This window comes from Magnolia sinica, chromosome 2 (genome assembly GCF_029962835.1).
Source record: "Magnolia sinica isolate HGM2019 chromosome 2, MsV1, whole genome shotgun sequence".
Taxonomy (NCBI): Eukaryota; Viridiplantae; Streptophyta; class Magnoliopsida; order Magnoliales; family Magnoliaceae; genus Magnolia; species Magnolia sinica.
Genome location: NC_080574.1, coordinates 25,787,952 through 25,911,883, shown reverse-complemented (window position 1 = coordinate 25,911,883; position 123,932 = coordinate 25,787,952). Strand labels below are relative to the sequence as shown.

The window sequence follows — 123,932 nt, the reverse complement described above, 5'->3', positions numbered from 1 at the left end:
ATCGAAGGGAATGTGGTTGATCTTAATATATGAGCTACCAGTGTTGGCAATCTAACCTATACGAGTAGAGATCCTATTAGATAGGTTCAATGGGTAAACAACAAGACATTTGGTAGACGATTGCACTGATGTAAATGAGCCCATTCTATAGTGTACAGTGCGTGCAACAATGAAGAAGGATGAGTTTTTGAACTCTTAATGAATTCATGGCCATATATTTGGTAGTGTACCCAATTGCTGCGTACACTTGATGAAATTCATCTATATGGGTGTGGAGGTAGAGGCTGCTTCCTATGAGAATCTAAGCGAATTCTCTAGAGCACTCACGAAATTCAGGTAATGGTGTATGGCCGAAACGTACCGAACCGCAGAATTACTTGTAGCGGAAAAGTTGTGTGAGTGGCATGTACTTGCGATTTACATCAAAAGGAATCAGGTTCAAGACTAAGGTGTCACTTGATTCCTGTAGACTTGTCATTCTTACTCTAATGTCGGTTCAAGTCTATGGTGACACCGGCACCATTGCGCAACTCTTCCATTTTAACACGAATGTCAAAAATTTTGAAACATGTGAGGGATTGTTGTATTTTAAATTATTTTAAAATAATTTAGTGTTTCAAAATATCCATTGGGATGGGCTGTGTTGTGGCCATAAGTGCCCTATGGATGTGTCTTTTCATTTAAGTCTGAAAGGTTGCATCCTTTCATATTTTATTTTGAAAAGTTGTGTCTTTTGAAGCCTAAGGGTCGCACCACTTGGGTTTAAACCAAATAGTCACAACCCTTTGTGAAAGGGTGTCTCTACACCCTTAAGGGTGTTTTTTCAGAGTCTATAAGTAGACTTACTTTTTAGTTTTAAGATGGATTAGAAAAAAAAATTTCTCTTTAAAAATTTTGTTTAAGTATTTTCTAGTTCGGGTTAAGACTACAAGTGGTTTGAGCCCGTGTACAGGGAGTGCACTGCTGGGACCGGGTCATAGTCGTTGTATCCTGGAGGTCGATTGCTCTAGAAACCTGTTGCACTTGGGACGCTGTCCATGGGGAGTAAATTTGATTTCAAGCCGAATGACTCACGTCACGCCTCAACTTATATAAACCGATAAGTATTCTCTTTTTCTCAATTTAAGTTTATTTTATTTAAATAGTTTTTCAAACTCCATATCCCAACACTTCTTGCCAAAGGTCGACTATGCCCCCACCTTTCCCTTCGAAGCGGATCGGCTGGTGCTCGAAAACGAGCGCTGACGCTCCTCGAACTTCGAGTTGTATGAACGGTTCAAAAGAGATCAAAGTTACATGGGCCCCACAGTTATGTATTTATTATATCCACACCGTTCATCCATATTTCGAGATCATTTGGGAGCATTTTTTTTTTTTTTTTAAAAGAAGAGAATCATATCCAAAGATCAACTAGACCGCACCACAAAGAGCAGCGGGAAAATTGATTTTCACCGTTAAAACTTTTGTAGGGCCCACCATAACATATATTTTCCATCCAATCTATTCATAAGGTCACAAAGACTTGGATGAAGAGGAAAAACAAATTTGATAATGATCCAAAACTTCTATGACCCTTAAAAGGGTTTCAATGGTAGACGTTCAATCCTCCACTGCATTTTACAGTGTGGTCCACTCGATAGCTAGCTCTATCTTATTTTTCGTTCTCAAGCCTTAATATGTGCTTGCCAAATAGATGGACAGTTTGGATATAACACACACCTCATAATGGGACCCACAACAAGCCTTGGGAAATGACCATGAAGTGAAGGGAATTGACCGTGAAATGCATGGAAATGACCGTGAAGTGAAGTGAATTGACCGTGAAATGCATGGAATTGACCATGAAGTGAAGGGAATTGACCATGAAATGCATGGAATTGACCATGAAGTGAAGGGGATTGACCGTGAAATGTATGGAAATGACCAGGAAGTGAAGCGAATTGACCGTGAAATGCATGAAATTGACCGTGAAGTGAAGGGGATTGTCCGTGAAATGCATGAAAATGACCGTGAAGTGAAGCGAATTGACCGTGAAATGCATGGAATTGACCGTGAAGTGAAGGAAAAAAAATGGTGGGATTATAACAGGAAAAAAAAGAAGAAGCCAGGACCTTCTAGATGCGGATTATAACCATAGCGATAACCGTAGTGCCATATATAAGAAGTACAAGTTAACCCGGTCGACCCTGAGTCACTATCCCACCGACCTGGTCGACCCAAACTCGCTGTCCATCCATTGAGATAGGCCCAGTTGGGGTCAACTGGGTCAACCCAGTCAACCGGGTTAGAGATGCGGTTACCTATGGCTACGGATTATAACCGTAGCCATAGCCATCATGCTATGCACTGCTTTTTTTCTTTTTCTTTTTTTTTTTTCTTTTTTAATTATTTACATGTAGACTTTTATTATACCTACATTTTTATCTAATACATATTTATATAAAGATGTATGTATAAGCATATAAATAAAAATTCTCTCTTTTTTTCGTTTCTTTCTTTATTCATTTAACAAGAATATCTTTTAAACCAAAATTAGTTACTTGACGTATCATAGATGATTTTGGGGTAGGAGAAGCTACTTTAGCCAACCAACCTGGTTATTTTCCAAGATTCCATTAGGTTGATGGTCGAAAATCCATTTCATTCACTTTATGGTCAATTTCAATTACTTCGCGATCAATTTCATTCACTTCGCGGTCAACTCAATTCATTTCACGGTCAATTCCCTTCACTTCATAGTCAATTCCATGCATTTCGCGGTCAATTCCCTTCACTTCACGGTCACTTCCATGCATTTCGCAGTCAATTCCAACTATTCCCCTTCACTTCAAGTCAATTCATTTCACGATCAATTCCCTCCACTTCACGGTCATTTCCAAGCATTTCACGGTCAAATTGACCGTGAAATGCATGGAAATGACTGTGAAGTGAAGCGAATTGACCGTGAAGTAAAGGGAATTGACCACGAAATGCATGGAATTGACCATGAAGTGAAGGGGAATCGCCGAAAATGACCGTAAAATGCATGGAATTGACTGTGAAGTGAAGGGAATTGACTGTGAAATGCATGGAATTGACCCTGAAGTGAAGGGAATTGAGCGTGAAATGCATGGAATTGACCGTGAAGTGAAGGGGAATCGCCAAAAATGACCGTGAGATGCATGGAATTAATCGTGAAGTGAAGGGAATAAATCGTGAAATGCATGGAATTGACTGTGAAGTGAAGGGAATTGACCGTGAAATACATGGAATTGACCGTGAAGTGAAGGGAATTGACCATGAAATGCATGGAATTGAACGTGAAGTGAAGGGAATTGACTGTGAAATGCATGGAATTGACCGTGAAGTGAAGGGAATTGATCGTGAAATGCATGGAATTTACCGTGAAGTGAAGGGGAATCGCCGAAAATGACCATAAAATGCATGGAATGGACCATGAAGTAAAGGGAATTGACAGTGAAATGCATGGAATTGACCATGAAGTGAAGGGAATTGACCATGAAATGCATGGAATTGACTATGAAGTGAAGGGAATTGACCGTGAAATGCATGGAATTGATCGTGAAGTGAAGGGAATTGACCGTGAAATGCATTGAATTGACCGCGAAATGAAGGAAATTGACCGTGAAATGCATGGCATTGACCGTGAAATGAATTGGATTGACTATGAAGTGAAGGGAATTGACCATTAAATGCACGGAATTGACCGTGAAGTGAAGGGAATTGACCGTGAAATGCATGGAAATGACCTTGAAGTGAAGGGGAATCATCAGGATTGACTGTGAAATGCATGGAATTGACCATGAAGTGAAGGGAATTGACTGTGAAATGCATTGAATTAACCATGACGTAATGAGAATTGATCGTGAAATGCATGGAATTGACTTGAAGTGAAGGGGAATCGCCGGAATTCACCATGTAATGCATGAAATTGACTGTGAAATGCACAGAAATGCATGGAATTGACCGTGAAATGCATGGAAATGACCGTGAAGTGAAGCAGAATCACCGGAATTGACCGTGAAATGCATGGAAATGACCATGAAGTGAAGGGAATTGACCGTGAAATGCATAGAAGGGTCGACCCCATTCGACTGAAAGCTGTTTGGGCTCCACTTCTTTATATCGGACCCATTGAAAGCAATTGGCGTGAAGGTCAATACAGAGGATGTATGTGAGATAATTTCGGAAGGTCTAATGTTAAATTCTTGAAATCGCCGTATATTAAGAATCTATAGTTTCCTCCATAAGTTTGGGTGAAAACCAAAATCACAGGATAAATCTATAACTTAGGTATGGCCCAAAGAGCTTTGAGGGGGAACAGGGTCGACCCCATCTGGACTCGGTCGATTTCACAGTTAATTACATGCATTTCACGGTCAATGCCGGTGATTCCCCTTCACTTCACGGTCAATTCTATGCATTTCACGGTCAATTACCTTCAATTCATGGTCATTTCCATTCATTTCATGGTCAATTCCCTTCACTTCACGATCAATTCCCTTCACTTCATGGTCAATCCTGGCGATTCCCCTTCACTTCACAGTCAATTCCATGCATTTCACAGTCAATTCCCTTCACTTCATGGTCATTTCCATTTATTTCACGGTCAACTCCCTTCACTTCACAGTCAATTTCATGCATTTCACAGTCAAGATATTTTTAAGATATGGGTAGATTTTAGAATATGACATTTTTATTGCAATTTTCACAATCATTTCACTTTACTTCACGGTTAATTTCGTGCATTTCCCTTCACTTCACGGTCATTTCCATGCATTTCCCTTCACTTCACGGTCATTTCACGGTCATTTCCCTTCACAGTCAATTCGATGCATTTCACAGTCAATTCCCTTCACGTCACGGTCATTTCCATGCATTTCATAGTCAATTTCGGCAAATTCGCTTCACTTCACGGTAAATTCCATGCATTTCATGGTCAATTCGATGCATTTCACGGTCAATTCCCTTCACTTCACGGTCAATTCCATGCATTTCATGGTCATTTCCCTTCACTTCATGGTTAATTCCATGCATTTCACGGTCAATTCCCTTCACTTCACGGTCATTTTCATGCATTTCACACTCAATTTCGACGAATCTGCTTCACTTTACGGTCAATTCTATGCATTTCACGGTCATTTCCCTTCACTTGACGGTCATTTCCATGCATTTCACAGTCAATTTAGGCGAATCCGCTTCTCATTTCCCTTCACTTCACGGTCAATTCCCTTCACTTCACGGTCATTTTCATGCATCTCACGGTCAATTTTGGCGAATCTGCTTCACTTCACGGTCAATTTCATGCATTTCACGGTCATTTCCCTTCACTTCACGGTCAATTCGATGCATTTCACGGCCAATTAGTACCCTTCACTTCACGGTCATGTCCATGCATTTCACGGTCAATTTAGGCGAATCCACTTCACTTCATGGTCAATTCCATGCATTTCATGGTCATTTACCTTCACTTCACGGTCAATTCGATGCATTTCACGGTCAATTCCCTTAACTTCATGGTCATTTCCATGCATTTCATGGTTAATTTTGGTGAATCCGCTTCACTTCACTATCAATTCCATGCATTTCATGGTCATTTCCCTTCACTTCACGGTCAATTTGATGCATTTCAGGTAGCCTTGAGTAGAATGGAAATGGAAGATGTAATGTGATAGTAGGATGGAGATTTAATGAAGAAAATGGGTGAAAAGAAGGAATAGGGATGGAAGAGATGAGTTCGGACGTGTATTTGAGGGAATAGGGATGGCAGGGATGAGTTCGGACGTGTATTTGAGTGTAAGGGCCTATTTGATTTTTGAAGGAAATGGTAATTACCGGGTAACTAAGTAATAATTACTTACTAGGGAATTACCCCATTGTTTCCTGCGCTTGCATTGATGGCTTAGCTTTTTAGCATTAAATTCGAGGATGACTGCCAAATGAATATAGGGCCCACAGTGATGTACGTGATGTATCAACACTGTTCATCCTATAAGTCAGCCTGATTTAGGCTATGAACCTAAAAATGAGGCAAATCCAAAGCTCCAGTGGACCACATCATAGGAAACAGTGGAAATTGAATGCTTGCCGTATAAAAATTAATGTGGCCCATAGAAGTTTTGGCTGAGGCTGATATTTGTGTTTACCCCTTATCAATGTTTTTATTACCTCATGAATAGGTTAGATGATATATAAACATTAATGTAATAAACAAATTAATTTTTAATGGCGGACGTTTAAGGCCATTATTTCCTGTGATATGGGCCACTTGAGCATTGCATTTGTCTCAGTTTTGGACTTAGGCCCTAAAATCTTCTGATAAAATAGATGGACGATGTAGATATGTCATGCACATCACAGTGGGGTCCATAAATGTAACTTAGCTTTTTCAGACCAATTTTCGAAAAGAAAATGCACTTGAAAATTCAAACAGGGAAAAGGTAATAAATGACCTTTTTCAAGGGTATTTTCCTATTCCCTCAAAATCAAACAGGCCTTAAGGGAGTGAATGGAGTGAAATGCATGGAATTGACCGTGAAGTGAAGGGAATTGACCGTGAAATGAAGGGGAATCGCCGGAATTGACCGTGAAATGAAGGGAATTGACCATGAAATATATGGAATTGACTGTGAAGTGAAGGAAATTGATCGTAAAATGAATTGAATTGACCATGAAGTGAAGGGAATTGACCGTGAAATGCATGAAATGAATTGGATATGACACATATATTCGATTAACAAATTCCACTTAATTTTTCATGTTACAAAACCTACTAAATTCCAGTGTTTAAATTCTACTACGTACGTCAAATGAGCCCTCATGTTATTTTCAAGTTGGATTTGCAAAATTGCAATTTGAGGGCCACTTCCTGTCATTCCCTCTTGGTTAAAATGACTGTTCTCAACTGAATTCACCTGTAAATCCAAACACAATTCAATCATTTGTCGGAGAACTTGTTGCTAAACCCATCATGATCATAATAAGATGAATTACCGATAGCTAATCAAAATGCTTATCTACTCTTAAATTCTAAGTGTTTTTTTTTTTTGCAAAAAATAGAATTAGTGGACACTTGTTGTTTGAGCAGTGTGGTGGGATCCATGACATTAAGGTGGGTGGGACCTAACTTTGGGGCCCATTGTGATGTATGTGACTATATTCACGCCTTCCATCCATAAAACAGCATGACCTAGTCGACCCTGACTCGCTGTCCCAGTACCCACTTATTTTGTCAATGGCTATAATTATAGCTACGGTTATAATCCGTAGCTATAGGGAGCCCCCCTTGCTTTTAGATATCACTTCTTTTGAAAAGCAGGGGCATTTTCGCAACATGAAAGCTGTCCGAACGCCGGGGGAGTATTCTGGGCAGCTAAAAAGAAATGGGTTTAAAAAGGTTGTGGGCCATATACTGGTCGTACAGTAGGAAATTTCTCGACCGAAAGGGACGCGAATTGCGTACTAACCCCGCTCGTCCCTAGCTCCGAACGGGCAGGTCTGTGGGTGGGCCCACCGTGATGTATCTGTACATCCAAACCGCCAATCCCTTTTCGCATATTATTTTAAGTCATTAACACAAAAATAAGGCATATCCAACGCTCAAGTAGACCAAGGATCATATGATTTCTTAATTTTCCGGTGCATTTAGGAGTCATTTGGATGCCTGGAAGTTTTATTAGTTGACAATGGTTTATAGGCAACCCCACTTAAAGGTGGTGTTTGGACAGAAAATTTCACTTGTAAGCGAGTTACAAGCTGTAAGTCACTCATAACCTTTTTACTGCATTTGAAATCCCGCGCAAAAGAAGTGATTTTACTTGTATGCAACTTACACCTGAAACTCACTCTCAAGCGTAACGTCTTTCTGGTCTGTGTTCTCTTCATTTTCAGCCGCATGATATATTATGCTTGCCTCTCATAGGTTAATTTAAAACTTTTAAAATCAATCTATTTGTCACTCCAATTGCCCAGTTACTTTTAATGGTACACGGGCTATGTTTTCATCATGTGCTCTTGCATTGTCTTGCTTGAACATGTGTCTCCGCTCCTCAAGCTTCATTCTGAATTCCTTCACATTGCTAGAATTTGGCTAATTAAAAAAAGTCTGTCATTATAATGCACACAACATTACAGCCAGATTTTTCTGGATTTTGCTGAACAATAATAAGATTCTTTGGAAGATATTGACAAGAGAGTCAAGAGCATAGAAAAAAATAAAAATAATCATATAATATATGAGCCCACAATCATATCTTTCAATAAAGGCAGTGAGAAAACTCATTAGAAATGGAAGCTAAGATAATAAAACAAACAGAATAGAAGAGATGGATAGATTTCTAATTTAGACAAATTTAAAGCACTTTCAAGAAAAAAAAATAGTAGTTACTTAAAAATAGAGAAAGAGTATGCACAATGCAACACGAGTACACGGCACATGATATGTACCATTAGATTATAATTCCAACTAAAAATTATAAAAACATATGCTCATTATGAAGATTTACATAAAGGTTATGTTCTGTGATCATTTCTTATTCGAAAATTTTAGATTCCATAATAATAGGTTGCATCTGTCCTGACCTGCTAGTTTGATTGAAATTCTGAATTCTCTGCTTCTTTGTATTTAATGATTTATTGTGAATTTTGTTTGAAATTTTATCTCCTTAGTCTACCATATGATTTTTTAACTTTCCTCACTAAATCAGATCTTCACTTGTACAGGAAGAAGCCAATTTTCTGATACATACTCTTGTTTTCAAGAGTACCATGGTGTTAATGAATCAACTAACCTTATTTAATAGAAATTCTAATATTAATATCTAATTGGGTTGTTGTTAACACATGTAGTTTTTAATTTGAGCACAACTTGTTTATGTGTTTTGTGGGAGTTGAGAGATACGAGCCATGTAAATTTTACTACTAATATCTAATTAGTTTAATTTTTATACATGCTTTTGTTTTTAAGAGTAACATAATTTTGTCCTACCGTGACATTGCAAAACCTATGGACGGAGTGGATTTGTCACACGCATATTTGTGGGCCCCACACAGCTTCCCACTATAGGAACCAGGCAATCTGTGTCCACTACACCTGGTGGTGAAGAAGCACATAGTCTGTGTCAACATGTCACATGTCCGAGCTCCCGGAAGATGAGACGAGCGGTCGTTATCTTGCAGACGTGCACATCTAGTATTTGAAACCTGGCAGGTAAGGCGGTGGATCCAAACCGTCTATCCAGTGGTTAGTGCTTGGATGGTCTAAGGTTGAAAAACACTTAAACCGGACAATTCTGCCCATGAAGATAGGCCCACTAGTTGGAAGGCAAAAATCCATCTCCATCCATCCACGTGTCATTCACTTGGCTACAATTATATGACTATAGCTTGTTGGGGTATGGCCTAAGGTAAGGCTTCATAGATAAATGGTCCAGACCTTGTACGTTGCATACATGCGTCGATATCATGATTGATAACTTGGATACTTTCAATTGGTGGAAGGGAGCAGCTCTCTGATTGCTCGGGAGTCGGGACTTCCCATTGGAGGGTTAGATTTCATCCACCCAGTAGAAATTATTATCATTCTTATTATTATTTTTCCGTTTTATTGCCTGAGCCATCCAAAATGGTCCCAACCATGTTAGCGGTTCGCATTACCGAACAATGGTCGCAACGACTCAATGTAGACAATTGGTCTTTTTTTTTTTTTCAAGCCTGGGGCAGACACTACGGTTGCGTTTGCAACTGCTTACTAGATTGTGGCAACTTATCCAACGTACACGTAGCATGTGGTCACCAATCTGCACCGTCCAAATTACGGGCTTCATTGTGGATGGGCCATTGACCAAAAACCACATTGATAAACGAGGCTGGATCCAATAGTATGTTTGGTAAGTTAAGCTCAACGTACAAGTCAATGTGTGGTGCCCACCATGATGTATGCATGACATCCAATCCATCCATTATGAGCGGACCCTCCTGTTGTTATTAGAAAATAAATACCAGGCAGATCAAAAACTCAACTAGGCCATGCCACAGGAACAGTTGGAATGAGAATACCCAACATTAGAAACCTTTTAGATTGTTTGTGGGGGCACACTTTATTATTCACATGCCATCTAATCCATTCACAAGATACATCCCACAAGGATGAATTGATACAGAGAAAATCAAACCAGTCCAAAATCCAGGTGGACCTCACCCCTGGATTTTAAAGGTTTAGGCATGATTTTTCATGATACGTCCCATCTGATTTTTTTGGGAGGCAAGGATGACCCAAGAAGACACTGATGATAGACGGATTGGGTGTCATGCACCCATCATAGTGGGCCCAATACAACACATTGTAAGTTAAGATTTCATTAGTAGGTGGACCTGTTTCCAGTTCACTGTGTGGGGTCTACTTGAGGTTTAGATTGGCATTCTAAATGACGGACGAAGAGGAAGTCACTCACACATTGCAGTGGACCCCACAGAGGCTTTTTTTTTTTTTTTGGTTGCACAGGATCTCTATAAGAAATTTGCGTCTTGATATTTGGGCCACAAAGTTTCCCATGTCTTTTCGATCCAAACCGTCCACGATCTAAGATCCTGACACTCTCTTATTTAGCCTGTTGAATTCGGCCACTGACCGTTTTCTTTCTAGCAACCCGTTTTATCGGCAGAGGTGGCTAGGAACCGTCTTGTCGGGCTATTTCCCAATCCACCATGGACCCACAATTTGGATGGTCGGGATAACCATACACATGTATGGTAGACGGTAAACGGTGGCAAACATACATGATACAGGGGCCGTCATTCCGCGTTCAAATTTGGAAGAGAAACTTTGAAACTCCCGCGTGTTCGGAAGAGGGAGAGAGGGAGAGAGAACGATGAGGGCAAAGAGAAGTATCCGTTGGCGCCTTCCAGCTGGCTGTGACCGTTGGCGCTTTCCAGCTGGCTGTGACCGTTGTGTTGATACGGGGTTGAAACGGGCGCGGATTAGGTAATTCCCCCGCCTGTTCCGAGCTCGGGACAGGTAGACGATCTGAGGGCAACTGAGGGTCCACCGTGACGTTTGAATTTTATCGACACCGTCCATCCATTTTTCCATATCATTTTAAATTAGTAAAACAAAAATGGAGAATATAAAAAGCTTAAATGGACCACAAGGTAGGGATTAAATTCCTACCGTTGAAAAATTCTTGGGGACCACGGAAGTTTTGGATCAAGGTGAACAGGTGAAGGAATCGGATTGCGTACAGAGTTACTCAGTACGCTCTTATCGTACTGAGTAAACTCAGTTGGGCCCACTGCGAATGCGTGTGTTTTATCCACGCCGTCCATTCGTTTTTCCAGATCATTTTATGGGTTCAACCCAAAATTGATACGCATACAAAGCTCAAGTGGACCATACCACTGGAAAAAGTGGAAGTATTGATTTCAACCGTTGAAAACTTTCTAAGGCCCCTGGTGATGTTTATTTGTCATCCAACCTGTTCATAAGATAAGAAAGACATGGATGAAGGGAAGACACAAATATCAGCTTGATCTAAAACTTCTGTTATCCCCAAGAAATTTTCAACGGTAGATGTTCAATTCACACTGTTTCCGGTGGTGTGGTCCATTTGAGGTTTGTATATACTCCATTTTTTGGATAAAGCCCTAAAATTATGTGTTAAAAGAGATGGACAGAGTGGATATAATGTATGAATGACACTGGGGCCCACGGAGTTTACTCAGTACACTTACCGTACTGAGTTACTCAGTACACAATCCGCTTCCACAGGCGAAGTACCTAATCCGCGTCCAGTTTCAAACCCATGTCAACGTAACGGTAACAGCCAGGCGCTTGTTGGAAGGCGCTAGCACACAGTTCGAATTTCACCGGATACTTCTCTCGGCCCCCATCGTTCTCTCTCCCTCTCTCTCTCTCAATTTCACCGGATACTTCTCTCGGCCCCCATCGTTCTCTCTCTCTCTCTCTCTCTCTCTCTCTCTCTCTCTCTACACTCCGCCCCCGATTCCCTTCCCTATCTCACAAACCCCCCAAAAAAATCCTCCATGCCCCCTTGGCAAAAGATGGTTAACTGCTTCCAAAGGTGACGGAGTTCCCTACTTAGTCACAATTATGTAGTTGTAATTAAGCAAATCCGACATGGAGGTCATGGAGCCAATATCCCAGTTTTTGGGCTATCCCCTGTCGAGATGGACACTCATATCGGTTCTGATAAATCTGAAGCAAATCTGGGCAAATGCATAAAAACAAAAAAACAAAATCAGGGCAGCACACTCACCCGTGAGCCACACATCTACATTTGAGTATGGACTGTTGAACTATTTCTTTTCCTTTTCTTTTTGAAAGATGAAGATGGATTCTTAAAGGATAAGCTCACTTGTATATTGCCATTGCATTGTATGTTTAACTGCTAATGTATATTTGTTATGGATTTCATTACAATACTCCTGCTAGACTGTTGTTGGGATTTCATTGTTGGGATTTCATTGCAGTACTCTTGCTGGTGTGATCAGTAAGAGCAGAGGACTCAAACCCGACCCATTTATCACATGGTTTGGGTTTGGGTCGGTCTTGAGTCAGGTCTTGGTTGAATATAGAAATTACAGCTGAGTTTTCACATGAATAATGATCCAAATGATCTAATTGCTGCTGACTATCAACTAACAATTACTACCCATATATAGCTAATTCAATCGCATTTGGATCTTGTAATAACCAAGCCGGCCAAATGGCATTGGCCTACTGTAGGTTCGAATTTGAAGCTTCAAATGATTGCTACAAGACCTTAGATGTGCTCGCCATGTTTCGTTCTCGAGGTTTGATCTGTTACTGTTTCACATCTTTTATACATTAGTGGAAAGTTTCTATAACTCAAAGTTGTGGTTGTTGAAGTGGAATATTGGTCCATTGGATGTGCCCCATATGGTTCGTGATTTGCACTTTGCTGCAACACTTGATTGAAGGCTTGGCGGGCTGCAAACAATGACACCCACATCGACTTTCCTCCAATGCTTAGCAATAGAGCTGAAAATCACTAAAAATAGAGCAAGAAAAATATTCAGTAGTCCATTCAGACTAATGAAGCAGAAACAACCTAATTGTAATTAACCTTCCTCAGCATTCATATTGAGGAACCATGCTCCAAATTGCAATTGCTTTACTTTCAAGTTGGATTTGAAAAGAATCTATTTGTAATTTGAGGGCTACTTTCTCATCATGAATACTGGGAAATTGGGATTTCATTACAATACTGTTTTTGTCAAAGGTATTTTGTTTTGCCATTTGTATCTAAATGTAAATTCTTTTCTTGTTTTCATTGTCATTTTGTCATTTGTCATTTCTTCAGTTACCGTTTCAATTTCTAAAAAAGCATCTTTTAGTTGATGGTTCATAATTACCTTGAATTAGCACCATTTATCCTGCTGAGATTTGTTTTTTCCTTTCGTCAAGCTCAATAATGTATTTAGACTCAAACTGTCCTTGTAGGGAACCTTTTGGAGAATTGAATTCCATTGTGAGGGGCAAAAGCTAATCATTCCTGTAAGCTAAATCTCATCCTGTGCACCCTGTACTAATTTATCTTTACCTTTCAAGGTTGCTTAAGTGCTCTAGAATTAAGTTTGACAATTGGGCTTCTACCCATGTTTGCATGTGTGGACACATTGGAAGTCATCACACAAACTATTTTAATCCTTGATGTGATGATCAGGTGTCATTTGATCAGGCATGGTACTATTTCTTTTGGATCTGGATCAAACTATTTGTCTTCTTGGTTTCTCTCAACAAATTGTGAAGAGAATAAAAGGTTGTTGGTTTTTTTTTTTGGTAGGTTTTTATAATATATATATATATATATATTTGATACATAGGTTTTTATAATATTAATGCTAACATATTGGCATGTGTGCATGTCTTGTTTTTTAGACATTTGAATCCTGTAATCGCAACTAGGGCATTAATCATATTGGCATGTGTGCATGTCTTGCTTTTTAGACATTTGAATCCTGTAATCGCGATTGGGGGCATTGATCATTTCATCGTCACTTTATTTTCTCCTCTAGGTTTTGTTACTCTTTCTATCAACCTTTATCATTGTTTCCTTGATGAAGAAAATAAAATTTTTCATAAATGTTGGTTGAAAGAAAGGAGCTGAGTTTGTCACTCTTTTCTCACTCGTTTCATAAAGGAGGAGGACATGTTCTAGGGTGAGAAAAGCCAACACAATCATAAAAGAAAGGAATGATTTTTGATATGGGTTTGTTTTTCATTGGATTAATGAACATTTTTCGACCTTTTCTTTGATGGCTTTTCTTTGTAGGATCATACCGAAGACTCCTATGTGCAAAGAAGTAAGTAGATATGCCTTTCTTCTCTTGCTTCTTTCAACTATTCTCATTTTCTTATGCTGCTGAAAGATATTCTTTAATGGCAGATTACAGGAGAAACAAAAGGAGAGGTGAAACCAGTGGCCAACATGCATCAAAGGAAGGCAAAGATGTCCTCCCATTCCGATGCTTTCATCGCATTACTAGGTTCTATTCTTCTTCTCTCAATAACCCATTTAATTTGATTCCTAAAGCCTTCAGGTTTTCTTATTTCCTTTCCTATTTCAGGTGGGTATGGAACCTTAGAAGAGCTCTTGGAGGTCATCACCTGGGCTCAGCTAGGAATCCATAATAAACCCGTAAGCAATCTCTACTAACAGAAAATCACATACACGCAACATAGAAATACTTGTATCTTGAAGATGGGATATCTGTATGTCTGTGTAGGTGGGTTTTCTTAGATAGAAGATGTGATTTACATGCTCGCTACTGTATAATGTTCATGAACAAGATGTCCATCTTAACAAATATATAATTATTTTTGCAAAAAGAAAAAAGTGAACGAAAAAAAAGATATGGTTATTTTTTTTATTGTTGCTATTTATACTCTGAATCATTGCAGAAGGACGTTAGAGGGGTGATGCTTGACATGTACGACTTCAACAATGACATTTGGTTGTGCCACTCCTTTGGAGGCCAATTCTACAATTTGATAGCATTCGTAAGTCGCAGCTGATTCCTTTTTATATAAATCTAATGAAATGATTGAATTCTGATTAACCTATCTGATTAACAACAACCTGCTATTAATGTGCTGAAAGAAATTCAAGTACTCCTTGATGCCAACCCTTTGGAGATCATTACAATCTTCATAGAAGATTATGTCACATCACCTCAAGGCCTAACTAAGGTATTCAATGTCGCCGGCCTTAGGAAATTTTGGTTTCTGGTATCAGGGATGCCTAAAAATGGGCAGGATTGGCCGATCATTGATGATATGATTAGTAAGAACCAGCGTTTGTTGGTATTCACCTCAAAATCTGCCAAGGAGGCTTCTGAAGGCATTGCCTATGAGTGGAGATATGTTGTAGAAAAGTAATGTAAGCCCTGTTTTCTCTCCTTTCATAAATGTATATACCATGCAGATCTTGCAGTGGAACTATCATAGATAGACGGATGAATTTTATTTATATATATATATATATATATATATTTTAATGTAGAAATTTAGTACATGCTTTGCTAAGCCCACATGCATCCATCACTGATGTTAGAGCCGTGCATAACATGGGCCCTGCCAGGTAGATGATGTGGCCTGAGAATCAGGCTTGTACACTCATTGGGCAGGCCACGTGCTTTAGTTGAATGTGGACTCCTGGTAATTCTTTTAAAATGTTCATTGTTATTTTTTTAGATGTGTGTTCCACCTGATGAGTGAACTGGCGTGATTTTTCGGGCCTGGCTATTTATTAGCGTGGATCGCTTGATGCATGCTCTAATGCTTTCCTGAGGTTGGCGAATGTGGCCTCATGAGGAGGTCTGCACTATTAATGAAATTCAGTAAAAATATAAAATTTCTGTGTTTTCTCCTTGAATCAATTTGCTTTTGGAGATAAAATGAAATTGATATAAAATACATCAAAATAGGAAGCATTGTCCAATTTAAATTTCTGATGCATAGGAGTATAAACATGTGAAGCCATCGTTGATTCTCTTTTTATTGGTTTTGGTGATTGGGCTGAAACTGCAGATGGTGACAGTTGGATGAAGGCGAGTTCTTATCCTAATTGTGCGGAATCATCTCCCATGAACACAACAACGAGATCCCTTGTTTTAGAGAACTATTTCCCTGACAATCCTAATTTAGTGACAGCTTGTAAGGACTACTCAGCTCCATTTACTAGCATGACTGGTACATGTCATGAAGCAGCAGGAAAATGATGGCCCAACTTCATTGCTGTCGATTTCTACAAGGTAATGCATGAGATCTCACTTTCATTAAAGATGGAAATGGAAACATGATAAAGAATTGTGTTTCTTTTATATGCATTTGGGTCTTTGTTCATGGATTTTTTTTTTATAAATTTTTTTTTTTTTTTTTTTTTTTAATTCTTTAGTACATGTGCCTATTTTTATGTGGATATTGTGTTGCAGAGAAGCGATGGAGGGGGAGCCCCACAAGTCCCACCGGATAATCCTAGCCATCCGTTTTTTCTTTCTTTCTTTCTTTCTTTCTTTTTGGACTTTTGACTATAAAAACATGTATGCTTTGGGATGAGTCACTGTCTGCCTAGTTGGTTTCATTTGTTGTTGAATTGCACACTGAAACCAAGTTTTAAGAACCTTGCTTCTAGCTGAGGGGAAACAATATAAGAACCATAGACTTGGTCCGTCTTGATACATGTAAGAGTATTTTAGAAGTTTCAATGTTTTTTGTTGACTCTTGACTCACTTTATAGTTTATACTACTAGATGTATTGTAGATTGTTTTTTTCTCTCCATTTTACTCTTTGAATGCAGTGGTTATTAATCACTGGTTATTTTCCTAGGCCCATTCCAGATAGTAAATCACTGTCTTATGTCTAACTTTTCAATCATTTCCTATTGGTTCCAAAGGCAGGCGAAAGCTTTTCTTATATTTTCTGAGTTGAGCATTTCTGCTGGCTAGGCTGATGCTAGGCCTTTTTATTGGCTATGCGCTTGCAGGTAATTTCAGAGAATTACCAAGTTCTCTGACAATCACTTTTCTATATTTTTTCTAGGTGTAATCTGCAGGCAGAAGCACTCAGTTAAACAAATGGGGGCCCTATTCTTGCTAATAATTGCTGCCATACTTCTAAGCTTTGGAGAAGGTTCTGGCAGGGATTCTAGTGTCACTAACCCAGATCAAGTTCTCTTTCATGGAATCATTCCTGTTTTAGTTGCTTCTGTGCTCTCTGGTCTGGCCTCTTCTCTCTGTCAGTGGGCTTCTCAGGTTAGACTCCTTTACATTCCTCCATTTTCTCCATTTTCTTCTATCCTTTCTATATTGTTTCCTTTTGGTGTAGGTGAAGAAACATAGCTCATGCTTAATGACTGTGGAAATGTCTATAGTTGGAAGCCTGTCAGTGGGCTTCTCAGGTTAGACTCCTTTACATTCCTCCATTTTCTCCATTTTCTCCATTTTCTTCTATCCTTTCTATATTGTTTCCTTTTGGTGCAGGTGAAGAAACACAGCTCATGCTTCATGATTGTGGAAATGTCTATAGTTGGAACCTGTGGTTATTGGCAAGTAGGTCTAAGTCTCCAGATGGAGAAGTCATCAGACAGCATGGGTTTTTTCATGGTTGGACCGCATTGACTGTGGTAATTGTCCCCTCTATCTGATTTTCTCCTTGAAATACTATTTGATCCTGGGCCCAGGGATACTTACTGTGTAAGCCTTGAATTTGTACACGTGGGGCCTGTGGTTCAGTCTTTGAGACCATTGCTATGATGGGACGCACAGTGGATGGACCATGCCCCAAATATAGCAAGATTGGGAAGACCCACCAACCCAAATTTGGCATTTTCTGTTGAATTTAGATTGCCACTCTAGTTCTTTCTTAGCCATCTATCTGAGGACACTACATGCTTAGACCAAGGATCATATGATTTCTTAATTTTCTGGTGCATTTAGGGGTCATTTGGATGCCTGGAAGTTTTATTAGTTGTCAAGGGTACAGGCAACCCCACTTAAAGGTGGTGTTTGGACAGAAAATTTCACCTGTAAGCGAGTTACAAGTTGTAAGTCACTCACAACTTTTTTAGTGTATTTGAAATCCTAAGCAAAAGAAGTGATTTCACTTGTATGCAACTTACACCTGAAACTCACAACTTTTTTAGTGCATTTGAAATCCTAAGCAAAAGAAGTGATTTCACTTGTATGCAACTTACACCTGAAACTCACAACTTTTTTAGTGCATTTGAAATCCTAAGCAAAAGAAGTGATTTCACTCTCATAGGTTAATTTAAAACTTTTAAAATCAATCTATCTGTCACTTCAATTGCCCAGTTACTTTTAGCTTTACGTGGGCTATGTTTTCACCATGTGCTCTTACTTTGTCTTGCTTGAACATGTGTCTCCGCTCCTCAAGAGCACAGAAAAAAAATAAAAATCAATCTATCTATCACTTCATTCTGAATTCCTTTACATGGCTAGAATTTGGCTGGTTAAAAAAAGTCAGTCATTACAATGCACACAGCATTATAGCCAGATTTTCTGGATTTTGATGATTGAACATGTGTCTCCGCTCCTCAAGAGCACAGAAAAAAAATAAAAATCAATCTATCTATCACTTCATTCTGAATTCCTTTACATGGCTAGAATTTGGCTGGTTAAAAAAAGTCAGTCATTACAATGCACACAGCAGAATAAAACAAACAGAATAGAAGAGATGGAAAGATTTCCAATTCAGACAAATTTAAAGCACTTTCAAGAAGAAAATTAGTGGTTGCTTGAAAATAGAGAAAGAGTATGCATAATGCGACATGAGTACACGACACATGATATGTACCATTAGATTATAATTCCAACTAAAAATTATAAAAACATATGCTCATTGTGAAGATTTACAAGAATAGAAGTTCTGATGGAAATTTCTTACTCAAAAATTTAAAGCACTTTCAAGAAGAAAATTAGTGGTTGCTTGACAATAGTGATTGAAGAGTATGCATAATTTTCTGCCTATGTATTTACACGATTCATTGTGAATTATTGTACCATTGAAATTATAATCTCCTTAGTCCACTATATGAATTATTCAATTTTCCTCACAACATGATGCTTCATATACGTGAAGAAATCATTTACAGATACATGCTTCTTGATTTACAGAAAGGTTCTGTTCTGTTATCATTTCTTACTCAAAAATTTTAGATTTCATAGTAATAGGTTGCATCTGTCCTGACCTGCTAGTTTGATTGAAATTCTGAATTTTCTGCTTCTTTGTATTTAATGATTCATTGTGAATTTTGTTTGAAATTTTATCTCCTTAGTCCACTATATGAATTTTCAATTTTCCTCACAACATCAGATCTTCACATATACGAGAAGAAATCAATTTTCCGATACATGCTTTTGTTTTCATGAGTAACATGGCGTGGAAGAATCTACTAACGCTATTTAATGAAAATTCTAATACTAACATCTAATTGGGTTGTTGTTGACACATGCAGTTTTTAATCTGACCACAACTTGTTTGTGTGTTTTGTGGGGGTTGAGAGACACGAGTCAACAAAATTCTACAACTAATATTTAATTAACTTAGTTTTTATATAAGATTTTGTTTTTAGGAGTAACAGTGCGGAAGAATCTACAAACGCTATTTAATGGAAAATTCTACTACTAACATCTAATTGGGTTGTTCTTGACACATGCAATTTTTAAATCGAACCCCATCTTGTTTTCAGGAGTAACATGTCGCGGAAGAATCTACTAACGTAATTTAATAAAAATACTAATACTAACATCTAATTTGGTTGTTATTGAAACATGTAGTTTTTAATCCGACGACAGATTGTTAGTTTGTTTTATGGGGATTGAGAGACACGAGTCAACAAAATTCTACAACTAATATTTAATTAACTTAGTTTTTATATAAGATTTTGTTTTTAGGAGTAACAGTGCGGAAGAATCTACAAACGCTATTTAATGGAAAATTCTACTACTAACATCTAATTGGGTTGTTCTTGACACATGCAATTTTTAAATCGAACCCCATCTTGTTTGTGAGTTTTGTGGGGATTGAGAGACATGAGCCATCTAATTTCTACTACTAATATATCTAATTACCTTTGTTTTTGTGAGGCCATGAGCCATCTAATTACCTTTGTTTTTATGAGGCCATGAGCTCACTATATGAGGACCACTCCTAGGGAGCAATGTTGGTTAGATGTCCATATTGATTGGCAATGATGGACATGTCGTGGAAGAATCTATTAACACTATTTAGTAGAAATTCTAATACTAATATCCAGTTTAGTTGTTAAATGGCCACTCCTAGGGAGCAATGTTGATTAGATGTCCACATAGAAAGGCAATGATGGTTAAATGTCCACATTATGAGTTCGGTTTCCGAGTTTGGGGCATGACAGTTTTTATGCTTATTTTTTTTTCCGTAGTAACATGTCGCGGAAGAATATACTAATGCTTTTTTAATATAATTAAAATACTAACATCTATTTTGGTTGTTAAATGGCCACTCCTAGGGTGCAATGTTGGTTAGATGTCCACATTGCTGGGCAATGATGGTTAAATGTCCACATTGTGAGCCCGGTTTCCGAGTTTGGGGTGTGACAGTTTTTATACTTGCTTTTGTTTTTAGGAGTAACTTGTCGTAGAAGAATCTACTAACGCTATTTAATAGAAATTCTAATATTAACATCTAGTTTGATTGTTAAATGGCCACTCCTAGGGAGCAATGTTGGTTAAATGTCCACATTGATGGATAATGATGGTTATATGTACACATTGTGAGCCCGGTTTTTGAGTTTGGGCGTGACAAAATTTATACTTGCTTTTGTTTTCATGAGAAACATGTTGCGGAAGAATCTGCTAACGCTATTTAATAGAAATTCTAATACCAACATCTAGTTTGTTTGTTAAAATGGTCACTCCTAGGGAGGAATGTTGGCTAGATGTCCACATTGATGGGTAGTGATGGTTAAATGTCCACATTGTGAGCCCGCTTTTCGAGTTTAGGGCGTGATAATTTTTATACTTGATTTTATTTTCAGGAGTAACATGTCAAGGAAGAATATACTAATGATACTTAATAGAAATTCTAATACTAACATCTAGTTTGGTTGTTAAATGGCCACTCCTAGGGAGCAATGTTGGTTAGATGTTTACATTAATGGGAATGATGGTTAATGTACACATTGTGAGCCCGGTTTCCAAGTTTAGTGCGTGACAATTTTTATACTTGCTTTTGTTTTCAGGAGTAACATGTCGCGGAAGAATCTACTAACGCTATTAAATAGAAATTCTATTACTAACATCTAGTTTGATTGTTAAATGCCACTCATAGGAATCAATGTTGGTTAGATGTCCACATTGATAGGCAATGATGGTTAAATGTCTACATTATGAGCTCGGTTTTCGAATTTGGGGTGTAAAAGTTTTTAAAATTGCTTTTGATTTTAGGAGTAACATCTCGCGGAAGAATCTACTAACGCTATTTAATAGAAATTCTAATACTAACATCTAGTCTGGTTGTTAAATGGCCACTCCTAGGGAGCAATGATGGTTAGATGTCCACATTGATGGGCAATGATGGCTAAATGTCCACATGGTGAGCTTGATTTCCGAGGTTGGGGCGTGACAGTTTTTATACTTGCTTTTGTTTTTAGGAATAACATGTAGTGGAAGAATTTACTAACGTTATCTAATAGAAATTTTAATACTAACATCTAGTTTGGTTGTTAAATGGCCACTCCTAGGGAGCAATATTGGTTATATGTCAACATTGATGGGCAATGATGGTTAAGTGTCTACATTGTGAGCCCGATTTTTGAGTTTCGAGCGTGACAGTTTTTATAATTGCTTTTGTTTTCAGGAGTAACATGTCGCTAAAGAATATACTAACGCTATTTAATAGAAATTCTAATACTAGCATATAGGGAACAATGTGGGTTAGATGTCCACATTGATGGGCAATGATAGTTAAATATACACATTGTGAGCACGGTTTACTATTTTAGGGCGTGATAGTTTTTATACTTGCTTTTATTTTTAGGAGTAACATGTCGCGGAAGAATATACTAATGATATCTAATAGAAATTTTAATACTAACATCTAGTTTGATTGTTAAATGGCCACTCCTAGGGAGCAATGTTGGTTAGATGTCCACATTGATGGGCAATGATGATTAATGTCCACATTGTGTTTCCGGTTTCCTAGTGTGAGGCGTGACGGTTTTCATACTTTTTTTCTTTTCAGGAGTAACATGTCGTGGAAGAATCTACTAACGCTATTTAGTAGAAATTCTAATACTAACATCTAGTTTGGTTGTTGGCCACTCATTGGGAGCAATGTTGGTTAGATGTCCACATTGATGGGCGGTGATGGTTAAATGTATACATTTTTAGCCCAGTTTCCGAGTTTGGGGCGTGACAGTTTTTATACTTGGTTTTGTTTTCAGGAATAACATGTCGCGGAAGAATCTTCTAATGCTATTTAATAGAAATTCTAATACTAACATCTAGTTTGGTTGTTAAATGGCCACTCCTCGATAGCAATGTTGGTTAGATGTCCCCATTGATTAGCAATGATGGTTAAATGTCCACATTGTAAGCCCGGTTTTCGAGTTTGGGGCGTGACAGTTTTTATGCTTTTGTTTTTAGGAGTAACATGTCGTGGAAGAATCTACTAACGCTATTTAATAGAAATTCTAATAATAACATTTATTTTGATGGTTAAATGGCGACTCCTAAGGAGCAATGTTGGTTAGATGTCTACATTGATGGGCAATGATGGTTAAATATCCACATTGTGAGCCCGATTTCTGAGTTTGGGGCATGAAAGTTTTTATACTTGTTTTTTATTTTCAGGTGTAACATATCATGGAAGAATACTAATGCTATTTAATAGAAATTCTAATACTAACATCTAGTTTGGTTGTTAAATGGCCACTCTTAGGGAGCAGCGTTGGTTAGATGTCCACATTGATGGGCAATGATGGCTAAATGTCCACATTGTGAACCCGGTTTCCGAGTTTGAGGCACAACAGTTTTTATACTTGTTTTTATTTTCGGGAGTAACAAGTCGTGGAAGAATCTACTAACGCTATTTAATAGAAATTCTAATACTAAATAGTTTGGTTGTTAAATGGCAACTACTAGGGAGCAAGTTAAATGTCGACATTGATAGGCAATGATGGTTAAATGTCCACATTGTGAGCCCTGTTTTCGAGTTTTGGGCGTGACAATTTTCTTACTTGCTTTTTTTTCTTCTTCAGGAGTAACATGTCGTGGAAGAATCTACTAACGTTATTTAATAGAAATTCTAATACTAACATCTAGTTTTGTTGTTAAATGGCCACTCCTAGGGAGCAATGTTGGTTAGATGTCCACATTTATGGGCAATGATGGTTAAATGTCTACATTGTGAGCCCGGTTTCCGAGTTTGGGCGTGACAGTTTTTATACTTGCTTTTGTTTTCAGGAGTAACATTTCGAATGAATCTACTAAATATATTTAATAGAAATTGTAATAGTAACATCTGGTTTGGTTGTTAAATGGCCACTCCTAGGGAGTAATGTCGATGAGATGTCCACATTGATTTGTAATGATGGTTAAATGTCCACATTGTGAGCCTGGTTTCTGAGTTTGGGGCGTGACAGTTTTTATACTTGCTTTTGTTTTCAGGAATAACATGTCGTGGAAGAATCTATTAACACTATTTAATAAAAATTCTAATACTAACATCTAATTTGGTTGTTATTGACACATGTACTTTTTAATTCGACCACATCTTGTTTGTGTATTTTGTGGGGATTGAGAGACACGAGACACTTAAATTCTACTAGTAATATCTAATTAGCTTAGTTTTTATACTTGCTTTTCTTTTCAGGACTAACATGGCGTGGAAGAAGCTAACTGTGTTTAATGAAAATTCTAATGCTAACATCTAATTGTTTTGTTCTTAACACGTGCAGTTTTTAATTCGACCACAGCTTGTTTGTGTGTTTTGTGGGGATTGAGAGACATGAGTCATCTAAATTCTACTATTAATATCTAATTATCTTAGTTTTTGTGAGGCCATGAGCTTACTATATGCTTGGCTCTATATGGGCCACTCCTAGGGAGCAATGTTGGTTAGATGTTCATATTTATGGGCAATGATAGTTAAATGTCCACATTGTGAGCCCGGTTTTTGAGTTTGGGGCGTGACCGTTTTTATATATTCTTTTATTTTCGGGAGTAATATGTCGCGGAAGAATCTAATAACGCTATTTAATAGAAATTCCAATACTAACATCTAGTTTGGTTGTTAAATGACCACTACTAGGGAGCAATATTGGTTAGATGTCCACATTGATGACCAATGATGGTTCAATGTCCACATTGTGAGGTCGGTTTTCAAGTTTAGGGTGTGACAGTTTTTATACTTGCTTTTGTTTTCAGGATTAACATATCGCGGAAGAATCTACTAACAATATTTAATAAAAATTCTAATACTAACATCTAATTTGGTTGTTAAATGGCCACTCCTAGGGAGCAATGTTGGTTAGATGTCCACATTGATGGGCAATAACGATTAAATGTCTACATTGTGATCCCGGTTTCCAAGTTTGGGGCGTGATGGTCTTTATACTTGTTATTGTTTTCAGGAGTAATATGTCGCAGAAGAATCTAGTAACGCTATTTAATAAAAATTCTACTGCTAACATCTTTTTTTTTTTTTACACACACACCTACACCCCACACCACACACGCACGCCGTAGTGGAATTTCACCACCTATGGGTACGCGAACCCTTGACCTAGTGTTGAAACTCCTGAGAGTCTACCACCCGAGTAACATCTAGTTTGGTTGTTAAATGGCCAGTCCTAGGAAGCAATGTTGGTTATATGTCTACATTGATGTTCAATGATAGTTAAATGTCTACATTGTGAGCCCGGTTTTCGAGTTTGGGACGTGACAGTTTTTATACTTGCTTTTGTTTTCCGAAGTAACATGTCACGGAAGAGTTTACTAACGCTATTGAATGGAAATTCTAATACTAACATTTAGTTTGGTTGTTAAATGGCTACTCTGAGGGAGCAATGTTGGTTAGATGTCTACATTGATGGGCAATGATGGTTAAATGTCGACATTGTGAGGTCGGTTTCCGAGTTTGGGGCGTGACAATTTTCATACTTGTTTTTGTTTTCAGGAGTTACATGTCGCGGAAGAATCTACTAATGCTATTTAATAGAAATTCTAACATCTAGTTTGGTTGTTAAATGACAACTGCCAGGGAGCAATGTTGGTTAGATGTCCACATTGATAGGCTATGACAGTTAAAATATCTACATTTTGAGCCTGGTTTCTGAGTTTGGGGCGTGACAGTTTTTATACTTGCTTTTGTTTTCAGGAGTAACATGGCGAGGAAGTATCTACTAACGCTATTTAATAGAAATTGTAATACTAACATTTAGTTTGGTTGTTAAATGGCCACTCCTAGGGAGCAATGTCGGTTAGATGTACATAATAATGGGCAAGGATGGTTAAATGTGTACATTGTCGGCCCGGTTTTCGAGTTTGGGGCGTGAAAGTTTTTATACTTGCTTTTCTTTTCTGAAGTAACATGTCGCGGTATAATCTACTAACGCTATTTAAATGAAATTGTAATATTAACATCTAGTTTGGTTGTTAAATGACCTATCCTAGGGAGTAATGTTACTAACATCTGGTTTGGTTGTTAAATGACCTCTCTTAGGGAGCAATGTTGGTTTGATGTCCACCACATTGATGGGCAATGATGGTTAAACGTTCACATTGTGGGCTCGGTTTCTGAGTTTGGGGGGTGACAGTTTTTATAATTGTTTTTGTTTTCAGGAGTAACATTTCACGGAAGAATCTACTAACGCTATTTAATATACATTCTAATACTAACATGTAGTTTGGTTTTTAAATGTCCACATTGATGGGTAATGATGGTAAAATGTACACATTGATGGGGTAATGATGGTTAAATATCCACATTGTGAGCCCGGTTTTCATGTTTGGGGCGTGACAATTAATTGTTTTTGTTTTCAGGAGTAACATATCGCGGTAGAATCTACTAACGCTATTTAATAGATATTTTAATACTAACATCTAGTTTGGTTGTTAAATGGCCACTCATAGGCAGTAATGTTGGTTAGATGTCCACATTGATGGGCAATGTTGGTTATATGTCCACATTGATGGGCAATGATGGTTAAATGTCCACATTGTGAGCCCCATTTCCGAGTTTGGGCCTTGACAGTTTTTATACTTGTTTTTGTTTTCAGGTGTAACATATCGCGGAAAAATCTACTAACACTATTCAATAGAAATTTTAATACTAACATGTAGTTTGGTTGTTAATTGGCTACTCCTAGGGAGTAATGTTGGTTAGATGTCCACATTGAAGGGTAATGATGGTTAAGTGTACACATTGTGAGCCCAGTTTTTGAGTTTGAGGCGCGACAGGTTTTATACTTGCTTTTGCTTTCAGGAGTAACATGTCGCGAAAAAATGTACAAACACTATTTAATAGAAATTCTAATACTAACAAGTAGTTTGTTGTTAAATGGCCACTCTTAGGAAGCAATGTTGGTTAGATGTCCACATTTGTGGGGCAATGATGGTTAAATGTCCACATTTTGAGCCCGGCTTCCGAGTTAGGGCCGTGACAATATTTATACTTGCTTTTTTTTTTTTCCAGGATTAACATGACGTGGAAGAATCTTATAACTTTATTTAATAGAAATTCTAATACTAACATCTAGTTTGATTGTTAAATGGCCACCCCTAGGGAGCAATGTTGGTTAGATGTCCACATTGATGAGCAATGATGGTTAAATATTCACATTTTGATCCCGTGTTCGGATTTTGGGGCGTGACAGTTTTTATACTTGCTTTTGTTTTCAGGAGTAACATGTCGTGGAAGAATTTAATAACTTTATTTGATAAAAATTCTAATATTAACATCTAGTTTGGTTGAAATGGCCACTCCTAGGGAGCAATGTTGGTTAGATGTCCACATTGATGGACAATGATAGTTAAATGTCCACATTGTTAGACCGGTTTTCAAGTTTGGGGCGTGACAGTTTTTATACTTGCTTTTGCTTTCATGAGTAACATGTCAAGGAAGAATCTACTAACGCTATTTAATAGAAATTCTAATACTAACTTCTACTTTGGTTGTTAAATGGATACTCTTAGGGAGCATTGTTGGTTAGATGTCAACATTGATGGGCAATGATGGTTAAATATTCACATTGTGAGCCCGGTTTCCAAGTTTGGGGCGTGACGGTTTTTATATTTGCTTTTCTTTTTAGGAGTAACATGTCGCGGAATATTCTACTTACGCTATTTAATAGAAATTCTAATGCTAACATCTAGTTTGGTTGTTAAATGGTCACTCTTAGGGAGCAATGTTGGTTAGATGTCCACATTTATGTGCAATGATGGTTAAATGTCCACATTGTGAGCACGGTTTTCAAGTTTGGGGCGTGACAGTTTTTATACTTGCTTTTGTTTTCAGGAGTAACATGTCGCAGAAGAATCTACTAATGATATTTAATAAAAATTTCAATACTAACATCTTGTTTGGTAGTTAAATGGATATTTCTAGGGAGCAATGTTGGTTAGATGTCCACATTGATGGACAATGATGGTTAAATGTCCACATTGTAAGCCCGGTTTTCGAGTTTGGCGCGTAATGGTTTTTATACTTGCTCTTCTTTTCAGGAGTAACATGTTGCGGAAGAATCTACTGACGTTATTTAAATGAAATTGTAATACCATCTAGTTTTGTTGTTAAATGACCACTCCTTGGGAGCAATGTTGGTTAGATGTCCACATTGATGGGCAATGATGGTTAAATCTCCATATTGTAGGCCCAGTTACTGAGTTTGGGGCGTGACAGTTTTTATAATTCCTTTTGTTTTCAGGAGTAATATTTCTCGGAAGAATCTACTAACTCTATTTAATATATATTCTAATACTAACATCTAGTTTGGTTGTTAAATGACCACTCTTAGGGAGCAATGTTGGTTAAATGTATGCATTGATGGGCAATGATGTTTAAATGTGCACATAGTGAGCCCGGTTTTCGAGTTTGGGTCGTGATAGTTTTTATAATTATTTTTGTTTTCAGGAGTAACATATCGAGGTAGAATCTACTAGCACTATTTAATAGAAATTTCAATACGAACATCTAGTTTGGTTGTTAAATGGCCACTCCTAGGGAGCAATGTTGGTTAGATGTCCACATTGATGGGCAATGACGGTTAAAGGTCTACATTGTGAGCCCGATTTCCAAATTTGGGGCGTGACTGTTTTTATACTTGTTTTTATTTTCAGGTGTAAGATATCGCGGAAGAATCTACTAACGCTATTCAATAGAAATTCTATTACTAACATCTAGTTTGGTTGTTAATTGGGCACTCTTTCGGAGTAATGTTGGTATATCCACTTTGATTGGCAATGATGGTTAAATGTCCACATTGTGAACCGGATTTCCAAGTTTGAGGCATGACATGTTTTATACCTGCTTTTGTTTTCAGGAGTAACCTGTCGCAAAAGAATCTACTAACTATTTATTGAAAATTCTAATACTAACAGCTAGTTTGGTTGTTAAATGGCCACTCCTAGGAAGCAATGTTGGTTAGATGTCCACATTGATGGGCAATGACGGTCAAATGTCCACATTGTGAGCCCGAATCCCGAGTTTGGGCCGTGACAATTTTTATATTTGCATTTTTTTTCAGGAGTAACATGTCGTGGAAGAATCTAGTAACTTTATTTAATAGAAATTCTAATACTAACATCTAGTTTGATTGTTAAATGGCCACTCCTAGGGAGCAATGTTGGTTAGATTGAGCAATGATGGTTAAATGTCCACTTTATGAGCCTGGGTTCAGATTTTGGGGCGTGACAGTTTTTATACTTGCTTTTGTTTTCAGGAGTAACATGTCGTGGAGCTATTTAATAAAAATTCTAATATTAACATCTATTTTGGTGGTTAAATGGCCACTCCTAGGGAGATGTTGGTTAGATGTCCACATTTATGGACAATGATGGTTAAATGTCTGAGCCCGGTTTCTGTGTTTGGGGCGTGACTGTTTTTATACTTGCTTTTGCTTTCAGGAGTAACATGTCACGGAAGAGTATACTAATGTTATTTAATAGAAATCCTAATACTAACTTCTACTTTGGTTGTTAAATGGCCACTCTTAGGGAGCAATGTTGGTTAGATGTCCACATTGATGGGCAATGATGGTTAAATGTTCACATTGTGAGCTTGGTTTCTGAATTTGGCGCGTGTCAGTTTTTATACTTGCTTTTGTTTTCCGGAGTAACATGTTGCTGAAGAATCTACTAACGCTATTTAATAGAAATTATAATACTAACATCTAATTAGGTTGTTAAATGGCCACTCTTAGGGAGCAATGTCGGTTAGATGTCCACAGTGATGGGAAATAATGGTTAAATGTGCACATTGTCAGCCCGGTTTCCGAGTTTGGGGCGTGACAGTTTTTATACTTTCTTTTCTTTTCAGGAGTAATATGTCACGGAAGAATCTAGCAACGCTATTTAAATGAAATTGTAATACTATCTAGTTTGGTTGTTAAATGACCACTCCTAGGGAGTAATGTTGGTTAGATGTCCACATTGATAAGCAATGATGGTTAAATGTCCACATTGTGAGTCCGGTTTTCGAGTTTGGGGCGTGACAGTTTTTAGATTTGTTTTTCTTTTCAGGAGTAACATTTCACGAGAGAATCTACTAACGCTATTTAATATAAATTCTAATACTAACATCTAGTTTGATTGTTAAATGCCCACTCCTTGGGAGTAATGTTGATTAAATGTTCACATTGATGGACAATGATGTTTAAATGTCCATATTGTGAGCCTGGTTTTCGAGTTTAGGCATGACAATATTTATAATTGTTTTTGTTTTCAGGAGTAACATATCATAGTAGAATCTACTAACTCTATTTAATAGAAATTCTAATACTAACATCTAGTTTGGTTGTTAAGTGGCCACTCCAAGGGAGCAATGTTGGTTAGATGTCCACATTGATAGGAAATGATGGTTAAAAGCACACATTGTGAGCCCAGTTTCCGAGTTTCGGGCGTGACAATTTTTATACTTGTTTTTGTTTTCAGGAGTAACATATCGCGAAAGAATCTACTAACGCTATTCAATAGAAATTCTAATAGTAACAACTAGTTTGGTTGTTAAATGGCCACTCCTAGGAAGCAATATTGGTTAGATGTCCACATTGATGGGCAATGATGGTTAAACGTCCATATTTTGAGCCCGGTTTCCGAGTTTGGGTCGTGACAATTTTTTCACTTGTTTGTTTTTTTTTTTCATGAGTAACATGTCGTGGAAGAATCTTCTAACTTTATTTAATAAAAATTCAAATACTAACATCTAGTTTGGTAGTGAAATGGCTATTCCTTGGAAGCAATGTTGGTTAGATGTCCACATTGATGGTCAATGATGGTTAAATGTCCACATTATGAGCCCGGTTTACTTGTTTGGGGCGTGATAGTTTTTATACTTGCTTTTATTTCCAGGACTAACATGTCGTGGAAGAATCTACTAATGCTATTTAATAGAAATTCTAATACTAACATCTATTTTGGTGGTTAAATGGCCACTCCTATGGAGCAATGTTGGTTAGATGTCCACATTGATGGGCAATGATGGTTAAATGTCCACATTGTGAGCCCAGTTTCCGAGTTTGGGGCGTGACAGTTTTTATAATTGTTTTTTTTTCAGGAGTAACATTTCGCGGGAGAATCTACTAACACTATTTAAGATACATTCTAACATCTAGTTTGGTTGTTAAATGGCCACTCCTAGGGAGCAATGTTGGTTAAATGTCCACATTGATGGGCAATGATGTTTAAATGTCAACATTGTGAGCCCGGTTTCCGAGTTTGGGGCTTGGCAGTTTTTATAATTGATTTTGTTTTCAGGAGTAACATATCGCTGTCGAATCTACTAACGCTATTTTATAAAAATTATAATACTAACATATAGTTTAGCTGTTAAATGGCCACTTCTAGGGAGAAATGTTGGTTAGATGTCCACATTAATGGGCAATGATGGTTAAATGTCCACATTTTGAGCCCAGTTTTCGAGTTTGGGCCGTGACAATTTTTACACTTGCTTTTTTTTTTCATGAGTAACATGTCGTGGAAGAATCTTCTAACTTTATTTAATAAAAATTCTAATATTAACATCTAGTTTGGTAGTTAAATGGCTATTCCTTGGGAGCAATGTTGGTTAGATGTCCACATTGATGGTCAATGATGGTTAAATGTCCACATTGTGAGCCCGGTTTCCTTGTTTGGGGCGTGATAGTTTTTATACTTGCTTTTATTTTCAGGACTAACATGTCGTGGAAGAATCTACTAATGCTATTTAATAGAAATTCTAATACTAACATCTATTTTGGTGGTTAAATGGCCACTCCTATGGAGCAATGTTGGTTAGATGTCCACATTGATGGGCAATGATGGTTAAATGTCCACATTGTGAGCCCAGTTTCCGAGTTTGGGGCGTGACAGTTTTTATAATTGTTTTTTTTTTCAGGAGTAACATTTCGCAGGAGAATTTGCTAACACTATTTAAGATACATTCTAATACTAACATCTAGTTTGGTTGTTAAATGGTCACTCCTAGGGAGCAATGTTGGTTAAATGTCCACATTGATGGGCAATGATGGTTAAATGTCCACATTGTGAGCCTTCCCTTAGGCCCTTTGTTAGGCCGATTGATTATTGAGCCCGATTGTCAAGGCTGATTATCGGTACTGATTATGAGTATGTGACAGTATAGCATTATGATACATGCCCATACGTATCATTTGCATATTTATTATGAAACATTGTGAGCCCGGTTTCCGAGTTTGGGGCTTGGCAGTTTTTATAATTGATTTTGTTTTCAGGAGTAACATATCGCGGTAGAATCTACTAACGCTATTTTATAAAAATTCTAATACTAACATATAGTTTGGTTGTTAAATGGCCACTTCTAGGGAGAAATGTTGGTTAGATGTCCACATTAATGGGCAATGATGGTTAAATGTCCACATTGTGAGCCCGGTTTTCGAGTTTGGGGCGTGACAGTTTTTATACTTGTTTTTGTTTTCAGGTGTAACATATCGCGGAAGAATCTACTGACGTGATTCAAAAGAAATTCTAATACTAAAATCTAGTTTGGTTGTTAATTGGCCACTCGTAGGGAGTAATGTTGGTTAGATGTCCACATTGATGGGCAATGATGATTAAATGTCCACATTGTGAGCCCGGTTTTCAAGTTTGAGGCGCGACCGGTTTTATACTTGCTTTTGTTTTCAAGAGTAACAAGTCACGAAAGAATCTACTAACGCTATTTAATAGAAATTCTAATACTAACAACTAGTTTGGTTGTTAAATGGCTAGTCCTAGGAAGCAATGTTGGTTAGATGTCCACATTGATGGGCAATGATGGTTAAATGTCCACATTTTGAGCCCAGTTTCCGAGTTTGGGCCGTGACAATTTTTATACTTTTTTTTTTACAGGAGTAACATGTCGTGGTAGAATCTTCTCACTTTATTTAATAGAAATTCTAATACTAACATCTAGTTTGATTGTTAAACGGCCACTCCTTGCGAGCAATGATGGTTAAAGGTCCACATTGATAATTTTTATCCTTTTTTTTTTTATTGTGGGAATAACATGTCGTGGAAGAATCTTCTCACTTTATTTAATAGAAATTCTAATACTAACATCTAGTTTGATTGTTAAACGGCCACTCCTTGGGAGCAATGATGGTTAGATGTCCACATTGATAGGCAATTATGTTTAAATGTTCAGATTGTGAGCCCAGGTTCAGATTTTGGGGCGTGACAGTTTTTATACTTGTTTTTGTTTTAAGGAGTAACATGTCGCGAAAGTATCTACTAAAGCTATTCAATAGAAATTCTAATAGTAACAACTAGTTTGGTTGTTAAATGGCCACTCCTAGGAAGCAATGTTGGTTAGATGTCCACATTGATGGGCAATGATGGTTAAATGTCCACATTTTGAGCCCGGTTTCCGAGTTTGGGCCGTGACAATTTTTATACTTACTTTTTTTTGCAGGAGTAACATGTCGTGGAAGAATCTTCTCACTTTATTTAATAGAAATTCTAATACTAACATCTAGTTTGATTGTTAAGTGGCTACTCCTTCGGAGCAATGATGGTTAGATGTCCACATTGATAGGCAATTATGTTTAAATGTTCAGATTGTGAGCCCAGGTTCAGATTTTGGGGCGTGACAGTTTTTATACTTATTTTTGTTTGAACGAGTAACATGTCGCGAAAGAATCTACTAACGTAATTCAATATAAATTCTAATAGTAACAACTAGTTTGGTTGTTAAATGGCCACTCCTAGGAAGCAATGTTGGTTAGATGTCCACATTGATGGGTAATGATGGTTAAATGTCCAAATTTTGAGCCCGGTTTTCGAGTTTGGGGCGTGACAGTTTTTATAATTGTTTTTGTTTTCAGGAGTAACATTTCGCGGGAGAATCTACTAACACTATTTAAGATACATTCTAATACTAACATCTAGTTTGGTTGTTAAATGGCCACTCCTAGGGAGCAATATTGGTTAAATGTCCACATCGTGAGCCTAGCCCAGGGGTGACAGCTTTTATAATTGTTTTTTTCGAGTAACATTTCATGAGAATCTACTAACACTATTTAAGATACATTCTAATACTAACATCTAGTTTGTTTGTTGCCACTCCTGGGGAGCAATGTTGGTTAAATGTCCACATGGGCAATGATGTTTAAATGTCACATCAGAGCTCCTATCAGTTTATGCTTTTAATTTTGTTTTAGTAACATATCGCAAGAATCTACTAACGCTATTTTATAAAATTCTAATACTAACATATAGTTTGGTTATTAAATGGCCTTGGGAGCAATGTTGTTAGATGTCCACATTAATGGCAATGATGGTTAAATGTCCACATCAGGAGCCCGCTTTCGAGTTGAGGCGAGTTTTTATACTTATTTTTTCGAGTAACATATCGCAAGAATCTACTAACGTGATTCAAAAGAAATTCTAATACTAAAATCTAGTTTTGTTGTTATCACATTGATGGGCAGTAATGGTTAGATGTCCACATTGATGGGCAATGATGGTTAAATGTCCACATTGTAGGCCCAGTTTCCGAGTTTGGGGCTTGACAATTTTTATACATGTTTTTTTTTTCAAGAGTAACATGTTGTGGAAGAATCTACTAACGTTATTTAATGAAAATTCTAATACTAACATCTAGTTTGGTTGTTAAATGGACACTCATAGGGAGCAATGTTGGTTAGATGTCTACATTGATGAGCAATGATGGTTAAAATGTCAATATCGTGAGCCCGGTTACCGAGTTTGGGGCGTGACAGTTTTTATACTTGCTTTTGTTTTCAGGAGTAACATGTCGTGAAAGAATTCTAATACTAACATCTAGTTTGATTGTAAAACGGCCACTCCTTTCGAGCAATGATGGTTAGATGTCCGCACTGATAATTTTTATACTTTTTTATTTTCGGCAGTAACATGTCGTGGAAGAATCTTCTCACTTTATTTAATAGAAATTCTAATACTAACATCTAGTTTGATTGTTAAACGGCCACTCCTTGCGAGCAATGATGGTTAGATGTCCGCACTGATAATTTTTATACTTTTTTATTTTCGGCAGTAACATGTCGTGGAAGAATCTTCTCACTTTATTTAATAGAATGTCGTGAAAGAATCTACTAACCCTATTCAATAGAAATTCTAATAGTAACAACTAGTTTGGTTGTTAAATGGCCACTCCTAGGAAGCAATGTTGGTTAGATGTCCACATTGATGGGTAATGATGGTTAAATGTCCAAATTTTGAGCCCGGTTTTCGAGTTTGCACAGTGACAATTTTTACACTTGCTTGTTTTTTTTTTTCATGAGTAACATGTCGTGGAAGAATCTTCTAACTTTATTTAATAAAAATTCAAATACTAACATCTATTTTGGTGGTTAAATGGCCACTCCTATGGAGCAATGTTGGTTAGATGTCCACATTGATGGGCAATGATGGTTAAAGGGTTTTGATTTTAAATTTTTATAATTTTTTTGTTTTCAGGAGTAATATTTTGGGGAAGAATCCACTAACGCTATTTAACAGAAATTCTAATACTAACATCTATTTTGTTTGTTAAATGGCCACTCCTAGGGAGCAATGTTGGTTAGACGTCCACATTGATAGGCAATGATGGTTAAATGTTTACATTGTGAGGTTGGTTTCTGGCGTGCTTTTTTTTTTTTTTTTTTTTTACAATGTCGGAAAAAAAAAAAAAAAAAAAAAAAAAAAAAAAAAAAAAAAAAAAAAAAAAAAAAAAAAAAAAAAAAAAAAGTAACATTTAAGAATCTACACAATTTAATAGAAATTCTAATACTAACATCTAGTTTGGTTGTTAAATGGCCACATTGATGGGCAATTATGTTTAAATGTTCAGATTGTGAGCCCAGGTTTCAGATTTTGGGGCGTGACAGTTTTTGTACTTGTTTTTGTTTTAAGGAGTAACATGTCGCGAAAGTATCTACTAAAGCTATTCAATAGAAATTCTAATAGTAACAACTAGTTTGGTTGTTAAATGGCCACTCCTAGGAAGCAATATTGGTTAGATGTCCACATTGATGGGCAATGATGGTTAAACGTCCATATTTTGAGCCCGGTTTCCGAGTTTGGGCCGTGACAATTTTTATACTAGCTAGTAGCGCTATTTAATAGAAATTCTAATATTAACATCTAGTTTGGTTGTTAAATGGCCACTCCTAGGGAGCAATGTTGGTTAGATGTCCACATTGATGGGCAATGATGGTTAAATGTCCACATTGTGAGCCCGGTTTCCGAGTTTGGGGCATGACAGTTTTTATACTTGCTTTTGTTTTCAGGAGTAACATGTCCTAACTTTATTTAATAAAAATTCAAATACTAACATCTATTTTGGTTGTTAAATGGCCACTCCTATGGAGCAATGTTGGTTAGATGTCCACATTGATGGGCAATGATGGTTAAATGTCCACATTGTGAGCCCAGTTTCCGAGTTTGGGGCGTGACAGTTTTTATAATTGTTTTTTTTTCAGGAGTAACATTTCGCGGGAGAATCTACTAACACTATTTAAGATACATTCTAATACTAACATCTAGTTTGGTTGTTAAATGGCCACTCTTAGGGAGCAATGTTGGTTAAATGTCCACATTGATGGGCAATGATGTTTAAATGTCAACATTGTGAGCCCGGTTTCCGAGTTTGGGGCTTGCTTTTGTTTTCAGGAGTAACATGTCGCGGAAGAATCTACTAACGCTATTTAATAGAAATTCTAATACTAACATCTAGTTTGGTTGTTAAATGGCCACTCCTAGGGAGCAATGTTGGTTAGATGTCCACATTGATGGGCAATGATGGTTAAATGTCCACATTGTGAGCCCGGTTTTCGAGTTTGGGGTGTGACAGTTTTTATACTTGTTTTTGTTTTCAGGTATAACATATCGCGGAAGAATCTACTCACGTGATTCAAAAGAAATTCTAATACTAAAATCTAGTTTGGTTGTTAATTGGCCACTCGTAGGGAGTAATGTTGGTTAGATGTCCACATTGATGGGCAATGATGGTTAAATATCCACATTTTGAGCCTAGTTTCCAAGTTTTGGCTGTGAAAATTTTTATACCTACTTTTTTTTTTACAGGAGTAACATGTCGTGGTAGAATCTTCTCACTTTATTTAATAGAAATTCTAATACTAACATCTAGTTTGATTGTTAAATGGCCACTGCTAGGGATCAATGTTGGTTAGATGTAGACATTGATGTGCAATGATGGTTAAATGTCTACATTGTTAGATCGGTTTTCGAGTTTGGGTGGTGACCTTTTTTATACTCGCTTTTCTTTTCAGGAGTAACATGTCGCGGAAGATTCTACTAACGCTATTTAATAGAAATTCTAATACTAACATCTAGTTTGGTTGTTAAATGGCCACTCCTAGGGAGCAATGTTGGTTAGATGTCCACATTGATGGGCAATGATGGTTAAATGTCCACATTGTGAGCCCGGTTTTTGAGTTTGGGGCGTGACAGTTTTTATACTTGCTTTTGTTTTCAGGAGTATCATGTCGCGGAAGAATCTTCTAACGCTATTTAATAGAAACTCTATTACTAACATCTAGTTTGGTTGTTAAATGGCCACTCCTAGGGAGCAATGTTGGTTAGATGTCCACATTGATGGGCAATGATGGTTAAATGTCCACATTGTGAGCCTAGTTTCCTAGTTTGTGGTGTGACAGTTTTTATACTTGCTTTTGTTTTCAGGATTAACATGTCGAGGAAGAGTCTACTAATGCTATTTAATAGAAATTCTAATACTAACATCTAGTTTGGTTGTTAAATGGCCACTCCTAGGGAGCAATGTTGGTTAGATGTCCACATTGATGGGCAATGATGGTTAAATGTCCACATTGTGAGCCCGGTTTCCGAGTTTGGGGCGTGACAATTTTTATACTTGCTTTTGTTTTCAGGAGTAACATGTCGCGGAAGAATCTACTAACGCTATTTAATAGAAATTCTAATACTAACATCTAGTTTGGTTGTTAAATGGCCACTCCTAGGGAGCAATGTTGGTTAGATGTCCACATTGATGGGCAATGATGGTTAAATGTCCACATTTTGAGCCCGGTTTCCAAGTTTGGGGCGTGGCAGTTTTTATACTAGCTTTTGTTTTCAGGAGTAACATTTCGCGGAAGAATCTACTAACATTTGATACTAACATCTAGTTTGGTTGTTAAATGGCCACTCCTAGGGAGCAATGTTGGTTAGATGTCCACATTGATGGGCAATGATGGTTAAATGTCCACATTGTGAGCCCGGTTTTCGAGTTTGGGGCGTGACAGTTTTTATACTTGCTTTTGTTTTCAGGAGTAACATGTCGCGGAAGAATCTACTAACGCTATTTAATAGAAATTCTCATACTAACATTTATTTTGGTTGTTAAATGGCCACTCTTAGGGAGCAATGTTGGTTAGATGTCCACATTGATGGGCAATTATGGTTAAATGTCCACATTGTGAGCCCGGTTGCCGAGTTTGGGGCGAGACAGTTTTTATATTTGTTTTTGTTTTCAGGTGTAGCATATCGCGGAAGAATTTAATAATGTTATTCAATTGAAATTCTATTACTAACATCAAGTTTGGTTGTTAAATGGCCACTCCTAAGGAGCAATGTTGGTTAGATGTCAACATTGATGGGCAATGATGGTTAAACGTTCACATTGTGGGCCAAGTTGACAATTTTTATAATTATTTTTGTTTTCAGGATTAACATATCGCGGAAGAATTTATTAATGCTATTCAATTGAAATTCTATTACTAACATCTAGTTATGTTGTTAAATGGCCACTTCTAGGGGGCAATGTTGGTTAGATGTCCACATTGATGGGCAATGATCGTTAAATGTCTACATTGCGTGACAATTTTTATAGTTGTTTTTGTTTTCAAGAGTAACATATCGCGGAAGAATCTACTAACGACAGAAATTCTGATACTAACATCTAATTTTGTTGTTAAATGGCCACTCTTAGGTAGTAATGTTGGTTAGATGTCCACATTGATGAGCAATGATGGTTAAATATTCACATTATGAGCCCAATTTCAAATTAGGGTGTGACAGTTTTTATATTTGCTTTTCTTTTCAGGAGTAACATGTCGCGGAAGATTCTAATAACACTATTTAATAGAAATTCTAATGCTAATATCTAGTTTGATTGTGAAATGGCCTCTCACCCATGCCATAGGAGCAATGTTGGTTAGAATGTCCACATTGATGGGCAATGATGGTTAAATGTCCATCATTGTGAGCCGGTTTTCGAGTTTTGTGGGGATTGAGAGACATGAGCCATCTAAATTCTACTACTAGTATCTAATTAGCTTAGTTTTTGTGAGGTCATGGGCTCACTTTATGTTTGGCTCTATGTGGGCCACTCTTAGGGACCAATGTTGGTTAGATGTCCACATTTATGGGCAATGATGGTTAAATGTCCACATTGTGAGCCCGGTTTCCGAGTTTAGGGCATGACAGTTTTTATACTTTCTTTTGTTTTTAGGAGTAACATGTCGTGGAAGAATCTACTAACGCTATTTGATAAAAATTCTAATGCTAATATCTATTTTAGTGGTTAAATGGCCACTCCTAGGGAGCAATGTTGGTTAGATGTCCACATTGATGGGCAATGATAGTTAAATGTCCACATTGTGAGCCTGATTTTCAAGTTTAAGGCGCTACAGTTTTATACTTGCTTTTGTTTTCAGGAGTAACATGTCGCGGAAGAATCTATTAACTCTATTTAATAGAAATTCTAATACTAACAACTAGTTTGGTTGTTAAATGGCCACTCCTATGGAGCAATGTTGGTTAAATGTCCACAGTGATGGGCAATGATGGTTAAATGTCTACATTGTGACCTTTGATTCATATTTTATACTTGCTTTTGTTTTTCGGAGTAACATGGGGAAGAAATTACTAACGCTATTTAATAAAATTCTAATACTAACATCTATTTGGTTGTTAAATGGCCATTAGGAGCAATGTTGGTTAGATGTCCACATTGATGGGCAATGATGGTTAAATGTCCACATTGTGACCGTCCCTGATTTGGGGTCTGATAGTTTTTATACTTGTTTTTGTTTTGAGGAGTAACATGTCGTGGAAGAATCTACTAAAACTATTTAATAGAAATTCTAATACTAACATCTAGTTTGGTTTTTAAATGGGCCACTCTAGGAGCAATGTTGGTTAGATGTCCACATTGATGGGAATGATGGTTAAATGTCCACATTGTGAGCCCGGTTTAGGAGGCGACTGGTTTTATACTTGCTTTTGTTTTTGGGAGTAATATCGTGGAAGAATCTACTAAGCTATTTAATAGAAATTCTAATACTAACATTAGTTTGGTTGTTAAATGGCCACTTAGGAGCAATGTTGGTTAGATGTCCCATTGATGGGAATTGATGGTTAAATGTCCACATTGGAGCTCTTTAAGCTTTGGGGCGTAATTTTTATACTTGTTTTGTTTCGGAGTAACATGGCGGAAGAATCTACTAAGCTATTTAATAGAAATTCTAATACTAACATCTAATTTGGTTGTTAAATGCCCACTCCTAGTGTTGGTTAAATGTCCAATTGATGGGCAATGATGGTTAAATGTCCACATTTAGCTTAGTTTTTATACTTGTTTTTTTTATAAAGCGAAAAATTCTACTAACGCTATTTAATAGAAATTCTAACTAACATCTATTTGGTTGTTAAATGGCCATCTAGAATAATGTTGGTTAGATGTCCACATTGATGGCAATAATGGTTAAATGTCTACATTTGATTTAGTTTGGGGCGTGACTTTTTATACTGCTTTTTTTTCGGAGTAACATGTGGAAGAATCTACTAACGCTATTTAAATGAAATTCTAATACTAACATCTAGTTTGGTTGTTAAATGCCACTTTAGGAGCAATGTTGGTTAGATGTCCACATTGATGGGAATGATGGTTAAATGTCCACAATATTGAGGTGACAGTTTTTATACTGCTTTTGTTTTTCAGTAACATGTCGTGGAAGAATCTACTACTTATTTAATAGAAACACCCAAGCACTATCTATAGCAGGCCGTATTCTAGGAGCAATGTTGGTTAGATGATACATTGATGGGTAATGATGGTTAAATGCACGCATTGTGATAGTTTTATACTTGCTTTTGTTTTGGAGTAACATGTCGCGGAAGAATCTACTAACCTTATTTAAAAAATTTAATACTAACATCTATTTGGTTGTTAAATGGCCTAGGAGCAATGTTGGTTAGATGTCCACATTGATGGGTAATGATGGTTAAATGTCCACATTGTGACCGTTCCTGTATTGAAGCATGTTTTTAACTTTTTTTGTTTTCAGAGTAAATTCGCAAGAATCTACTAACGTTATTTAATAGAAATTCTATTTCTAACACTGATTTCAACGAGACCCAATTCCTATTTACTTTTAATTTAGATTATTTTTATACTTGCTTTTGTTTTCGGAGTAACATGTCGTGGAAGAATCTACTAATTATTTAATAAAATTCTAATACTAACATCTAATGTTTGGTTGTTAAATGGTTTTCCTAGGAGCAATGTTTTGTTTGATGTCACATTGATGGGAATGATGGTTAAATGTCCAATTCTAATTAGCTTAGTTTTTATACTTGCTTTTGTTTTCGGGAGTAACATGTCGCGGAAGAATCTACTAACCTTATTTAATAAAATTTTAATACTAACATCTAATTTGGTTGTTAAATGGTATTTTAATCACCATGTTGTTGTGTTTAATTGAGGCAAGATCTAAATTCCAATTGTTAGTTTTATACTGCTTTTGTTTTCAGATGTGGAAGAATCTATAACGCTATTTAATGGATATTCTAATACTAACATCTAATAGGGTTGTTGTTGACAATGAGTTTTTAATCCCATACTTGTTTGCGTTTTTATGGGGATTGAGAGAACGAGCCTAAATTCTACTACTAATATCTATTTAGCTTATTTTATACTTGCTTTTGTTTTGAAGTACATGTGGTGGAAGAATCTACTAACGCTATTTAATGGAAATTCTAATCTAACATCTAGTTTAGTTGTTAACATATGGTTTTATACGCTAGATAAGTTAACATAAAAGATACAATGAAAGAACTACTAAATTTAATAAAATTTCTAAGTTTTAACATAGTTTTTTTTTTGGTAACATGGCTTGATCGTAGTTACATGAAAACACATGCAGTTTTTAAAACGACCATCGCTTGTTTGTGTGTTTTGTGGAGATTAAGAGACACCAACCATCAAAATTCTACTACTAAGATCTAATAAGCGTAGTTTTTATATGTGCTTTTATTTTCAGGATTAAAATAGTGCGGAAGAATCTACTAACGCTATTTAATGGAAAATTCTAATACTACCATCTAATTGGGTTGTTGTTGACATATGTAGTTTTTAATCTGATCACGATTCATCTCAATTTTAATACTAATATCGAATTAGCTTAGTTTTTATACATGCTTTTGTTTTCAGGAGTAACATGGCGTGGAAGAATCTACTAACGTTATTTAGTGGAAATTCTAATACTAACATGTAATTGGGTTGTTGTTGACACATGCAGTTTTTAATCTGACCATAGCTTGTCAGTGTATTTTGTACGGATTGAGAGACACGAGTCATCTAAATTCTACTACTAATATCAAATTAGCTTAGTTTTTATACATGCTTTTGTTTTTAGGAGTAACATGGCACGGAAGAATCTACTAATGCTATTTAATGGAAATTCTAATGCTAACATCTAATTGGGTTGTTGTTGACATATGTAGTTTTTAATCTGACCACAGCTTGTTTGTATGTTTTATAGTAATTGAGAGACACGAGCCATCTAAATTCTACTTGTAATATCTAATTAGCTTAATTTTTATACTCGTTTTTGTTTTCAGGAGTGCCATGGTGTGGAAGAATCTATTAATGCTATTTAATTGAAAATTCTACTACTAACATCTAATTAGATTGTTCTTAACACATGCAGTTTTTAATCTGAACCCCAGCTTATTTGTGTGTTTTGTGGGGGTTGAGAGACACGAGCCATCTAAATTCTACTACTAATATCTAATTAGTTAGTTTTTATACATGCTTTTGTTTTCAGGAGTAACATGTCGTGGAAGAATCTACTAACACGATTTAATGAAAAATTCTAATACCAACATGTAATTAGGTTGTTGTTGACACATGCAGTTTTTAATCCGAACCACAACTTGTTTGTGTAATTTTTGGGGATTGTGAGACACAACCCATCTAAATTTTACTATTAATATCTAATTAGCTTAATTTTTATACATGCTTTTGTTTTCAGGAGTACCATGGCGTGGAAGAATCTAGTAACGCTATTTAATGGAAAATTCTAATATTAACATCTAATTAGGTTGATGTTGACACATGCAGTTTTTAATCTGAACCCCAGCTTGTTTGTGTGTTTTGTGAGGATTGAGAAACACAAGCCATCTAAATTCTATTACTAATATCTAATTAGCTTAGTTTTTAACAGTGTTTTAAATAGCGGTAGCATGGTGCGTAGCTCTCAGCCCTCTATAGTGTGTAGCATTATTATAGACTAAATGATGATTGATTTAAAAATAGGACAAATATAATAAATAGTGAAAAAAAGGAAAAAAATAAATAAATATGTAAAAAAGAAAAAACAAATATAAATATGCCTAAAAGATGATTAATTTTATAAATTATAAGCATCTTCAAACAAGTTATTAGTTATCATTTTTCAAAAGCCTATCCACATATATAAGCCAAATCAAATAATTAGCACAACAACAACTTTCTAATCAAACCACTTTAATTAATAATGTCTAATTGAAACCACAAGTCATAATTATAAAAAGAAATAAAAATCTCATCGGTTAAAAGTATCAAGTATAATACAAGTGTCACATTCCTCAACATTAGATACAAAGAAAATGTGAAGAAAATAAAATAGTAAAAAAAATACATTGGAGCTTACGCTACGGACGCTACATGCTACATAGTTGTAGCGTACGCTACGAACCCTATAGCGTACATTTATGTTATTTACGACGCTATGTAGAGCTACAATCACACTACGGTATGTAGTGTATGCTACCGCTACGCTACGGGCGCTATTTGAAACACTGGTTTTTATACATGCTTTTGTTTTCGAGAGTAACGTGGCACTGAAGAATCTACTAACGCGATTTAATGGAAATTCTAATACTAACATCTAATTAGGTTGTTGTTGACACATGCAATTTTTAATCCAACCATATCTTGTTTTTGTGTTTTGTGGGGATTGAGGGACACGAGTCATCTAAATTCTACTACTAATATCTAATTAGCTTAGTTTTAACGTATGCTACGACCCCTATAGCGTACATTTATACTATTTAGGATGATATGTAGTGCTACAATCACGTTACAGTACATAGTGTACACTACCGCTACGCTACGGGCGCTATTTGAAACACTAGTTTTTATACATGCCTTTGTTTTCAAGAGTAACATGGCGATGAAGAATCTACTAAAGCTATTTAATGGAAATTTTAATACTAACATCTAATTAAGTTGTTGTTAACACATGTAGTTTTTAATCCGACCACATCTTGTTTTTGTGTTTTGTGGGGATTAAGAGACACGAGCCATCTAAATTTTACTACTAATATCTAATTAGCTTAGTTTTTATACATGCTTCTGTTTTCATTAGTAACTTGGCGCGAAACAATCTACTAACGCTATTTAATGGAAAATTCTAATACTAACATCTAATTAGGTTGTTCTTGAGTTTTGCAAATGAACATAAGTGTTTTCATAGATCAAGTGAGGAGAAACTGAAGCTTGTATAAATCACACACACACACGGACGCACCTGGTTGGTTGGTAGGGCTGCAATCCTCACCATTCAATTTTGAATAGGCCCCATCTTGCTTGTTCATGGACAAGCTTTGTAAATATAGCTTAATTTATTTTACAATATCTGTTTTTCTTTTCCATAGGGGACCTTTGTGCATGTAGAACCATTCATCCTCCATGCCCACTTGGCAAGAGATGGTTAATTGCTTCCAAAGGTGACGGAGTTCCCTACTTAGTCACAATTATGTAGTTGTAATTAAGCAAATCCGACATGGAGGTCATGGAGCCAATATCCCAGTTTTTAGGATATCCCCTGTCCAGATGGACACTCATATCGGTTCTGATAAATCTGAAGCAAATATGGGCAAATCTGACATTGAACTATTTCTTTTCCTTTTCTTTTTGAAAGATGAAGATGGATTCTTAAAAGATAAGCTACTTGTGTATTGCCATTGCATTGTATTTTTAACTGCTGATGTATATTTGTTATGGATTTCATTACAATACTCCTGCTAGGCCATTGTTGGGATTTCATTACAGTACTCTTGCTGGTGTGATTAGTAAGAGCAGAGGACTCAAATTCAACCCGTTTATCACATGGTTTGGATTTGGGTCGGTCTTGAGTCAGGTCTTGGTTGAATATAGAAATTACAACTGAGTTTTCACGTGAGTAATGTTCCAAATGATCTAATTGTTGCTGACTATCAATTAACAATTACTACCCATATATAGCTAATTCAATCGCATTTGGATCTTGCAATAACCAAGCCGGCCAAATGTCATCGGCCTACTGCAGGTTCAAAGTTGAAGCTTCAAACGATTGCTACAAGACCTTAGATGTGCTCACCATGTTTTGTTCTCGAGGTTTGATCTGTTACTGTTTCTCATCTTTTATACATTAGTGGAAAGTTTCTATAACTCAAAGTTGTGGTTGTTGAAGTGGAAGATTGGTCCATTGGATGTGCCCCATATGGTTTGTGATCTGCACTTCGCTGCAACACTTGATTGAAGGCTTGGCGGGCCCCAAACGACGACACCCACATCGACTTTCCTCTAATGCTCAGCAATGGAGCTGAAAATCACTAAAAATAGAGCAAGAAAAATATTCAGTAGTTACCTTCCTTAGCATTCATATTGAGGAACCATGCTCCAAATTGCAATTGCATTACTTTCAAGTTGGATTTGAAAAGAATCTATCTGTAATTTGAGGGCTACTTTCTCATTATGAATACTAGGAAATTGGGATTTCATTACAATTCTATTTTTGTCAAAGGTATTCTGTTTTGCTATTTATATCTAAATGTGAATTCTTTTCTTGCTTTCTTTGTCATTTTGTCATTTTGTCAGTTCACGTTTCAATTTCTAAAAAATCATCTTTTAGTTGATATTTCATAATTACCTTGAATTAGCACCATGTATCCTATTGAGATTTGTTTTTCCTTTCATCATGCTCAGTGTATTTAGACTCAAACTGTCCTTGTAAGGAACCTTTTGGAGAATTGAATTCCATCGTGGGGGGCAAAAGCTAATATTCCTGTAAGCTAAATCTCATCCTGTGCACCCTGTACTAATTTATCTTTACCTTTCATGGTTGCTTAAATGCTTTAGAATTAAGTTTGACAATCGGGCTTCTACCCATGTTTGCACGTGTGGACACATTGGAAGTCATCACACAAATTATTTTAATCCTTGATGTGATGATCAGGTGTCATTTGATTAGGCATGGTACTATTTCTGTTGGATCCGGATCAAACTATTTGTCTTCTTGGTTTCTCTCAACAAATTGTGAACAGAATAAAAGCTTGTTAGTTTTTTTTTTTTGTAGGTTTTTATAATATATTTTTTTGATACATAAGTTTTTATAATATTAATGCTAACATATTGGCATGTGTGCATGTCTTGCTTTTTAGACATTTGAATCCTGTAATCGCGACTGGGGCATTAATCATTCCATCATCACTTTATTTTCTCCTCAAGGTTTTGCTACTCTTTTCATCAACCTTTATCATTGTTTCCTTGATGAAGAAAACAAAATTTTTCATAAATGTTGGTTGAAAGAAAGGAGCTGAGTTTGTCACTCTTTTCATCAACCTTTATCATTGTTCCGTGATGAAGAAAACAAAATTTTTCATAAATGTTGGTTGAAAGAAGGGAGCTGAGTTTGTCACTCTTTTCTTAATGTTGAAACAGAGTTTTTCTCACTCATTTCATAAAGGAGGAGGACATGTTTTAGGGTGAGAAAAACCAACACAATCATAAAAGAAAGGAATGATTTTTGATATGGGTTTTGTTTTTCATTGGATTAATGAACGTTTTTCGACCTTTTCTTTGTAGGATCATACTGAAGACTCTCATGTGCAAAGAAGTAAGTAGATATGCCTTTCTTCTCTTGCTTCTTTCATCTATTCTTATTTTCTTATGCTGCTGAAAGACGTTCTTTAATGGCAGATTACAGGAGAAACAGAAGGAGAGGGTGAAGGCAGTGGCCAGCATGCATCAAAGGAGGGCAGAGATGTCCCGCCATTCCGACGCTTTCATCGCATTACTAGGTTCTGTTCTTCTTCTCTCAATAACCCATTTAATCAGATTCCTAAAGCCTTGAGGTTTTCTTATTTCCTTTCTTATTTCAGGTGGGTATGGAACCTTAGAAGAGCTCTTGGAAGTCATCACCTGGGCTCAGCTAGGAATCCATAATAAACCCGTAAGCAAACTCTACTAACAGAAAATCACATACACGCAACATAGAAATACTTGTATCTTGAAGATGGGATCTGTATGTATGTGTAGGTGGGTCTTCTTAGATAGAAGATATGATTTACATGCTCGCTACTGTATAATGTTCATGAACAAGATGTCCATCTTAACAAATATATAATTATTTTTGCAAAAAGAAAAAAGTGAACGAAAAAAAGATATGGTTATTTTTTTTATTGCTGCTATTTATACTCTGAATCATTGCAGAAGGATGTTAGAGGGGTGATGCCTAACATGTACGACTTCAACAATGACATTTGGTTGTGCCACTCCTTTGGAGGCCAATGCTACAATTTGATAGCATTCGTAAGTCGTAGCTGATTTCTTTTTATGTAAATCTAATGAAATGATTGAATTCTGATTAACCTATCTGACTTACAACAACCTGCTATTAATGTGTTGAAAGAAATTCAAGTGTTCCTTGATGCCAACCCTTTGGAGATCATTACAATCTTCATAGAAGATTATGTCACATCACCTCAAGGCCTAACTAAGGTATTCAATGCCGCCGGCCTTAGGAAATTTTGGTTTCTGGTATCAGGGATGCCTAAAAATGGGCAGGATTGGCCCATCATCGATGATATGATTAGTAAGAACCAGCGTTTGTTGGTATTCACCTCAAAATCAGCCAGGGAGGCTTTTGAAGGCAATGCCTATGAGTGGAGATATGTTGTAGAAAACCAATGTAAGCCCTGTTTTCTCTCCTTTCATAAATGTATATCCCATGCAGATCTTGCAGTGGAACTCTTATAGATAGAAGGATGATTTTTTATTTTTTATTTTTTTCCTGTAGAAATTTAGTACATGCTTTGCTAAGCCCACATGCATAACATGGGCCCTGCCGAGTAGATGATGTGGCATGAGAATCAGGCTTGTTGTACATTCATTGGGCAGGCCACATGCTTTAGTTGAATGTGGACTCCTGGTAATTCTTTTAAAATGTTCATTGTTCTTTTTTAAATGTGTTCCACCTGACGAGTGAACTGCGTGATTTTCGGGCCTGGCTATTTATTAGCGTGGACCGCTTGATGCATGCTCTAATGCTTTTCGCAGGTTGGCGAATGTTGCCTCATGAGGAGGTCTGCACTATTAATGAAATTCAGTAAAAATATAAAATTTCTGTGTTTTCTCCTTGAATCAATTTGCTTTTGGAGATAAAATGAAATTGATATAAAATACATCAAAATAGGAAGCATTGTCCAATTTGAATTTCTGATGCATAGGAGTATAAACATGTGAAGCTATCGTTGATTCTCTTTTTATTGGTTTTGGTGATTGGGCTGAAACTGCAGATGGTGACAGTGGGATGAAGGCGAGTTCTTATCCTAATCGTGCGGAATCATCACCCATGAACACAACAACAAGATCCCTTGTTTTAGAGAACTATTTCCCTGACAATCCTAATTTAGCGACAGCTTGTAAGGACAACTTAGCTCCACTTACTAGCATGACTGGTACATGTCATGAAGCAGCAGGAAAACGATGGCCCAACTTCATTGCTGTCGATTTCTACAAGGTAATGCATGAGATCTCACTTTCATTAAAGATGGAAATGGAAACATGATAAAGAATTGTGTTTCTTTTATATGCATTTGGGTCTTTGTTCATGGATTATTTATTTATTTTTTTCTTTAATTCTTTAGTATATGTGCCTATTTGTATGTGGATCTTTTGTTGCAGAGAAGTGATGGAGGGGGAGTCCCACAAGCCCCACTGGATAATCCTAGCCATCAGTTTTTTCTTTCTTTCTTTCTTTTTGGACTTTTGACCATAAACATGTATGCTTTGATGAGTCACTGTCTGCCCGGTTGGTTTAATTCGTTGTTGAATTGCACACTGAAACCGAGTTTTGAGAACCTTGCTTTGATGAGTCACTGTCTGCCTGGTTGGTTTAATTCGTTGTTGAATTGCACACTGAAACCGAGTTTTGAGAACCTTGCTTCTAGCTGAGGGGAAACAGTATAAGAACCATAGACTTGGTCCATTGGTCTTGATACATGTAAGAGTATTTTAGAAGTTTCAATGTTTTTTGTTGGCTCCCGACTCACTTTATAGTTTATACTACCAGATGTATTGTAGATTGTTTTTTCTCTCCACTTACTCTTTGAATGTAGTGGTTATTAATCACTGGTTATTTTCCTAGGCCTATTCCAGATGGTAAATCACTGTCTTATGTCTAACTTTTCAATCATTTCCTATTGGTTCCAAAGGCAGGAGAAAGCTTTTCTTATATTTTCTGAGTTGAGCATTTCTGCCGACTAGGCTGATGCTAGGCCATTTTAATGGCTATGCGCTTGCAGGTAATTTCAGAGAATTAACAGGTTCTCTGACAGTCACTTAACTATATTTTTTCTGGGTGCAATCTGTAGGCAGAAGCAATCAGTAAAACAAATGGGGGCCCTATTCTTACTAATAATTGCTGCTATACTTCTAAGCTTTGGAGACGGTTCTGGCAGGGATTCTAGTGGCAGTAACCCAAATCAAGTTCTCTTTCATGGAATCATTCCTGTTTTAGTTGCTTCTGTGCTCTCTGGTCTACTTCTTCTCTCTGTCAGTGGGCTTCTCATGTTAGACTCCTTTACATTCCTCCATTTTCTCCATTTTCTTCTATCCTTTCTATATTGTTTCCTTTTGGTGCAGGTAAAGAAACAACTCATGCTTAATGACTGTGGAAATGTCTATAGTTGGAAGCCTGTCAGTGGGCTTCTTCTCTCTGTCAGTGGGCTTCTCAAGTTAGACTCCTTTACATTCCTCCATTTTCTCCATTTTCTTCTATCCTTTCTATATTGTTTCCTTTTGGTGCAGGTGAAGAAACACAGCTCATGCTTCATGAATGTGGAAATGTCTATAGTTGGAAGCTTGTGCTTATTGGCAAGTATGTCTAAGTCTCCAGATGGAGAAGCCATCAGACAGCATGGGTTTTTTCATGGTTGGACCGCATTGACTATGGTAATTATCTCCTCTTATCTGATTTTCTCCTTGAATTTGATCCTTGGCCCAGGGATACTTACTGTATAAGCCTTGAATTTGTACAAGTGGGGCCTGTGGTTCAGTCTTTGAGACCGTTGCTATGATGGGACGCACAGTGGATGGACCATGCCCCAAATAAAGCAAGATTGGGAAGACCCACCAACCCAAATTTGGCATTTTTTGTTGAATTTAGATTGCCACTCTAGTTCTTTCTTAGCCATCTATCTGAGGACACTACATGCTTAGACCAATGATCATATGATTTCTCAATTTTCCGGTGCATTTAGGGGTCATTTGGATGCCTGGAAGTTTTATTAGTTGTCAAGGGTTTACAGGCAACCCCACTTAAAGGTGGTGTTTGGACAGAAAATTTCACCTGTAAGCGAGTTACAAGCTGTAAGTCACTCACAACTTTTTTAGTGCATTTGAAATCCTGAGCAAAAGAAGTGATTTCACTTGTATGCAACTTACACCTGAAACTCACTCTCAAGCGTAATGTCTTTCTGATCTGCGTTCTCTTCATTTTTAGCCACATGATAGATTATGCTTGCCTCTCATAGGTTATTTTAACTTTTAAAATCAATCTATCTGTCACTCCAATCACCCAGTTACTTTTAGCTGTACGTGGGCTATGTTTTCATCATGTGCTCTTACATTGTCTTGCTTGAACATGTGTCTCCGCTCCTCAAGCTTCATTCTGAATTCCTTCACATTACTAGAATTTGGCTGATTAAAAAAAGTCAGTCATTATAATGCACATAGCATTACAGCCAGATTTTCTGGATTTTACTGAATAATAATAAGATTCTTTGGAAGATATTGAGAAGAGAGTCAAGAGCACAGAAAATAAAAATAAAAATAATCATATAATATATGAGAATCGTCCCACAATCATATCCTTCAGTAAAGGCAGTGAGAAAACTCATTAGAAATGGAAGCTAAGAGAATAAAACAAACAGAAGAGAAGAGATGGAAAGATTTCCAATTCAGACAAATTTAAAGCACTGTCAAGAAGAAAATTAGCGGTTGCTTGAAAATAGAGAGAGTGTGCACAATGCAACATGAGTACACGGCACATGATATGTACCACTAGATTATAATTCCAAGTTCCAACTAAAAATTGTAAAAACATATGCTCATTGTGAAGATTTACAGAAAAGTTCTATTCTGTTATCATTTCTTACTCAAAAATTGTCCTGACCTGCTAGTTTGATTGAAATTCTAAATTTTCTGCTTCTTTGTATTTAATGATTCATTGCGAATTTTGTTTGAAATTTTATTTCCTTAGTCTACTATATGATTTTTCAATTTTTCTCACTACATCAGATCTTCACTTATATGACAAGAAATCAATTTTCTGATACATGGATTTTAAAGGATTTTAGATGTGGAATGGTGCTGCAGCTGGAGTTCTTTGCATTGCTCAAATGTTGTTAGCTTACCTTTGCTTTTTTTGAATACTTGCTCAAATGCTTTAATTTTCATGTTGCATACAAGTTCAAGTGGAATGCTCAGATGCATGATTCGGCCACTTAACCTGCTTTTTTCCCACACCTTCCGTGAAGATAACTCTGTCGCGGATGCTCTAGCAAAGTTAAGTAGCGATAAACAGGTTGACTCCTTTTATCGCTCTAGAGCCGATCTCCCAAGACACATTAGAGGCTCCCTTGTGCTAGATTGCGCCGGTATGGGCTTTATCAGGAGCTCCAGCGCAAGGCAGGGAGTGGGTTGAGAGATTCGATCTTGTTAGATAGGCTCTCATGCCTTGTATACCCTGTATACCTAGTATGCCTTGTATAGTTCGTTTCCATAAGTAGATGATTTTGATTTTATTATTTTCCTTGTATAGATGACTCTAATCTCTATATATTTAACCCCTTTGGGTTGTCTCAAATACAGAAAATCCTTCAACTCTTTTATGTTTTCATGGTATCAGAGATTCACTGATCCAAAATCGGCACCACTTGTCAGATCCAACCATCCCTGCGTTCGGTCACCACCCCTGTTGCGTTCGGCCCCCATCCCTGTTGCATCCAACCATCATCCCTGCTCGTTCGACCGCCCCTGCGTCGTCCGGCCACCCCCGCTACGTCGTTCGACCATCACTGCGTCGTCCGACCACCCTACAGCGTCGCCCCTACTCGTCCGACCACTCGTCCGATCACCCCTCTGCTCGTCCAGCACCCCTATGTCGTCCGGCCACCCCTATTGCACGCCTCTCTGCTCTCCGATCTATTCCAGATCCAGTAACCCCTGTTGTTGCTCCAGATCTAGCTTTTCCAGATCCAGCGCCCCTGTTGCTGTTGCTTAAGATCTAGGTTTTCCAAATCCAGCACCCCTGTTGTTGTTGCTATTCCGCCAGATCCAGAAACTGCAATCCCTTGGGTATCTCCTGCTGTACGGTACATCTAAAACTTTCTTCTGCTGCAACTCTTTGCGTGCTTTACATTTCTTCAGATCAATAGAAAAGGACTCATCCCGTATAGAGGCCCCACATTGTAGTTTTAAAGGTACCAACTATTCTCTATGGGCCATCCATTTTCAGAACTTCATCAAGGGTCGTAGTTTGTGGGGACTAATTGATGGATATGTTACTATCCCCACTTCCATAGATGCCGACAAATTAGCTAATTGGGAAATGAACAATGGACGGATTATTACCTGGATTCTCGATTCGGTCAATCGATCCATTGTCGTTGGCATCACACCTCATCGCACTGTTAAGGCAATGTGGGAGCATCTCCAGACAATTTATTAACAGAGTAATGTGGCCTGGTTATACCACCTGGAACAGGATCTCGTTAACCTTACTTAGGGCGACGGCAGTATTCAATCATTTTACTCCGAAATTGTCACAATTTGGATAGAGATGGCTATGATGGATCCAACATTTTCTCATGACTTTAAGATATTCCAAACTATGCGCGAGAGTGCGCAAGTTCGACAATTTCTTATGAAGCTGCATCCAGAATTTGAGCATTGTCGGGCTGCTCTCTTGAACCATAGCCCTACTCCTTCATTGAATTCGGTTATTAATGATTTATTGGCTGAGCAACAATGACTAAAATTTCTCTCTTCCTTCCTCAACTTCAGGATCATCTGATATGGTGATTGCTGTGTCCACCACTACACCAACACGTGGTTCCACTCCTTTGACTTGTCGCGGCTGCAACAAGGAGGGTCATGTTGTCACTCAATGCAAAGAATGGTGCGCTTATTGTTGACGGACTGGTCATGGTATTCAGGACTGCCAAACCCGTGCCTATGCATCTTCTTTTGGCCGTGGACGTGGTGGTCGTAGTCGTGGCTGTGGTCGTGCTCTTTTTGCTATTGTTGCCACTATTTCTTCTGAGTCGTCTGTTAGTGATTCTGCATCTATTGTTTCTGCTGAAGGTCTTTCATCACCTTTGACTCCTGCGATGCTCCAACAAATCATTCAGGCCATTTCCGCGGCCAGTATGTCAGGTATATCCCCATCTTCTACATGGTTTTTTGATTCAAGTGCTTCCAATCATATGACTGGTGCTGTATCCCATCTTCGTGACATTCGTCCCTACACCGGAAATCAGGCTATTTCTACTGCGGATGACACTAGACTACTTATTCAGTCCTTGGATCATTGACTTTCTCTCCTTCTGCTCATCGCCAGTTCACCCTTCGTGATCTGCTTCATGTCCCTAACCTCTCATCCAATTTAATTTCAGTTGGTCAACTCACATCCAATAACTGCTTAGTCATATTTCTTCCTAACTATTATTTTGGGTAGGATCTGGCAACGGGGAAGGTACTTGGGATGGGTAGGCGACATGGTCATTTGTACGTGCTGGATTTTGATCTATCTGTCACTCTGGCTCATTGTTTCTTTTCTCCATCTTTATCAGATATTTGTTCGGCAAACAAATTGTGGAAACTGTGGCACTTTCGCCTGGGTAATCCACATTCCGATCGATTAATTCAGTTATTTTCTTTTGGCATGTTAGGGAACGTTTCTCTTAATAAAAAAAGATTTAGATTATTCTTGTTCATCTTGTTGTCTTTAAAAAAGTAAGTGTATTCTTTTTCCTCTAAGTACTACAAAATCATCTTCTATGTTTGAACTAGTGCATACAGATGTTTGGAGTCCTTCACCAATTATGTCTCTCGAGGTTACGATACTATGTTATATGTATTGATGATTTCACACGTTACACCTGGATTTACTTTTTGCACTCGAAGTCAAAAGTTTTTGAAAAATTCAAGATATTTCACTTTATGGTGGAGACTCAATTTCGGGTTCTAGTTCAAACTCTTCGCTCTGACTCAGGGAGGGGGGGGGGAATATCTCTCAACAGATTTTTGTACATTTCTTCAGGGTCATGAGATTATTCATCAGACCACCTGTTCTGATACTCCACAATAGAACGGGGTGGCTAAACGAAAAAATCGTTATATTGTTGAAACTGCCAACACGCTGATGACAATTATGAGTGTTCCTCGTTCTTTCTGGGATGAAGCAATGTTACATTCAATCTACTTGATTAATAGGGTGCCAACCAACGTTCTGAACAGTAAATATACTTTGCTCTCAACTGCTTACCTTCTGCATATTCCAAATTTCACGTTTTTGGTTGTGTCTGTTATGTTCACCTGGCTTCACGTGAGCATAACAAACTCTCTCCAAAATTGATCAAATGTATGTACTTGGGATTTGGAGAAACTCAGAAGGGCTTTCGATGTTATGATCTGGTTTCTCATCGTGTTCGGGTTTCACGACATGTTGTTTTTCTTGAACATATTGCCTTTCATTCATCTCTTCCTCCTCCGCAAGCCCCAAAATCTCCTGGTCTAATCACCTTTCCTTATATTCATTTTGCCTCGAGTACTCTCTCTCGTCCGTTGCAGGTTTACTCGCGTCGACCACATACAGCTCCACCACCTATTACTCAACCCGAACCTACTGTACTTGTTGCAGATCCTGAACCTACCTCAATACGTCGTTTCGCTCATGTACATCGAGCGCCTAATCGCTTGATATGCTCTATGTCTGCCATGAATGCTACTCTGGATACTGTCTCTATTCCTACTTCATACTCTCAGGCAGCCACTCATGATTATTGGAAGAAGGCTATAGCAGAAGAACTTGCGGCATTGGATGATAATCATACGTGGGACATTGTTACTCGACCTGCTGACCAACAACTAATTGATAGCAAATGGATTTATTCTGTCAAGCTCAAGTCTGATGGATCATTGGATCGATACAAGGCTCGACTTGTCGCTCACGGATACAAATAGGAATACGGACTTGATTATGATGAGACGCTCCCATGGCCAAGATGAAAACTGTTCATACTCTTCTAACAATATCTTCCGTTCGCTCTTGGCCACTTGCTCAGATGGATGTGAAAAATGCTTTTCTTCATGGAGACCTCCAAGAAATAGTATATTTGAAACCTCCTCTTGCCTCTTTAATCCCTGACAATAAGTATGTCGCCTAAAGAAAACCCTGTATGACCTCAAACAGGCACCTCGGGCATGGTTCCAACGCTTTCACGATGTTGTTACAGGTGTTGGCTTTACTCAAAGTAGTCATGACCCATCCTTATTTTTACGCACCACTGCTCGCGGAATTGTCATTATTCTCGTCTATGTTGATGACCTACTTCTGACTGGTAGCGATGCTACTGGCATCTTGGCTTTAAAGGAAGTTTTGCAATCATCCTTTAAGATGAAAGACCTTGGCGATCTAACATACTTTCTTGGGCTTGAAATTTCACGTTCTAAACATGGGATCCTGGTTAGCCAGCATAAATATACCAAGAATCTTCTCGCCTTGGCATCATTAACGGATCAGAAGACAGTTCAAACTCGCTTACAACTTAACGTTCAATATGGCCATGACGATGGTGATCTACTTGCACAGCCCGACTTATACCGCCGTTTGGTTGGGAGTCTGGTTTACTTAACTATGACTCGCCCTGATTTTGCCTACACTGTCCAAGTAGTCAGTCAGTTTGTTTCTGCTCCTCGGACTCTTCATATGACTGCTGTGTTGCACATCCTACGGTACCTACGTGGAACTCTAGATCGATCATTGTTCTTCTCCTCCATAACGACTGTGGACCTTCGTGCTTATTCGGATGCTAATTGGGCCGGTTGCGCTCTCACACGAAAATCTACCACTGGCTACTGTGTTTTTCTCGGCACTTCTCTCATCCCTTAGAAGTGTAAGAAGCAGGCCACTGTTTCCAAATCGAGCACAGAAGCCGAGTATCGGGCGATGTCTACTGTGTGTAGTGAGCTTGTCTGGTTACGTGGACTTCTTTCCAACTTAGGCATTCCTCTGCAGAATCCTATTCCACTCCATGTCGATAATCTAAGTGCCATTCAGATTGCCTCTAACCCGGTTTTTCATGAACGGACGAAGCATATTGAAGTTGACTGTCACTTTATCCGCGAGAAATTTTAGTCTGGGCTCATTTCTCTTCCACATGTTGCATTCATGAATAGATTGCCGACATTCTCACAAAGTCCCTCACTTCTGCACATCACTCATTTCTAGTTGGCAAACTATTACTTGTCGATGACCAGTATTAGTTTGAGGGGGGATGTTAGACAGGCTCTCGTGCCTTATATAACTTATATACCTTGTATAGCTAGTATGCCTTGTATAGTTCGTTTCCATAGGTAGATGATTCTAATTTTATTATTTTCCTTGTATAGATGATTGTAATCTCTATATATTCAACCCCTTTGGGTTGTCTCAAATACAGAAAATCCTTCAGCTCCTCTCTGTTTTCAGATCTCAGGGAGTGGGTTGGGAGCTTGGAGTGCTTCACAGCTAGGTTCAACCTCTCATCGTACATGATTCCCTGTCACCCTCTTCTCATCCTCGAGAAGCACCCATTTTGTCTATCCAATTCTCTCTCTCTCTCTCTCTCTGTTTTTTTTTTTTTTTTTTCCTTTCTTCCTTTTCCTGCTGCCCATCTTGGCTATACGATAGGTGAGGCCCGATGTAATTGTGGAGCCCTCCTGAATGTCCAGTCTTTGTATATCTCTTTTTGCTAATTAACAAAGACAGGGGAAAGCCCTTTTTTCCAAAAAAAAAAAAAAGGAAGAAGAAAGAAAGTGGTATGCTCAGATCTTGATACTTTGTTTGAGATAGATGGACCCCACATTCAATGCTTAAGAAAGGTATTGGTCTGTTCATTTCAAAACGTTTACATGAGATACAAAATACAGAAGTGATTTGTATATGTGGGTTCTAGTTGCATGCAGTGGGCAGTTGTATCAAAACAGGTTGGTTATTCCTATTCATCAGATTAATGGCCTTAAAACGGGCAGTTAAATAAAATGGCATTGGATCACATTCAGTGGGAAAATGTTAGGCAGCTAGGATTGTCCTATCAGTTTGATTTTTTTCAACCATCAGTTGCCATTTTGTCCCATGAGAGGGACAGTTTGCCCACTGTCGGAACCTTCCCAAGGTCAAACATGAAGTATATTTTGATCATATTATGCAGATAGTTGTATCTTTACGATTATGATGATGCAGTTCTTTCTGCTTTTGGGATGATTCTCTTCTCTCTCTCTCTCTCTTTTTTTTTTCTCAGAAAAATCTTTTGCTTGAACTGAAAACAAGGTCTAAAAACGTGGGGTCATGAACAGATAAAGAAGCCCCTCATTTTTTCTTTTTTTCTTTTCCTTTTCTTTTAGCTTTGCTTTTTTCTAGAGATAAAGGTAGGAGCCATTTTGAAAATGGGGGAAAAAATGAAGAGCCAGCACTTACAGAAAATGTCCTACAATAAAATCATCATGTGACATTCCATGGTGAAGCAAGATAATAGAAATGATGGACTATAACAGTATCTTGTGCGCTCGACAATATAGCTATAACCGTAAGAATATTCAATTCTAGGCACATCTACTGATAGAATAGGATTTCACATACAAATGGTTGGCTGTTGTAGCACACACCAACATAGTTATTTGGTGGTGCTGGAAAAGCTTTGTGGAACACACTACACACTATTGTGTAAGAGTTTTATTCACTCTGTCCATCCATTTTTCTAGATCATTCTAGTGCATGATCCCAAAAATGAAGTAGATCCAACTCTCAGTTTGGATGTGGTATGACACTCCATGACCATTCATTTGTAGGAAAAGGGACGGTAATGCAAAATGGTCTTATCGTCCATTTCAAAGGCTCTTAATCAGATAGCTGTGATTATCTACTCAGGGTAATTATGAGGTCATGTATGCAGCATAGGTGTCTAACAGAAAGTTGAAAAACATGCTGGTGGTCCAAGTCCTTTGTCACACTGGCCTCATGATGAATGCATCTTCACCTATGATTAGGACCATTCATTCACATGAGATGCAGACCGAGTAGATGTCACACACAACATGACAGGATGGTTTTGTACCCATTGCACACTACAGGTGCTATAGATAGCTATCTGGAAATAAAATCACTGAAGTTTCTTAAACAAGCTCTTTTGCTTAATGGACCATGCATTCCCAAAAGTTACCGGAAAACAGAATCGATGTTCCCAACTCAGCTGAAATTTGTAAGTAAATGCAGTCTTTAATACCCATGATTTTCGGAGTTTTTTTTTTTTTTTTTTTATAAATATTTTGTTATGGTGTGTTTCAGGGCTGTGCTTGCTAGGATATTGTATTATACTGGACGACTAGAACAAACTTCGTCGACATTTGTATATGTCATGTCCAACTTATTTCCATCAATGACCTTCTTGTTGGTTATCATTTTCAGGTATAACCCACTCATCTCAGCATTTTAAGTTAGGATTTGTTTTGATTCATATAACGTATTGAATTTTTGCACTTTCCGAAAGATCATGTAGACTTTGTAATAAGTAGAGAAGCATTGGTTTCTGTTTTTGGGACATGGGTTTTCAAGTTTGGTGGATGGATGGTCTTCATCCAGCATTGGTTTCTGTTTTTGGAAAATGAAATACAGTGGTCACCATTGTGCACCATTGAAATATTCCTATAGCCATAGCATGGCATATATTGCCATCTAATCTATTAGTATTGTCACGTATGCCTATGTAAAGTGAAAACATGAATATTTAGTTGATACATATTATTGTGGATCCACCATTTTGTGAGAATCCACACCATCCATCTGATTGGTTATTCCATTTTAGACATTGGTCCTAATAATCTGCCTGACCCAGATTCTCGGTGGGCCACACTATAGGAAATGGTTGGAGACAAAAACGTCCTCCATTGAACACCACCCAATACCATTGCATTCATTGCACTTGACTTTTCATAAGGTGATACAGGTCTGAACTAGTAACATTCCAAACAATAGGTGGTACACTCGCGGGACCCACTCTGTTGTATGTGTACGATTCAAACCATCCATCCATTATTCTATACCCTTTTATGCCTTTGCCGGAGCAAAGCCGATGTTGGAGGAGATCCTTTGCTGGCGCGAACTAATACCGGGCGCATGTCCACGGTTTAAATTTTAGAAATGGACAATCGTATTTTTTGTTTGGGTGAGTGGATTGGTTGTTTGGATTTTGGTTTTTTGAATCTATGGCTAGTGTCTCCACAAGATTGATGACAAGTGAAATATTGTTATTCCTTGATTCATACCATTTAAAGTATTCATATAATTTTAAATTATAAATCTATTAAGGGGTCGTGGATGGGGGTGTTGAATGGATTCTGGGGGTATTGAATGGATTCAGAATCTAGAGATCATTTGGCGGTGTGGATTAGGAAGTATTTGGAATCTATGTGGATTTTAAATACTCAGTTTGCTGAGTCTTGAAATCTCTTATTTTTGTTGAAATTGTCATTCCTCTATTTTACTCATTTTTAAAGGTAGGAGAGTCACATGTGTATAACATAATTATCGTTAGTCTAATCATCCATTGCACACTTGGCCCACTTATGATATCCTTAAAAAAATCATATTATCAGTTGCATCACTAAAATTACAATAATAGAATGATACGAGCAGTCCAAGTTAGCCACATAAATCAATGGTTAAAAAATGTTGGTTGGTTCATCAGTTGTGATCTTATGCTTGTGGCCCATTCGAGGCTTTGAATTTCATTATTTTTTGCCAAAGTACATATTTTAGTGGGCTTGTTAAACATTGTGTCAAACATTACATAAGTACATTAATTAGGGATATTAAAGTTGATTTAGTAATCAAATTCAATATCCCATTAATATACTACATAATTTCAATGCATTGTCATTTTTGGATTCCAGTGCAATTTGAATACAAGTTGCCAAACATAAGTGAAGGATTCTGAATCACCGTATTCAAAATCTAAGCATTAAAGATACAAGCTCCCAAATGGCCTTAAAGATGTAATTAGTGTCCAAGACTTCTAACTTGATATGCTTTAGTGATTAGATTTATAAGATTGTTAATTCAATGGACCCCAACTTGGAAGGGCTATGTCTAGCGACATTCAAAGAAAACTTCTCAAAGGCAAAAGGAGAAGAAAAAAGACCATCCCTCTTCTTTCTCTATGTAAGGACTAGAATCCACAAGAAAAGAAAACTTCTCAAAGTGAAATAAAATTGATAGAAATGAGTTGCCCTTCTTACAAACAAATTGATGATGCTTATACCGGCCTTAAATTCCTAACTCAACTCCACTTCAAATGCTAGTACAGTCACTAAAAGTAGCAAAATCACCAAAATTGACTTCGAACACTTCTAGATAATTAGACTTGGGGTTAGTTTGACACCATGGATTTGGGAGGATTTCAAATTCCCTTATAGGTTTGGCATCATAAAGTAATTGTGGGTTTTAAATACAAGGAATTTCAAATCCTGTTAAAGAGGGGGTTTTAAATCCAAAGTAGAAGCTTGGATTACATCTAAAATTCTTTCAAGAGTTGCATGTGTAACACGTGTGTCACTAGGCTATTAATATATTGGGCACATGACCCATTGATGATATCATTGATGATATCAAAACAATCATATTATCTACATCACTATAATTATTTTAATAGGATAGCCTATGCCATCCAAACATTATCCATGTAAATCAATGGTTAAAAATCATTCTTTGAAAAAAAAAAAAAAACTCTACTGATGAAAATTTCTAACCAGTTCAGAGACCAACCTTCTAGATGGATTCTCTATTGCACATGTGTGACACTCTGGCACATGTGCTTAGCAAAGCTCTTATTGTTATTATTTTTATTAATTGTTTTTTTTTTCCCCATTTCGGTTGGAGCAACGTCAATGCAGCTGGATGTTAGCAACAACACAACCCCACAGCTTTCAATAGATAGATATATGGTTAAAAAAGTTAAATTTAAATTTTTTTTTTTTGGGGGAGACTCTCTCTCTCTGCTGCCATTGCCCAACATCCCAAAAATAGGACAGGATGGCAAAAAAAATCCATCCAAATCCCTCCAAGTTGCAGTACTAGACAACCCCTTCAAACTGCTTTACAGCCCCTATAATTCAAATTCTCTCTCTCTCTCTCTCTCTCTCTCTCTCTGTGTGTGTGTGTGTGTCTGTATATACTATTCAAGACCCATGTTCTCTCTCTCAATATATCTATATCTATATATCTCTCTCTCTATGTATGTACTGTTCAAGACCCATGTTTTTTTGTGGCGAGGTTTTTTACCATCCATTTGAATTTTGCTCACATGGGTTTTCTTTGAAACATCAAAATAAGAAGAAAAAAATGTTTGTTTTTGAAATTTTTAATTGGTTTGAACTTTGAAATGGTAGTTTGATGGTGTTTTTATACCCAGACTGTCGGTGTGGGGTCATTGTCCGTTTGTCGCCATTGTCAGTATTCAAACCGATGATACAGAGAAGCAGACTCGATTTAATTAATCCAAATACAATACAGATTCTCCTGGCCTAAGGTGAGTGTTGGTTGTATTGGGATCCGAGAGCAGTTGCAGGGTCTTATTTTTTTGAAAGCCGGCAAGTTGGGATTGTTTTCGAGTGGGAGATCATGAATCGGATTCGTTTAGGAGCAGGTGGAACTGTTCTCTAGATGCCATGGGGTGGCATCTGGGTATTCATCGATTTCTTTTCTATTGATGTGGGAGGTTTTGTTGGGGTCCAATGAGGAAGAATGCATGTGAATTTTGATTAGGACGACACCTGCACGAATGGGAATTTTGATTGAATTGATATGAAGTGAAGCTTGTTCAAATCAAGCTGTGCTCATCAAACACTCAAGAAGCATTTGGTGGATCGGTTCACTGTCTTTACAGGAACTTTCCAGATTGGTTTCGAGGGGAATTGGGTGGAACTGTCTTTAGGTATCTCATTTTTTTCAATTGGTTGACGGTTTGTTAGGATCTGCCAAGGAGGATTCTTGATGTGAATGTGGGTGATTTTTTGTATCAGCAATGTGGGTGTGTGGAGAATGTGATTGAATCAATCGATGATTGGCAAATGAAGCGAAGCGTTGTTGAGATTGTGCTGAGATCTTTTTACGGGAAAAGGTTGTGGGTATTGAACTACTCTTGCCAGAAATTGAAATATGTCAACATAATTCAAGATTTCTCTTCTTTTCTTTTATTTCCTCATTCATAGCAGAGTATGATCATTGATGGATAACAGGATTTTGGATTTGGAGTAAGAAACATGGAATTGGTTGCAATATGTTATATTTTAAAATTCTATAACAATAAGAAAGAGCGGAAATTGACTCTATATCGATCCTTCGTAGGACTATCAATATGGAGATGCAATCGGAATCATGTAATTGAAACAGGTTCGACAAGGCGATGCTAATTCCAGATGCCCCATCTTCAACCGACACAAATGCTTGTGTGCAGGATCCGGGATGTTGGTTGGTGCCTGTGGTGAATGTTCATTAGCTCAAAAGTCCGGTTGGTCCGTTTATCAGGTGGGACACGTGTATCAAGAAATAGATTATTAGAAAAATGACATCGACAATAATGTTCAACATGCATGTGTGATGAAAGTCTCGGATGCCACAGGCATCTGCAATGATTGCACATCTGGCACAGGAGTTTGACACTTGAAGATGGGCTTTCTTGAATCAGCATTCCTGTGTTCGATAATTCTGTAAACATGTTTCTATGGATCTTGGTTTCTTGAATTAGGACATGTCATTGGCATCTTCTAAGAGCCTGTTTGGTAGACACCTAAAAATGAGTTTTTCTCATTTTAGATAACTGTAATTATGTATTAGAGATCAAGATTGTTGGTTGTCAAAAAAAAATATGATTCCTAATGCATAATCACAGTTAACTAAAATGAGATGAACCAATCTTTAGGTGTCTGCCAAACAGGCCATAATTCTTTTTTAGGTCTTCAGTTAGTGATTCTGTTGACATCAAGTAATGTCCTTTATATTTCAGCTTTGATGTTTAGGAATATATATTTCCAGGCTCCTGTTCTGCATCATTGAAGTCTGGCACGTACCAAATGACAACATCTCTTGCAGTGATACTTGGAAGCGCTGCAGGAGCTGTTGGATTGGTGGCACTACTTGTATTCCTATGGTTCCGCCTACTACATAAGAGGAGTGTTTCAAGAACTTCTGAGACAGGTTCTTCAGATCCATCTCTTCAAGGTCCATAGCCTTACTTTTGGGATGTGTTTGGGTGCACTACTGAATTCAATTGGGATAGCAGTTCAATTAACCGGACATGGCCAAATTGCATTTACCTTCCGTAGAATTCATTTTGCAGTTAAATCCCTGCCAATTCCAACTTGAAAGTAACTTCTGCAATTTGAATACTATTACTACAAAGGCACTAATTTGGTAATTTCCGCTAGATTGAACTAATTATTGCAATTCAATTATTTAATATATCCAAACGCCAACTTAAGAGTATGTGAGAGTCATGTGGATTTCAGTCTGAAGAAAGTAATCATGTGGTTTTCTTGATAATTTACAGCAGGACAAGCCATTGAATTGTCTCTTCTGAGAGGTGGCCCTCACCCATCCGACTCGCGAGAGGCAAGGCGTTTTATGTTGGACGAGTTAAACCTGGCTACAAAGAATTTCAGCGATATCAATCTGATCAGGCAAGGAAAATTTGGAGAAGTGTACAAGGGTTTGCTTAATGATGGGATGATTGTGGCCATCAAAAAGTGGCCTGGTGCACCTAATCAGGAACTTATCAAAGAGGTAATCGCATCTTTATCCACATGAGATTATGAAATAGAGCTCGTGTTACTTAGTTATGGATGCACTGAATTGAGTTGGTGGAGCCTGTGTTTTAACACCCAGATCAGACCAGTTTGGACTGGAACCAACCACCCAAATGGGCCAGGTCAGTCGAAACATAGCTTACTAGGTGCGTAACTGTTTTCTTAATATAAAAAACACCGATCAAGGGCCGAACTCATAACCTCCACCAAAAAAAAAAGCTTTCAATATGTATAACCAAGGAAATAAAAGACAAGCAAATTTAAATGCTCAAAATAACAAAAAATAAAACAATTTTATATACTTCTAAAAGAATTATTGTAAGAGGCCAAGTTCCCTATTTGTTTCAACCAGGGAAATTCCCTATTTGCAACAAATTTGTACATATGGAGCCCATGGTTGGTTTATCCAAGCCATTGACCTGATGGCCCATCATGGATAGACCATACCCGAAAAATCCCCTCAACTGGTCAACTCTAACCTTCCCACTGTTGGCATGCAAATATGTGGTTAAAAGGAATGCAGAAATAAGCCTCATTCAGTGTAGGAAAGACCAAAGATTTGATGCCTAGGATCTTCCAAATTGGGATATTAGGGGAAATGGTCCATCCATATGGGGCCATCAGATCAATTGCTTGGATCGACCAACATGGACCCCACATCTACAAACTAGATGCACAACAGCGAAGTTTTGAACAGGGAGCTCAGGCTCTTATTGTAGATCTAGTTCTGTAGTTTCAAAGTAAAACATAGTCTGTTTTATAGAAATCTCTGTTTTACAAGATAGCACACAACCATATGCACGTGTAATGATATGCATCAATATCTGCATTTTCTGGTTTTTCTTATCGTTTAAACGTTATATAATGAAGTTTTAATTTTCTATTAGGTACGCTACTTGTCATCCATCAGGCATCGAAATATTGTGATTCTTTTGGGATATTGCCAGGAAAACAACCAGCAAATGCTTGTTTATGAGTACATAGCTAATGGCAGTGTTTCCAGTCACTTATATGGTAATTGTGCTGTTACTTCCAATCTGAACTTATAGGCAAGTTTTTTTTTTTTTTTTTTTTTGTAATTTTTTATTTACACATGCACAGACACCCCCACACACTCACGCTAGTCGAATTTCACCACCTACGGGTACTCGAACCCTTGACCAGGAGTTGAACTTATAGGCAAGTTGGTCACATAGATCTATGGGTTTTTTTTTTTTCTCTAGGTGCAGCTCAGATCTCCAATGAACTGCTAGCATTCAAGAATAGGCTTTCAGTAGCTCTGGGAGCAGCTAAAGGTGATCATTTGCAAAATCAGGGAGCATTGGTGGCTTTCCTGGTATGGGATTTCTCTTGGTAAAATAAAATACATGATGGTCTAGAGCTCTCCTAAGCCCATATATACCTCTCCACAGGCACTTCTAAGTGTGGATATCCAATGCATGCATTAGGTGGTGTACCGTGTATAGGACCTAGCCCAAATATCAGACAATCAACTCATCAGGTGGGCCACACATGTATGAAACAATGGAAGGTTGTAAATAGAACTGCCAACTGCCCTCATTCAGCATACATGTTGTGGCCCACTCGATGCATAATTCAGATGTCCACCAAATTTTGGCACATGTGGCCACACATAGGTCACAATTCTAAAGCTCAGTGATTTGATTCAGAACCAGGCTGAGTCAACTCAACTCGACGAGCTTTCAAGTCAATTCACTAAGAACTAGCTGGTGAATGTGGCTTGGGCCTGAATCAACCCTTTGGGTCTGATTGTGGATTCAGTCGACTCAACATGACTCATGGTGACTTAAGCTGAGTCACAAGCTTGGTCAACTGTCATTTTTTTCTTGCACGGTTGGAAATTTCTCCAGATAGACAATTTCCAACTGTACGACCCATTTTTAGCCCATTTACCTTTTTAAGCCCATTTCTTTTTACCTCCCCAGAATACTCCCAAGCCGTATGGACGTTTTGCCAAAGGTCGAAAATGCTCCTTCATTTTTTTGCAAGTACGGTCGAAGCAGTTGAGGACGATAATACCCTGCTCTTTAAAGTAAACCTAGATAACATAATCCGTAGCCATAACCAAAAATAAACCGGCGGTCCCCTGCCAGTTGCTGGCCTATCCTGCAGGGCCACACTGATCCGGCTGTCCTTTATAGCTACGAATTACAACCGTAGCCAGAAGTACCATACGCTAGTGTCACAGCCTCCCCCAACTCCTTTTTACACTTTTTTTTTTTTTTTCACACACACTCACCACCCCCCCCCCCACCCTCCCCCCAAACACTCGTCCATTTATTTTGATGGCTCATTTTAAGGCATGCTTTGAAAAATGAAGTAGATCCAAACCTTAGGTGGACCACGCCATAGGAAATGGTTATGATTGAATACCCATAATTAAAAACATCTTATGGGTCACTGGAATTTTTATTTGCAATTCATCCTGTTGATAAAGTCAGAAAGAAACGGAGCGGGGCAAACATGAAATTGAGTCGGGCAAACATGAAATTGAGCGGGGAAACCGGAAATTGAGAGGGCCAAACTAGAAATTGAACGGGGCAAATATGAAATACCACTGCTGTTCAAAACACATGCCTTTCTCACCCCATTTCAAAGAAAAACACTCATAAGCACGTTTTTCTTCCTGTTTTCCTTACTAAAATCTTCATTTATCATCTACATATTATTATTCTACTTTTACCATTTTCCATATTGGCTAGGGTTACATGAAATCCTCTAAACTGGTTGCAGCTGCAATCTTTGATGCTAGGATCCCTCTATTTAATGTTTGCCCAGCTGAATTTCATGCTAAGCTCGCTCTATTTAATATTTGCCCAGCTCAATTTCATGCTAGGCTCGCTATATTTTCAGTTTGCCCCGCTCAATTTTCAGTTTGTCCCACTGAATTTCATGTTTGCCCTATTAAATTTCATGTTTGCCCCGCTGAATTTCATGTTTGCCCTGCTTAATTTCTAGTTTGCCCTGTTCAATTTCAGGTTTGCCCCGCTCAATTTCTAGTTTGCCCTGCTCAATTTCACGTTAGCCTCGCTCAATTTCTAGTTTGCCCCACTGAAATTTAAGTTTGCCCCGCTGAATTTCATGTTGGCCCCACTCAATTTCATGTTGGCCCCGCTCAATTTTCAGTTTGCCCCACTCAATTTCACGTTTGCCCCACTCAATTTTATGCTCGAAGTAATGAAGTATTTGGTGAAAACATTAAATGCAGCATACAAGGGGTTTTTATAATATCGAGAGATCGTTCGATATTATTGAGCATTGCTCGATATATCGAGATTTGAATGTCGATATTATCGGGACATGCTTGATATATCGAGAAATTATTAAAATTTCAATGTTGGCTGCTGGACATTTCAAAGGCAAAGTCAATATTATTGAGCAATTCTCGATATATCGAAGATTGAATCTCGATATTATCGAGACACTCTCGATATATGTCGATACGAGTTTTTCCATCTACATCAATGGACATAAATCATTAGTTATCGATACTATCGATTCAGTCTCGATATTATCGATGACTTACCATTGATTATGTGGAGAACTTGGCACGATTCTGAGATATCCAGGCCATTAAATATGTGGGCCCTTCCTTTATAAAATCCATATGCAAAGGTTAAACGGATCATCTAACAATGTACCTCATAATCTTATGTTAAATCTACGTGTTGAGTGCATCATTTTACTCGCAAGAAGGAATTAAATTATTTATGATCTGATGAATGGACCGGATTGCTAAAAACTATCATGTTTGTCCGATGTATGGCAAGGCCTTTCCACAATCTCACTTGCACGAGGCTCATTAAGATTTCTGGTCTTCTTTACTCCTGCGGGCCATAAATGGGTCGTACCGTAGGAAATTTCTTGTGGAGATTCTCTACGGGAGTAGAGAAGACCAGAAATCAGCGGGGCAAACAGAAAATTCAGCGGGGCAAACTAGAAATTGAGTGGGGCAAACATGAAATTGAGCGGGGGAAACTGGAAATTGAGTGGGGTAAACATGAAATTAAGCGGGGGAAACTAGAAATTGAGCGATGCAAACAAGAAATTGAGCGGTGCAAACTACAAATTGAGCGGGGCAAACATAAAATTGAGCGGGCCAAATTGAAAATTGAGCAGGGCAAATATGAAATTGAGCGGGGCAAACTCGAAATTGAGCGGGGCAAATATGAAATTGAATAGGGCAAACATGAAATTCAACGGCGCAAACATGAAATTCAGCAGGCCAAACTAAAAATTAAGCGGGGCAAACATGAAATTGAGTGGGGGAAACTGAAAATTGGAACTTAGCGAGGCAAACATGAAATTCAGCGGGAGAAATTGGAACTTAGCAAGGCAAACACGAAATTCAGCGGTGCAAACTAGAAATTCAGCGGAGGAAATTGGAACTTAGCGGGGCAAACACGAAATTCAGTGAGGCAAACTAGAAATTAAGCAGGACAAACATGAAATTGAGCGGGGCAAACATGAAATTGAGCGGGGTAAACTGGAAGTTGAGTAGGGCAAACATGAAATTCAACGGGGCAAAAACGAAATTCAATGAGGCAAACATGAAATTGAGCGGGGCAAACTCGAAATTGATCGTCACAAACTGAAAATTGAGCGGGGCAAACATGAAATATCAGCGGGGCAAACTAAAAATTGAGTGGGGCAAACATGAAATTGAGCGGGGCAAACTCGAAATCTTCCACATACCTTTCTCTTCATCTTCCAAACACCCCACTCTTCATCTTCTAAATATCTTTCTCTTCATCTTTCAAACATCTCTCCCTTGTATCACCAATGTATTAATATCGCTAATGTAATCACCAGTATCTTCAACTATGTAAATTCTAGGTGTTGCTTGTATTGCCGCATTTCCAGTTATCAACGATATCGATATTGTTTTCGTATCCCTGGCCAGGGAAACTTGTAGCGATACCGATATTTCAAACACTGGTCCCAGGATTATCTCCAACTGGAAAGCATTACCCAAATAGTTAATGAGTTTTTATAGTTGAATGTGGAGTATATGCAACTCCGGCGAATTCCAAGATCCCTTCATTCCCACGAGTGTGTGGAAAAAAGAAAAAATATATAAAAAGGAGTGGAGGGAGGCTGACACACCGGCCTATGATACCTATGGCTATGGATTATGTTATCTATTGCTACGGTTATAATCCATAGCCATAGCTTTACTTTAAAAAACAGGGGTATTTTCATCCTCATCTGCTCCAACCGTACTTGTAAAAGATGCAGGGGCATTTTTGACCTTTGGCAAGACGTCTGTATGGCTGGGGAGTATTCTGGGGAGGGAAAAAGAAGTGGGCTTAAAAGGTAAATGGGCCATAAATGGGTTGTACAGTTGGAAATTTCTCTATTCTCAAGAAAAGATCTGTTCAGTACTCTATTGGAGTAGGATAGTTCATGCTTGTCACTTAGTATTTATGCTCATGGAATACATGCAAATCAAATTGAACCGTCCAAGTTTCAGAAAAGATTGTATAAAAGTAATAACCTTGAAATCATATCGATTGGACGCATGTGATCAATGATTAGTAGAAATTTTTTTGTTAAAATTAGACCGTTGAGTACCCTCCATTTATCCGTCCATTAGATGTCGACCATTAGGATTCCGTACGATGTGGATCCATAAAAAATAGGACCTTGTACGGTTTAAGTTGAGTTAGGTCCTTATGTATGGACCATCACTTTCTGCAGAGTATCAAAGTTCGTTTCTTTTGCTGAAAAAGAGAAATATGATGGGATTTTGTATCTTATAGACTCGACGTGCCACTCACCTTTTTTCATTCGACCCAAAAAAACCTAAATCACCAAATTAGACATCTAATTGTCACCTAACAAAATCACTTTGGCGGTGAAAAAAAAAAGGCATAGTACGGACTCGTCTACCGTGGTAATTTTTTCAAACCGGATTACGTAGGTATACTCTGCAGAGCCCACCATGAATGTGTGTATCTTATCCATACCGTCCATCCATTTTTTTTTAGATCGTTTAAGGGGTTGAACTCAAACTTGAAGCATATCCAAATCTCGGGTGGACCCCACCACAAAAACAGTGAGGATAATGATGTCCACCGTAGAAACCTTCCTAGGGCCACAGTGATGTTTATTTGTCATCCAACCTCTTCTTAAGGTCACACACATGATGGAGGGAAAACACAAATATCAGTTTTATCCAAAACCTTTTTGAATATTTCAATCGTAGATGTTAAATCCACACTGGTGGGGTCCACTTGAGCTTTGTATATGCTTCAAGTTTGATATCAACTACTAAAATTATCTCAAAAAAAGGATGGATAGCGTGGATAGGCCATATATGTAAGACCCGTGTCCCAGTCCGTACCGTTCCGTTAGCTTCCGCGGTCCTTCCAGTCGAATTCCGGCAACCTTCGCATCGTATCCGACGATTGCGCGCGATCGTAAACCAGGTCCCGCATACCGAAGTCAGCTCGAACCAAAACTAGTAACATAGCGACCGCGCCGTCGCCGCGATTCCAACGCCGTGACTTGCGCACCGAACCGATACCTAGGCTAGGAGATGTGGACCTGCGTTCATTCCTAAGAAACACCGCGCGTTGCGAATCTCGAGGGAATCTCTACGATATGTCCCATCAATCAATGTCAAGTACAAGCCTTACCTCAAGTACATCAACCCATCCCTACTTTTTCAAAAGTCCACTCTCTTTCCACCTCACCATTCCTCTTTTTCTCATTTTCAACCACAACCATCTCTCTTTCCCACCAATTTCAAACTAAGCCATACCTCTCATCATCCTTTTCTTACAACCACCACTCCACCCATCCCTTCATCCATTATTTCTATCTCTCCCTCTCATTCTCTAGCAATTTTTCAAATCTCATGAGAGCTCCAATATCCAAGCTCTCTCCCAAATAACAAGTGTAGCCCACCCTCTCATCTTTCATCCACACCATCAATCTTCCATCAACCTCCATCAAAAGGCAAGGCAAGGAGCATAAAAGGCTAAGGGAGCAAGGAGGAGGCCTAGAGGTGGGTGATCTACCGTTGTTTTCAATTTTAAGGGCCACTTGTTGTGGGACCCACTTGATGTATGTGTTGTATCAATGGAGGGCCCATAGTGGCGGGGTCCCTCCTCTCTATCACCGTATATCTCTCTCACTCTCTCTCTCTCTCAGTCTCTCTCTTTCTTTCCCCACCCTAGAATGAAGTGGGCCCTACCAAATCATGTTAAATCCACTCCATTCATCAATGGTGAGGCCCACCACATTTTAGGCAAAAATTTACCATCCGGTGAGAATATATATATATATAGTATACTTATATTATACTAATATATAAATATATATACATATATATAGTTGATGGGCCACGTCCATGTGGGACCCACCACAATGCATGTGTTTATCCATACCGTCCAGCGTCACTGGACGCTGGACGGGTGAGGCAAACATAGAGTGTGTATACTGCCATGGGTGTGTGCTTGCAAAAAGAAAAAGGGAAGAAAGAGAAAGAAGTGGTGGGCCACTTATGCAGGCCCCACCTTGATGTATATATTCAATCCAAGCCATCCATCCTCTTCCTCAGATCATTTTAGGCGTTGAACCGAAAAATGAGGTTGATCTGGTTTCCTGGCGGGCCATGGTATAAGAACTGGTGTTCCTACCTTTGATTTACTCCCTGATGCTCCTGTATATCTGAAACAGCCTAATATTGGACTCTATGGGATTGTATTGATCTACAGGGACCAGTGGCTGGGTCGGATTGATCTAATGTGGGCCCTACCCCAGGAAAACCATGTGGTTTTTTTTTATAAAAAAAATAGACAACGAGCAGCAGCGCTGCTGCTATTGTCAGAAGCACGCGCAGGCACTGCTTGCGGAGCTGGCGGACGGGCGGACGAGGCAGGGCCCTCACAGCCCAACTGTGGGCCCCACCTTGATGTGTTTCAGCCATCAACACCGTGCATTTGATGGGTCCCCTCGGACCATGTGACCACCCCAAAGATTAACTGTACACGGAACTCCGGTGGGCCACACCATTTAAAATCATGTGAAGACATGCTTAAACATATAAAATCAGTTGGTGGGGCCAACCTGAAATTTGGATGCAGTTGAAACTTGGTCTAAACGGTCAGCCAAGTGGGACACGCATAATGGGCGGGCTGGATCAGTGGACCATATCATAGTGGGCCCCCAAACCGTGACCCTATGAATGGTTTAGGTGGCAAATAAACATTCCAGTGGACGCCCCTGGTCCACGTGACCGGACCAGGTCTGGATGCAAATAAACATTGTGGTGGGCCCTACCCCCCCGGTCCACGTGATCGGCCTGGTCCACGTGACCTTATGAACAGATGGATGACAAATAAATAGTACAGTGGGCCTAGGTTTGAGTGACCTTATGAACAGTTTGGGTGTCATATAAACAGTGCAGTGGGGCCCAGTCCAGTGGGCCCTCCTCTGGTCCACGTGATCTTATGAATAGATTGGATGATAAATAAATATTATAGTGGGCCCTACCCTGGTCCACATGACCTTATGAACAGTTGGTTGGAAAATAAACATTATGTTGGGCCCTAGGTTGCTTAGAAAATAAACATTACTATGGGCCCCGGTCTGAATGACCTTATCAATGGGTTGGATGGGAATTAAACATTATGGTAGGCCCCACATGGGACCCACTTATGTGTGTATTGTAAACCATACCCTCCATTAGAGTGGGCTCCACCATGATGTATGTGTTTCATCCAACTGTCCAACCATTTTGGAGATAATTTAAGGCCCATTGTTGAGGCCCACCTTGATGTATTGGTGGTCCTTGTTGAGGCCTACCTTGACTTGTATAAGGCCCATATTATGAGGCCTATTGTGGAGTATGTAAGGCTCGTGTGATTAGGCCCAGTTTGATGTATTTGTGGCCTGCTCACTAAGGCCCACTTGAGATATATGAGCCCATGGTTTGAGGCCCATTTGATGTATTTGGGCCCTTGGGTCGAGGCCCAACAAGATCTATATAAGGCCCATTACAACGTGATTCTACCATGGTTCATGTGTTGACTATTATAGTGGGCTATGCCTTGGGAACAATGTTGGTTTGACGTCCATATTGCAAGTACAATGTTGGTTAAATGTCCGTATTGTCACTCTCCCTAAGGCCCATTAATAGGCCCATACTGTAATGTGTAGGCCGTCTAGGCCCATCTTTGTTTTGATCAGAGCCGATTTCTTTATACATTTTTAGTATAGATCCATGATTCATGATCATACGCATCATATGTATGCCTGATATGAGGAGTGACCGATCATAACATATGCCCTTGGGCAGACTGTTTATGGGCTCCCTGATAGGCAGAGTTGCCCCATATAAATGCATGGTACACGTAGGACTGTTGCATGACTGGTAGTGTGACTCATGCACTTGCATTTGTATGATTGTAGTTACTGTATTTCCTAGCAACATCAGGGCCATAGCCTCGACAGACACATCGTGGATGGTAGGATTGGATACCGAAAATATTTGGTTCTAGCAGACGGGCGCCATAGATGTCCCTGGGTGAAAATCCCTAAACCCAATGGTACCAGAGGATGACTCCAACATCGAGACCGAGTGGATACACGAGCGCGCGAGGGCCGTATACCAGTAGGCCGCGTCTCCCACTGTGTCGTGGTCGGTTGGAAATGGGTGTGACCTTACCTGCCTGAGTGAGGGGGTAATTTCTAGGTTGAGTTTGACCAGCTTGAGGAATCGGTCCGCTATCGACGAGCCGGGCCCGATATTGGCAGGCGGATAGTGAGGTCTCTTCCACCCTCCCAGTTGTGCGTCCGGATAGGGGCGGTAAGCTAGCGTAGAGTGTACTTGACCCCGGTGATTATCCATACTGAGAACCACACTGATTTGATGCTCTAGTGAGTAGCTACATTGATATGTGGATGAGGATTGACATGCTTGACTTGCATTCTGCATCGCATGGCCTTGGTATGGCTGATTGCATTCATATACTCATCACCATGATTCCGCATTACTCTGACCTTACATTCTGAGCACACCTATATTACGCACACACTTACACCACCCTCTAAGCTTTCTATAAGCTTATGCACGATTGATGCGTGCAGGTGATTCCAGGACGCAGCCGTAGCCTCGTCAGAGTTGGAGCGTGTAGTCGAGCTTTTGGAGTTCCTGTTATTATCACTATCTTGTATTTTCCTTCAGACGCATTGTACTTAAAGTTTTTGATCATAGTAGATTTTGTGATGGTGTTCTTATGTTTATTGTTCGTAGTTATGCTTTTGGTTATGCTCATTACAATTGAACTGATGATTTGAAATCCTCCTTTTAGCATCCCAGGATCAGAACCTGGTAAATGGGTACCGGGAGCCGAGAATGGGGTTCTACGGAGGCTGTCGGCGCTGGATTCGGCGATCGGGAATTTTGTAAGCCCGGTTTCCGAGTTCGGGGCGTGACAATTACATTAATGGTGGCCTCAAAGATTTAACCCAATATGATAAAGTGTACTGGGTACCCAGTACGCAATCCGATTTCTTGCTAAGCACGCGAGTAGCAAACCACTGGCAGTCAAATGTGCGAATCGGAGCACCCGTGCCGGAGATCCTAACTTTTAATCAAGTGGCCCACCTAGGTCAGATCTTTTTGCTAAAAAGTATCAGGCAATTAGAATACTCGTGTGCGCCCAGTAGGGGTGCACATCGAATCGGTAGGACCGTGGAACCGGACTGGAACCGATCCAACAGTCCGGTTTGGTCCGGTTCTAGAGTGCACCGGTTCCGGTTCCAAATTTCAAAAAACCGTTGGATACGTGATGCAGGACAAGTAACCACTTGCTCTAAAAGCTCGAGCTATTAGAGTATGGCGAATTAATCCCTTTATCTCATAGCCTAAGCCCCACATCGCATGGGTTAGGACCTCGACCGAACCCCCTTCGTGGGCCCCAAATCACATGGGCCGCCCACCCTGAGTGTGTCCCCGCTTCCCATGGGCTACCCCACTCGAGCTTGGTGTGAAATGCACATTAATCACCGCTAGTAAGGAGTCTCAAACACGAGACCTCTTCCGTGGGCCGCACCCACCCCAAGTGTGCCCCTGCATCCCACAAGCGACCCCCACTTGAGCCCAGTGTGAAAATGCCCCCGCATTAATACAGTTCGGTTCCGATTTAGGGGCATGTAGATCCGAACCGAACCGTGGATCCAAATCGTGAAACCGAACCATGAAATCGAACTACAATTTAAAAAGAAAAAAAACCCTAAGTCTCTCTCTCTCTCTCTCTCTCTCTCTCTCTCTCTCGTTTGCGTGCGGCTACCCAGGCCCCCTGCCCTCTCTCTCTCTCTCATGCCCGCGTCAAAAATTAACCTGTGGGACCTATCCTGTTAATGTACACTGGATAAACTGATTATACTGTTGATATCAAATTCTAGAAAGTAGAACCCATCAAGTAAAAAAGCATCTTCCTTCGTTAAAATTCATAGATTAAGTGATTAGCATACACGTAAGACTATAACCGACGATCTCGATTGCGGATGCTCACCAGCAAGGTGACCTGGGGCCCTCAATCTGCACTTCTGTAGGGCCACAATCCAGCAATCATGATCGTTGATTCGATGGACACCAAAGTAGAAGAACCTTGCTCCTGAAAATATCCAATCTTGGAACATCCCAGCTGTCATAGAACCTTCGTCCATTTTTTTTCCATATTGAATGTGTATCAAGTGGGCTGGATTTTAAAAAGCCCAGATCCGTGGAATCGATCCGGAACCGAACCGGTTTTCACGGTTCGGTTCGGTTCTAGGGTGCTAACGGTCTGGTTCCGGTTATGAAAATCCTAGAACCGTTAGGAACGGTTCGGTTCCGGTTTCACCCCAGAACCGGACCGAACCGACCCGTGTGCACCCCTAGTGCCCAGCGTACACAGACAAATGGATAGTGAAGCGGTCTTTTATGGGCACGGATTAGCTACTGACAGGTTGAGTAACAAGACTCAATACTGAAGTGATGTCACCAACTTTAGTGGGCCCCACCATGATGTATGTTTTGTATCCACACCTTTCATCCACCCGAGAGATCATTTTAGGGCAATATCCAAAGAATGAGTTAAATCCAAAGCTCCAGTGTCACCATTAAAAACTTCCAAAGGCCATGAAAGTTTCAGATCAAGATGTTATTTGTTTTTTTCCCTTATTTCATGTCTTTTTAACTTTAAATTGGTTGTATTTCAAATAAACATTATGGTGGGTCTTAGGAAAGTTTCAACGGTGGAAATTACTCTCTCACTGTTTCCTGTGGTGGGTCCACTATAGCTTTTTATTTGTCTCATTCTTTATTCTTTATGTTATGCCCTAAAATGATATCTCAAAATGGATGGACGGTGTGGATACCATACATACATCGGGCCTATTGAACTTGGTGACGTGACTTCAGTAGTCAACTCGCTACTTAACATCCGTCCTTATTTTTTCAAGTTTTTTCCTACCGTACGCTAGGCGACTTTTAACTGGACCAAAGTACCTCGCCATTTCTTCCCGAAGCGGATTGGCTGGTGCGAAGACTAGCGCTGACACTCCTTGAACTCCGAGTTGTACAAACGGTTTAAAAGGAAGCGGATTGGCTACTGTACCACACACCAACCAATTGATGGAGGTACATGTCGTGCGAAGACAAGCACTGACACTCCATCTCAGAGTTGTACGAACGGTTCAAATGAAATCAAAGTTAAATGGCGCCACAGTAATGTATTTATTATATCTACACAGTTCATTCATTTTTAGAGTTCATTTTAGAGTATTGTCCAGAAAAAAAAAAAAAATCAAATCCACGAATGATTTGGACTACACCAAAAATAGCGGCGGAGATAATGATTTTCACTGATAAACAATTTTTAGGGCTGACTATAACGTTTATTTTCCATCTAATTTGTTCATAAGATCATAAAAACCTAAATTAAGAGGAAAACCAAATTTCATATTGATCTAAAACTTCTGTGACCCCAAAAAGGGTTTCAGTGGTAGATGTTCAATCCCCCACTGCTTTTTACAGTGTGGTCCACTTGATAGTTAGATCTATCTTATTTTTCTTTTCAAGCCTTCAGATGAGCTCGCCAAATAAATGGATGGTTTCGATACAACACATACCTCATGATCAGATCCAAGGAGTTTGCTGACATCAATACAGCAGCTATATAGCAAGTGTGAGGTACGTTAGCCAATCAACTTCCGTTCAAAAGAGGTCAGAGTTACATGGGGCCCACAGTTATGTATTTATTATATCCAAAACGTTCATCCATATTTCGAAAGCATTTCAGAGCATTATCAAAAAAATAAAAAATAATAAAAAATTCATATCCAAAGATCAACAGGACCACACCACAAATAACAGCGGGAAATTTGATTTTCACCGTTAAAAATTTTGTAGGCCCACCATAACATTTACTTTCCATCCCATCTATTCATAAGGTCACAAAGACCGGATGAAGAGGAAAAACAAATTTCATATTGATCTAAAACTTTTGTAACCCCTTAAGGGGTTTCAATGGTAGACGTTTAATTCCCCACTGCCTTTTACAGTGTGGTCCACTTGATAGTTAGATTTGTCTTATTTTTCATCTAATCTTTAATATGAGCTCACCAAATACAAGGATGGTTTGGATATAACACAGACCTCATGATGGGACCCACAAAAGCAATGGGGATTACATCGGCAAAAAATAAAATAAAAATACAGCCAGTTTGCTTCGGCACTACCACGGTACCGGCAGTAGTATTGCGGCAGTTTGGCAATTTTTTTTTAATTTTTTTAATTTTTTTATTTGCAAGGAAAACTTTTTTCCCCTACATTTTTCTCATATATATATATATATAAGCTTATAAAAATATTTTTCTCTCTTTTTATTCATTTCTTTCTTTATTCATTGAATAAGCATATCTCCTAAACTAGAATGAGTTAATTGATGTACCATATATAATTTTAGGGTAGGAGAAGCTACTTTAGCCAACTAACCTAGTTATTTTCTAACATTCCATCAGGTCGATGGTCAAAAATCTATTTCATTTACTTCGCGGTCAATTTTAATCAGTTCGTGGTCAATTTCATTCATTTCATTCACTTCGCAGTCAATTTCATTAACTTCACGGTCAATTCGATGCATTTCGTGGTGAATTTCGATGAATTTCATTCACTTCACGGTCAATTCCATGCATTTCGCGGTCAATTCCCTTCACTTCATGGTCAATTCCATGTATTTCGTGGTCAATTCCCTTCACTTCACAGTTAATTTCATGCATTTTGCGGTGAATTTCCTTCACTTCACGGTCAATTCCATGCATTTTGCGGTAAATTTCGGTGAATTCCCTTCACTTCATGGTCAATTCCATGCATTTCGCGGTCAATTCCATGCATTTCGCGGTGAATTCCCTTCACTTCATGGTCAATTACATGCACTTCGCGGTCAATTCCATGCATTTTGTGGCGAATTTCGGTGAATTCCCTTCATTTCACTGTCAATTTCATACATTTCGTGGTCAATTCCCTTCACTTCACGGTCAATTCCATACATTTCGCGGTCAATTCCCTTCACTTCACAGTCAATTCCATGCATTTTGCGGTCAATTCCTTTCACTTCGCAGTCAATTCTGGCAAATTCCCTTCACTTCACGGTTAATTTTATGCATTTTGTGGTGAATTCCCTTCACTTCATGGTCAATTTCATGCATTTCGTAGTGAATTCCCTTCACTTTATGGTCAATTCCATTCATTTTGCGGTCAATTCCCTTCACTTCGCGGGCAATTCCATGCATTTCGCGGTGAATTATGGCGAATTCCCTTCACTTCACGGTCAATTCCATGCATTTCGTGGTCAGTTCCTTTCACTTCACAGTCAATTCAATGCATTTCACGGTGAATTCCCTTCACTTCACGGTCAATTCCTTCTATTTCACGGTCAATTCCATCTATTTCACAGTCAATTCACTTCACTTCTCAGTCAATTCCATGCATTTCGCGGTGAATTCCTGTAACGCCCCGACTCTTCAAGACCTGAGTACACGACCCGTTTCCCAAAAACCCGAGTGTTAACTTATAGAGAACCAAATTCCATAACTTTTTTTTCTTTTTTCATCAGAGTTAATAGATAAGCGTAGAATGAACAAATCAACATAAGAAAAAATTTCAATTACATTCAGAATATACAAGAGATTGCCCATAATGACTTATACAAACCAATGTCTCAACATTAACAATTAAAAGATTTACATACATGAGAAATACAAAAGAAATATACAAACGAAAGCCACAAGATCGCGCAACTTCCTTGATAGGTACAACCACGCATCCTTGACCATCATAACGGCTCCTCATCAGTTTGAACCTGCATATCACTTAAGCCACCTGTACTACCTGTACGGTTGTATATTTGATGGATGAGTGGCCAACTCAGTGTGAATTCCCCTCAAGATTACACACTGCCGCATTAGGTAAGCATAGTTATAAAACAAAGCTTACAAAATAATACATGATACAGGTCTTATTAGATGCATGGATGCGTGAATGCAGTCATCGCCCCGGGGATGCACATCCGTGTGGAAGTTGGACTTGTCACCCATGCAATCATCGACCTGGGAAAAACATCTAGTTGGACAGAGGCTAGTCGTCAACGAAAGCATACTATGTGCGGTGTAACGACTGCCTATCGTATATCACGTACGTTAGCGATAGACGCTGGTTTGTGCCATGTATGCATGATTAGCCAAATCATTATTAGTCCAGTTATAATTAACCAATTTAAATAAGCTCAATGTCACTACGGGGGCTCGTCACCAGCGTAGGCCGACAACTCGTGCATAGGTCCCATACCACCATCCCCGGCTCTTGAGATTACTATCTTAAGATGTTTAATGGAAATCCGTCAACTAGTGACCAATCATATTACAGTATATGGGCTTACCATCACATGGTTGTATAGAAATGGTACATCGAGCCACATAAGGTAAATACCAAAATCGAGCCACATAGGGCAAATACCAAAATCGAGCCACATAGGGCAAATACCAAAACCAAGCCACATAGGGTAAATGTCAAAACTAAGTCACATAGGGTGATTATTAAAACCATGTAATAAATACCATCCTTGAAAACCACTTAACACAACAACCCCGGATGGTAGGCCTATATCAATGATCCATCTAAACCACCACTCAATAACCACTAGATCGAAGGTCCATTGCAATCACCATCAATCGAGTTATATCCCAAGTACGGGTGTATATTTATAAGTGGGGATTTTCTACTGATGTACTAGTTTAAGTTCCATAAGCAATTCACAAATAATTCACAAGCATGAGCAAATTGCAGGATAAATATTAAGCATATAATATAGCAATTCGATTCCAATAATTAACACATATGACTATGAAATGGAGATATTAATTACAAATTAAAATAAAGACTATAACTTAAATTAATGAGAAAATGAAAAGCTCAAGGAGAAGAATCATCACCTGATGAACCGAATCACCTTCTAGTGTCGCTAAGTACTTGCGCCCTTAGAACCGAATCCTATCATGAATTATAAATTTTGTATGGTTAGATCCAAGTTTCATATGTTATCTATGGTTAGGATCATGACCTATGGCTTGGATCATTTAGATTTAGGGTTTTATTCATTAATCTAATCTTAGACTTTGGTTTAGGGTTTGAAGTTCAACTCATATAATTAAATTGTAATAATATTAGAATGGAATAAAAATAAATAATAACTGTCTATTAATATTAATAACGCTAATCTTATTATCAATAACCTACAATGACAAAATAGGAATAGTATGATTAATGTTAATATCTAATATCTATAATAACCAATACTAGCAAAATTAACCTATCAATGGTTAGCCACATTTAATAATTGCAATAATTATAGTAACACTAATGATGATAATAAACACTAAGATCTACTATTAAGGATAATATTTAAGAGAGTTAAATAAGATTCTACTACTTGATAACTACAATTTTCTTTATAATAATTAACATTAGCACAAATAGTATATTGACGTAGAACTAGGTTTTCATCCTAGAGTTCAGCCTTGGACTTAGTTTCTAGGATCGAACACTAATCGATGTGTGATTAATCACAATGTTAGTAATATCAATAGTAGTAAAACCACTATTAATACTAGCAATGTAATTTATAGTAGCTACATGATAATAATAAGCATTACAATGGTAATAAATATTATGATCTACCCTTAATGGTAATGTTTAAGGGCGGTAAATAAAATATTATTACATATAAAATAACTAGTTTTGACATAAATAACCTATTACTGGCTAATCATCGTTAACATTAATAACAATGGCAATAACGACAATAGTATATTGAAACAAGTCTCGCTTGGGAAGGAAGTGCTGACTCACCTATGCGAACTTGGCTTGACCCGATGAATTTCACTTGTCGGCACAGTGGTGACTCGGTTTCGGCCGAGTCAACTCAGTAGCCATTAAACCCGACTCAACTTCCTTCTTTCTCTTCCCTTTCTTTCTTCACCTTCCCTTCTCTTTTCTTTCTCCCTTTCTTTCTCTTTTCTTCCTTCTTCCCCTAATGCTAGGAAACTCCAGCAAGAGAGTTGATTGGTTCGAGCTGTGACTCAACCGAGTCGAGTCCAGTTGACTTGACAGCAAAACCAACCCAACTCCCTGCTTTTCCTTCTTCTTCTTCTCCTTTCTATTCTCTTCTATTTTCTTACCGCTGGAATCATCCAGTAATGGAGCGTCAAGCCTGGCCAGACTCAGCTTGAACTCGGTTCAACTCGAGCTGGTGCAGCATGCACCCTCGAATCCTTTCTCTCTCTACTCCCTATCTCCCACTTCTTCTTTCTTTCTCTCATAGTTGCTGCTGGAAACATCCAGCAGTGCTCGAATCATGCCCAAACCAGCCCTATTGCTAGCCTGGATCGGATCCAACTTGGTCCGAAACTAGTCCGGGTTGCCTGAGTAGTGCGGCAATAATTAAATCGGCCGCCCCCTCTTTCTCTCTTCTTCTCTTCTTTCTCATTCTCTGCTTCTCTTTCACTTTCTTTCTCCCTTTGCTGCTGCTAGAAGCATCCAAGAGCACTCGAGCCAGTCCCAAACAGGCCCCATTTCTAGCCTGAATCGGACCTAACTCGGCTCGGTTGAGCTGCTGCCACACATGGCAGACCTCTCATTTCTTCTCCTCTGTTCTCTTCTTTCCTTCTCTGTTCTTCTTCTATTCTTAGCTCAACAAGGATTTGCTGAACCCACCTGATGGAAATTGAGTGGCCACACAACTCAATGACGGCTGTTTCTTGACGAGGAAGGAGACCCGCTATTAATGGCGGATTTCAAACGGGAGTTTCTTCCTCCAATCTATTGGGAAGCGCGGAAGGTGAGCCCTCAAGATCTAACGGTCTACACGAAGTTTAGAACTTTCACAAAGCAGAAGAACGATGCTTCAACGGCCCGCCTATCTACTACTGGAGCAGATGGAACTATTCACACCTCTGATCCTACGGTATATAGTAGCCCCGGATTGCGATCTATGGATCAAATCGTCCCAAGGACAAGCTAAAATGGACAAACTATAGCACACACAATATCTCTCTGTATACTCTCGGTTTATCGTATGACTCAATTGCTTTACATGAGAGAAGCGCATTCCTTTTTACAACAGAGGAAGGAGAGTTTGGGTGGGATTGGGATAAGGCCAAATAATCCGATCAAATCCCTATCTTCAATTAAAAATCAAATTTATATTTGAATTTGAAATTTAATTCAAAGGAAGAGATCGGAGAAAACATGGGACGTACCCACTAGTGATTGCTCACAAGTGGGCCCCACTAGCCTACGTCCAACATCTCCCACTTAATCACATTGTGGGATAGACACATAAATTTATCCATCTAACATGCCTAATAACAATCAAAGAACCAAACATCGCGATCAAAAGAATCAGAGGCGTAAGACCAGCTGGATCACCATAATCTTCTCATAGGTGCTTAAGTACTAAGTGACCACCTAACTAGTACTCAATAACCCAAGCTTTGCAATGCCTGTCCTAGTCCACATGACAATACCGGATGAAGTTAACTCCCGATCTGGAGTACTCGGCCAACATACGCACTTATCCAACTTATCGAGTTATTCTGAAAACTTGATTTTTCACAAACTTCGACTAAAACCAATTCAAAGCAATACTTATATATATATATATATATATATATATATATATACTTTTTAAGAAAAATACTGTTTGCAAAAGTCTAATAAAAAATAACTCGATACTGCCGGAGGATAAGTCTTTAAGTGCGTATTTATAGTTCTAGAAACTTGGTGTAGCTGTCACAGGATCTTCCCCACGCAGATGTGTAATTTGGAATTAATCAAGCTGCTTTCCTAGCGTAACTGAGTTTGGCCAATCAAGGCCTTTCGTCATAGTACACTAAAGTAGCAACACTCAATCTCATCCTCATATACATAAGAGGAGGGTAGCTAAGGGCACAAAGAGTTACCTACGGGACTGGCTACTCGCACGTTGCAGTGATTAGATCGAATCAAAGCAATCTGTAGGTAAAAGGTCCCAGCATGTGGCTACAATCCACGTCATAAAGTAGACAATACTGTGTGAATGTCGAGTCTACAATACGTAGGTCATTCCACATAAGGTACGACTCATCTCATAATCTCATAACCTGACTTTAATTTTAGGCCATAACATTGATCGCATGTAACAGAATGGTGCGATTATGTTCTTCGACTGTATCAGTCTCATCTACAATCTTTATAAGATTGTAGGCGGATACGATTTACTCATATCCTCATCCTTTATTATTCACAATAAGGGGAAGTTTATACCTCAATGTATAAACATAGCCCCAAATGTACCTCTCTTGTACATTCAAGGTTGGTCAATCCGTGCGAGTGGGTGACTGGCCTACTGACAAAAATAGAAATCCTACATGATCTCAAGGTAAATGCTGATGATCTACTTACCTAGTTTATATTAGTGTTCAATACTGAATAAAAGGAATATATTATTCATGAAAGATCGAATGTCTTACAAAACAAGTACATCATTCAAACTTTCTTCAATCCCATCTGCCTGACATGAACCTGAAATAGATCTCTAGCTATAGGTTTCGTCATGGGATCAGCCATCATCTCCTTAGTAGGAATGTAGCTGAGGACGACCTTTTTATCTCTCACTTGATCACAGACGTAATGATACTTGATTTCAATGTGCTTAGATTTCTGGTGGTGTTTAGGGTCCTTTGCCAAGTCAATGGCAGAAGTATTGTCTATCTTCAGTGATATAGGTTGACGAACACTCGGTATAACACCCAGACTCAATAGAAATCTGCGAGCCCATACACACTCCTGAACTGCAGCACAACATGCAATGTACTCGGCCTCCATAGATGAAAGAGCTGTGGATGTCTATTTCTTACTTGACCATGAGATAGCTCCTCCTCCGAGTAAGAATATATACCCTGAAGTAGACTTTCCCTCGTCGACATCATTACCCTAAGCAGCATCTGAATATCCTTTGAGCTCGAGGTTTGTGCTTCATAACACAACATTAGGTCTTTTGTTCCTCTGAAATAGCGGAATATAAGTTTGACGGCTTGCCAATGAGACTGTCCCGGGTTACTCTGATAACGGCTGACTATGCCAACTGCATAGCTAATATCCGGTTTGGTGCAAAGCATAGCATACATTAAACTCCCTACTGCACTTGCATAAGGTACTGAGGACATAGCTAATTTCTCGGCTTCAGTCTGGGGACACAATTTCCTGTCTAGCGTGGTAGCTTTATCCATAGGGGTTTCAACAGCTTTTGAATTTTTCATCCTAAACCGCTCTAAGATCTTTTATATATAGGTTGCTTGAGACAAGTCTAAAAATTTCTTAAAGCGATCCCTGATGATTTTTACCCCAAGAATAAAGTTGGCTTCACCGAGGTCTTTCATCTTAAAGTTTGAGAATAGCCAATCTTTAGTCGATATCAACAATTGCATGTCATTACCAGCTAACAGGATATCGTCTACATTTAGAGATGGTATCAGAAAAGATCTTTCAGACCGTTTCATGTATACACAATGATCTTCTTCACTCATCGTGAATCTAAAAGTGGTGATGACCAAGTGGAACCTCATGTATCATTGTCTTGAAGATTGCTTCAACTCATAGATAGATTTCAACAACTTGCAGACTTTCTTTGGATGCTTTTTGTTCATATAACCCATGGGCTATTACATGTATATCTCTTCATCCAAGTCACCATTGAAGAATGCGGTCTTTACATCCATCTGATATTACTCTAAGTTTAAACTTGCGACAATGGACAAGATCATGTGGATTGAGGAGAACTTTGCAACAGGTGAAAAGGTCTCCTTGTAATCATTGCCTTCTTGTTGTGTAAAATCTTTAGCAACTAATCGTGCTTTATACTTGTCCATTGTACCATCTGCCTTTCTTTTGATCTTAAGTACCCATTTATTACCTATCGCTTTGCGATTGGAAGGCAGATCAACAAGTTTTCAGACTTTATTTTTCTCCATGGAAGCGATTTCTTTATCCATAGCATTTACCCAATCGGCCGAGTAAGAAGATAATAATGCATCCTGATACGAATCATGTTCATCATCATCAACTGCAACACAAGAGAATGTTTGCCCCTCAATATCGAAGTATCTTCGGGAAATCAATCCTCTTTCGCTTCGACGTAACTCAGGAGCCTGCTGAGATGTCTTCCCACTGTCCTGGTAAACTATAGGAGCATCTTCATCTTGATGAGCAGAACTTCCACTCTCCTGAGATACATCGAGTATTTCAAAAAGTTTTATTGAAACCTTTTGCTTCATTCGGCTTGGGTATCTATCTTCAACGAAGGTCACGTCTCGAGATTCTATCTCAATCCATCGTCCATGGTCCTCATAAACTAGAATGTATCCCTTTGAATGCATATGGTACCTAATGAACACACATTCAATGGTTTTACTATCAAGTTTACCTCTATACTGAGTAGTTAGGAAAACATATCCCAAAGATCTCCAAGGGCATAGGTTAGCTAAAGAAGGAGTCCTCCCAGACCACATCTCATATGGAGTCTTAGGAATGGCTTTGGATGAGACTCTATTAAGGACGTAGACGGCTGTTAACAGTGCATCTCTCCAGAATGTGGTAGAGAGATTGGCTTGTGCCATCATCGATCTAACCATGTCCAATAGTGTCCTATTCCTTCTCTCTGCAATACCATTTTGTTGTGGAGTGTAAGCCATTATGTACTGCCGAATAATTCCAACATTTTCACAATATGATTTAAACGTTTCAGATGTATACTCGCCACCTCTATCAGATCGAAGGATTTTAATCTTTTTCTCAAGCTAATTTTTCACTTCAGCTTTATATTTAAGAAAACAATCAAAAGCATTAGATTTATGTGAGATGAGATACACATATCCATAGTGCGAGTAATCGTCAATGAAAGTAACAAAGTATTAACATCCGTTTCTGGCATGTACATTAAAGGGTCCACAGATATTTGAATGGATTACCTCTAGTGTGCCCTTGTACCTAGTCGCTTTGAAAAATGGTTTCTTCGATGTTTTTCCGGACACACAATGTTCACAAAATGGCAAATCAACTTTGGATAAGGAATCTAACAGACCAAAACGTACTAGTCTTGTCATACGATCATTTCCGATGTGACCTAACCTCGTGTGCCATTTTTGAGATTCAGATACTACATTTTTATTCGACATATCAGATAAAGTAAGAGGGACATTATCACAATCTACGTTTATAATAAATAAATCTGAAATTAAATTTTTCCATGCAAATATGAGGTTATTCATTCTCAAAGAAACTTTTATCCCGAAAAATCGAATATCAAAATCATTAAATAATAATCTAGAAACAGAAATTAAATTCCGACGCATCCCCGGTACAAAAAGAGTATCACGAAGGATTATTGTTTGCCCTATATGCGTATGGAGATGGAGAACGTCAATCCCTTGTACATCTTCAACAGCGTTATTGCCCATGTACAGCTTGTAACTTCCTTTGGCTACAGGCCAAAATTCCTCGAGTCATTGACGACTCTGTGTCACGTGCTTGTTGCGCCTGAATCCAAAATCCACTCGTTAGATATAGTATTAACGGAAAGGATTTCAGAACAAACGCTTATATACAAAGTATCTTGTGACTGAGAAATTACCTTCTTTTTATGGGCACACTGCTGAGCATAATGGTTGAAATTTTCACAGACAAAGCAGACTATATTTGTCTTTTTCTACTTCTTCTTTTCATTCCCCTTCTTGAGATTTGGAGCAGGTGCTGTGGTCTTCTGTTCTTGATTATTCTTCTTCGCCTTCTTACGAGCTTTGGACCGTTTATTGTTAGTTTTCCGTTTATGGGTCTCTGCTACAAAGGCCTTGGCCGAACCTGGCTGAATTGCATTCATTTCAACCTCCTTTGGCCAAAATCCTAGTTGAAGAATCGTTGGTTAAATTCTTTTGTTTGGGTCAAATTCGGAAAATTGGTTTCACGCCCAAATCAAAAGGGTAAAAATTCCCTCCAATGGGCCACCTCCTAGAACCCCATTTCCCAGCGCCCATTCCCATTCCTCTGGGATTGGAGGGTTTTCATGGTTTGTTCTTGATAACCCTCCCCAAACAACAACCAAAACTTACTTTCCCTATTCCTTTACAAAAGGCTGGGAAAACTGAATTGACCAAAACTCCAAAAAGTCCCACCCCAAGCCTCCCGGGATAACGTAGCCCGACTGTGGTAAGTTTAAGGCAGAGGGTGGTAAATTATGCCCAATTAAGGTCACAAAATCGAGTAATTGGAACTTTGAAATGCTAAGCCCATTGCCGTACAAGGAGGGTCAAAGAATGATTGGCCATAACCAAAGGATTCCAAACAACAACAAAAACTCCAATCCACATTCAAACTAAATTCAATTACCGGGTCAATACATAAGGATTCCGATGGCCCAAAATGGTAAAAGATCACACCGCCAAACCTCGGCTGCCGTGCGGACCCATTCCCGAGGGCGGTCCCTAAGCCCCTATTGGGGTTAAGGGTTAAGACCAGAAATGGAAAGCGCAATGGTAATTGGAACCTCAGGCTATGACCCATGGGGCTTGAGCAACCTCCGGTACATAAGGTTAGGACTTTACCCAGGAATCATGCATCATGTAAGAACAATTTTCTAATCCAATTCCGCCAAACGAATCGTTGTCCTGGAGGTTCCGATGTCGCTAGGCGATAATGAAATACCCACAATCGAATTGTGTCCACATTCCTTTGGCCAAATCCTGCGCTATCGTCGCGTAGGCACACCCTTTCAACCGGAGCCCTAACAATGCCAGGAAGGTATTTATCACATTTCTCATATCGCAACTATTCATGACATGAATATGGTAAATTTTAAGGGGTAATATGTTCATTGAAGATGGTCAACGGCCAACCTACAATTGGGCTATTTGGCCCAGGGAAAGTCATAATGCGCATTTAACCACACTATACTTACAATGTGGAGAAACCAGCATTGCTCCCAAGGCACGACCGCCACAAACATCATTCATAAGCTATTTTGGGATCACACATTGCATGGACCTTAGGTAATCCATTGGGCCCTTAAATACATCAATTCCGCATCATATGGGCTTATATTCATTAAGTGGCCACAACATGGGCCTTATGTACACAATAGGCCTATACGGGGCCAAAATAAATATTTAAATGGCCCAATGGAACCTAATGGGCCCCATTAGGCCAGCCCATCCTCATCATATGATCAAATGGGCCTCACCATCGGGCCTTATGTCCCAGAAATGGGCCCAATCATGGCCCGCAACATAAATGGGCCTCACCAATGGGCCCTAATACATTAAATTGGCCTCGACCCATGGCCCATATTACATCAAATGGGCCTCACCATGGGTCAAAATGAGGTGGGCCTACCACCATCAATAAATTATAATAATAAATTAATATCGCCCACCAATACAATACCATTAATATAATATATATAAACATTAATATTAATATAACCCATTATTTATATACAACATAATTATACATTACAATATATTTAATAATAAATTATAATATATATAATAATATAACATAACATAGACAAAACATATATTATATGTAATATAAATAATATAAATTATATATATACACATAAACCATCACAAGTAACAATCCATACACACATCATGATTTACGTCCAGTCCTAGGTGATAACACATAATCAATGTTGGTCCATTCCCAGTAATCTTTATGTCATCAACCAATAATCACATGGAACTCGAAATAGGATTGCAAAAGCCCTTACTTACCTAATTATCTCAAAGGTGGAAGCCACTACTTTCTATGGTGGGGCCACCGAGCTTATCACATTGGGGGCCACCAATGGCCCCCGGAAAGCGGGAGTGCACATACATCAATGGGGCCCACGGCTGGCCGGTGACGCCTATCCCCCGCGTGTTGGGTCTTGCGGAAACAGATCAGTGCTGCTTATATTTTTTTTGTTTTCAAAACTTGATTTGCGGGGGTCCAACTGAATCCCCATCCATTGTTCTTATGGCTACTACGGCAAACAGTCCATATTGGCATATTTCAATGTCACCCACGGGAAGGTTCATGGTGAAACCACCTTTGGAAGTGGCCCGCTAAGGCCGATGGATCCCACCTCCGCTCCGCCTAATCTTAGGAAGGTGACGCAGGATTTAATACATACATCAATGGGCCTACATGAGTGGGCCACCCAACCAATAATAGCATTTGTTTTTCCCCAAAAACGTCCAAATTGGAACTATTTCTTAAACTGGTGGTCGCTGGTGGACCACCATGAATGGTTGGGTAAGTACAATATAATGGCCCCAATTTAAAATAAACATTTAAACACAAGGTGGGGCCATTCAAGTGGGCCACCCATAACCTTTCTAAAGAATAAATAAATAAATAAATTAAAAGGGAGAGTAAGTGAGCCAGTGATGGAGGGACCCGCACTAAGGGCCCCTTGAAAATCATACATCAAGTGGGGTCCCATTTATGGGCCCATTAAATTAAATAAGGGGAATCCCTTTCACAAATTAAATTGGGAGGATGACCCTAAACATTAAGAAAATTTAAACATCATGATGGGGTCCATGGAGAATGGCCCCATCATGGAATGATCATGATGATCAAGTGGGCCATCGGCCACATCTTAGGGTCCTAAGTGAGATCCAAACCATTGGTCGATTGGCCTCACTTGGCCCATCTTAAAAATATTAACCCCTATCAAGGCACCCACCACTTGATCTTCTTGCTCCCTTGGCTTCCTTAGTTCCTTGAGCTCCTCTTTGATGGTGGAAGATGGGAAATGGATGGTTGAGATGAGAGATGAAGGGGTGGGAACGGTGGACCTCACAAATAAAATTCTCTCACCATGGGAAGACCATACGTATGGGACTTGCTATGGGAGAGTTTGAATGAGAGAGAGACGTGTAAGGGAGAGAGAGAGAGAGAGAGTGAGATGGGTGATGGAGTGATGGGGGATGGTTTGGGTTGAAAATTGGTCAAAAGAGGTATGGTTGTTGTTGAAATATGGAAAAGAGGAGTGGTGAGGTGGAAAGAATGGTGGACTTTTGTAAAAGGTGGAGATGGGTTGATGTACTTGAGGTATGGGATGCTTTAATGGTTGATTGATGGGACTAATAGTAGAGATTCCTTCGAATACGCAACGCGCGGTGTTTCTTTGAATAAACGCGGGCCCACTTCTTGCCGTATCGGTTCGGTGCGCAAGTCACGGCGTTGGAACGCGGCGGACGCGGTGGCTATGATATAACTTTCGGACCACGCGTCGGTTCGCGGGACCTGGCTTAGGATCGTGCGCAAACACCGAATCGGTCGAAGGTTGCCGAATTTGACCGGAAGGACCGCAACGGAACAGGACGGATTAGGACACGGGTCTTACGGCTCTCCTCCTAATAGAAATTTCGTCCTCGAAATTTACACAATCACCGCAACTAGGAATTCAAGAGGGAGAAGAAACATAACATCAATATATAAAATCAGAGATAACATAAACATACAACATATAATCTATCATCAAAGAGATGGGGATAGCGCTCTCGAATCTCAGCCTCGTATTCCCAAGATGCCTCATCAACCGAATGGTGACCCCACTGAACCTTTATCAAAGGAATGACCTTGGTCCGGAGGACTTGCTCCTTCCGATCAAGGATACGAACTGACTGCTCAATGTAAGAAGCATCCTCACGAACTTCCAACGGCTGCCAATTAATAAAGGGAACGATGTCTAACCCACACTTTCTCAACATAGAGACATGAAAAATGTTGTAGACACCAGACAACTGAGATGGCAAGGTAAGCCGATAGGCCATGACACCAACGCGCCCGGTGATCTCGAAAGGTCCTATGAATCTCGGGGCAAGCTTCCCCTTCGCTCCAAATCGCACTACGCCCTTCATGGGTGATACCTTGAGATACACATATTCCCCTACATCAAACTCCAAGGGACGACGCGACGATCGAAAACTCTTCTTGTGCGCATCCTCTGCTGATGATATCAATAGCTTCGATGTCTCCGCACAAGCTCGGGACCTAAGAGAGACGCTCTCCTACCTCGGCCCAACAACTCGATCTGCATGGTCTACCATAGAGTGCCTCAAAGGAGCCATGCCGATGGTCCCCTGATAGCTGATGCGAACTCAGCCAATCGCGGATGCTCATCCCAGCTACCCGAATCAATCACGCAAGCATATCCTCAAGGATCTGGTTGACCCTCTCGGTCGGCCATCCGTCTGCGGATGGTACGCGGTCCGGCCGCAAATCGAACCCATGCTCCTGAAGCTCCCCAAAATGAGCGTGAACCTCGGGTCTCGGTCGAAACGATCGAGACCGGAACGCCATGCAATCTCACAATATCCTCAATGAATAACTCGCAAGCCGGTCCAAAGGCCAATCGCACGCATCGCAATAAAATGTGCCGACTTTGTCGGACGGTCCACGACAACCCGGATGGCGTCATGGCACCGAGTCCTCGGCAAGCCCATAATAAAATCTGCCGACACGTGCTCCCATTTCCACATCGGGACACTCAACGGCCGCAATACAGGGGGTCTCCGATGATCGGCCTTGACACGCTGGCACGTGTCACACTCGGCCACAAAGCGGGCTCTGGCGCTTCATCCCGCCCAAAAATATGGCGCCTCATGTCATGGTACATCTTCGTCGAGCCAGGGATGGATAGAAAACCGCGATCGATGTGCCTCGGTCATAAGATCTCACGTAACTCGGGAATATCCGGGACACATAATCGGCCTCGGCGAAGTCCACCATCGTACCAATCGCCAATCCGTCGACTCTCGGATCCCTGCTCGGTAATCTAACGCCGGCCGACCTCATCCTTGCGACAAGAGAGGGTTGAATCGCAAGGCTCGATATGCACAATAGTAGACTGCAAGCCAAACTCAAAGTCGTACTCGGCTATCCTCGAGCATCCGCCACTCGAATCATCATATGCGCCACCAGGCCTCGTGGTTGACGGAGGGCATCCGCCACCACGTTCGCCTTACCCGGTGGTCGGAGATCGAAATCATAGTCCTTCGGGAGCTCCATCCAACGTCCCTGCCTCATATTCAACTCGGATTGAGAGAAGAGGTACTTCAAGCTCTTATGATAAAAGAGCTCGAACCTAACCCCATAGAGATATTGTCTCCACACCTTCGATGCGAAGACAAGCCAACTCTAAATCATGCGTGGGGTAGTTCGGCTCATGGATCTTGAGCTGGCGCGATGGTCTCCCGTGCCGCATCAGGACAGCACCCAAACCAATAAGCGAGGCATCGGTGAATACAATAAATCCGTCACTCCCGGAGGAAGAGTGAGGACAGGAGCGGGCGTCAGAGGCGGTCCTTTAACTCCATAAATGCTCGCTCACGGCGTCACTCCAAATAAACTCTGCGCCCTTGCGGGTCAACCTGGACGAGAGAAGCCCTCAATTAAACGCCGATAGTAGCCCGCTAAACCAAGGAAACTACGGATCTCGGACGCGATCGTGGGCTGGACGCGCTGCCTCAACCTTCGAGGGGTCCACTGCGACACCCTCCTCGTCACCACGTGGCCAGGGAACTTCACCTCCCGCCAAACTCCACTTCTCCACCGCATACGGTGTGCGCGGAGGGTCTCGCAATGTAACCTCTAAATCGCTCATGCTCCTCACGAGTCCTCGAATAAATCGAATGTCGTCGATAAAGACTACAACAAACTGATCGAAATACGACGGAAGACCTCGTTCATCAACGATGAACAACTGCTGGCGCATTGGTCTCAGAAGGACATGACAAACTCGAAATGACCATACGCGGCCGAATCTCTTGGAATGTCCTCCTCTCGGACGAATCGATGATAACCTAACGCAAGTCAATCTTGAAAAGAAGCTGGCACCCTGCGGTGATCGAACAAATCATCAATCCTCGGGAGCGGGTACTTGTTCTTGATCGTGACCCATTGAGCTCGCGGTAATCTACACGTCGAGCCTCAACGAGCCATCCTTCTTCTTCACGAAGAGTACGGCTCTCCCCAGCGCTTGGACGGATAAAGCCTAACTCGCGCAACTCGTGCAGTTCCCGCAACTCCCATGGTGCCATACGATATGGGGCCTTTGAAATAGGCGCGGCGGGCATGAGATCAATCGAAACTCGGTGAGTCGGTGAGGCGGTAATCGAATCTCCTGAAATACATCGGAAAATCGCAAACCACAGAGGGTCGACGCTCACCGCTAAGGGTCCTCTAAGGCACAAGACATCAAACAAGACAACGGCTCTCCTCTCGCCTCAGCAATGAACTAGAACTGTATAGAACGTGATTGTCCTCGCCGAGCAATCCAATATGGCGTGATACTCGGCAAGCCAATCCATGCCCGGATGACATCAAACTCGGACATAGGCAAAGCAAATCAGCAGGCAAAAACATATCCCCAACCAAAACGGGCAAGACAAGCAAAATCGGCCCAACACTGCGGTCTTTCCAAAGGAGTCGATACTATCAACCCCTCATGAGCAGACTCCAAGTAAACCAGTCAATCGGCAAAAACTCTCGGCCACGAAAGAATGCGATGCACCGGAATCAAACAACACACGTGCAATGCATGCGGATACGGGAAGTATACCCTCAACGACTCCTCCGGATAGCGAGGATCTGGGGCCGCATAGAATCGAGCTGGCCGGTGGGGAGGTGCTGTCCCCTCGAGCGTCTCTCGCTGTCCAGGGGCGGCGCCGCCTCTGCGCTGGGCCTCGAGGTGGCGTCTTCTCTAGGTGGTTTGGTGGAGGCCCCCGTGGGGCCTCCCCTGTGGGGTTCTGGCGTGTGGAGGGCTACCTCCTAGGCAGCACCCACATACGGTGTCTGTCGCACCGCACCTAAAACAAGTGCCGAGAACTGCCTCGAGGTGGTCGGAGGTCTTGGGAGTCCTTTGGTGCTCGAAAGGTGGCGACTGTGCGCCTCTCGGTCGACCGCTGCGTATCACCGAAGAACGCCTCTTGCGGTCTCTCCGACCGCGATCGCGGAACCGCCCACTCGGCCTCAAAATCGGGCCTTGCACCACTTCCTCAAGGTAGGAGCTCATGCCCAATAACCCGGCCTCGAAAGCCGGCCTCGAATCGGCGGGCTCTCCGCTCCTCATCATCCACTAATAGGTGCAAATCGGGCGTGCTACAAACGAGCGGCATCTGAGCCACTTTGTCATATCGCCCTGCACAGGCCTCGAAACTCCAAGCTCGGCCGCGGGATGTGATCGGAAAATACTCGGTCAACCGATCCACAAAATCCTCCCAAGTCCAAACAAAATCGGGCTCGGCCAAATGGAGGTCCACCGGTGCTCGGCCTCACCATGGAGAAGAAATACGGCTAATCGGACCCGCCGCTCGGTCGCGCATCCCATCGTCTCAATTATCTTCTCTACGTCGGCGCGCCATCTCGCTGGCTCACCCTGGAAATGCGGGGGATCACGGCGTCGAAACTCTCGAAGGAGGGCACTCGGCGCTCTGCCGCCTGTCTTGAGAACGAGGGTCCGCCAGTGCGGCCGTGCACACTGCGGCATCGCCATGGGAAGCACTCACAGATACGGTCCCACTCGGTCTCGGTGGAGGAGCGCACCCATGGGGCACTGAATCCTGGAGATGGGTGGCATCCTCGGGTGGGGAGGGATCTCGGTGGTGGGGCGAGAATCGTAGGTGGTAGTGCGGGAGCCGCAGTTGGTGAGTCGAGTCGATCGGGTCACTCTCCGGCGCGCCATGTCCTACAGAAAGAGCGAAGGTGCCTTCAACCTTGAAAACTCTCGAAGGCACACTCGTTAAGGGTCGGTAATAAAAGATCGCTAGGCTTACCCGAACTTAGGACTTAAATCATTCATAGCGACATATATTATTTTTGGTTATTCCGAGTTATGCTCCGATACCAACTTCTTCACGCAAACTCGGAACCGGGCTCACAAAATTCCCGATCGCCGAATCGGGCGAGCCTCGTAGAACCCCATTCTCGGCTCCCGGCGCCCATTCGCCTTTTGATCTGGGATGCTACAAGGAGGTTTTTTAACATCGTTTGATTCGTAATAAGCATAACCAAAGGCATAACCCACAAACAAAACCAAAACTCCATCACATTTCCACTATAATCAAAACTTTACAGGTACAAAGCATAAAGGAAATACAATGAATATAGACCAAAACTCCAAGAAGATCACCACGGTCCAGCCTCACTCCGCGATCCAACGTCACCGCACGCAACGGCGTGCATAAGCTTATAGAAAGCTTAGAGGGTGGTGAAAGTGTATGCCCAAGGTGATAATGTAGTCATGCAGTATCAGAGGAACATGCTGATGAATGCTAAGAATCCCATTAGCCGTATCAAGGCCATGCGGTGCAAAGAATGATGTCGGCCATACCAAGGCCATGCAATGCAAAATGCAAGTCAAGCATACAAATCCTCATCTAAGTCCACATGTCAATACGGCTCAAATCGGGAATATCACCGGGGTCTAGTACACTCCAAGCCGATTGCCGCCCATCGCGCGCGATAAGGTGAGTGGAAAAGACCTCACTATCCGCTTTCCAATATCGGCTCGGCTCGTCGATAGCGGACCCATTCCTCGAGTGGGTCACTCAGGCTAGCATTGCCCCCTACTCTGGGCGGGTAAGGCCGCACCCCTTCCAACCGACCACGACACTGGAAAGCGCAACCGTCTGCACTCGGCACCCATGCATCCACTCAGTCTAGCGTTGGAGCAACCTCCTGGTACCATAAGGGTTTAGGGACTTTCACCCGGGATATCTATCGCACCCCATGTAGAACAATTTTTATCCAATCCCGCCAACCACGATATGCCTGAGGCCACGGCCCGATGTCGCTAGGGCGTAAAATTATACCACACAATGCGAATGCATGAATCACACTATTCAGTCATGCGACAATCCGCGTATCGTGCGCTCATGTAGGCAACACCCTGTCGGAGCCCCTAAACAATCGCCCAAGGCTATGCTATGATGATCATTTCTCATATCAAGCATACGTATGATGCATATGATCATGAATCATGGAATTAAATATGTTATATGGGGTGATGATGTTCATAATGAAGATGGGCCTAGACGGCCTACACATTACACCTATGGGCCTAACAGTGGGCCCAAGGGAAAGTCATAATGCGGACATTTAACCACACTACACTTACAATGTGGACGACCGACATTGCTCCCAAGGCACGATCGCCACAAATATCATATCATAAGCTATTTTGGGATCACACATTGCAATGGACCTTAGGTACATCCATTGGGCCCTTAAATACATCAAATTAGCCAAGTCACATGGGCCTTATATTCATTAAGTGAGCCACACCAATGGGCCTTATGTACATTGCAATGGGCTATAACCCGGTTCATAACATATCAAATAGGCCTAAGCTTATGGGCCTTACACGTGTCAAATGGGCCTCGACCGTTGGGCTCCATATGTACATCAAATGGGTCTACTCACTGGCCTTATATGTATCAAATGGGCCTCACCAATTGGGCCCCATGTGCACATCAAATGGGCCTCAACTCATTGGCCCATTACATCAAATGGGCCTCACCCATGGGCCCCTAATACATTAAATGGCCTCACCATGGCCCTTATATACATCAAATGGGCCTCAACATGGACAGATGGGAATTTGTCCATCATTTAAAATATAATATACACACACACACACACACACACATATATATATATATATATATAAAACATATAATATTATATTTAATATAACATTATATATATATACAACATATATTATACATAATACAATATTATATATATATATATAACATATAATATTATATATATAATATAACATTATATCTATACATATAACATATATTATATGTAATATAATATTATATATAAATATATATATACACACACACGCACACATCACAGTGGGCCCACACACTCGTCACAGTGGGCCCACACACATCACAGTGGCTCCACGTCCACCGTCCAGGCGGACGGTGGGAGTGAAGCACATACATCAATGTGGGCTCCATGTGGGGCCCACCGTAATGCTTTTATGTCATCCAACCCGTTGATAAGGTCACATGGGCCAAGATAAACGGTGAAAACAAGTTTCACTCTGATCCAAAACTTCTGTGGGCCCCAGAAGGATCTCAAAGGTGGAAGTCCAGTCTCACTGTTTCTTATGGTGTGGGCCATCTGAGTCTTGGATCGAGCTGATTTTTGGGGTGGGCCCACGTCAGACAGTGGCCCACCCGATGAGCGGGTTAGATGGCACATACACGTCAAGGTGGGGCCCACGGCTAGGGCCGTGGGTGGCTGCTCGCCTTATATTTTTTTTTTTGATTTTTGGGTTCTTAAGAAATTTGCAGGTGGGGTCCGCATCAAGTGAATCCGCTCCGTCCATTGTTCTTCTATGGCTCACTACGAGCAAAACAAGTCCAATATTGGACATATTTCAATGTACAACCCATCAGGGAAGGTTTCGATGGTGAAAACCACCTTTTGGTAAGGTATGGCCCGCCTGAAGGTCTGATGGATCCCACCTCCTGGCTCAACGCCTAAAATGGTCTTAGTACATAATGGGGCCACCCAAAGTTGCACCAAGCTATTATTTGTGTTTTCCCATTGCAACGTCCAGCGTCCAGAGACGCTGGACGGTTTGCCCTACAAGGTGGCCTGCTCAGGTGGGCCACCACTGATGAATGGTGTGGGTAGTACACATATAAGGTGGGCCCCAATAAAATACATACTACATGGTGGGGTCCATTCAAGTGGGCCACATAACCTCATTAACATAAAAGAAAAAAAATTAAAAATAAAAATAAAATAAATAAAATAAAAGGGAGAGAGATAGAGAGTGAGACCGTGTGATGGAGGGACCCCGGCACTATGGGCCCTCCCTTGCACTAAATCATACATCAAGTGGGTCCCATTTTATGTGGCCCATTAAAATTAAATCCAACGGTGGAGATCCCTTCTCCACCAAATTAAATGGTCTAGATGACCCTAAACATACAAGAAAATAAACATCATGATGGGGTCCATGGAGAATGGCCCCATCATGGAATGATCATGATGATCCAAGTGGGCCATCGGCCACATCTTAGGGTCCAAAGTGAGATCCAAACCATTGATCGGTTGGCCTCGCTTGGCCCATCTTAAAAATATGAGAATCTACCCTATCAAGGCACCCACCACTTGATCTTCTTGCTCCCTAGGCTTCCTTGGCTCCTTGGGCTATCCTTTGATGGTGGAAGATGGGAAATGGATGGTTGAGATGAGAGATGAAGGGGTGGGAAAGGTGGACCTCACAAATAAAATTCTCTCACCATGGGAAGACCATACGTATGGGACTTGCTATGGGAGAGTTTGAATGAGAGAGAGATAGAGAGAGAGAGAGAGAAGGAGATGGGTGATGGAGTGATGGGGGATGGTTTGGGTTGAAAATGGCAAAAAGAGGTATGGTTGTTGTTGAAATTTGGAAAAGAGGAGTGGTGAGGTGGAAAGAATGGTGGACTTTTGTAAAAGGTGGAGATGGGTTGATGTACTTGAGGTATGGGATGCTTTAATGGTTGATTGATGGGACTAATAGTAGAGATTCCCTCGAAATCATAGCGCGTGTTTCTCTGAATAAAGGCCGTCGGCATCTTCTTGCAGGTATCGGTTCGGTGCGCAAGTCACGGCGTTGGAACCGCGGCGGCAGCGCGGTCGCAACTTAAGTTTTGAATCGAGCCGACGTCAGTGTGCGGGACTGGCTTAGGATCGTGCATAAACGTCAGTTGCCGGAATTTGACCGAAAGGACCGCGGAAGCTAACGGAACAGTACGGATTAGGACATGGGTCTTACAGCTATAATCTTTTGATTTTTAGTCAATTTACACCCAACATTCATAAGGGCACCTATCATTTATTCCATCTTACGAATATGATTTTTTATGGGGCAGCCGACAGGCATCCTGTACTCCTGGAATTCTAATTTCATTGCCCTAACTCTTGCATCTGACTTATGTGCATAGGCATCTCTCAGTGCTTCTCAGATTCCCTTAGCAGTTTCATGCACTTCATACGTAGGTATGAGTTCTTTGTGCATAGTGCTAAGAAGGACATTACAGGCTGAACGATTTTATTTTCACCACTTATTATAGCGAATTATCGCAACACTATGTTCTTATAAATTTCCATTTTCAGTTAGGATGGGTTCCTCTTAAACTACATCGAGTATGTGAGATATGTCGTCCTCATCCAGAAGGCATCGTACCGCGCGGGACCAGTCTTCGTAATTGTTGCCGTCGAAATGTTGTCCTTTCAGTTGTTCAGCGATTAACGCTTTAGTGGCCATCTCTACATTGCATGAGTATCATTACTTAGCTATGATCTAAGATATTAATACTAATCATCAGCATTTCTACGTGTTATATAAATTTTTAAAGTATAAAAGCAGTTAACACATCTTAATGAGATCTGAAAGTCCACATACTCGAATGGGCGATGTAGAACAATTAAGTTCTCTAATTAAGATGGGTTTAATACTTTTATAAGAATAAATTTGTACAACGTGCAACCTTCCATTACATGGTTGCATGCATGATTTGGTGGAGGAGAATAAACTCCTACTTAGGTTATGCACAACCTTTATTTGTGTATAGGGAGTATCTAAGGACTAAGTTTTTCTTTATTTTCCAATGAAAAATAAGGGGGCTTAGATCTAAACACATCAAGCCGAATATTTTCATGCATATTAACATCATCATCAGAAAGGAAAAATCAAGTGCTTAGATATAAAGAGAGTACAATCTTCACCTGTGATCATGACCATTAGTGATGGATTTGATCATCACCGTTAATGATCATTGTTGATGATGGATCCTTTCATCAACATTGATCATCATGGTTGATGATCATTTCGATCACTAATGATCTCTTGATCAATAGTGAAGAAAAATTTATAAAGGAAACATCATTCATATGCCACATTACACAAGAGGGGCATCATACGAATTCATGGGACCATCATATCATAAGCATACATGCATTCATTACACACAGCACTTCACTTGTGCATCATTATGTATTTATAATATGTGCATCATCATTACCAGATGAGTGGTCCTTATTCCATGTACATGTGCCACATTGCTACAGGCGACATGGAAATCAGATTGCATACTTAGTAAACTCCTTTGAGCAAATCTCAAAAAATATGTGATTTATCCATGCCGTGCATCCATGTGGCCCACTTGATAATTATATTTGTCATAAATTCAAGCTCACCAGATGGATGGATGGTTTGGATACAACACACACCTCGTGATAAGATCCATAAGTGTTACTGACTGCCTAGTTCTTCATATGGATAGACGGTTTAGATACAACACATATCTTGCCATCTGAGCAACACATGAACATTTTATAGCACATGGATATAACACATGATTTGCACATGGATACAACACATGAATATTTAATGTGGGAAATATTCAATTTGGGTTGCTGACATACAAGAATACAACACATGAATATTCATGTGTTGCTGACGTACATGAATACAACTATGGAAATTCATGGGTTGTTGATGTACATGAATACAACTATGGCAAGATGTACACTAGCCAATTCGTGTACAGATGCTATGTATATAATTGAAGTTATCTATCAGAACAACATGTGTACACATGTGTACACGTGCACATCGGCCAACATATGTACACACGTGTATATGTGCACATCAGCAAAGTATACGTGCACACGTGTACATCAGCCAACATACGGAGAAGTTAGTCTAAACATGTGTACACGTGTACATCAGCCAACATACGGAGAAGTTAGTCTAAACATGTGTACACGTGTACATCAGCCAACATACGTGCATATACACTTGTGTGCATGTACATGAGCCATCACGTGTGTACATGTACATGAGCCATCACATGTACAACAGTAGCCAACAATTCATGAGTCATCACACGTGTACATGTGCATGAGCCATCACGTGTACAACAACCAACAATTCAAGTATGGTGAGATACGTCACCAGTAGCCATGTTTTAGTGGTTGACTTTAATTCAACAACTATTTAGTTGGTATGATGCACACGTATGGGGTATATGCTACATACTTTCATGGTTTGGTAATCCACACCGCTGGTAGATTGAGTTGCACCATGGATGGACTATACCCTACAAACTTTCCTTCATGGGACAATCTTAACCTTTCCATCTGTGGTCTACCAATGGACGGTCGATTATAGCAAAAAAAAAAAAGAAAAACAACAACAGTCCACATTCAACATTAAAGTGGGAGTATATATCTGCTGTAATGTATATTTATGGGGTACATCACGTGGATTCTTTATTGTACGGTAATCATATATGGACCCACTTATCAGAATAAGAATGCGTGTACTTAGCCATTCCGTTTTTCAAATACATCAGCTAGTGGTGTATTTCAATACAACAACATTAGCCACTAATAGCTATGTTGTATTTCAATACAACAACATCAGTCAAACCGATCTCTACGTATGCTTAAGATATGGCATAATGTAGACTAGCCATTATGACCCCCCACGTGTACAAAAGTTATGGTATAACCTATATTTGTGATGTACACGCATGTATTATATTTCTATTGTGATGTACACGCATGTGATACATTACTTGGATCAATCCTTAAATCAACAAAATGGTATACATGAACCAATACCATTTGAAAGCCTTGGATTCAGATCCAAAAAGAAAGGATAGGCCACTTACCTTTTTAGATGAAAATAATCGGAGATCCGCCGTTAAATGCTCTGATACCACTGTTGGGAAGCGTGGAAGGTGAGCCCTCAAGATCTGATGGTCTACACGAAGTTTGGAACCTTCACAAAGCAGAAGAACGATGCTTCAACGGCCCGCCTATCTACTACTGGAGCAGATGGAACTATTCACACCTCTGATCCTACGGTATATAGTGGCCCCGGATTGCGATTTATGGATCAGATCGTCCCAAGGACAAGCTAAAATGGACAGACTATAACGCACACAATATCTCTCTGTATACTCTCGGTTTATCGTATGACTCAATTGCTTTACACGAGAGAAGCGCATTCCTTTTTACAACAGAGAAAAGAGAGTTTGGGTGGGATTGGGATAATGCCAAATAATCCGATCAAATCCCTATCTTCAATTAAAAATCAAATTCATATTTGAATGTGAAATTTAATTCAAAGGAAGAGACCGGAGAAAATAGGGGATGTACCCACTAGTGATTGCTCACAAGTGGGCCCCACTGGCCTACGTCCAACACAATCCGCCTTCTTCAGACTGTTCGTGGGGATGTCATGGAGCTTGTAGAGGAGAGATTTCGAAGCTTCGCCTTCGTTTGGGTGGTGGGTTCGCATGGAGAAGAAAAAGGCTCAGTTTTGGGTCTCTTCCTTTGCAAGACCCTAGTACACAGTATAAACGGCTAGGATTTGCTTGGAGTCGGATGGTTAAGATGTAGGAAGGGCGAGCTCACGCGGATCACCGAGCTGGCTTGAGGACAGTTCCTATATTTGGAAACTTTGTGTTTCTGGGACCCTCTTGCGTCGGTTGTTGTGCGAAGACACATGCTCGTCTTCGTGTGAAAAGGCTAGGGTTTTCGTCAGCCTCTAGTCACGCACACGATGGACGGTTTGGATTGTGCACGTAAGTACGATGGTGGGCCACATCTGCAGCAAAACAAACGTTCGTCCGCCAGTTGATAAAAACAAAGGGAGAGAGAGAGAGAGAGAGAGAGAGAGAGAGAGAGAGAGAGAGAAACTCCCCGTTTTTAGGGAAGCACGGGTCAGTTCGTGCTGACCGCCCAGGGGCATCTGGTGCACAGCAGGTGTGCACCAGTTTGTGTATAGGCGACCCATCAAGTGGGATCCACCATGATGTTTGTAATAAATCCACACCGTCCATCCTATTTAGTGGGTCCTGCCACAGCCTTTTACCAAAGTTGAGGCAAATCCAAGGTCCAAGTGGGCTATACTCATAGGTTTCGCGCCCTAATGGTGGATTCTCATCAATCTAGTAGTCGGATCATCCTGAAATTGAACATCGACGGTTAAAAGATTTCAAGGGTCCATTTAAGGCTTTCATCATGCATTATTAACCAATACTAATATTAATATGGATTTACTTGTAATTAAAATAATTAAAAACACACATACACATATGGAGATTTAATGAAGAAAATGGGTGAAAATAAGGAATATGGATGATAGAGATGGGTTCGGATATGTATTTGGGTGTAAGGGAGAGAATGAAGTGAAATTGATAAAGCAGGGGCATTTTCGACTTGTGAAAAGTTATCCGTACAGTAAGAAGGTAAGAATAAGTGGGTTTAGTAAGGTGCATGGCCCATAAGTCAGTTGTACATCAGGGAAAAACTCTTATTTCTTCTTATTGAAGGAGATTGGTTGTTGTACCCCACACCGGCTATAAGTCCTGTGTCATAGTCCGTACCATTCCGTTGGCTTCCGCGGTCCTGGTTGGATTCCGGCAATCCTCGACCCGTATCCGACATTTGCATGCGATCCTAAGCCGGGTCCCACATACCGAAGTCAGTTCAAACCAAAACTTATATCTTAGTGACTGCGCCGTCACTGCGGTTCCAACGACGCGACTCACGCACCGAACCGATACCTAGGCCAGGAGATGTGGGTCTGCGTTCATTCTGAAGAAACACTGCACGTTGCGAACTTCGAGGGAATCTCTACGGCATGTCACATCAAATCAAGTACACCACTTTACCTCCATGCCACCTCACCCAACAACAAGTACAAGTGGCCTCTCTCTCTTTTCCCACAAGTCAACCCTCTCTCTCCCCTCACCACTCCTCTTTTTACAAAAAATCAAACAACACCTTACTTCCCATCCCTTTTCCTTACACCCACCACTCCATCCATCCCTTTTATTATTCTTTTCCCTCATTTCTTAAAGATCTCCTAAGCAACCCAAAATTTCTACACGTCCCAAGCCTTCCCAACTCTCCGAAGATCAACAAGTGTGGCCCACCCTCTCATCTCTCATCCCCACCATCAAGACTCCATCATCCACCGTTAAACGTTGAGCATGGGTGTATAAAAGACTAAGGGACCAAGAAGAAGGAAGATAGGTGGGTGATCTACCATCAATTTGCATTTGAGGGCCCACTTATAGGTGGGACCCATTATGATGTATGTGTTGTAATCATGAGGGGCCCATAGTGGCGGGACCCCTCCATCACCGTCTCTCTTGTCTCTCTCTCTCTCTCTCTCTCTCTCTCTCTCTCTTTCCATTATGATGGTGTGGATCCCACCAATATATGTTATATCTACCCCCGTCCATCAACATCAGACGGTGTGGCCCACCCTATTGCAGGTGATGATCCACACCATCTACTGTTTAGATGGACCCAATACAACCTTCTTTCTATATATTATATTTTATATAATGTATATATGATATATATAATATAATATATTATATATATAATATAAGATATATATTATATATGTATATAAATGCAGGTGGGCCACGTGCATGTGGGACCCACCATGATATCTGTGTTGTTTCGCACAGCGGGTGTGCACCACGTGCACGTGCATGTAACTCAACAATGAAGTGTGAACAAGTGTGGGGCGTGGCTAACGGTGAAGTGTAAACCGACATTGCAGTGTACTAAGCATGGGGGTGGACTGCTCACGCAAGCCCCATCTTGATGTATGTACTTGATCCAAGCCGTCCATCCTTTTCCTCATATCATTTTAGGCATTGAGCCAAAAAATAAACTCAATCTGATTTCCTGGCAGTCCATAGCATTGAGAATAATATTTTTACCGTTGAAATACACTTGGATACTTCTGTACACCGAAATATACCCAATATTGGGCTTGATAGGTTTATATGGAGCCATGAAAACCAATGGCCGGGTCCGATTTTCCTGATGCGGGCCCTACCTAGGGAATTCTTCAAAAATTCAAGTTTTCCAAAAAAAAAGAGGGTGCAACAGCTGACGCTGCTGCTGCAGAATGCACGCAGGCAGCGCCTGCACCTGACGGACGGACGGCTTGGCAAGGACCCACGGGCCCAGCCGTGGGCCCCACCATGATGAGTGTCGATTATCAACACCATGCATTTGATAGGTCCCCTTCGGGACAGTGGGCCCCCCAAAAATCAGCTGTATACAATACTCAGGCGACCCACAGTGGATTGAACGTCCGTCGTTAAAACCCTTTTTGGGGTTAGAAGTTTTGGATAATATGAAATTTGTTTTTCCTCCTCAGTCCAGGTCCGTGTGACCTTACCAAAAGGTTGGGTGCAAATAAACATTATGGTGGGCCCCAGGTACGTGTGACCTTATCAATAGATTGGGTGGAAAATAAATATTACGATGGGCCCCATGTCTGTGTGACCTTGTCAACAGGCTGGGTGGAAAATAAACATTATGGTGGGCCCCACATGGGACCCACTAATGTATGCATTGTAATCCACACCTTCCATTAGTGTGGGCCCCATCATGAGGTATGTACTTCATCTATGCTGTCCATCCTTTCCATCCCTATGGGATCCACCATGATGCATGTGTTGCACCCAAACCGTCCAACCATTTTTTAAATAACATTTTAAGGCTTGAGGCAAAAAAAAAGACAGATTTATTTATTAAGTGGACCACACTGCACGGTGAGGATCAAACGACTACCATTGAAATCTTTTGGGACCTTATGATCAGATTGGATGGGAAATAAATGTTATGGCGGGCCTTGGGAATTTTAATGGTGGAAGTCGTTATCACCACTTATATTTGAGTGTGGCCCACTTACCATATTTATGGCCCATTGATGAGGCCCACCTTGATTTGTATGAGGCCTGTTGTTGAGGCCGCCTTAATAGATATGAGGCCCATGTTATGAGGCCCATTGTGACGTATGCAAGGCCCATGTGATTAGGCCCAACTTGATGTATTTGTGGACCGTTGTTGAGGCCCACCTTGATATATATACGAGACCCATGTTACGAGGCCCATTTGATGTACTTGAGGCCCATGGGTAGAGGCCCAGTGGGATGTACATGAGGCCCATTATAACGTGATTCCACTATGGTTTATGTGTTGACCTTTATAGCGGGCTATGCCTTGGAGCAATGATGGTTTGATGTCCACATTGTAAGTATAATGTTGATTAAATGTCCGCATTATGACTCTCCCTAGGACCCATTGATAGGCCCATACTTGTAGCATGTAGGTCGTTTAGGCCCATCTTCATTATGACAGAGCCCATTACCACATAACTTGTTTAGTATAGATCCATGATTCATGATCATACGCATCATATGTATGCCTGATATGAAGACTGATTATAGCATATGCCTCTGGGCAGATTGTTTATGGGCTCCCTGATAGGCGGAGTTGCCCCACATGAGCGCTCGGTACGCGCAGGATTGTTGCATGTCTGATAGTATGATTCATGCACTTGCATTTGTGTGATTGTGATTATTGTATGCCCTAGCGACATTAGGGTCATAGCCTCCATAGACATATCTTGGGTGGCTGGATTGGATACCGAAAATATTATTACTAAGCATTGGGGCGCCATATATGTCCCTGGATGAAAATTCATAAACCCGATAGTACCAGAGATGACTCCAATGTCGAGACTGAGTGAATATATGAGTGCATGAGGGCTGAATACCAGGAGCCCGCGTCTCCCACTGTGTCGTGGTCGGTTGGAAAGGGGTGTGGCCTTACTCGCCCGAGAGTAGGGAGCAATACTAGGCTGAGTTTGACCAGCTCGTGAATGGGTCCGCTATCGACGTGCCGGATAGGTATTGACAGACTATTGGCCAGCGGATAGTGAGATTCCTTACGCTCACTTGGACTGTGCAGTTAGGAGAGCAGCAGTGCCATTTGGAGTGTACTGAACCCCGGTAATTATCCAGAATGAGAACTGTACTGATATATGATGAGAATTGGCATGCTTGAACTGCATCTCGCGTCGCATGGACTTGACATGGCCGATAACATTCATATCTTACACCGCATAGCCTTGGTACGGCTGATTGCATTCATGTACTCATCAGCATGATTCCGCATTTCTCTGACCCTGTATTCTGAGCACGCTTATATTGCGCACACATTTACACTACCCTCTAAGCTTTCTATAAGCTTATGCACGATTGATGCATGCAGGAGATGCTAGGACGTAGCCGTAACCTTGTCGCAGTTGGAGTGTGCAACCGAGCTTTTAGAGTTTCCGTTATTATCATTATCTTGTATTTCCCTTCCTATGCACTGTAACCAAAGTTTTTGATCATAGTGGATTTTGTGATGGTGTTCTTGTGGTTATTGTTCGTGGGTTATGCTTATGGTTATGCTTATACTGAATCAAAATCATGCTTGAAATCCTCCTTGTAGGATCTTAGGATCGAAACCTGGTGTATAGATGCCGGGAGCCGAGAATGGGGTACTACGGAAGCTGTCGGCGCCGGATTCGGCGATCGGGAATTTTGTGAGCTCGGTTTTCGAGTTTGGGGCGTGACACCGGCTATATAGCTGTTGTATTGATGTCAACAAGTTTTATGGGTCTGATCATGACGCATGTGTTATATCCAAACCGTCCATCCATTTGGCGAGCTCGTCTTAAAGCTTGAGATGAAAAATAAGACAAATATGACCATCAAGCGGACCACATTGCAAAAAGCAGTGGGGGATTAAATGAGGTCATAGAAGTTTTGGATCAATATGAAATTTGTTTTTTCTCTTCATTTAGTCTTTGTGACCTTACGAATAGATTGGATTGAAAATAAACATTATGGTCGGCCCTATGAATTTTTTAACGGTGAAAATCATCATCTCCGTTACTATTTGTGGTGTGGTCCAGATGATCTTTGGATATGATTCATTTTTTGGATAATGCTCTCAAATGATCTCTAAAAATAGATTAACAGTGTAGATATAATAAATACATCACTGTGGGGCCCATGTAACTTTAATCTCCTTTGAACCGTTCGTACAACTCGGAGCTCGAGGAGCATCAGTGCTCATCCTCGCATGACATGTACCTACAGCAGCCATATATCTGGTGTGTGGTACACCAGCCAATCCGCATCCTTTTTTATAAGACTACATATTTCCCATCTATCTCTTATAACTCATGTTATGGGAAGATCCGATCCCCTTCAATTCTGAGGTTCGACGCCACACTAACCGGATCGGATACATAAGAGTAAAATTGGACTGATCTGAAGGATGATGCTCAGCTCGGCCTCAGTTGAGCTTTGGCACTGAGGTTGTAGGTTCGGGGTAATCCAAGACCAAGGCAGTAAGTATGAAGATCATACCAGAACCTACTTGCGAAATCTCGGACCCCTCCACCACTGCTTGACCAGAGACGAATCGTTCGACCATTCACATCCGTGTTATCCGTTGCGAGGAAACTCAATTCGACGGGTTAAGTCTGCCGCCCACCTCGGAGCTTGGAGGTGAGACCTCCAGAATGCCTGACAGACAAGTAGAGCCGAGTCCATCATGAGTACGGACCGGAGCTCGGCTCGGACTCAGGACGCAGTCCTCGCCTAATAGCTCAATGGAAAAAGCCCACGTATATGCTGGTCTAGGCCCGAGGCTCGGAGTCAGGGTCTCCTTAGCCTGAGATCCTGAGCCGAGGCCGAGGCGAGATGTGGACGCTCCATGCGCTAAACTAAGAAACTACCTTAAGCGGGCAAGAGATTGTTACGCCCGCAGATACGCACGATACGCTACACGATCCCCGGATTACAGATAATATCTTTACGATCATGGTATCCCACTAATTGAGTGAATCGTGCCGAGATTAACGGACCCAGACCGTCTGATAGTCAGGTATAAATATAATGAGATTCCATTGCTACAGGTACACAACATATTGCACTCTCCTACTACAATCGTACTTAGACCCAGATTCTCTTGACCTGACTTAGGCATTGGAGGTCCCCTGCTTAGACCAGGGTCTCCTTTGCTTATTGCAAGTGTGTAAGTTCAAAACGTTGAAGCGGTTCAGAGTTCGTGAGTCGGCATGGAGAGCCCTCCTGATTTTGTCATCAACAACTCACATGCTTGCCATATTGGCATGTGCGCCTGCTTATGGACGGACGTGGATCCGCACACGTGTGGCGATAGCAAATATCTTCCCTCCATCTCGAGGGAGTTGCTTGATTGGGCGAGCACTCTCAAGTGAACAACTAGTCCACAAGGACTACAGTGTTTGACTGGACGAGATGGTACGGTAGAGCCTGTAGAACTGGATATGACAAGTCCGTCTCTTCATAAATGCACGTGGTAGGCTGAATTATCATTTAAAACCGTCTATCTAATGGCCCCTACCATGGATGGAAAATAATCAAAATATAATTGGATTAGATAGTTCTATCCATCTGATCAATGGCTTTGTAAAACAACTGTAGAAAATCAAAATATTAAAAGACCACATCAGGAGTGGAAAGCGGAGAAAATTGATAGGCAGAATTATTTGATAAGTATTTGAGTTTTTTTAACAGAAACCATCCTTTACAGGCCCAATAGATGGACGTACCTGATTGACATTTAACCCTGCTACGTGTACGGCTGAGATATTGCTCCACCGTGTATCCGTTCACAAGGCTCGGTCGTTTGCCATTTACTTCAGAGATCTATGCTAGAACACTTGTGGTAGATCTAGACGATCCATCAGGTGGACACCATCCTGAACATTTTGCAGTGCAAAAATCAAGCCGGTAAATTCATTAGGTGGGCCACACGCGTCTTATAAAAATGGACAGTTTAGAAGATAGTGTATTTCTGATAGAAAAATGTATACAGTAGGTCAGGTTGCCCGGGCCAGGTTGGGCTAAAATAAGTTGAGCCCAAGCCTTCCCCATGAGCCAAGCTAATAGGTACAAGAGAGAGTTTCTACAGTAGCCTCGGATTTTTTATTTTTTATTTTACAAGTGTGGCCCATGATCTAGTGATCAGAGCCATTGATATCTGTTTGCATCAGTTTTGGAGTGCCATCGGCCAAGATATTTCAGAGTTGAAATTTTTACTCTCTAAGATGCGTCCAAACATGTGAGAGTCTACATTCAACTATAAGAAGTGGAAGATTTGACGGCTAGGATCTTCCGATCCGGTGATTTTCAGTGCAGGGACTATACTCTGTGGAGCCCATCATGTCAGTATCATGGATAACATTTTAACGGGCCTACTCGCGCAAGCTGAAAATCATCTACATTGGGAATGCGTGTACAATTTCAGAAATATCCCTACCGGGTTCGCAGGGGTGTCAATTGGCCGAGTAGGCCATACAGCCCAGCGAGTCTGACCCAGCTTTGGATGGGCTTGGGCCTTTCATGAAGGCTTGAGATCAAGCTTTAGTGCGATCCAGCCTGGCCCAACTAGGCCCAACCTAACTTTATATGTGAATGTGTTGTTTCCCACAAATATATGATTCTGATCCTCAGGCAATCCATCCATCTTTAATCTATGAACTGCTAAAATGTCTACTTCTTAGAGCATGTGTGGCCTACTTGAACAAATGGATACATAAGGAGATGTCATCACTTTTCGTGGTCGCTCCTGGGCTAACTAATTTTTCAGGCCAGGATGCGGGGCCAGCGCTACCATGACGCAGCCCATTGCCACCCCCAATTGTAAGTAGGGTTGTACACGAACTGAGTTAGCTCGGTTAGCTCGCTCGACTTTACTCAAAAAAAGCTCAATTTGACTGGGTTCGAAACTGAGTTCGAGCCAAGTCGAGTTGATTTTTTCTAGCTCAAAAAAATTTCGAACCGAGTTTGAGCTTGCCCGAGCTCGACTTGACTCGAATCGAACCCCAGCTCGAATCGAATCAGTTCGGTGACTCAATTACTTTGATATTGATGTTGCTCACCAAGTGTTCGGTGAAATGACTCAATGAAGTGTTGGCTGATGGCATGGAAGGTATGTATATGAAACAAATACCTTTAAAAATAAAATAAAATTTCATGATGCTTGCAAGGTGTTTGAAGAAATACTTGTAAAACTGCTACTTCTGTTTACATATAGTGATCATTCGAAGGTATAGTTCATGTGTTTGTCAAAATGCTGCACATGCAAACTCGACTCAACCTTGGCTCAAACTGGCCCGAGCTGCTGACTTAGCAAAGCCAAGCTGGCCAGTCAGGCTCGAGTACTGAGTCGAGCCGAGTTCGAGCTGGGGTCAGCTAGTGGCCGAGCCGAGTCGAGCTGTGCCAAGCTGGACTTGGTTCGACTCGTGTACACCTCTAATTGTAAGCAAGGACTTGCTGTCTAATAACACTATTTTGACCTCATGGGTACCCTGTGGTGCATCTAGAGTTGGGCATCGAGTCGAGTTGGACTGAGTTAGGCAGACCGACTTAGGGCAGACTTGACTTGATCCAGTTTTGAAATAGGCCTGACCCGAACACGGTATTAAGTCCAGCATGCCTGACCTGATCCGAGTCCGGGTCCAGGTCTAGCTTGGATTAATCCGGACCGAGTCTGACCTGGTCACAAGTACCGAGTCGGGTTGAGTCGGCACTGAGTTGGGTCGGGTGCAACAAGTATTCACAGGTTGAAATTACCACTCAAAACCTAGATTCACTTGCTAGAATTGCAGCCTCTCCATCACCTACACGGCATCTCATATCTAAAATGTCATATATGAGTTTTTTTTAAATATATATGTACCAGTCGAGTCAGTACCAAGTTGGATTTTTGGTCAAGTTGAATCTAGTTACTAGGCGACTCGAACTCAACTCGGTTTGAGTTCAGATTGGACAAAGTCAACTCAACTCAAATCGACTCACCCACTCGGTTCGGATTGAGTCAGATCTGAATGAGTCGGATGAGTCGAGTTTGCCAAGTTGAGTCGTCTGGTGGGCAGCTCTAGGTGCATCTGTCCAATATCAAGCCACATACTACGTGGGGCCTACTTGTAACATGACTTGAATGGTGAATATTGGCCACTTGATCCCATTTTTCCAACCACACGTTCTTCTTACAATGGACTGCCCTTTTTTAGGACCCGGATGAGCTCATATTGGGCCCACATAATTTGTAGCTCGTGTCCATCAAAGAAAATCTTCAATCCCAGGCCATCCATTTCCACTGTATCTCTCTGTATAACAACGCTACAGAGTGTTTTGGTTAAGAGTCTACAAGTGGGGCCGTAATTCAGTGATCCAAAATGTTTATATTATGGGCCACTGCAAATGACTCAGGCCAAGAAGAATATCTCACAGCTCAGAAAATGTAGCCCTCGGTAATTAAAAACAGACGGTCTAAAAAACAAAACACAGTCCCCTTTAACTGAAAAGGCAGAAACCCAATCTGCTCATCTAGTGTTTCCTAGAAATTAGGCCACCTGAAAGATTGTTTTGGCTATCAACCATCCACATGGCCCACATGGCCCATTGTATAAACAATGTTCATTATAGAAAGATGGCCTATATCCGAGGGCTATAGTTTGGAAGTGAATAATAGAAATATGATATACTTGCAAGGGCCAACTTGGCCTTTTGGCATTCAGTCTGAGCAGGTAAGAATCCTCCATCCTCTTCTATCCTTGGGGAAGTTAGCAAATCCAAACTGCATGTTAGGAAACATACATATGGACTCATTGTAAATTGCATATATATTTTTTCTTTTACTAGATCCTCAAAAAACACAGTTTCACCTGTCTCAGTGACTATTTGCATGTGATTTTCGTCCCTAACACTTTGAGACCCTGGCCTATTTTGAAAGGAGGAATTATACAGTTCATGAACGTGAATTTTTGTGCTCTGTATACAGGCTTTCAATTAGTGGTTTCTAAATATCACGAGTGGACCAATCCATGCTTATAATCTAAACCACTCATCTAATGTATCTCAACGGAGATATGCCATGCAGAGTCTCCTTAACAGGACACTGTTAGAGACTACTTGGACAGATCGCTAGAAATGGGCTCATCTTATTCATGATTATGAATTAGAGATTGTATTTTATTTTGACTAAAAATAACCAACAATGATGATGATATTTAATGTTGTGATTGATATCTTATATTTTGCATAACAATGCAGGGGAAGTTATATATGATCTTTAATGTTGTGATTGATATCTTATATTTTGCATAACAATTAGGGGAAGTTATATATAAAGCTTTAATAGATAGCTTGGTCCCTTCCCCTTTCTTGTGTGGTGTCTGGGGTGCACTATACTTAGGTGAAGTGATGAGGGCATCTAAGCACTTACATGAGTTTATTGGAAGTGGCCGATGAGAGTTGAGGCCCCAATCCATTATGGTTGGATGATTATTGTATGGGGTCTAGTGGACCCAATTCAAGTTCTTAACTGTGTTAAAGACCATATGGTTATGCATTTTTGAAAATCTTAAATGGGAAAGATGTATGCGGGCTATTTATTTGAAATTGATTGATACATCTTTGGACTATTTGGACGTCACCTAGTCTAACCTGGACCACATTTGGATGTTATAAATGCTAAACCATGCCATCGAATATCTTGGATACATCAGTTTTGTGATTCGGACCGTTGAATATGTTAGGAGACTCGAGTTTAGGTGTACAGAAATTTTAGTTTGCACATTTGAGCAATAGACACATTAGACCACATTCATCCTAGCCATTGATCATGTGTGAATGTGTGGACGTGTCTACTGCACATTGGAGATTATTTGTGTACTGTGTGGCACGTCTTTATTTCTACTTTATTTTTTAGTTTTATTTTAGGTTATTAGATATTTATGTTTTGATATTGATCATTAATGGATTTAGACGGTAAAAAATAATAGTTCTAGACTTAGGTTTTGCTTAAGTTTTCTTATATATATTTGTTCGAGATTTGAGACTTGAGACTATGCACATATTCAATGGAAATTTTCTATGTTGCTTCTTTGAGCAATATAACTTCCCGTGGATGGAATATGGTGTGAAGCCATATGAGCGATTTTAAGTTATCTTTCTTATGCCTATCCAATTATTTCTTTCTTCTCTCTTTCAAACCCTCCTTTATAATTAAAATTTTCTCTTTTTCTCAAACTCTAACTTTTGTCCTAGCCTTTTATAAAACCCTAAACTCTTAATTTCCTGACTTTCAAACCCAAACCTCAATCCATTAAAATTTTAAAACTGTAGTAAAGTGCAAGTGAATCTTCGAATCTAGAATGAATCTTATGCTAATGAATAACCTTAAGGATTTATTTTGTCGGATTGTGATGTGGTCTTAAACTTGAGCTTAATTGAATATTTAATTTCTCTAAATTGACTTTATTTTATGCTTTGATTTACCTTGGTAATATGTTAATTAATTTATTTGTATCATTCTAATTTAGTTCATCCATCTTGTATCATAGAAATTCGGGGCAGCAGCCCCAACCCAAACTGTATGAGAACCAATTCAATGACTCAACCTGACCTAATAGTGTAATTTGGATTTTTATTTTTTATTTTGGTAGAAATGTTCTTTATATAAGTAAAATTAAAATTACACAATTAAAAAAAAAAAAGGTGCTAAAAAGTTATAGAATCATAATACTTTTTAAAAATATATTAATTTTGACAAGAACTCATCTATGGAGTTGGCATAATGTGGAACTATATAAATTTCTTGTGTTTTATGTATGTTGATTTTCTCAGTTGCATTGGTTAATTTCTTACACTTAAAAAATAATAATCTTGATTCTTAATAAACAAGAACAATTAACTAAAATGAGATGAACACATTTTTAAGTGTCTACCAAACCAGCCTTTAGTTTTTCAGTTTGTGGACTTCAAGTAGATAGTTAAAAAGAAAATTGTAGCAATAGTCCCAGTTTAATTGAGAAAAAAATGTCCACCATTGGTAATTCATATCTTCGAATACAACATTGCTTAGGAAATGACTTTGGAGGATCGGGGAAGAAGAAGGGGTGCTTTGGAAGTAAGTAATCAAATGCAAATACCGATGCTCAAAGAACAGGTGGCGGAAAATGTACTCCTCCAATTATAGAATATTGGCGTTTTGAAAACAAATTCCACAATGAGATCAAAGTTCTTTCAAGGTTTTAAATTCTCACTGAGAAACGGTAAAAAGATTTGATTTTGGGAAGATGTTTGCGCAAGATTGCCCCTCTTGAAAGTGAATTTTTCACAATTTTTCTGTCGTTCCTAGATTACGGTGTTAGTGACCGATTGTTTTTCCCATTCAGAATATGTGTTTATTTGGGAGCTCTCTTACATAAGCTTTATTTGTGATGACGAAGTAGCATAATATGAGGCTCTTTTAGAGCGCATTCAACTTTGTAATCCGAATCCCTCTTCTATGGATAGAATAATTTAAAGATTTAACAAATTAATTATATTTTCTGTCAGATCATACTTTCCCTCCCAAGATAGCTGCTTTGGGATGATTGGTTGGTAGAAGAAAAGTCTTAATAGTAGACAATCTTTGAAAAAGAGAAATGATCCTCCCCAACATTTGCATATGCTATGAGAGTGACGAGGAATTGGTGATCACCTTTTTCTACACTGTTCATTTATTGGGAATGTTTGGGCTGACATCCTTTATCATTTCAATAATTCTTGGACTTTTTTAAGATCACTGGGTGAGCTTTTATAAGCAAGACATGACATGGAGTGTGATTAAGAAAAGATAAGAAAATTATTTGGAGAATGACTTTGCTAGCAATTTGGTGAGTTGTTTGGGAAGAAAGAAATGCTCAATGCTTTAGGAATGAAGGAAAAAAAAGAAAAAGAAAGTAAAGAATGTTTCTCAAATGGCCAAATTATTAACAGCAGAATGGGTAACAAATGCTCTTAAGATTAAGAATTGTAATAATTTATTTCTTGGGCCATAGTTGAGTAATTATCTTGGCAGCTTTGATCTATTTTCATTTTTAATTAGATGAATTGTTATCTCTCTCAAAAAAAAAAAAAAAACCAGGATAAAAATTTGGCATCATACAGTGATGTTGTGATGCAACATGCCAATTGTCTGGATTACCAAACCTTGGACCTGCCCTGGCATGATTAGCAACCACGTATAGGTGCAGAGACACCGACGATGGATCTGACACTCATTGCGTGTTGTGGCTAGGTGGTATGTAGGCATGGAAAAGATCTATGAGCCCCAACATGATGTATGTGTTATACTCACTAGTCTAATCCATTTTGTGAGATAATGTTAGGTTACGAGAAAAAATAAGGTAGATCTAAAGCTCAAGTGGACCACACCACACATACCAATGGGAATTGAGGACCTACCACTGAAAACTTGCTAAAGGCTACAAAAGTTTTGAGTTATATTTGTATTTTTCTTTCATCCAAGTCTTTGTGAGCTGGATGGCAACTAAACATCACTTCGAGCCTAAGAAGGTTTCAATAGCGGGCATCATTGTCTCATTATTTTATGTGGTGTGGTCAACTTGAGCTTTAATTTGCCTAATTTTTGGGCTCAGGCCTTAAAATAATCTGGCAAAATAGATGGACACGGTGTGGATATACATACATCATGGTGGGCCCGTAGTACTTTCCCACATCAACACACCACATCAACATACATCATGATGGACCGCATGATTTCTCCTATTAAAGTAAGACGATATTTTAGACAGACGGTGTGCACAAATCCTAGCCGTCTCTTCATGTTTCCAGCTCGTGACATCTCTCTGCACACGCATCTTCACGCTGGCGTGACATCGAAGCACAGCACAGCTGTGCAACCCATGGTCTAAAACTCAACCAGCCTTACTTCTCTGATAGATAAGTCTAATTCATACGCCAGTTTAAAAAGACTTAGCCCATGGTCCATTCAACGTTGTACGGCAGTTTAAATATAACCAAGGGTCCACATTCAAAGTGCAGCTGAGTAAGTGGACCAAACTATTGGAAGGAAAAGGTGCTTCTGCAAACAGGGATTTCTCATTGCCCGCATTTTCATTGAGTCAGGTCATGACTGATGATATCATTGCAATGGTGTTGGTGTCAGCAGTGATGACATGGGCTAATGAAAATGAAAATGCAGGAAGCAGGAATTCCCTGCTTCTCTGCAGCAGAGAATCCGGACTCGTGGCTCCACATGGTTTCGGTTCTTTCTGTTAGACAGGCTCACTTACCTTGTATAGTTAGTTTCCATATGTAGAGGATTCCGATTTCTGATTTCATTATTTTCCTTGTATAGATGATTGTAATCTCTATATATTCAACCCCTTTGGGTTGTCTCAAATACAGAAAAGCTTCAGCTCCTCTTGGTTGTCATGGTATTAGAGCTATACTGATCCGAAACCGCCTCTGCATCGTCCGGCCCCCATCCCTGCTGCGTCCGACTGTCCCTAAATTGTCCGACCGCCCCTGCTGTGTCTTCCGGCCATCCCTGCTGCGTCTGGCCACTGTACCTGGTGATGAATCTGTTACTATCCCTACTTCCACCGATGCCGACAAATTAGCTGATTGGGAAATGAACAATGGATGGATTATTACCTGGATTCTTGATTCAGTCGATCGTTTCATTGCTGTTGGCCTCACACCTCATCGCACTGCTAAGGCAATGTGGGAGCATCTTCAGACAATTTATCAATAGAGTAATGCGGACCGGTTATACCGCCTGGAACAGGATCTTGTTAACCTTACTCAGAGTGATGACAGTATTCAATCATTCTACTCCAAAATTGTCACCATTTGGACGAAGATGGCTATGATGGATCCAACATTTCCTCATGACTTTAAAATATTCCAATCTATGCGCGAGAGTGTGCAAGTAAGACAATTTCTTATGAAGCTGCGTCCGGAATTTGAGCATTGTCGGGCTGCTCTCTTGAACCGTAGTCCTCCTCCTTCCTTGAATTCGGTTATTAATGATTTATTGGCTGAGGAACAACGACTGAAAGTTCTTTCTCTTCCTTCCTCAACTCCGAGATCATCTGATATGGTGCTTGCTGTGTCCACTACTACACGTGGTTCCACTCCTCTGACTTGTCGCGGCTGCAACAAGGTGGGATATGTTGTTGCTCAATGCAAAGAATGGTGCGCTTATTGTCAACGGACTGGTCATGGTATTCAGGACTGCCGTACACGTGCCTATGCATCTTCTTTTGGCCGTGGATGTCGTGGCCGTGGTTGTGGCCGTGGTCGTGCTCTTTCCGCTACTGCTACCACTATTTCTTCCGAGCCGTCTGTTAGTGATTCTGCATCTATTGTTTCTGCTGAAGGTCTTTCATCACCTTTGACTCTTGCGATGATCCAGCAAATCGTTCAGGCTCTTTTTGCGGCCGGGATGTCACGTATATCCCCATCTTCTACATGGTTCTTCGATTCGGGTGCTTCAAATCATATGATTGGTGCTGTATCCCATCTTCGTGATATTCGTCCATACACCGGAAATCAGGCTATTTCTACTGCGGATGATACTAGATTACCTATTCAGTCCGTTAGATCATTGACTTTCTCTCCATCTGCTCATCGCCAGTTCACCCTTCATGATGTGTTTCATCTTCCTAACCTCTCCTCCAATTTAATTTCAGTTGGTCAACTCACAGCCAATAACTGCTTAGTCATATTTCTTCTCAACTGTTGTTTTGTATAGGATCTGGCAACGGGGAAGGTACTTAGGATGGGTAGGCGGCATGGTCGTTTGTACGTGCTGGACTTTGATCGATCTGTCACTCCGGCTCGTTGTTTCTTTTCTCCATCTTCATCAGATATTTGTTTGGCAAATAAATTATGGAAACTGTGGCATTTTCACCTGGGTCATCCACATTCCGATCGGTTAATTCAATTATTTTCTTCTGGCATGTTAGGGAATGTTTCTCTAAATAAAAATGATTTGGATTATTCTTGCTCATCTTGTTGTCTTTCAAAAAGTAAGTGTATTCCTTTTCCTTTAAGTATTACAAAATCATCTTCTATGTTTGAACTAGTGCATACAGATGTCTGGGGTCCTTCACCTATTATGTCTCTCTCTGGGTTACGTTACTATGTTATATTCATTGATGATTTCACACGTTACACCTGGATTTACTTTCTGCACTCAAAGTCACAGGTTTTTGAAAAATTCAAGATATTTCACTCTATGGTGAAGACTCAATTTCGGGTTCTAGTACAAACTCTTCGCTCTGACTCAGGGGGGGAATATCTCTCAACCGATTTTCGTACATTTCTTCAGAGTCATGGGATTATTCATCAGACCACCTGTTCTGACACTCCACAACAGAACGGGGTGGCTGAACGAAAAAATCGTCATATTGTTGAAACCGCCAACACCCTGATGACAGCTATGAGTGTTCCTCGTTCTTTCTGGGTGGAAGCAATGTTACATTCAGTCTACTTGATTAACCGGATGCCAACCAATGTTCTGAACAGTAAATCTCCATACTTTGTTCTCAATGGTTCACCTCCCACTTATTCCACATTTCGTGTTTTTGGTTGTGTCTGTTATGTTCACTTGGCTTCACGTGAGCGTAATAAACTATCTCCAAAATCGATCAAATGTATGTACTTGGGATTTGGAGAAACTCAGAAGGGTTTTCGATGTTATGATCCGGTCGCACGTCGTGTTCGGGTTTCACGACATGTTGTTTTTCTTGAACATATTGTCTTTCATTCAGATCTTCCTCCTTCGCACGCCCCAAAATCTCCTGGTCTAATCACCTTTCCTGATATTCCTTTTACCTCGAGTACTCTCCCTCGTCCATTGCAGGTTTACTCACGTCGACCACGTACAGATCCGCCACCTATTACTCAACTCAAACCCACTGTACCTGTTGCAGATCCTGAACCTACCTCGATACGTCGTTCCGATCGTGTACATCGAGCGCCTGATCGCTTGATATGCTCTATGTCTGCCATGAATGCTACTCTGGATACTGTTTCTATTCCTACTTCATACTCTTAGGCAGCCACTCATGATTGTTGGAAGAAAGCTATGGTAGAAGAACTTGCGGTATTGGATGATAATCATACATGGGACATTATTACTCGACCTGCTGACCAACAGCTAATTGGTAGCAAATGGATTTATTCTGTCAAACTCAAGTCTGATGGATCTTTGGATAGATACAAGGCTCGACTTGTCGCTCAGGGATACAAACAGGAATACGGAATTGATTACGATGAGACATTCGCTCCCGTGGCCAAGATGAAAACTGTTCGTACTCTTATGGTAATATCGTCCGTCCGCTCTTGGCCACTTTCTCTGATGGATGTGAAAAATGCTTTTCTTCATGGAGACCTCCAAGAAACAGTATATTTGAAACCTCCTCCTGATTCCTCAATCCCTGACAATAAGGTATGTCACCTAAAGAAAGCCCTGTATGGCCTCAAACAGGCACCTCGGGCATGGTTCCAACGCTTTCACAATGTTGTTACAAGTGCCGGCTTTACTCAAAGTGGTCATGACCCATCCTTATTTTTGCGCACCACTACTCGCGGAATTGTCATTGTCCTCGTCTATGTTGATGACCTAATTCTGACTGGTAGTGATGCTATTGGCATCTCGGCTTTAAAGGAAGTTCTACAATCCTCCTTCAAGATGAAGGATCTCGACCATCTCACATACTTTCTTGGGCTTGAAATTTCACGTTTTAAACGTGGGATCCTGGTTAGCCAGCGTAAATATACCAAGGATCTTCTTGCCCTGGCATCATTGACGGATCAGAAGACAGTTCAGACTCCCTTAGAACTTAACATTCAATATGGCCGTGATGATGGTGATCTGCTCACACAGCCCGACTTATACCGCCGTTTGGTTGGGAGTCTGGTTTACTTAACTATGACTCGCCCTGATATTGCCTACGCTGTCCAAGTCGTCAGTCAGTTTGTTTCTGCTCCTCGGACTCTTCATATGACTGCGGTGTTGCGCATCCTACGGTACTTACGTGGAACCCTAGATCGATCTCTATTCTTCTCATCCACGGCGACTCTGGATCTTCGTGCTTATTCGGATGCTGATTGGGCTGGTTGCGCTCTCACACGACGATCTACCACTGGCTACTGTGTTTTTCTCGGCACTTCTCTCATCTCTTGGAAGTGTAAGAAGCAGGCCACTGTTTCCAAATCAAGCACAGAAGCCGAGTATCGGGCGATGTCCGCTGCGTGTAGTGAGCTTGTCTGGTTACGTGGACTTCTTTCTGACTTGGGTGTTCCTTTGCAGAATCCTACTCCGCTCCATGTTGATAATTTAAGTGCCATTCAGATTGCCTCTAACCCGGTTTTTCATGAACGGACAAAGCATATTGAAGTTGACTGTCACTTTATCCGCGAGAAATTTCAGTCTGGGCTCATTTCTCTTCCACATGTTGCATCCCATGATCAGATTGCAGACATTCTCACCAAGTCCCTCACTTCTGCACGTCACTCATTTCTAGTTGGCAAACTATTACTTGTCGAGGACCAGCATTAGTTTGAGGGGGGATGTTAGACAGGCTCACTTACCTTGTATAGTTAGTTTCCATATGTAGAGGATTCCGATTTCCGATTTCATTATTTTCCTTGTATAGATGATTGTAATCTCTATATATTCAACCCCTTCTTATTTTCGTTGTATAGATGATTGTAATCTCTATATATTCAACCCCTTCTTCTTCTTCTTCTTCTTCTTCTGTGTTTGTATAGCCTGTAAATTGTTTAGAGAAATTTCATGATTTACTTGCACTTCATTCACAACTAACTCAATTTACAGGCATCCAGAATGGTTGTTTGAATTTCTTCTCTTGTTCAATTTCTTGGTGTTTCAATTCTTCAGTGAAGATGAGATTCTAATAAGCCTTTTGAATCTGTCAGCCTGGGACATTCTTTTCTGTGGCCCTTGGAAGTCCATTGCTTGGATGACCATCTTTTGGGTGGGGTATACAGTCAATGGACAACTGTACAAATATCGAAATGTTTGATGATGGCCTTCAGAAAAGGGAAGGTATAAACAAAGTCGTCTGTGGCCCCTCTTCAATGCAGAAAGTCTGGCGCAACCGTCCCTCGTTAAGTGATCCAAGTCATTTCAGTACGACTGGAGCTGCTGCAGATGTTCCATGAACAAAAAATCTCATGGACGTGAAAATCATGACCCTTCATTCTGTCTAGAAAATAGATGGCTAAGAAAGAAAATAAAGGACAGCGCACATTTAACCAAAAAAGGCCAGAGATTCGATGGGTAGTATCTCGTAAGCTCGGAATTTTGATGCTTAGACCATCCATGGTGAGACCCATCATATAAAACAGCTTGAATTAGTGGAAACCCATGTTTGGGGTCATTTGGCTCCTTAGAGTACAGTCCTTGGGAAATGGATTCTATTAGTGAGGAGCTGGATTTGTTTTTTGGACCTGGGAAAAAAGATGAAAATGAAATTCCATGGGAATCCATTTTCCCAAATTTAGTTCTTTAATGATTCTCTTTTTGAAGATGGGTTGCAAAATTTTGAAAAATGGATTCCATCTAACAATCAAAATTTGACTAGGGAAAAAGGTTCCTAACAGCTGTTTCCTAGAATTGAAACACAAAAACTAGGTCCTTGCTATTATTAGCCTTTGCAGTACCTAAACACTATAGACAGAAACTCTTTCACTGAATATCTGCATCCCAAAAACAGATTCACAACCCCTTTTAAGAGCAAGGGAGCCGAACAACACCATGAACTCCTGGCCCAACATTAAATGGTGCCTCTTGCTTAATACATTTGAGGTTTGGCTAAATCATTTTCTAGTTATTTGCTTGAATTTTAGGACACTTTTTTTTTTTTGGGGGTTTACTAGAGTAGGCCATAAATCACTCCAGCTACGAGACTTTCAGTAACTATTGAAATGAGCTAAATGGATGTATTTTGCTTTGGTTATTGATGGCATTGTGGCCATGGAGTCAATTAGAGGAGATTTCCATTTCCTTGCCAGATCTCTATCGTGGGCAGGCATTTTTGATGCCTTTATCTAACCTCACTTGGAAATGGTTGACGAGCAAAATCT

General features: G+C 40.0%; 4 protein-coding genes and 1 pseudogene across 6 annotated transcripts; all 5 read left to right on the top strand.

Moving 5' to 3' along the window:
- Positions 1 to 14,228: 14,228 nt before the first annotated feature.
- LOC131227880 (cytokinin riboside 5'-monophosphate phosphoribohydrolase LOG1-like) lies at positions 14,229 to 14,773 on the top strand. The gene is made up of 3 exons (XM_058223710.1): positions 14,229 to 14,343; positions 14,427 to 14,526; positions 14,608 to 14,773. The coding sequence occupies exons 1-3, from the start codon at positions 14,296 to 14,298 to the stop codon at positions 14,694 to 14,696; spliced, it is 237 nt and encodes a 78-aa protein (XP_058079693.1). The 5' UTR covers positions 14,229 to 14,295; the 3' UTR covers positions 14,697 to 14,773.
- Positions 14,774 to 14,953: 180 nt separating this feature from the next.
- LOC131227871 (PI-PLC X domain-containing protein At5g67130-like) lies at positions 14,954 to 17,442 on the top strand (annotated as a pseudogene).
- On the top strand, positions 17,117 to 47,008 carry LOC131224519 (UDP-N-acetylglucosamine transporter ROCK1-like). Its single transcript, XM_058219887.1, has 5 exons — positions 17,117 to 17,293; positions 17,367 to 17,439; positions 17,522 to 17,664; positions 46,866 to 46,896; positions 46,980 to 47,008. The coding sequence occupies exons 1-5, from the start codon at positions 17,117 to 17,119 to the stop codon at positions 47,006 to 47,008; spliced, it is 453 nt and encodes a 150-aa protein (XP_058075870.1).
- LOC131227844 (cytokinin riboside 5'-monophosphate phosphoribohydrolase LOG4-like) lies at positions 46,068 to 49,308 on the top strand. 3 transcript variants are annotated; one of them, XM_058223674.1, is made up of 6 exons: positions 46,865 to 46,896; positions 46,980 to 47,080; positions 47,162 to 47,232; positions 47,493 to 47,591; positions 48,578 to 48,801; positions 48,966 to 49,308. In XM_058223674.1, exons 4-6 carry the CDS (start codon positions 47,570 to 47,572, stop codon positions 49,233 to 49,235), a joined length of 516 nt encoding a protein of 171 aa, XP_058079657.1. In that variant the 5' UTR covers positions 46,865 to 46,896; positions 46,980 to 47,080; positions 47,162 to 47,232; positions 47,493 to 47,569; the 3' UTR covers positions 49,236 to 49,308. The 3 variants fall into 3 exon arrangements, with proteins under 3 accessions (XP_058079663.1, XP_058079657.1, XP_058079672.1); XM_058223689.1 differs by lacking the exon at positions 48,966 to 49,308 and having other exon boundaries at positions 48,578 to 48,945; XM_058223680.1 differs by lacking the exon at positions 48,966 to 49,308 and having other exon boundaries at positions 46,068 to 47,080; positions 48,578 to 48,945.
- A 14,306-nt stretch (positions 49,309 to 63,614) lies between these two features.
- On the top strand, positions 63,615 to 66,108 carry LOC131227842 (serine/threonine-protein kinase CDG1-like). Its single transcript, XM_058223662.1, has 4 exons — positions 63,615 to 63,819; positions 64,148 to 64,380; positions 65,291 to 65,417; positions 65,627 to 66,108. Exons 1-4 carry the CDS (start codon positions 63,672 to 63,674, stop codon positions 65,758 to 65,760), a joined length of 642 nt encoding a protein of 213 aa, XP_058079645.1. The 5' UTR covers positions 63,615 to 63,671; the 3' UTR covers positions 65,761 to 66,108.
- The last annotated feature ends 57,824 nt before the right edge of the window (positions 66,109 to 123,932 follow it).

Excerpts from the sequence above, each read along its gene's own strand:
- LOC131224519 (XM_058219887.1), top strand. The coding sequence starts at position 17,117 with ATGGGGGCCCTATTCTTGCTAATAATTGCTGCCATACTTCTAAGCTTT. Across the intron at positions 17,665-46,865 it reads GTTGGACCGCATTGACTGTG|GATCATACTGAAGACTCTCA; the intron begins GTAATTGTCCCC and ends TTTTCTTTGTAG. Across the intron at positions 46,897-46,979 it reads AGACTCTCATGTGCAAAGAA|ATTACAGGAGAAACAGAAGG; the intron begins GTAAGTAGATAT and ends CTTTAATGGCAG.
- LOC131227880 (XM_058223710.1), top strand. The coding sequence starts at position 14,296 with ATGGCTTTTCTTTGTAGGATCATACCGAAGACTCCTATGTGCAAAGAA. Across the intron at positions 14,344-14,426 it reads AGACTCCTATGTGCAAAGAA|ATTACAGGAGAAACAAAAGG; the intron begins GTAAGTAGATAT and ends CTTTAATGGCAG. Across the intron at positions 14,527-14,607 it reads TGCTTTCATCGCATTACTAG|GTGGGTATGGAACCTTAGAA; the intron begins GTTCTATTCTTC and ends TTCCTATTTCAG.
- LOC131227842 (XM_058223662.1), top strand. The coding sequence starts at position 63,672 with ATGACAACATCTCTTGCAGTGATACTTGGAAGCGCTGCAGGAGCTGTT. Across the intron at positions 63,820-64,147 it reads TTCAGATCCATCTCTTCAAG|CAGGACAAGCCATTGAATTG; the intron begins GTCCATAGCCTT and ends GATAATTTACAG. Across the intron at positions 65,418-65,626 it reads TGTTTCCAGTCACTTATATG|GTGCAGCTCAGATCTCCAAT; the intron begins GTAATTGTGCTG and ends TTTTTTCTCTAG.
- LOC131227844 (XM_058223674.1), top strand. The coding sequence starts at position 47,570 with ATGCTACAATTTGATAGCATTC. Across the intron at positions 47,592-48,577 it reads GCTACAATTTGATAGCATTC|ATGGTGACAGTGGGATGAAG; the intron begins GTAAGTCGTAGC and ends CTGAAACTGCAG. Across the intron at positions 48,802-48,965 it reads TTGCTGTCGATTTCTACAAG|AGAAGTGATGGAGGGGGAGT; the intron begins GTAATGCATGAG and ends CTTTTGTTGCAG.